General features: G+C 37.7%; 1 protein-coding gene across 3 annotated transcripts; it reads right to left on the reverse strand.

The window, feature by feature from the left end:
• Nucleotides 1–1756: 1756 nt before the first annotated feature.
• On the reverse strand, nt 1757–110693 carry LOC149784949 (uncharacterized). 3 transcript variants are annotated; one of them, XM_089978599.1, is made up of 12 exons: nt 110537–110693; nt 86044–86200; nt 79430–79642; nt 57192–68966; nt 47161–47448; nt 41158–41289; nt 34144–34248; nt 28285–28443; nt 23366–23534; nt 19280–19390; nt 8846–9552; nt 1757–2467 (listed from the first exon to the last, which is right to left on the reverse strand). In XM_089978599.1, the coding sequence occupies exons 2-12, from the start codon at nt 86179–86181 to the stop codon at nt 2309–2311; spliced, it is 13956 nt and encodes a 4651-aa protein (XP_089834725.1). In that variant the 5' UTR covers nt 86182–86200; nt 110537–110693; the 3' UTR covers nt 1757–2308. The 3 variants fall into 3 exon arrangements, with proteins under 3 accessions (XP_089834725.1, XP_089834724.1, XP_089834726.1); XM_089978598.1 differs by lacking the exon at nt 110537–110693 and adding an exon at nt 90649–90770; XM_089978600.1 differs by lacking the exons at nt 28285–28443; nt 110537–110693 and adding an exon at nt 90649–90770.
• Nucleotides 110694–144179: the final 33486 nt, after the last annotated feature.

A 144179-nucleotide genomic window follows, 5' to 3' on the forward strand; every position in this document is an offset into this window, starting at 1 on the left:
AACATTTAAGAAAAGCATTTGACTGACCATACAATTATAACCAAGTGTTCTGTGTAACTTGGTGTCTCACCTACATCTGAATGTTTGTTAATACAATCCCTGGATATGTTTTCCATAAAATGCATGAAATCTTAACATTGTTGGCCATAATGCTTAAACAAGCAATCCAAGAACCCCTCTCGTATCAGTGTATAAACTTTAGACACATAATAATATCCTAAATTTGCTGGTGGATATATCAACTAGTGTTGACGATGGGATTATCGAAAACTGTTAACATAACATTATTTACAACAATGAAACATTCTTTTAACTTGAGCAGGAGAGACAGACAAAACATCAGCTATCAAACTTAAAACACAAAAATCAGTAATATAATATTATATCAATGTTACAGTTAAATTCACAAGAAATCTAAAAGATGCGTGACTAACACAAAACTTCAACACTGTTCATGATGATGAAGCAAGCTTTCTGCTGAAGGCCTAAGCGAGTGAACAAGCAAGACAGGAACTCCTTGCATATCAGGTGAGACAAGAAAGGAAACTTGCACATCAGGTGAGACAAGCAAGACAGGAACTCCTAGCACATCAGGTGAGACAAGACAAAACTCCTAGCACATCCGGTGAGACAAGCAAGACAGGAACTAGCATATCAGGTGAGACGAACAAGACAGGAACTCCTAGAATACCAGGTGAGGCAAACAAGACAGAACTTGCAGCACGTCAGTTTATAAACTTTATACTAAAGAAACATTATCCTAAAGTACCAGTCAAATGCAACCATTGATGCAATAGATATGACTTAAACACTTTAATGCAAAATTGTAACATTGTTCACCATGATGCATATGCTGGTGAGACAAGCAAGAAAGGAACTCCTCAAATATCATGGTGAAACAAGCGAGAAAGGAACTCCTTGAATATCATGGTGAGACAAGCAAGAAAGGAACTCATCAAATACCATGGTGAGACAAGCAAGAAAGGAACTAATCGAATATCATGGTGAGACAAGCAAGAAAGGAACTCATCAAATACCATGGTGAGACAAGCAAGAAAGAAACTCATCAAATACCATGGTGAGACAAGCAAGAAAGGAACTAATCAAATATCATGGTGAGACAAGCAAGAAAGGAACTCATCAAATACCATGGTGAGACAAGCAAGAAAGAAACTCATCAAATACCATGGTGAGACAAGCAAGAAAGGAACTAATCAAATATCATGGTCAGACAAGCAAGAAAGGAAATTCATCAAATACCATGGTGAGACAAGCAAGAAAGGAACTAATCAAATATCATGGTCAGACAAGCAAGAAAGGAACTCATCAAATACCATGGTGAGACAAGCAAGAAAGGAACTAATTGAATATCATGGTGAGACAAGCAAGAAAGGAACTGATCAAATATCATGGCGAGACAAGCAAGAAAGGAACTTATCGAATACCATGGTGAGACAAGCAAAAAAGGAACTCATTGAATATCATGGTGGGACAAGCAAAAATGTAACTCGTGGAATATCACAGCGTACACTTTAGACCTATTGGGATCTTACTGAAGAGTCTGACCTTATGATGTAGACCTATTGGGATCTTATTGAAGAGTCTGACCTTACAATGTAGAAGATACGTCACTGTGAAATACTTAAATGTAGCTGATGACGACAATATGCTGTTGACAACAACAATGCTGTCACCAGAAAAGTGACTACTATATCTCACTATACTTACGCAGGTAAAACAACAAAAAACACCTATATTCTTTTTTCTTTCCTTTTATGCAATTTGTTTACAAGAATGTTCATGATTACACATAAGAATCTCTGGTAAAGTGCCTGAATGCAGAACTGAATCATAAAATGTTTTGTACAAAAACTGAAGCAATGTACAAAAACTGAAACACAAAGCATACTAAACATATAAACATATCTATTTCTGAAACTGCTACTGACCTGAAATACTTCTGTATTTGCAAGAAAACCTGTTTGCAAAAAGAGAGAGAGAGAGAGAATGAGTAGAGAGAGAGAGCAAGAAAGAGAGAGAGAGAGAGCAAAAAGTTATAACGAAATAGAGACAAAGACAGACATACAACACCAAATTTGGCAACTAAATAGGTAACAGCTAAGAAAACAGCTCATAGTATCTTAGAAAAAAATGGTAATTTACACTGCATGCACATCCCTAAGGTTGCAAATTTCTATATTTGAACCAATTACACTATTTAGGACCAAGTATGTTGATGACCACTAACATAGTGATTAGTTTATACAACAAAAACGATGCTGATCTTAGACAACAGTAGAACTACAAATCAGTTTCTTTCTGTTCGGGTTCGACGTTGAATTCTCAGCTTGGGTGATCTTTTAAAGTTGAGACAACGCTGAGGAAGCTGGTCACTTTTCTTCATGTCAGATGATGTGCTTTTCTTGGGACTGTTAGTTATAGTGCTGAGTGGCTGAGATGGTGGGGGCTAAAAGAGTGAGAGAGAAAAAAACATTAAAATTAGCATAGAAATACTGATAATTCATTTATTTTAATAGGAAACACTTTTTGTGGCTTTACCACTGACAGAAAAATTACATTTGTGTTGGAACTTAGTTTTGTGGATTTGGGAAGAGGGATTATTGTTTCTACATAGGGATTATTGATTGTTAGGTCTTTAAATTTCATGATTCAAGCAACCATAAATTCATAAAGATTGGTACCATATCACAGTGCATTTTCATGGGTGGTGGTGGGTAGGTTAAAACTAACTTTAATTATGTAATACTGGCCTGTTATTATTATATTGCTTTATGTTTTCCTGGTACTAGTCCCCACTCCAAAGAGATTACTTCTTCTTTCATTTAGTAACAATAACATGTTCCTAGTCTGAAACTGAATCGCAATATCATCCTTCTTTGATCTTGAACTGAGACTGAAGGACATCAGTCGTCAGTGGGGAGGGAATAGGGAATTATTCAATAATAGCAAGTTAGTATTAAATATTTAAAATTAGTTTTACCCCAGGCAAAACTACATCTGAAAAGCAGCAATGCATTATGTTATTGTTGCATTGCTTACTTTGCCTGCCTGGTGGGAGGCTGATGTATGATGACCTGTCAAGTGAAAGTGCCATTATTCTAAGCAGGATGTTCGAATGCCTGACAATGTGCTGGGTAGATACACCTGTTCTACTGCTTGACAATGTGCTGGGTAGATACACCTGTTCTACTGCTTGACAACATGCTGGGTAGATACACCTGTTCTACTGCTTGACAACATGCTGGGTAGATACACCTGTTCTACTGCCTGACAACGTGCTGGGTAGATACACCTGTTCTACTGCCTGACAACGTGCTGGGTAGATACACCTGTTCTACTGCCTGACAATGTGTTGAGTAGATACATCTGAATCCAAAGCACAAATAATCTCATTCTGGTGCACCAATGATTGAGGATAAAATATTGAGAAAAGAGAGTGTGAAAACCAGAAGTTGGCTTTCATGACATTATCTGACGAAGAATGATTAAAAACAGATCCAAGATGCAGCAATGGCCCCGACCTCATTTGCTTTGATTTTCAGGGAAGGGAGATCTTGTCTGCAAGCTCTTTTAATAGTCCAAACAATCCTGGAAGAAAATGACAGTTACAACCCTTTCTTTTTTTCTTCTGATTTAGAAAGACAGAAATCTTACAGCTCTAATTGGGAAAAGGAATTTTAAACTTGATCATCCCCAGCATAGATATAACTTAGACTACGGATTTCAACAGGAGATAATGAAGTTGATTCTTGGTTAGGAACTCTATTTGCCACAGACAAAATAATGAAATGTAAACAACTAATTTTCACTGACAAAACATGAATTTCATTCCTTCTCACTTTTACCAGTGAAAGGATGAAGACTGTTTAAAGAGTAAGGTTCTTGACGGAAGCTTCATTTAAATATTCATAAGGAGGGTTGAATAGACCAGGGGGTGAAGTGTTGAAGAGGGGACATCACTGATCGTAGAACCAATCCCTCTCAGAGATCCCTTTCTCCTGTTTGAAATAAGTGGTTCACAGCTCCAGACACCTTTCACAATGAAGCTGGCAACTTCCCTATATCAGAGTGTGCCATAGGGTCTTCTTCTTCCTGGCCCTACAGGTCCAGCAACATTTTGCCAAGTCCCAAAACTCTTTGGGCCACAAAAAAGACAAATGGGGCAACCATCCATGCATACACATGCTGTGGATGCAAGATTGATACTGTCCTACACTGTCAACATGTGCCAAAACCATGACACCTCATTGAAAAAGACAACAATGAACCAGAACAAAAAATAGTTAGGAATACTTACCCAGACACTAGTTAAGTGCTCAAACTTAATGCTAATCCACTGTCCCATGACAGTGATTTTTCCAGTAAATTACAAAAACCCAGCTGTCACTAATCTGTTGGGGCAGTAAAAATTATCACCAGTCACTATTATAACAGTTAAGAAGTGATCATGAGTTGGCATTCCTTTAATGATCTGTTTGTGGTGTTAACTGAGCACTTCCTGCACTTGACGAGGTACAATAAATGCTTGTGGTGCAAAGGACAGGTGTTACTACTCATCAAGTAAATTAGCATCATTATTGTCAAAAGCCTTCATGCATGAGGAACTAGCACACAAGCACTGAATTCATTAATGATGATAACAGTAGGTCTTGGGCTAGTCCTGAAAAATTGGAAAAGAACCTTTTCACCAACCCTTCAATTAATCCAGAATTATGCCAAACAATGTGTTTTAATATTTATATCATTGTTGATAAATATTCAATGCATTGTGCAGTGGCAATTATAAACATGTGGAAGTATTTGCTAGGTGCATGGCCACCACTGCAATGGCTGAAATTATATGATCGTTAGATGATCACAAGAGATATTGATCACAATATGATAAAGAGAAGAGACTTAGAAAGCACCAGAAATGCTGGGAACATGAATACAAATGGCTGAAGTGTGACTAAGGAGAAGCTATGATGTTGTGCACTGAGTATCTGGAGAATTATGAAAATACATGGAGTACTTCATTTCTTAGTCTTGTTGGTGAGATAGTTACTGTTTTGAGTTGATGTTAATGAATAATAAATCTTGAATTAGTAACTGAACTGGCATCATTTTCATTTATCTGAATCAGTGAAATAAAATCATAATTTTCGAGCCCTGCCTGCCATTAACTTATAGAGGGATGAAACACAATCAACTGGTAGAAAATAAAAGCTACAAAACTAAAAAGGATACAAAGGACTGTAGAAATGTCAAGAATGACTTAAATGAAGCTGTGCCGAGTGCTCAACATACATGTATAAAAGCCTCAAGTCCATGGAAAAGAAGCATGATATTGCGATTTTTAGAGATAGAATATGGTATCAGACTGGGATCATGTTTTTTCTTCTGGACCTTCAGCTACTGAATGGAGGAGGGAATAATGTCCTTGGCCTGGTGACTAACACCAGGAGGAGGGAGTAATGTCCTTGGCCTGGGACTAGCACCAAGAGGAGGGAATAATGTCCTTGGCCTGTGGACTAGCACCAGGAGGAGGGAATAATGTCCTTGGCCTAGGGACTAGCACCAAGAGGAGGGAATAATATCCTTGGCCTGGGCACTAGCACCAAGAGGAGGGAATAATGTCCTTGGCCTGGGCACTAGCACCAGGAGGAGGAAATAATGTCCTTGGCCTGGGCACTAGCACCAGGAGGAGGGAATAATGTCTTTGGCCTGGGCACTAGCACCAAGAGGAGGGAATAATGTCCTTGGCCTGGGGACTAGCACCTGGAGGATGGAATAATGTCCTTGGCCTGGGCACTAGCACCAGGAGGAGAAAATAATGTCCTTGGCCTGGGCACTAGCACCAGGAGGAGGGAATAATGTCCTTGGCCTGGGCACTAGCACCACGAGGAGGAAATAATGTCCTTGGCCTGGGCACTAGCACCAGGAGGAGGGAATAATGTCCTTGGCCTGGGCACTAGCACCAGGAGGAGGAAATAATGTCCTTGGCCTGGGCACTAGCACCAACAGAAGGGAATAATATCCTTGGCCTGGGCACTAGCACCAGGAGGAGGGAATAATGTCTTTGGCCTGGACACTAGCACCAAGAGGAGGGAATAATGTCCTTGGCCTGGGGACTAGCACCTGGAGGATGGAATAATGTCCTTGGCCTGGGCACTAGCACCAGGAGGAGGAAATAATGTCCTTGGCCTGGGCACTAGCACCAGGAGGAGGGAATAATGTCCTTGGCCTGGGCACTAGGACCAGGAGGAGGGAATAATGTCCTTGGCCTGGGCACTAGCACCAGGAAAAGATATTGCAATGCAATAACAGCAGGTAATGCATTACTACTATTAAAATGGTGAATTCACAGTATATACATACACAAATCCATTATTTTTAGCATTCCCAGATAACTCAGGGAACAACTTATAACATGGGAGGTGGGGGGTGCACATGTGGATCTGACTGGTTTTCATTATTAAAAAGATTGCCACCAAAATTGGTTCCGATTTGCATTAATTAATAAACATTAATAACTGTGATATATCACTATCTCACTGAAAATGGCAGTTAGTGCCGAGAAAATCTGAATCAATATCATGAACTTTGCAACTCCTTAGTAAGGTGTTATACATTTTGTTAAACAAAAATAAAATTCTCAGTACACTGTAAATGATAATATCATGTATGACATCAATCAAATAAAACGTTAGTACTGACTACTTGTGAGAAGACTAAAAAATATATACAAATTTTAAAACAAAGCTTGTCAAATAAATTTTGAGTTTCAGTTTTCTTTTAATTCATTCTCCGAGTGATCATAAAAAATGTGATGTGCCCCCTTTATTTCAAACGTGAAATGTGTCAATCGACCATTGTATTGAAGCCTGCCAGTATCTCTGTGAGACCATAATTGTCACCTACTATTCAATATCTGACTTACAGAAGTGTTGTTACACTGTTACAAGTAAATGTAGCCTGCTTTGTACTATTATGCTTATGTCATTTGTATAAAATCAAGTCATGGAGGAAGAACATTATAGAACTTAAAAGGCATAAGAGTTAGCAGTCATGGCAGTGTCAAGTAAACTCATTTCAACAGACCATTTTGAACAGCGTTAAAAATATTATGTAAGTAACATATTTACAGTATCTAACATTAACCAGTGGTTGATCCAATTTACAACTCATAGGCATGATCAAAAATAGCAAGGGAACCCAAAGAAAGATGTGCTCAGTGCATTAAAAACTTAGTTTCATAGACATGGATTTTAAATGTTGCTTTTTTCTCAAAAATGATGCCAATATTTTTCTTTTATTTAAAATAATAAATGAATATTGTTTTGCTCTGAATCAATAATAAAAGAATACATCTTGGTGGAAAGATTTTAATTTTTTTCTTCTTCAGAGACTGGTTATTCTAAATAAAAAAGTAGTTTATTTGAAAACACTATTTATTGATAATTACTCCCAATATCATTATAAAATGGATAATTACTCCCAATATCATTATAAAATGGATAATTACTCCCAATATCATTATAGAATTGATAATTACTCCCAATATCATTATAAAATTGATAATTACTCCCAATATCATTATAAAATTGTTAATTACTCCCAATGTCATTATAAAATTGGTAATTACTCCCAATATCATCACAAAATGGATAATTACTCCCAATATCATAAAATTGGTGATTACTCCCAAATTCATTATAAAATTGATAATTACTCCCAATATCATTATAAAATTGTTAATTACTCCCAATATCATTATAAAGTGGATTACTCCCAATATCATTATAAAATGGATACTTACTCCCAATATCATTATAAAATTGGTAATTATTCCCAATATCATTATAAAATTGATAATCACTCCCAAAATTATTATAAAATTGGTAATTACTCCCAACATCATTATAAAATTGGTAATTATTCCCAATCATTATAAAATTGGTAATTACTCCCAATATCATTATAAAATTGGTGATTACTCCCAATATCATTATAAAATTGATAATTACTCTCAATATCATTATAAAATGGTTAATTACTCCCAATATCATTATAAAATTGTTAATTACTCCCAATATCATTATAAAATTGGTGATTACTCCCAATATCATGATAAAATTAATAATTACTCCTAATATCATTATAAAATTGGAAATTATTCCACATATCATTATAAAATTAGTAATTACTCCCAACATTATTATAAAATTGGTAATTATTCCCAATCATTATAAAATTGATAATTACTCCCAGTATCATATAAAATTGGTAATTACTCCTAATATCATTACAAAATTGGCAATTACTACAAATATTATTATTAAAAAGGTAATTACTCACAATATCATTATAAAATGAGTATTAGACCATTTAACCTGACCCCCACATTTCTTTATCTGGACTAGAGTACCAGAAAAGTGCTGAAACAAAGAATTATATTTTCCAGATCTGGCTCCTATTCAATCTTAGTCAACCATTATAACCTTGTATTTTTTTCTTTTTAAACAATCGTAAGACTCTCTTTCTCTAAAATTTGATTTATTGCACAATAAACAATTTTTAAAAAAATGTTATTTACATCACTGAAACTACCTTAAAAATACACTTTCATATATTTGGGATTGCAGCAAGCAGGATAAACACTTAATTATTTTTTATACATAAGTGAATCACCATCTGAAAATTGTATTGCCAACATGTAAAAATGATGGACCCGTGACCCATTACTATAGATGGAAAATATCCATCACTTTGTATATCTCAAATTTGTATTCCACTATTCATAGCATATTTGAATCGAACTACTTCCAGACACATATAGCTTTACCTTGATCAAAGCCTGCCTAGATATAAGAAGAAGATCATCCTTGGAGGGAGACCTGGTTCTTAAACGTCTGCTGGTAGACTGGTTACTGGATTCCATGCTCCCCACAAATGTTTCATTATCCTTTGTGCTATCAACATGAACTTTATAGCCTTGAGTTCCTGAACTGCTGCTGGATGTTTTCACAAATGTAGAACTTGCTGTAGCTTTCACATTTCTGGACTGCACATTACTGGTTAAGAATGGGTTGATTGATTTGGATGTAGACGGGAGTATATTGCTTTCTGAACTGTTAGATGAAGTTTCAAGACCACCACTAAAACATGAAATACTTCCTGAATTTAAATACTGTGCTCCGTCTCTAACAGAATCTGAAACCTTTGAAAGGGTAGTACCATAACTAGAGGCAGACTTGTCACATTTGACAAGCGTGTAAATCTCTGAAGGTGGGACTGCACTGATATTACTGTCTGGACTTTTTGAGACAGAGTATAGTTTAGGGATTTCTGGACTTGTTACATTGGTGGAATGAGTTTTATTTAGTAGATGGTAGCATGTGTTGGATATGGGTGACTTTGACTTATCTCCTGTGGCACCAGTGGAAGACAATTCATCCACATTATCTTGTTCATTTGACCTCCTGGTTCTGGAGAGCGAAAGAGGACTGTGTTGTGGTGTTTTGGATTTGGCCATCGACACCTGACTGATGCCTGGAAATATACAGCAACAAATTGAAGCTTATTTCAATGCAAACCGTCTTCATGGCTATATGAGACTAGAACTTTATCCAATGCCTTGCTTTACTTTGAACTTAAACCACAGCATTATTTTCAATTCTAGACCTAATCATAGAGGTACATGCACATTTTCAAGGGCTAACACTGATGTACAGTGGTCCTTCTCTTATACGACCACCCCTTCTGCATTGGGAAAGTGGCCATGTAAGATGGGTGGCCTTTCCAAAAGGAGAATATATTTTGTGACAAATATATATATATATATATATATATATATATATATATATATACACACACACACACACATAGTAAGAAAGCTGCAAATTACTTCAAAGCATTTAATATCTTCATTTAAAAGTAGTACTAATTATTAAAAGGTTCTTCTTGTCTTAAGAATGGATTTCTTTCAAGTTAACATTAATAGCTCTTATTCTTCTGCGTGTAATGCGAGTAGGGTATTGTTGACATGCACATGACAATACCATTCAAAAATGTATTTAAATCTTCATATATATACATTGTTTGGCATTTAAAATAAATCTCTTTCCATTTACTCCATTTTATCACTGCTGCAGAATATTTTCCGTATCTGTTATGAAGTTGTATATTTAAGTCTAGCCAACATAACATTTATCAGCAAAAACTCTTTAAACTGTCCCCAACGTTCTCAAGTTGAATACCTTATATTTTCGTTCTAAAGTATTAATTCTCCATTTATGAGATGACATGCTTAAGTTTGGTAACAATTTACTCTTATGTTACTAATTGTTCAGTATTGCAACTTAATTATGCAGATGAAACTTTTGCTGAATCGACGAAATGCCTTGTTTATAAAGGAATTGATACATATACTGTCATGTGATCTTTCTGTCTTTGTCTGGTACCCTACTTTTGTTCAAGGTTAATTCTCTGTGTGTTAATCCACAAAATCTATATTTAGCCTATGCTGACCATGTTATGATCTTGACAATTATGTCTGGTCATAATCATCAAAGAAAGAAAACTCAACCGTTGTGTGAAGCCCAAAACTCTATCACAACATTGTTGAACCCATTTTTGGTAAATGATGGCATTAATGAATATTAACCTTAATGGTGGATCTACTTTAGCCAACACTTCATTCACTAATGAAAACCTGACAATGGGAAACAAGAGATCAGAAAGATAATCGGATTACTTACAATACCAAATGAATTAAATATTGTTTGTGGACACATATTAAAATTAAAACATGGCTGCTTGTGAGGGGTAAATTTTACACTGTTTGCACTAATATGTTGGCTGCTAGTTGCATTAGCCTTTCTTGAGGGGTAGTTTCAAACATAAACTCATGGGTGCCAAGGGATTCTGGCTGTAGTGACAGAGAACTACAAATCTCACTATTTTTGACACGATCATTAATAATGTGTTGGAATGGAGTATTGAGATTGAGTATTTGAGGATATTAAAGGAGTCTTACTGTTGAAAATATTCATTTTACCAGCTTTTCCCATACATTGTTCATAAAGCTCAATTTGTGACAGTAAACCACCATTAAAGTCCTAAAATACCAGGCCATCATCCCAAGCTAAGATCCCAAAAAGAAATTTAAAAAATATATCTGGGACAGCAGGATCTTTCTGATTGAATTTGTATGAAAATGTCTTTTCCTATTATTGTGTTACTATTTCATTCCTAGTGCTCTTCACCCTGTGTCAATACACTTTTAATCTTAAAGGAATAGCAATAACATGATTTTCAAGATGGCAACCATGGCGGCCTTACTGCATGTCAGAGTGGCATTTCTTGATATGAAAGGTTGATTCTTCCAGAGACCAGAGTCCATTAAGAACTAGTTCCTCTGGCTTCAGGTGAGCATCTCATCCTGAATTTGATGCATCTGTGTGAAAGGAGTGGGGTCCTGCGGGTATGAATCGGGACTCTGATGAGTAGCTGATCCTGATCTAGCCATATAAAATGCAAAGATTTAATCTAAAGGGGACATCTCTCCCCTTGTCACCTGCAGCTAACCAGTAATAGTTCATTCAGTTCAAAAATGTGAATGACATCTTTGTCTATATCCGAATTTTAACATCTAAGTCTTGAAATGTACATATATTTATCTAATTCAAACAGCATTTTGTTTTACTTTAAACTAATTAAAAATTGTAATTAGTGTATATTTGTAATATAATTTGTCTAATGAGTAGACTACGTTTGTTTACATGTGGAATGCAATCACTTTATAACATCATGAACCATGAATTTAACTCTGTGTGTGTGATTTAAATTTTTAAGGCAGCTTTAACAGTTTTAGTCATATCGCTATATCTGCAGTGAGACAGTTTATAGTGACGTCTAGCACTGGGGCATCATGCTGTAGACATGTAACATCATGTCCCAACCAGTCATATTATCCTGAAACCAGGCTGACCAGTCCTAACACTAACCTCCTAATGATCAGCACCAAGTGAGGCAGGTGCTAGTGCCATTTTTATAAATCTTTGGTATGACTCAGACAGGGTTTGAACCCACAACCTCTTGCATCCATGGCAGATACTCTAACCGCCGAGGCTACCAGAGTGATTGAATATAACTGCTTAGGTGGCGCTATACAGTTTCGCATTTTGCATAGGGTTAAGATTTTAAAGAAAAAGAATTTCCCCGGCTTTCCTCACTGGTTATACTGGCTATTTAAAAAAGACCTTGTATATCTTAGGTATAATTAAAAGAACCTTTAATTCCCTTTATTTTGATGTATGATTGATGGGTGTACTATGGGTTATAGAGTATTCAGCTTGGCCTTACTTCAAATGTGAACCTTTCAAAAAAGTGCTAGCTCTGCTTGGTCATTTTCACTTCCTGAACTTCAGAGGTAAATTGTAAAAAAAAAAGAGCCGATAACTTTTTTTTTACATTTTACATATTTGGTAATAATAATAATAATAATGACCTTATTTAAAGAGGGTAACACAATTAGCTAAAAACTAATCTACCTTGAGGCCCTCATACAAAGGAATTTATTTATTTAAGCTGCATCTCTGAAGCCACTGGATATATTGGGTTTGGAAGAAGGAAATAGAGTGGGCATTTCTAATCTCAGCTGGAATACTATTCCAGAGCAGAGTTCCAGAGTATTGGAAACTTTTTTTAAATAACTCCTTATTTGGTTTGGGAATTTTATACTGTTTGGTAGACATGGATCGCAGGTGGGGAGTATTACCAGGTAGCCTATACTGGAATAGTGATTGTAAATATTCAGGAGCACTATTCTGAGATATCCTGTACATTAATTTGGCTTTTCTCAAACAGATTCGGTCTTTAATAGGTAATATTTTTAACCTACCAGCTAAACTTTCCTTGCTTTCTTTCTGGATTGATATTAGCCCAAATGCTCTTTTTTGAAGATGTGCCATCTTTGCTATGTTTTTATCATTTGAATTACCCCATACTGTACTACAGTAGTCCAAATAGGGTTGTATGTAACTGTTATAAAATAGTTTCCTGTGCCTTTCAGGGAGAAAATGTCTTATCCTACTGAGAAGCCATAAACTTGAATTGACTTTTTTACTGGTATGTTTGATATGTTCAGTCCATGATAGGTTATTATCTACCAGAACACCAAGTAGCCTATCATGACAGACTATTTGCAGATTTGTATCCTTCCATGTCAGACATAGTTCATCACTATCAAGATTTGTCCTTCTTTGCCGTGTTGAGATAAGTAATATTTTAGTTTTACCAGTATTTACCACCATGCCATTACATGTGCACCAGTTTTCCAGTTTGTTTAGTGCATTCTGTAAAGAAATTTCGAGTTCATGCTTTGTGTTTTGGATGTCTGACAATGTTGTGTCAGCTGCATAGAGATCTGTAGATGATATTGAGTCTCTTAGTAAAAGTGGTAGGTCATTAATAAATAAAATGAACAGTAGTGGACCTAGAATTGAGCCTTGTGGTACTCCATATCTAATTGTTTCAGGTTCAGACAGAACATTATTTATGTAAACATGTTGTGTTCTCTCATTTAAGTATGAAGTAAACCATCTAATTGTTCTTTCATCACACTGGTAGATTTTCAGTTTCTTCAAAAGGATTTCATGATCCACCATGTCAAAAGCTTTCCTGAAATCTACAAATACAGTTCCTATTATTCTACCTTGGTCAAGTGCTTGAAGCCATTTATCAGTTAGGGAGATCAAGGCAGTCTCACAGGAATGGTTCTGTCTAAAGCCTGATTGATTAGGGTGTAACAGCAAGTGTTTGGTTAAATATGACATGAATGAGTCATGGACATGTTTTTCAATCAATTTTGACAAGTTTGGTAGTATTGAAATTGGTCGGTAGTTATCAGCATCATCCTTAGAACCAGATTTGTGAATAGGAGTTACTTTTGCAGTTTTCCATATTTTGGGGACAGATGAGGTTGCAATACTTAAATTAATTATGAATGTTATGCTATCTACAATAGCAAAGGCAGAAGATTTAATGAGCTGTGGACCAGGCTGATCAAGTCCTGTAGCTTTCTTGGTATCAAGTTCACTGAGACATTTTTTAACAAAGTTTTTTGACACTGGTGGGATAGAGAAACATACCTCCTGGTAATTCATTCATTGCACTTTCAGAAGCTGGTATTGTCTAGTCTGGCAAAATTCATTTTCCCCATTTTATAGCTGCTATGTATAGTGTACTTTAGACTAATTCAGGCTGATTTTTTAAAACAAGGGAGCAGTCATTTTAGTTAGCAGTGTGCTTAAAGCATGTAAAATTTCCAAAAGTACAATATCCAAAGAAATATCATCCACATTACATTACTGCAGCATATAGGTATGCCAACATTCTCTCCATTGTGCATGTTTTAAATGCAAACTACTTCACCTTACATACGTCACTCTCTCTAAAGTACATATTAACTGGTGAGCGCCCCCTTAGTCAAAAGTGAATTTTCATAACTCTAGGGCCAACATGGCTGATTATATGTTGATACTAATGGTGCTGAAATATATGTGCCCAAAACAAATTAGGTCACTTTAGCTACATTTTGAGAGATTCACTTGGAAATATACTTAGCAACAGTCTTGGATATCATTTGTGATGCTGAGCTGAATGAACTGTAATGGCACTCTCATGGTCTTAGCATGCATCTGATATCTACATTCCAAGCAAAATCTGTAACCCAGAATACAAATTCAAAAATATTGAAAAATTATTTATATTCAGCAATCACTTCAACTGGTCTACAGGTGTAACTATCACTGAATGATCACGAACTGGAATTCTACAATGATCATGGTCAGCTGCTCAGAGTGCTGTATTACATTACTCTCATATTCTTCTTTTAAAGTTTGTAAAGAGGTGTTGATATGTTGTTTTTTCTGATTTGGCATATTTAAAGTTTGAAAAGATCCATTTGCTCTAACATTTTCCATCATATAACATCCACAACTCACACCATAAAGTGCTTCAATTAATATCTGACACCATTTTCTTTAAAAGTAAAGACTGGTTCACCAACTAGCTAGCTTTTCAATAAAATGAACTTGTTAGGCAAAGTTCATATTTGAAGAAGCTCATCTGTTGTCTTGGAAATAGGTCATAATACAGTTGCTATCGATAGCAAATATTCAGGGGGGCCCCCAAGTGGCCTAGTGGTCTAAAGCGCTCTCCATTACGGATCACTGCCAATTCACCTATGTCTGTGTAGGTTATTGTCTCGGATTCGGCCAATGTGGGTATGTGAGAAAGCTTGCCAGTAGCTTCTCAAGGGTTGGTGGTTCTTTCCGGGGATTTCCCGGGTTCTTTCTCCACCATTAATACTGGCCACCATGGATAGCCTACCGTGTGCTGAAAAATGGCGTTAAACCCTACAACAACAACAAAAAAGCAAATATTCAATCTACTCTTATGCTATTCTTACGCAGCAGTCATCTCTTTAGAATATTCTCCAATTCATATGAGTGGAATTAAAGAGATGATAATAAAACTGACAAAACAGTTTTTTTATTGCTTTATATTGATCTTTTAATGTACCCAAAAAGCATAATCCAAACACAGTCTAGTGTAAAACATAATTTGGTATAAAAAACCCATATAATGATTATACCAAAAGTATAATGGTTGGCATGTATGGAGAATGGACCTAATATATAAGAGGTGGAAAAAACTGGTCAAAGCGAAGAGGGGATGGACCATCCCTTGTGTTGTCTGGCTACCTCTTGGCCATTTTAAAATGAATGCAGGAATAACAGAATATCTGAAAGAGTATGGGCCCCAGAAAGTCTCTTCTTACTGAGAATTCTATTGTCTTCAGTTCTCAAAGGCTTTGGATGCAAATCTGGGGGAAATAGGTGCTAAACCTAGCATAATACCTATTTCAGAGATCCAGACTTCCTTCTCATTCTACACTTGCCCCAAAGATGGAATGAAGACGGGAAACCCTTGGGTTGTCAGCCAACAGATCAAAGTCACTGTATCACAACTGCTTGTCATACAAGAGGGCTAAGAGAATGAGTTTTGACAGTGAGGGTATTTCTTTAGCCCAGAATGTGGTAGACTGAGTGTGATCTCTATGATGGTCCAAAACTTCTAAGCAAAGAGAAGGCACCTGGTTGTGTGCGTGTGTGTGTGTGAGTGATTCAGATTTTTAACATAGCTTTAACAATTTTTTAGTCATATCGCTATGATGTCTGCAGTTTGACAGTTTATAGTGATGTCTAGCACTAGGGCATCATGCCGCAGACATGAAGCCTGATGCCCCACCCAGTCACATTATACTGACAACAGACCAACCAGTCCTAACACTAACCTCTTAATGCTGAGCACCAAGCGAGGCAGGTGTCAGTGCCATTTTTGTGTCTTTGGTATGACTCTGCAGGGGTTAGAACCCACGACCTTCCACATATGAGGCGGACTCTCTAACCATTAGGCCACCGGAGCAGTTTCATCAAAGGTGGAAGAACGGGCGTCAAATTGGGTTTGACTGATTGATTGGTTGTTTTTTGTTTCAAGTTTGCCAGTATGGACTGTGACAACCATGACACAATTTCTTATGTAGTTGATGCACCTTTGTAATACTAGAAAAACAGTTTGCATTTCGAGTCATATATATCAAGGGAAGATTCTTCCCCAGGCCACAAGTCGCAGAGAATCACCTCCTCTGGTTCCTGGTAAGCACCTCCACCTGAATTTAAGTACTCAATGTATAGGAAGGAGTGATGGGGTATCACTAGTCAGAATGCAGTTCTGCTTTCTCCATGAACTCGGATGATGATGAAATTTGATCCAAGGTTCCCTGTGTAGACTTGAGTTTACTAAATGGAAAGGCCACAAAATTCCTGGGGAAACTAAGTCTGTTGCTGTGCTCAGAGTCTCTAAGATTGATAGGTATAGATAAACAAACAATGAAGTGTTCTTAGACAGAATTGCTACAAAAGATAAAATCAGTGTGAGCCTCTTAGAGGAGGGCATGAAATGTCCCTTTATAGGTGAGGAAATTCATCCCATTGTAAGCAATTCTGAGAAGGTAGATCTAACTTCCCTGGATCCCAGACAAGTCAGTATCTACTGAAAGAATGACAGGTTCTTCAGACAGCTACCTCTGGGGATGATATGGATCATCCAGTCATCAAAATACTGGATGATGGTGACTGCTAAAGACCCCAAGTTGAAATTAAGAACCCTAAATGGAAAAGATGGGGATGCAATGGTGGGCATCTTGGAGATATACAGAGACCATTTAGTTGTTCAAGATAATGTCATTTTTCATGAATTGCCAGTCCAGTGGGACGCTGGCTCAAACACTGGTACAAAGAAAGAATATCTTCACTCTTATGGCAGGAAAAATAAGTTGATATGAGCTTGGGCTACATTCTGTGTTGCTAAATACTGGCTCCAAAGAAACTATGCCTTTAATCTGATGCACCCAAGACCAAAAGATAGAAGAGGGAAGTAGTGAGTGCCAACCAAAGAATGACTAATATCTTTCAGTGATAAATGAGATAGGTGCATGTGGTATAATTAGCTTGAACCTCATGGCCTCCAATCTTCATCAATGAATGGTTACTCTCAGTAAGGACCTGATAAGCCCTTTGGATTGTGAGGACAGCCCACTTGCAAATAATGGATGATGATGTATCACACTGGATTGATACCAGGAATTTCATGGCAGACTGGGGCAAAAAATAAGTATGCAGTCCATCTGGCCAATTTTTGGTATACAGAAATAATTTAATTATAAATTGTACATTTCATAATAATAAAAAACAAACAGTAGAAATCAAGTGAGAAAAAATGAATGTGAACTGTTTTTGATCACCACTTGTGAATATGGATGAGATGAAAAGATCAATAACTCGCATACTGCCTGTGTCTGACAGATGCTAATAGTTCCTCATAAAAACTCTTCTGTATCCATTCCCAACATCAACATATGGAGGTATTTGGATGCCAGGAAGCTACCAGATGATACAAATCCAACACAGTCAAGGAAAAAATGAACTACTCTAAAAGGAGTACAACACTACCAAACAAAGGTGATGTTATAGAAATAGTTGGTTTAAAGAGTTAGCTTGGATCATAGAAATGAGATGCATACTTACATCTTGTAAATGTTGTTAACTGTTCAGCTGCATTTGTTACTGTTGATGCATTTGATCCAGTTCCTGTTCCAGCAATCCATTGTTGAAACTCAGCTTTATGCAGACATTTTTTCATCGGCAGCTGTATGGCCGATGGCATAGCCTCATCTTTGGAGGCTGAGTCTACTTCTGATATTGTCTTTGATGACAAGTCAATGAAGATCCCGATTCTTATTCAGACCATTTATCAACACAAATTATGAATTGTTATAGTGAATTTAATAAAATGTACTAAATTTGACATATAAATATCTTTGTCTTTTTCTTTATTTACTATGTTTCATTAAATAATTAACCTTACTAATGGTTGATCTACCTGCAATTACCATTGTCATTACCTACATTTTGCCTTCTTGAATGATGATATGTACAATCAGTTAGTTATGGACAGGGCCAGTAGATTTTTCAGGTTACTGGTCCTGTGAGCTTTCAGGATTAATTAGCAAGTTTCACACACTGATCAGAATAGCATCTAAGTTTTGAACAGTTCTTTGTGGATTTAATTGCTGCCAACTTTGTATCCTCAACTCATCGGAGAGTTTGTTAAGCTCTAAGGTGTCTTATAATGTTCATCGAGTGGATCTGACATGCAATAAAAGGACATATATTTTTCTCATGAACTTGTGGTTGCTGCTGCCATTTAGTGTGACAGCAATGCCATCAAACATGTTATGCCAGCTAGCAAAACAACAATCCATCAATTCAATTATCTCTGTTATTTGCAATGTGCCAGCCTCCCTTAACCACAGCTTACTTCACTGCATCAAGTAAGCTTTGTCAACTAGGACAATCTCTTCCTATGCATACTTAGATTAAAACCGTTTTAAATCACTACTTGTGTAATATGAAAATAGGTTACTGCTTTGTTGTAATTCTCTTTTGACATTATCTAAGTTAAAACTTAGCACAAGATTGGGTAACTCCAGTTGAGGTTACAAGAAAATAGGTTCTACTTATTTGATACATGTTGTGTTCAAACATGATTACAGTCTTTGCATGCAATTTATTTTTCCTAGCACAAGTATTGATCAACTCAGAAATGTGCTAGATCTAAAGCATCAATAATTTGCTTCTGTCTAACCCACCTTCAGCTGAGTTACTTCTAGATCTTTTTGGATCATCTTCCGATACAGATTCTGCACTTCGTCTTTTGGGAGCATTCACAATACTGGCTTTCTGTTCCATGTAAAGATTATCTAGAATAAATAAAGAAAATATTAACAAGTCATGTAAGCTTAATTTGCAGAAAATTACCCATAGTGACTTGCACCAAAATGGATAACTGGAACAAACGATACTAACAATGATGTAACTGTTCAAAATAATTGAATTCTCATGATGTCAGTATCTATACTTATTAAATTTACTTAAGTGAAGAATATTTTCTGAAAACAGTAAGGGTATAACTATGAAAGGACATAAATCTGGAAAACAAATTGTCAAAATCTGCTGATTTTATATCATGAGACAATGTCAAGGTAAACCTTCACAGCAACTTTGGTTGACATCAAACAAAACATGTGATTTTAGATTGTTGACAAGCACTTGGGATGTCTATTTTGATGCCGCTCGAAGGTTGTGTTTGTGTGTGCATGTGTATGTGTGCATGTATGTATGTCTGTATGCATATCTGTATATATGCATGCATGTATGATTGTATGCATGTATGTATATGTGTATGTATTTATGTATGTATGTAAGTATGCATGCATGTATGTGTATGTATGTACATGTGTGTGTATGTATGCATGCATGCATGTATGTGTATGTATGCATGCATGCATGCATGTATGTGTGTGTGTGTGTGTGTGTGTGTGTATATATATATATATGTATGTATGTATTTTCTAAATATAAATTTCCAGGTCTTTTCCAGGATGAAATTTATTATTTCAAGGTTAAAATATGACCATTAATGTATGGAATTAAAGAACATTTTGGATTATCAAACATGCATTTTCCAAATCTGAAGATGTTTCTCTTTCAAGACTCCAAAACATAAATGTCAGAAAAGATGATCATGTACAAAACCACAAAATGAGTCATACGAAACAAATCTGACAATATTCCCATCAATTGGCATTGAAAGCCATTTCAATGTACAGAATACAAATTCTAACTTTACTTTGCTGACCTGCGTTATGTTGCTACATGGAAACAACATAATGAGCATAAATTATTTCGTTTCCTTTCAAACCTTTAATTCTAAAGAATTCTACAGCAATATATGTGCATGTCATACAAAGTAAACATTTACTATCACAGTATGAGAAAAACCCAATAAATGCAAAGTATTAGAATCTAATCTTGTAATGAAAAAGATTAACCCTGAATTTATGTGTGCCAATAAAATCTCAAACAAGATTTTTCAACCAACCTAAACTCCTTAAGACAATCTGGTTAAAAATTCCACCATTTAAAGACATTTACAAAAGGTTTGATTTAAATTTTGACAAAAGACCTTCAAAATTATATACTGTAGCATAAACAAGGACTGAATTTTCTGTAAAATCAACTTGTCTTCTTGTAGTTCAATAAATCAGTCCCCAAACCTGTATTGATACATGGGCTCTTATTGTTTCTTAATATATAATAGATGGGACGACAATTTCCAATTTCTCCTGCATTCTATTTAAGATCTGAAACCAATGCTTCAAATTATATGCCACTGTGTAAGAGTTTCACACCAAAGTTCAGCTCAAAGATTCAAAATTTTTATAATCCGGGTTTCCTCCAAATATTACAACCTCATTTTTCACATTTGGACATTTAGGATGGAGTGTGGGTTCAGAGCAATTACATATCAAACATTTGGAATCTGCCACCACCATAAGATTGCTTACCAGTGGGCCTAGCAAGTTTAAACTATGTTATATCGACTTAATACCTGCATGAAATTGATAGGAAAATTATTTATTTTCTCAAAAATGGCAAATATTATAATTGTTATGTCTTTAATCTGCTGACAGACTAGACGAAACTCGGTATAGATGATACTTGACCCGGCACTCACCATTTGCGTTAACAGTCACATGACATCACAAATATCAAACAGCGACATCGGAATTCCAATAGTCACGTGATATCCTTTTTATAATGTTTTTAAATGTTGTTGTACAAAATTTCAATTATATTAAATGAAAGCATGATACCTTTTGTAAAAACCAGAAAGAACATACAATTCTCAACATATTTATTTCGAGAACAACTACAAGAAACTTTGCTCGTCTGTTTCATCAAGCAGAGTAGTCTGGTTCACATGCTCACTGCGTGAGAAAGCACATGTCAATGTGGTAGTCACATGATACAACAAAACTCCGGAAGTTGGTCTCAAAATATAGAATTTTGTGCTCTTTCATTTTTGTATTTTTATTACACCCAGTATACGACTTTCATTTAATATTTTTTTCTACAATATTTGAAAATGATGGTTGAGATTCGGTGTGCTTGTGTGACTAGCAATCGAAATTGCTAGTACCAGCTCAAATTTCATCAACAGTTTTATCATCTTTCAGTAGATTAACATAACGATCTTAATACTCGCAATTTCTGAGAAAATAAAATAATTTTCATATCGATTTCATGCAGGTATAACTCGATTTAACAATGTTTAAGTTTGCTAGCCCATCCGCTAAGAGGCTATATTTTAATGCCACCATGTTGGCCTCTTGTGATGCTAGACTGGTTTTCATACCTTGCATTAAAAAAAAAAGATATGGATATTGAGCTGTCTGTGAAACAAAATGTCTACTAGACGAATCGAATCCACTGAGCATTTGGGTTGTCTCAACAAATATATTTATGGCAAGCACCCAAATAATCCATACTGCAACCTCCTAATATTCTGGTTAGAACTCAAAAAATTTAACTCACAATCAGTTCAGTTACGACTCAGTTACATGGTTGTGGAGGAAAATTCCCGGGTTTTTCCTCACTTTCATCAATATTTGCAAAATTCAAGGACTTTTCACGGTCGGGTAAAAAAATGATCATTTCTCCCGACTTTTTTCCCAATAGCGTGGGATGCATGTGTGTGTGTGTGTGCGTGTGTGTATGTATGTATGTATGTATGCATGTATGTATTAGCATTCAATGGAATATCAGTACAATACTGGCTATATAGTGCCAATTAAAAGTAAAGTTCTAAAATGCAAAAATGAAGAAGTGCACATAAAAATATTTAAGATAAACCCTTCTAGATAAATGTAAACATGAAGAGAAAAGATGAAAGGTTAAATATCTGCAACTTGTATGTAAAATACAAAATAAGGTAAAAAATATAATATCCTTAAAATATAGGTTTAAAATTATAAATCATATTCCTGAATATGAATCCATGATTTTCTCACATGGTACAAAACCATACGGTTCTTTAATGTAGTTGACATAAAAAACTTCCCTCATACAGGGTGGAAGTCAATACACTCAAAAGGAATGCAGTCTACTGTCAGGGTATGCAGTCTGGTTGATGTTTGCCCATAGGTGGTATGCATAAGTCAGGTCTGTGTAATATACACACATGGCACAATATCAACTCATCTATGTGATTTATTCTATACAAGAGATGCCACTATCCAGCGGTGGGTTTGATGCTATGAAACTTGTCAGGAGTTATCATTCCATATACAGGTAAAACCAGTTATAACACGGTGCTCAGGGTACAAAGAATAACATCACGATATAAGTGGGATCGCGTTAACAAATTTTTCGACAAACTTCCCCACAGAAAAGTGCACTGAAATAATTGGCTTTTCTAAGAGCTTGTATTTAGGATGTTAAAAAGAGAGTTAAAAAGAGTTAAAATGAGAGATCACCTTAAATTAAAAAATGGGAGCCCTGCTGCCATCGCATTATAAGCAGAATCGTGTCATAATGGGTTTTACCTGAATTAAGAGATGTACACAGAAGAAGAAAAAAACCAACATCTAATGGAGTGTTGACAACATTAAACCAATACACTTTGCCTTATGTCAGGCATATAAAATGTGAGAGTCTGGATGAGGAAACAGGTTTTTGTCTTAACATTATTTATTCTTATGACTACAAGGCAGAGAGTATGACTGATTACTCAAGACACTGTCAAAATATATCAAAGCTTAAAGTTTATCATGCAGCAGCATAACAATGCCCAACCAGATAAAAAGAGAAACTGTAAAAGAAAACTGACATACAATAGATTTTGACCCGAGTTTTCAGATCTCCATTCTCTTCCTTTATCTTCTGACTGTCTTTCTGCAGGTTCAGACACTTGTCCATATAACCAGACAACTCCTTCTCTGCCCTCTCCAACTCCATTTTTGTCTCATTCAAATTCTTCTGAAGCTGCTCAACTTGTGCATTCTGAAAAAAAATCACAACTTCTGTCTCATCCACAATGATCAAAACTCCCATGTAACCCACATGGTCATGACATTTGACCCATAAATCATAAGGAATCTGCAATGTCCAATGACTGATTAAAATAAAATCTGGATGAAAAATCACATGAAAATTAAATTGCTGGCCAATAAGATTTTTAAACTGTGATCAATGGCAATGGTACAAGGCAAGGCAAATGGATGGACAAAAATACACTAACAGCATAACTGCCAACCCCCAAAGTATAAAAATATGGACTGCTTATGACAACAAAAAATGATTTTCAGTAACAAATACTGATTTTCAAAACTTTAATGCATATGTAACTATTTACAACATTTACAACCATCAGTAAAGTAGGTCAGTAACCTATTTAATTCAAAGATGCGTGCATTGCACTATATGAATGGGCACCCTCTTCCATTCGGGTGCCCATTCAGAAGATGCAAGAATGCAACACACACTCAGACATGAGTTGTTTACAGAAGCCATTTCTACACCTTGTTTTTTTCATTCATTATTGAGTCCAATGTACCATTTTTCCCGTATGATCTGAATTCTGTGTGATTTGTTTTCCTGACTGTTTTCCTTCTAACACACAATGTCGAATCAAGTAAAGGAAAAAACTAGCAACTACAAATTTGCCTTTCCTGTAGATTTAACAAGTGATGTAATTTCTATGTTCGTGTATGCAAAAGGGATATAACTGTAAACTCTCAACATTAAAGTAACTTATGCAATTATCTGACAGTTACTGAATAGGATGAACGTCATTCTGTTGTCAAAGTAAAAGAGACTCACCCATAGTGTACAATATATGGTGCCGTGTTACCATGGAAAGTCCGTTAAGCAATAAAGGCGTAGAGGATGCCACTCTGGTCACCATCAGGTTAGAAATTATAAATCAATGAATGAATTGACTAAGTTCTGTGCATTTTTTAAAAATCACATTAAAGATTTATTTATAAACGTCGCAAGTTGAGGCTGAGTTGTTGATGATAAAGCAGTAAGCTGTTATTTATTAGCATTTTCATGCTGTTTTATGTTATTCGTACCTCCACGCCCAATAGCAATATCACAATTACACAATTTGCAAAACACGTTTTTCTCCTTTACTGAATGGTTTCACAAATCTACACAGGACAGCACATTTATCCTTCCAGTTCCATTTTCATTTCTTTCTTGGAGAAAATTCTGAATGTTCTGCTTTCCTTATTGATATGACCAGAAGCTGAACCAATCATATTTTGAACTGTATATCCCTATATACATGCAATACATTTACTCTCAGAAAGGAACTGGGTGTCCGTCATAAACAGAAAATTGCAAGGAAATTTTTTTAATTTAATTTTTGTTAATTAAAAAGTGAATGTTTTGCAACAAAAAAACATGTACAACTTTATTCAATTTCAAATACGGAACAAATACAGAAAAAACGGGACACTTGGCACCTAGGTAACAGGCAGAACGATGCAAGTGTTTCGGAACATTGACCTTACTGGCTTGTGCATGATGATATCTTTTTTCTTGTTTAATGGAAAGAATTATTAACATAAACATTGTTTTTGGAACTATTATTTTCCCAAAGTATTTTTTGCCCAGTTAGGGTCCAACGCATTAATGCCAGCATACATGTCATGCATGCTAGCAAGTCGAAATCTTACTAATGACCTGAAAAACTGAAGGAAGACATTCAGATCCGCTCTCCAAACTGTTTTTGCCAAATTACTCCTATTAAATGGGTTTAAAAAATTGCCCTGTGTTATCTAACATGTGGAAAAACAGTTTGTTGAAAATACACCACGAAATTTGGTCTCTTCCACAAAAGGAATACATGGATCATCAAGACAGAACTGTGGGTCATTATGAATACAATGTAATCAAGCAGAAGCGCATACACATGAATACAACGTAACCAGGCAGAAGTGCATACACATGAATACAGTGCAACCAGGCAGAAGTGCATACACATGAATACAATGTAATCAGACTGAAGTGCATACACATGAATACAATGTAATCAAAAGTGCATACACATGAATACAATGTAATCAGACCAAAATGCATACACATGAATACAATGTAATCAAAAGTGCATACACATGAATACAATGTAATCAGGCCAAAATGCATACACATGAATACAATGTAATCAAGTAGAAGTGCATACACATGAATACAATGTAATCAGGCAGAAGTGCATACACATGAATACAATGTAATCAAGCAGAAGTGCATACACATGAATACAATGTAATCAGGCATAAGTGCATACACATGAATACAATGTTGTTGTTGTTGTTGTGGGTTTTAACGCCAGTTTTCAGCACACGATAGGCTATACATGGTTGCCAGTATTAATGGTGGAGGAAGAACCCGGGAAAACCCCGGAAAGAACCACCGACCCACGAGAAGCTACTGGCAAGCTTTCTCACATACCCACGTTGGCTGAATTTGAGACTCGAACCGACGCTGATAGAGGTGAGATGGCAGTGATCCGTAACGGAGAGAGCTTTAGACCACTCGGCCACTCAGGGCCCCTGAATACAATATAACCAGGCAGAAGTGATACACATGAATACAATGTAATCAGGCAGAAGTGCATACACATGAATGCAATGTAATCAAAAGTGCATACACATGAATACAATGTAATCAGGCAGAAGTGCATACACATGAATACAATGTAATCAGGCAGAAGTGCATACACATGAATACAATGTAATCAGACAGAAGTGCATACACATGAATACAATGTAATCAAGCAAAAGTGCATACACATGAATACAATATAACCAGGCAGAAGTGCATACACATGAATACAATGTAATCGGGCAGAAGTGCATACACATGCATGCAATGTAATCAGGCCAAAATGCATACACATGAATACAATGTAATCGGGCAGAAGTGCATACACATGAATGCAATGTCATCAGGCAGAAGGGCATACACATGAATACAATGTAATCAGGCAGAAATGCATACTATTAATTGTTAATTTCTAAAATTTCAACCTGTTCTCTTCTTCGCATTTCTTAACTTTGTTTATGCTTACATGTACTATAGTATGAATACATTCTGATTTATAGAATGGGCAGTTAGTTCATAAAGGTATTTCACTATGCTATTAATTTTAATGTTGAATAGGGTGACTGACAATATGGCACACTTACGAACCTAGGTCTTAGATTAAGTAGCAGAAAGAAATTAAACCAATAATGTAAGTAAAATCAACATGCTATTTATTTCTCTAAGTTACAAAGTGAAAACTGAAGAGACACTTGAAGTGTTGTAAACTAAATCCAAATACTCCTAAATGACTTATCCCAAGTCCAAAAATACAGAATGTTCCAAATGAGTTTAAACAGTCCTGATGTACCACAATGATGAAATTCAGAATGACTGAGTGAGTTACAGTAATTCCAAAACAGCATTAATTGAAAGTCAATGAGCACTTAGTAATTCCAATGAATAATTTAAATAATACCTCTCAAGTCACAAAATAATTGTAAAGGATTCACACACTCATTTTAAAAAAGGAATTAATTATTTATCAAATCCCTATTTATTATTTATACATATTTTCACTTCACCTATAACATAATACAATGTGAAATGGAAAAACCTAATCTAACTGTAAACAAGACTGGCACTGAACACTTGTTACTTAAGTCTGTTTCTAGAAGGTTCTGAACTAAAAAGATGTCACCATGTCATTTACAACCTACAATCATGGATAAAGGTTATTCATGTGAACATCCTGCTTAAAACAAATGACCTTTACCTACAATCATAGACAAAAATTCATACGAGATATGGGTCATTAACCGACTTTTGTGATAACAGTGTAGTGCTCATCAAGATGCATCCCCTCACCAAATTTCGTTATTCCGGGTATAACAGTATATTGGTTGGTTGTTATGGGTTTAATGCCATATTTCAGCATGATTGGCTATATATGACAGATAGTATATCTGGTGGAGAAAGAACAGGAAAACTCAGTCTTTGTTGTAGGACTGTAGCACAAAAAGATATGCAATTAATCAGATGATTTTTGCATGAACAGTGCCTGAGAAATAAACCAAACACACAAAGCTTAACACAAGTCAGTAAAGTGTGAAATATGGGTCACAGTGACCTGCTTGTGTAAGTGTGTAGTACTCCTCAAAAGGCATCCACAAGTGAGTCCCTGTATAAACAGTATGTATACAGGGTGCAAAAAACTTGAGCTTACCACATAATCTAAACCAAGAATTTACAAATGAACATCTACATAGTTCCACTAACCCTTCCTCAGGGTGTACATGCTATAAAACCCACTCCAAATGTCACATAGGACCTAGAAAGAAAGAAATAGTTGAGACACAATGAGGCTGTGCACATGTATAACATTTTTTTTATGTTTGGATGCCAATGCTAATTCAGTATAATGTACATCTTCTAATTCATAAAAACTGTATTTAAATTAAAAAGTATATCTGTCATGTCTGCATTTCCTAAGTATTTTAAGAAAATTGAATTTCTTTCTTTTTTTACATCAGAAACACAGGTATGCAACTTTTAAGACATTGTCAGGTTAATTCTTATAAACAGTATACCCCAATGCCTTATATATATGACCCACTGATTGAACATGCTCACTGTGAACTCCTATCCATCCCTCTTCTACTGCAATATGCTCCCTAACCCATCTTAAACAATTCATACAAGACAGATTCTTGTATGTTACCATATTTTCTGTGCCAGATGTTACACTTAGTGATGATGATGAGGACGATGCATTTGGCTTCATCTGTGACATCTGTGCCTTCAACTTTGCCACTGTGCTCTTTTCAACGGACAACTGACTCTGCAGTCTGGCACAACGACTTTCCCACTTCTTCAGTAGCTGGATGAGAAAACCAGGAAAAATGGTTCATTCCATGTTAGACAAAAGTTAAAATTTTGTGCCCAAAAAATAAGGAAAGAAACGTAACAAAACATAACTCATCTCAAAATAGTGCAAGTAGTTGTTGTTGTAGGGTTTAATGCCATTTTTCAGCACAAGATAGGCTATACATGGCAGCAGGCTATACATGGCGGCCAGTATTAATGGTGGAGGAAGAATCCGGAAAAGCCCGACAAGAACCACTGACCCACGAGAAGCTACTGGCAAGCTTTTTCACATAACCTCATTAGCTGAATCCGAGACTCGAACCCATGCAGACAGAGGTGAGATGGCAGTGATCCGTAACGGAGAGCACTTTAGACCACTCAGTCACTCGGGGCCCCTTAACAGTGCAAGTAAAATGATCACATCTGATGATGAGCATAATATGTATGCAGTTTGGTGCCTGCTATTATTATATTGATATTTCTTTGATAGCACCAGTCCCCAATCCATACTGAAAATTCCCTCCTCCAGTTAGTAATTGGAGCCTAGAACAAAACAACACTGTCTCAGACAGATGCCACTAACACTTCTATTCTTTTGGAACATCATTCTTCCTCCACTTGGACCAAAACACTAGGACATAAAAGCAGGGAGGGCAGGAATCTGGTAAAACTAGCTTTACCATCCAAAACTACACTTTAATACCAGTAAATACATTACCTGCTATTATTACATTGCTGAATGCAACAGTCTGGTGTGAGAGGGATAATCCCCATAACAGCTGTCAAAATAAAACAAACAACTTACCACCTCTTTCTGGAATGATGCTACTGCACATTAGAAAACGACGAAACTTGTTCAGCTGACAAACTCGAGCCTCATGCATAAATGCCCTAGCCCTAGTGAGGTCAAACAAGAGGACAGTGGAATGAGGATGCCTTAATGCATAAATGCCCTAGCTCTTTTGAGGTTAAACAAGAGGACAGTGGAATGAGGATGCCATAATGCATAAATGCCCTAGCCCTAGTGAGGTTAAACAAGAGGACAGTGGAATGAGGATGCCATAATGCATAAAAGCCCTAGTCTTAGTGAGGTTAAACAAGAAGACAGTTGAATGAAGATGCCATAATGCATAAATGCCCTAGCCCTTTTGAGGTTAAACAAGAGGACAGTGGAATGAGGATGCCATAATGCATAAATGCCCTAGCCCTAGTGAGGTTAAACAAGAGGACAGTGGAATGAGGATGCCATAATGCATAAAAGCCCTAGCCCTAGTGAGGTTAAACAAGAAGACAGTTGAATGAAGATGCCATAATGCATAAATGCCCTAGCCCTTTTGAGGTTAAACAAGAGGACAGTGGAATGAGGATGCCATAATGCATAAAAGCCCTAACCCTAGTGAGGTTAAACAAGAGGACAGTGGAATGAGGATGCCATAATGCATAAATGCCCTAGCCCTAGTGAGGTTAAACAAGAGGACAATGGAATGAGGATGCCATAATGTGACTTTAATATAATCAAAAGAGGAAAGATTAAGAGAATCCAAAGATGAAGTAACAACCAGAACCTCACAGGATTTGATTCTCATGAACTAAAAATCTCTCTCCATGAGAAATTCATAGGTGTTTTTGATAATCCAGCTCTATATGGTGGCTGCTGAGACATCAGAAGAACCTTTTGAGAAAGAGAAAACTATTTTTCTACCCATTTCATTTCTCTTTTTAATTTCACCAAAAAGACATGTAAGGCTCTGATCAGACTAAGAAATCTATCTTGAACATTCCTAGCACAAATACAAGTGAAAAGTGGGATCTGAATTGGCTCAGGAGTTACTGAAGGTAGCCAATTCTTGTCAAAATAAAAAAAACAAAAACAGGTTGGCACAGAGGAGACAATGAATCCCAGTTGCCATTTAAATGAAAGCAACCCCTAGGGGTTCAATATCACTTGTTCTCCAAGCTATGTTAATGAAAGAAGGAAAGTGGTCATAAATATAAGATTCTTGATGGACTCGGGGGTTCATAAGGTCTAGAATACAATCAAAGTACACAATGCATGAAGGGTTCCAACGTAGCATTAGTAAGTGAGAGACTTGTCTCTGGAGCTCCTAATATCTGATAAGCTTTGAGAGGTTAGGGTCAATGGTGGAAACTGAAAACAAAGAGAAGAAAATCCACAACTATGGGTCCAAATGCAGTGTACCCAATCAATGTGCAGTCAAATGTACCAGTTACCAAAGTATCTAAACTTTGTGTTGTAAACACTGCCTCCTAGTCTACAACCCTGCTTGATTACTGACCTCGGTTCATAAATAGTTTGATATGAATCAGGTGTGAAGGTGGAGCATTTGTAGATTGTTTTGGTGGATGGATCCCCTATGCTGTGATAGCAGATGCCTGCTCATCACCAACTTCCTGAGGTGTATCCACCACCATGTTGATATTACTGAATCATGACAGCTGATGCCACAGTGTGGCTATCAGGATGAGCAAAACAGTTGATCCCACTTCAGACTATCCACCACCTATGCACTCTGGTTTGGCACTGAGGAGACCTAAACACATAATTTATTTTAAGCTTTGATGCAAAGTCACATACAGACCTTGCACACAGTAAAACTACTCTCTGGAACATCTTGGTGTCTGAGTTACACTACATCCAACGAGTTGTCAGTGCTGACCATAACACAAATGTGTCTTACGAGATTGATGTATCCCTGTAGTGCTAGGGAAAATAGTGTGCATTTTTAGGTTGTTATATGCAAGGAAAAATCCTGCATGGATCACAAGCCTCGATTGACTAACCCATCTGCCCCAGCCTGAACCTGAGGCATTGAAATCAAGGAAAGAACATGGTTCTGAGGAGTGTATCATAACTCTGGCCAAAAAAGTGTTGATCAGCTTAGGTGGTGACAAAATTGACTATGCAGAATCTGAGCTAAAGTACGTCCCTTCTTCTTTGCCATGTAAGCATGGCGACTTTCTTCTAACAATAAATAGGACAAACATCCATGCACACCCACACAATGTATATTAAGCAGACGAGTTGTGTCTCAGTGATATTTTATTAACCTCATTTACCTGTACCTAGAAGCATTAATTATTAAACTCTGAAAGGAAATAGAAGAAATAGCCAAAATACAATGGAACAAAAAAACACTTAACCGGACACTGGTTATAAATAGAGGGATAAAAGTCAAGAATCATCATGAATCTTGTCATAACTCTGTGTGTGTGTGTGTGTATGATCTATCTGATCATTTTCAAAACACAAAAAGGGGAACCTAAGCATGCAAAATCTGAATTGTAGGTTACAGAGATCTTCATGTATTTTTAAGAGTGTGATACTAACAGACATGCACATAATCATCTAATTATTTAGTTTCTAGCATAAATGAGCCTGAGAAATAAGTGAAGCACAACAAAACCAGTCAGTGAAGTGTAAATATGTGTTAAAGTACCCCTATCTTCTTGAAGAGTGTACTATTCCTCAAGATAATCTGCTCACCAGTTTCATCAATCAATGTATAAAAGAAACATATTTTCCAGCCTACAAGTCGATACTTTCGTCTTATACGCTGAATCGATTTATACATGGATTATGTCAATGAAATTGCTTTAAATACAGGTAATAACATGATTATGAGATGAACTCAGCTAAATCAAAAACATGTCAGAAAGATGTACCAAATTCTTGTTCTGTTACCGAGTCAACAAATTGTTATAAATATGACCACTTTTATATAATTTTTATCATTAATTTCTATCATAACTGCCATAAAATGTAACATGTCATGCTGAAACCATGATTTTAAACTCCAAAACCCCCTGACAGTTGTTTCAAAATACACAATTTATTAATCTTCAAAAAATATATTTAAAAAAATAAATAATAACACCACTTCAATATATGCCGTAACAAGTATAAAGGATAAACAGTCCTGCAAAGAGAACATTTAAACTATCTTAGATAGCTAATTGTCATAGCAGCAAATGAAAAGGCAAACAGGTCAGCTACAAACAACCACCATTTCTATTATTATTAAAAAATTGACAATAGCTAAGTTGATTTGTTAAGCCTTCTGAAGACTGCTGTAGTTGGAGCCCATGGTGCAAATTTGCATCAGTAAAGTTCACAAAGTGGAACAACCCAATTCATTTTAATTTGTGGGTAAATCAAAGAGATGCAAGATGCATGATGAAGAACAAAAATTATTATATATCACTGCCTTGATTGAGGATGTTTAAGCAATCTGTATAAAAAATTATTGGCATGTTTCTGAACAGAGCCAATATTTCTTTGAAATTAAGGTTTTCTCCATCTATAAAATGCAAATCATGCCTATGTTAGTTGTCAGAACAGTGTTTGAGTCTGATTCATTTCTGACAGTGATTAAGCTATCAGAAAAGCAAAGTCCATCAAATACAAATTTCAGAACTCCTGGGGGATGAAATTTTACTTTGTAAAACACAGCAGCAAGCTGGAGCATTTAATTCTTTGCAAACAACATATTGATATGTGATTTTGGAGTTCACTATGTCCATCAAACCAGGAAAGCCATTTATAAGGCTGTATGCAACATAGTCAACATGTACGGCTGTATGTAACATATTCAACATGCTGAATTGAACATTCAGATTAGTTCTCTTTGTTATTATTTGTTACCTTAATCTTGTTGAAATAACTATTAACTGACCCATGCTTAACAGGATGATTGTAACCATAAAATAGATCCATTGAAAGACAATAATAAGCACACACTTCTGTCTGCACTGGTGATTTGTGTCGATAAAGTGTTAAACACCTGTACTGGACAGATTTGTTTATATTTCTGCTGTATTACCAGTAAAGCCCCCATTAAACTTGAAACCTTTGACCTTCCCCCCTCTTCCAAAAATATGGTCAGTTCCGAATGCAGCATTTCAGTCAGGTTTGAGAAAAATGGGACCAACTGGCCCTCTTCATTTGAGAAAGTTGGCCAATGGTATATCATAATGGGTAAACCTCATAAAAAAGACAGATCATTAAAATGATCTATTTTACCTGTTATTTGCATGAAAAACCAAATAAATTACCTTGTTTACTGAAAGATTCTCCTCTTTGATCACTAATGCCTCTAACCATGCACTAACAGCATGGAAACATTAAATACTTCCATCGTCTGCCCCTCCATTATTATTGTAATCAGTCCTTGCAATGTAATAGCTTTCAGGCAATTTCTTGAGGGTACATGGATGTTGTTTTGGCAACTGAAGCATTATTCCAATCAGCTAACTGGTTTCTTGTCCTGAAATTGTTCAATGGAGGGGATGGGACTAACCCAGTTAGCTGTCCTCCCAGGTACATGAAATATCTGATACCTTTTAGACCATCTAAGCAGGTGAGTGGCGACCAGCTCCTCCATTAGAGGTAATGGAGCAGGTCCAAATTTTGTCAATTCTGGCCCTCCAGTACTAATACTAATTGGAGGTGTGAATAATTAGCTTGGACTGGGGAGTAGGGGTCATGGAAAAGGAAAGTAATACACTAGTAGCAGGTGTTGTATTACTACAATAGAAGCCTAATTTCCTCCTATGAATTCTGACCCTCTAATGATTCCTACATCACACCAACACATCTCATGGATTCTATATCTCACTGCTCTAAAATGATGATTAAAGAAACTATAAGATCACATTATTAGGAAGCAAAACATATGAAGAACAATGCCTATACCTCATTATGTTCCTGTGTCAGTCCCTCAACTCCAGCTTGTCTCTGCTTCTCTTCTAACTTCTCTTTCGTATCATTCAGTTGACACTGAGTTTCGTACATGGATGCCTGGTTAGAAAATTGATACAGATGAACCTGCCTGTGTGTAACATTATTTTAATGAACCTGAAATTTTTTTTGTTTCAGCAAGGCAATCAAATGAATTCTTTCAATTTGCATATATGGATATTTTTTTACCACAGGTAGATTCGATTACTAATATGTCATTCACTAATTACTGAACACATAAATAAACCATGCTTTGGTCAAAGAAATATAATACTGATATTTTCATGTGATAAATTAATATACATTACATATCCTTATTTGCAGATTACTGTCAAATTTTTCTTCTTGTGATCTCAATAGTTTCTGTGTGTTGCAAATACTGGTCTTTTTTACAAAAGAGAATTGTTTCAGTGAGAAGCTGACAACTCATCAGCTTTCACATGAATCACAGTTGTAATAAAGTTGTTAGCTCATTCTTACATTTACATGAATCACAGTTGTAATGAAGTTGTTACCTCATTGTTACACTTATATTTTCTTTCTGCAGTTTAAACCATTTGCACAAGATTACATACATCATTTTTAGAGCTTGTAAGGGTATTGGATGATGGAAAAACAGTCAAAAATTAATAAAGTAAAACATTTACATGTATACCAAGTGTTTTTAAGTTAGGCAGCTGGATGATGGAAAAAGAGTAGAGAATTTATAAAGACATTTATATGTATGCCAAGTGCTTTCAAGTTAGGCAGATAAGTACTTATCCACATAATTTTCAGTACCATGTAAAACTGTCATACCATATGATTATGACATAATGACCATGACAACTTTTTCCTTCTTTTCTCTTCACCGAGTCCAAAACTTGCTTGAATAAAACTCAGAATTCAATCATACACTAAAAAGGTATCTACTCATAACAACCTCAACCTCTCATGGGTGCTTTTAAGTAGGAAACAACTCCACCATCCTGCCAATCACATAACAGTTTCTACTTCCCCAAAGGCTGTTTCTGGTTATCTTGGAAGAGCAACGAAAACCAAGTCAAAACAAGTGACTGAAGCCAATAGCATTCACAGTACAGTGTTCCCCTATTATTAGTACACAATGCAGTCAGTCAGTCCATAAAAGCTGACCAACATATAGCAAGAACAATCAAAAACGGGATCAATCTATGTGTTTGTTTGGGTGGTATAATGTATTTTAGATGAAAATTAAGATATATGCAAAAACTTCATGCTGTATTCTTTTTATTCACGTCACACATGTGACAGAACTGACCATATGAGTAACATTAAATTAATGATTTAAAACCTCCATGTAGAGTTCTGGAAAGAATCCAGAACATAATGTGGACCCAGTCTGCTGTCCAAATACATGGTACATGTGCCCTAGTCATCTTTTCAGGACCAGCCACGCATGGGACATCAGTGCCAGGTGGGAGGATGGAATCTGGCAATACTGACAGGAAAGTATTAAATGATTAAAATAATTTTACCCTCCCCCACTACATTTTAATAACCAAACCAATGGCTGGGTCTTTTTAAAGCACGTTGGATAGAGCTGCAAGGGACTTATAATTTTTTGAAGAGACAATATTGTATCCTCCTGGGATCTAAGAGTGCTTTTCTGCACCAAAGAGCTAATCTACAGCTGGTCCCCTAAGAATCCAGAGAAAGATCAGATTCTCCTGGGATAGGAGCTACCTTCTTTTTCTGAGTCCTTATGACTCAGAAAAGGATCCTGTGTGTTCCTGAGATGACGAGAAAGAAGGGCCTTTCCTCCTCCCCATACAGGTTTACTTTCAGAAAGGTCACATTACTCATCTGACCCATAGCAACAGATCGGACAACCTTTGTACATTCAAAGCTAGTGCAAGAAAGTCGGGTAGGGTGTGTATCCCCCCAAGAGACCTTCTTATGCCCACATCCATACATGCCACATGCGCACAGGGACTTGTATCACTGCTTGCAATTTATCTGTCATAAATGTACTATATAATAATATTACTACATGATACTTGTACATACACGCCAACCCCTGGTGAGGAAAAAGTGTAATCCAAGTGGACAAAAATAGTAATCCGAGCAGAAAAAGAGTAATCCACATATAACATGATAAAAATTCAATGAGCATATGTACAAAATGATTTATTTATCCCTTTGGACTTTTAACATCAATTACAGCTTCAAGTTTTTGTATATAACAATTTGAGCTTTAAAAAGCAACAGACTCTCATATTGCATTTCAAAACACTTTGTACCAGTTGAGACTATAAATGTTTTGCAAACCAGGTGAGCAACAATTCCTGGGTTATTACAGAGACTGGATCTGAGTTCAGTTTTACTTTTGTTAACAATGCTGAACAATCTCTCACAGTCAGCATTAGAATGGTAAAGAACCAATATTCCTTTCATAACCTGACAAAGAAGAGAAAATTTATATCTTCCAGTTATGGGTTTTTTATTTTTTAGCTGGCAATTAAGATAAAATCAACTCTGTCCCCATGAAGTACATTGTCAGGTAGAGTGCCAACTTAACACTTCAGTTCTCCTTCTAATTTATCAGCAGCCTTTCCGGCAGCATGGTGCATCATATGACAGAGACAACCTGATATGAACAATAATGGACATTTTTCAAAATATAGAATACAACTCCTTTATGAATTCCAGTGATCACTGATGCAGCATCAGCTGAAACTCCAAACAGTTCTGCCAACTTATATTTATTCAAAGCATTAAGAAGCAAATAAAAAATTGTCAAAGTCTCTTACACAGACTGGGTACAACTTTTTGTCGTCATAATCAGTACTCCTGTCTGTTGCAGTACTAAACGGCCCAATTTTCATGACTTCTGCAATTTTAAGTGAAGTATATTCTGCTAAACACCTAACAATATTAGATGATTTTGTTCTTGCACATGCATATTTCTCAACTTTGGAACCAACTTTGGAACTGTGTCCACAATTTAGTTCTGCTGTAAAAAAAGAAGTTACCTTAGTACTGGAGTTAGTAAAACGAAGTAATTCAAGGTTTCTTTGTTTTACCACCATGACCAATATTAAATCCTTTCCACACAGTCTGCAAAGGGCGTGAAGCTGCCATAGAATGGAACACTGTAATACGTTGTTCATGTATTTATCTCTGAATTGATTTTTCATCTTTTCTAATCCTTGTGTGAAATTATTTGAAAAACATTTTTGCTCTGACACACGCATCAACTAGAATAAATCCGACTTGACTTTTAGCGCCAAATACCTAGACTGGTTCCGTACCAGATATCAATTTGAACAAAGAATCTGCAAGCAAAGATTACAAGTTAGAAAATCAGTCTGTTCTCTCCTACCTAACTAAGCTATACAACTGCTATAAATAGAAACCTAGGTCAAAAGTTTGAAAGTAGAACCAGCCTTTTTCTTGGAAATATGGCAACTGCTATAAATAGAACATAATACTTTTAGGAAAGTGCATGTAAGACAACAGACTAGCGTACTCTTATCTCATAGTTACATAAAAGCCGTCTTTTCTAGAATATGGTCTGTGGGATTAATGGGATGTTAATAAGAATAAGAAAACAAATTATTGATTCTTTTTGGAGGAGGATATACCGAAAACACGTAATCCGAATACATTCACGCGTAAGGCATAATTTAGTGAAAAATAACATAATGATTATGCCAAAAGCATAATGGTTGGCATGTATGCATATATTGCTGCAAAAAGACATTTCTGTCAGTAAGGTATTGATGATAATGAGCAGTGTGAGACAGCAAACCAGTATTATAATAATGCAGATTAAGGAAGGGTGTGCTGTGACTGAAACTCACTATGGATGATAATGACTGGTATGAGACCAACTGAACGTACTCTGAATATCATGTGGTGTGTGACCCTCTAAAGTTGAAAACTCATCAAGTAATATTTACTATCTATAAAATAAAAAATAAAAAACAGGTAAAATTTTCCAGATATAAAGGGATAGATGATTATGTACTGTACCTTAGAAATCAAGAAACATCCAAAGTTAATGACCTAAGGATATAAATTGGAATTATGGCCTACCCTATTGCCAAAGGGAATGTGAAACAGAAAGGACAATTCCAACAGAACGTAAGAAAATAAATGCCTCAAAACTCTAAGAGAGCATATACTATGAATAAAATAGAATGGATTCAGGGTATAAACTCCAACAATATAGGACCCTAAATTAAAATGCAATAACACTTTTTAATGTGAGAAAAGATGAATTTTCTGTTAGAGTGTAACTGAACAAGATGTTTTCCATAACAAATGGATGTCATCACCACATGGGTCTATGACATGGGTGACAGACTGGGTCAGTCCTCTCTAGTTCTCGGCTTCTAAAACTTTGAAACTAATGAGAGGATCTAATTTTCTTACATGGATAAGGGTAATTTCCATCCTGGAACTCATATGCATTCAAGTCTTGGACAAGGCCATTGTGGGTATGTGAGAAAGCTACCAGTAGCTTCCTGTGGGTTGGTAGTTCTTACCGGGGTGTTCCTGGAGCTCTTCCTCCACCAATTATACTGGCTGCCATGCATAGCATATCTTGTGCTGAGAAATGGCATTAAGCCATAAACAACAACAACCAGCATCCCAGAAAGATGAGCAATACAGTAGCAATAAGGATTGTATTACTGACAAGGATTTTAAGTAATAAAGGCCACACATGGTGAACTCATATGAAAACTGAAATATAACCACCATCAGACTCCTTCACAACAGGCCAGTCATGTGACTATATCAGTGCAAAGACAAAACCAGCATTAATAGTCACACACCAGCACTAGGCACAAGCCAGGTAAAAAAGATAATAACCAGATAAGTTGGCATTTATCCTTATTACATAAACAAGAAGTAGGAAGAAAAGGTATCGATAGCTGCCACCCTCCAGGCTCGCAATTAGTGAAAATAGGGATAAAAATTAGTGAATTTCGACATGAATTTCTTACCGGGGTGTTCCTGGAGCTCTTCCTCCACCAATTATACTGGCTGCCATGCATAGCATATCTTGTGCTGAGAAATGGCATTAAACCATAAACAACAACAACCAGCATCCCAGAAAGATGAGCAATACAGTAGCAATAAGGATTGTATTACTGACAAGGATTTTAAGTAATAAAGGCCATACATGGTAAACTCGTAGTGAAAACTGAAATATAACCACCATCAGACTCCTTCACAACAGGCCAGTCATGTGACTATATCAGTGCAAAGACAAAACCAGCATTAATAGTCACACACCAGCACTAGGCACAAGCCAGGTAAAAAAGATAATAACCAGATAAGTTGGCATTTATCCTTATTACATAAACAAGAAGTAGGAAGAAAAGGTATCGATAGCTGCCACCCTCCAGGTTCGCAATTAGTGAAAATAGGGATAAAAATTAGTGAATTTCGACATGAATTTGTGAAGCAATCTTTGAGTCCAAGAATGTTCATCGGAACAAATGTTTAGTATGGTCTCCAGCTGATAAAGGTAGATTGTGTTCAACAAGAAAACTCACAAACAATACTTTAGCAGTGGTAGCTTGCAGGTCTTCTGTCGAGAGCTGAAATCTGCTGCGAGTTCTTAATTTTCCCAACCTCTATGTGCTTTTTGCTACCAATGCGCTCTCATATCTTCTCTGCCACCATGCCCAATGCTAAAATTTGTGGCACATTGTGTGCAAAAAGCTTGATGTATATCATGTGTTTGATGGCTGCATGCACAGACAATTTTTGGTATATTCCAAACTAAACTTCACTTTTTGTACAATGCATTTGCAAGATGCAGTGCCAAATGGTAATTCAAATCAGTGTTTGTGATGCATGCATGGAACAAAATTCCAGTTAGGCCACAGATTCTCTCAAAAGCATTTGTAAAACTACTCTTATAGATATAGATTAAAATACGCTAAAATGCTTGCTACCAGGCTGACTGTACCAATCAGCTATAGTCCACTAATATCGCTAAAAGAAGTACCGGACTGTTTCGGCAACTGCTGATATCATGACTAGCGCTTAACGGGAAATCAGTTATTTTATTTGCGTGAATCTGAATCACTGAAAGAGTTGTGAAATTCACGCCAAAATCACGAGGGTTGGCAGCTATGGGTGTCATTCGAGTAACAGGGAATGGAATTAGGTGACAGAGAGTTAGTTTAACAAATAGTCTTTAGTCTTTTAAGGACAGAAGGAAGCATAAGTATACTGGCACTGGTGCACAGTGTATCAGCTGGTTCAAAAGCAATGGAGGCTGAAACAATAGCATACTAGGTACATGACAGTAAATGGCCCCGTGGAGAACAGTTTGTTTTCTTTATCAAAGATCTCTCAATAAATGCCTCATGTCTAACTAGATAGTTTACTGTTCTTGAGGGTCTTATGGTAGTTTATTGGACTTGAGATACAGAGTTTGTCATTTACCATTCATTTTAAATTTTTGCATGTATATCTCATTAGTGATGTGGGATGATAGCTGGGAGGGACAATATGGTCCCTCTCAGGTTTAGGAACTGATATCACTGTTGTTTCTCTCGCAATGATGGCAGTTAGTCAACAGTTTCCCAAATTTTATCAAACATCTTTAGTAGTGTAGTGAGACCTACCTGTATCAGGTAAGTATTCAAAAGTTGATAGTGCATATCATTTGATCCTTCTTAAATCTCAAGGGTTCCATCAAGAGTGTTGTAGTTCTCTGAGACTGAAAGGTTTATTGTAATCTTGAGTGAAATTTAAAGCAATCTTTTATTTCAACTTTTTGACAAGGAAGTTTGAAGAATTCTCTAGTAATTTCTTTTTCTCCAAGAATGTTTTGGCAAATGTATTTGAGATTTCTATTAAATTCATGACCAATTCATCAGATTTCTTGCATTTATATCAATGATGTCACATGTTAAATGTGGCTATGCTCCCTCCAGTAATAGGTAGGCAGCAAGCAGGTGGGCATGTAATTGTGGATCATACCTGAAGACTTTTAATCTGTCCCTGTAGTTCAGCTTCTCTGGAATCCATGATTTTGCCATGTTCATTCTTTAGCTGTTCCAGATCCCTGCTGTGACCTGCCTGGGCCTCCTCCAGTTCCATCCTATGCTGATCCTGGGGGAAAAAAAGACTACACTTGTTAATGGGTAATAATGTTACAGATCCCCAATTCAACATTTCTGTGACAATCTTAGCTAAGGTAAAACATGCACTCAACTGTTCAAGTGCTTTTGCAAAACATTTGCACTATAAGCCAAGAGTTAAGGTGAATTCTGCCTTTAATTGCTTAATTTTCCAAAACAGGAGTTTCACCATTTTCTCTCTGAGGGTCCTACATCTGACATTAACCAGTACTTCCTGGTACTGCTATGTTAGCCATTAATTGTAATTTACATGGCCCAAATGTCATCTGTGATAGCAAGAGAGAGAAATCAGGGGCTTTATTCTCAAAACATTCAGTCCATGAAACTAAAGTTTGAAACCCCAAATATGGATATGGTACATTGTGTGAACGGTCATTAATTTTTTTTAGAATGCATGCAGAGGATTAAAAATTCAGAAAATATTGAAACTTTTGTTATTCCAACTTTACTGTAAAGTTTTTCTGGTAACTGTTTTGAAATGGTTACACAGGGGGCTGCAATGGCAGCTCCAACTTTGACTCCATCTTTCAAACCATTTGTACACAGTGACACATGGTTATAATGAGGCTCTGATTTCACTGAAGTTACTCTGAAAATGAAGAGAATCTGCTGAGGACTTTTCAATTTGTAAATTGATGGTAATCTGATTTCATTGAAGTTACTCTGAAAATGAAGAGAATCTGCTGAGGACTTCTCAATTTGTAAATTGATAGTAATCTAATTTCATTGAAGTTACTCTGAAAATGAAGAGAATCTGCTGAGGACTTTTCAATTTGTAAATTGATGGTAATCTAATCTGCAGTATTTCCAACACTTATTTTGCTGTTTGTAAGTGATGACAAATTTCTATGCCAAATAGTGGAATGAAGTTTGGTTTCCGTGTATACAAATTTTGTTATTTGGGTCTAAATACTAAATCACATGTGGGTTAGAGAGATTAAAAGACAGTCCAGTAGCATAATGAAGAATGAATTTCATTCATCTGAGATAAAGTGATGGTTCCTGTTACCTCAGCATAGACTTTATGAAATTCTCAATGCACCTAGGCTGGGTCTAAGTACCTGACTGTATCGGATACAGCAACTGCATGTTAAGATTTGAAAGCGTGTTAAATGCTTTTGACCCATGTCCCTGAGGTTTCTAACATGTGTCGTCAGTTTATGGTCAAAACTAAGTCCTGAAAAAATGGTTTTCTCTGGAATATAATACAACTTTGGGATAGAGCTCTGAATCGTCAAGAATATGATGTAAGTGGTATAGGTTTCAAAATCTGAACCCATTTTCTTTTCTGCCAACTTTTTGAACTCTCTTTACGCTTATCTGTAGCTGATGTTTAGTCTGCATATGTTTTTGGTCTATAGCAGATCACGAAGCTGTCAACATGTAATGAGAAGTCAGTTCCTGGATTAAGGTATTTCACTATCCACAAGGATACAAATTACAGAATTTTATTTCCCTTGCCATGATATAGAGGCAAGGGCCATAGCTCTAATACATGAGCATATGGTCTATTTATAATACAGTATGACCCCGCTATAGGCTGCTCTGTTATAACACAAATTTGAATATATCACGATTGTGGAAAGGCTCCCAAAATTTCATACACATGTATTTTTCTCATATAGCCCAAAAATGTTTTCTTTCTTAAAAATATAAAAACATGTAAAAAATTTATTATTATTTTGGAGGAAGAGATCGCGTATGAATTGGAATATACGACAATCATGGCATGGCTCCTTAAATTTCACATATATGTATATTCTTGTACATCAAAAAAGAAGTTCTTAAAAGTATGAAAAATAACATGTAAACAGTTTATTAGGGTATCATGCTGGGTTTTGCCAATGTTGCAAATTGCAATTTCGTTTTCCTTATTGGTGACAAAATATACCATCTGGTGATATTTTTTGTGACATTGTTGGCTGTTTTATATACAATCTTGGGTCTGGAGTGGATAAATTCAGAGGCACCATGAAAAGAAGTTGCAAACTTGTTATAGAATGCACTGGAATCTATTGTTACATAAACAAATTCTTTGTTCATTCTGCCAAACCATCTCAGTGGTGCATTGTTATATTATAATCCATGTTGATATCAAGCCAGAGTAGTGAGTGCTGTATGCAGCTACAACTGACCAATTTTTGGAGGCAGGAACAGTAACTGCTACAATCAACATAACTGGTAATTGGTGTTTTTTTTAAAATTGCACCCAGTAAAAACAGTTTTGCTGAAACTTCAAAGAAAACTGATTACCTTTGAAGCACTAATCGTTGTGCATAAATACTAAGCTAATGAAAAAAAAAAAATCAGTATCAGTCTTTTACAATTATTTGATAATGCTGCCGCACTAAGAAAGAAGCGTTTGGTCCTCCAAAGCTGTCTTTGAGTAGCGACTTCAATAACATGCACCCTTTATCAACGAAAGCAGACTAGTCTTCAATACAAAGAACCTGTAAGTCAACACCGAACTTAAATAAAACCAATGAAATCTGAAGGATTATTGCAGTTCCAAAAGTGGCTAGAACATGTTTTTTGTGTCGTTAAAGTTTCCTTTTCTGCAGGAATAAAGTTTATGCTTATGATCGCTACCAATGGTGGCATAAAATGCAAACTAAATTTCTAATCTTTTGAAACCACAGATACCTGCTGTCAAGTTAACTGAACAGGGTTCCTGCCACAAATTTAGAAAATGATTTAAGACCTTTTCCAGACCTAAAAATACAAATTTTCAGACCTAATAATGGGACAAGTTTATTGACCTGCATAACTGACATTGTGCATTAGTTTTAAGTTTGGAAGGCCCTATCCAGGCTTTGAAGTCATCAGCTTCTTCCCACAAGGGTTACAAACACAATGTCCAGGCATTCAGGTCCACACAGGCACACAAAAAGATTGGTACAAGAATGACAAATCAAATAAAATCCAATAAAATTAAAATGAATACTCACAAGCACAACATAAAACTTAATGAAATAATCCATGAAACAGGGTTAATACAGATAGGAGAGTTGAAATTCAATGACTTTTCAATGACCAGTATTCAGTGACTACTCACGGTACCAAGCGTGCTGCTTCAGTTACTAATTTAAATACAAGAAACATATACAAAACCAATACAGAAACAAATAAATGTAATATGAAAGGGAAATGATATTTAAAAGAAAGGTCATTGTAACCCAGATGTTAACCATTGCCCTTTAGCTTCTATACTTTCTTCTCCAGCTGCAACTTCAGTGCTTTCACTTCAGAGACGCTGCCAGGATTTTATCTAATGGGGTGGGGTGGGTGGGTACTCAATTGTTACAAAAATAAGGAAGGGGTAGAACAAAAAGGAGGGAGAGGAGGAAATGGCCATAGTTCACTATATACCTAACAATACAATATCCATCCATTTTTCTTCCAGCTACACACTGTTAAGAGTCCTAATAGTTGTATATGCATTGATCTGCTGATTTTTTAGAGCTGACTGTCACCAGCGTATGAATATTCTTCTATGCTGAGATACCCCTGCTGATGGGGCATATACATAGCTAGCTTACCCAACTGGAACAAGTTTGGAAACCGTTCCTTATGTTTATTATGTACATGTTTTCACTGCTCATGCGTAATGTCATTGCGATACTTTAGCTCCAAAATAAGATTTTTCACTAACATAAGCTCTGCTTATGTTTCACTTTTTTAAGTAACTTGTTCTGATAGTGGTATTTTGATCACATAAATGTATTTACTTCATTACTGTATGTTTAGATTATTTATTAAATTGACCTGAACCCGTATAAGGCTATATATAGCTATGCTCAAGGTACTTAGAATGATGTATTTTTGAGGAGAACTGCATGTTACCCTCATTATTACATATTTATATTTTGGTTTTCTTTTTCCACTAATAAACCTTAAGATATTATGCCAAAAGCAATTAAAAATTGAAATCACAATTTTCCAGACTTTAGGAATTTGCAAAACATGTTAAAAATATAAACACTTTTTAAGGTACAATAAATTAAATAAATATGTGATTATCTGGTTTTTCTTCAAGTGAGTTCAGAAGACGGTAAAAACTTATATCCCTATGTTATTCCTATCAAGGATAATTTGAAGGTAAATCATCCCTGATTTTACTATTGAATTCACCTTGCAGTGATTTATTCCGATTTTTTTAAAATAACCCATGTGATCAAAGAATATAAGTCCATGTTACTATTTATTGTTTAAATTGCACTCTTCTTCTACCTGTAAACTGAGTAGTAAATAAAATATCCAGGCAATACATTAAAACACTCCTCATGAATAAGACTGAGTTAATCCATGCTTATAAGTCCAAAGATTTCTGCTAACAATCGCCAAATAGTTTACACCTCTTATCCTAGTGATCAGACCTATTAAAATTACATATCTAGTGTTTGAAAACTTATGAATTTGTTGTATGGTGTGCCGATTTTGGTCAAAAAGTTGACATACATTTGCAGTATAATAAATTTTTGAGCTTTTAAAATGATGTCAGTTCCAGTTCTAATTACATGCGTGACCCACTCAGTTCACTGATTCAGCTAAAATTCTCACTTTTAACACTTTTCTAGCTCCAAGAATTGATGTAATTCATAGTATGAAAATAAACTGCCATCACTATCATCATCCAACAGGCCTATTTGTCGAACTGAAGTATCTATATGAACCGCACTATGATTCAGCCTTTAGGACTGTCTATGTAGTCCATATTTTAAATATGCATTTGTAAAACTTCATAAATGCATGGTTCGAATTATGACAGAATGTCTTGTCCAGGACCCAATGTGACAATTAAACTTATTGAAGGGAAAGAGTGTTAATGACATCATGTGAAAGGAAACAACAAATATGTAAGACTTTTTCCAGAGTTTTTAATCCATTTAAAATTTTTCCAGACCTTTTCAAGGCTTGGAAAAGCAATCTTCAAATTTAACACTTTCTCCAGAATTCCACACCTGCATGGGAACCCTGACTGAAGATGGGACAGCTCACAAAGATGTTTGTTAAACTTCTTAATTTGTTCACATGATTTCATTTCCCGATGAAAAGCCTCATCCTCTGGGTATCCTTGGCAAGATGATAGCTGTCTCCAGCTGACCAAAAATCTAGGCCAATTTATGTACATGTACATAAACAACTATAGCCATGTGCTACAGGCAACAATATCATAGTGAAATGCTTAGTGTCAATTGGTAACAAGTTTTCAATATACAAGTGTATTTCAAACTAGTTTATCTTCATTTAATCAAAAGCAAATTTTTTTTTAGCCTGCTTTTATTGCTACTCTTTCAAGTAATTTTGTTCTGGTCCATGCATCATTTTTTTCAGCTGACTTGGATGGTTATAACATGGTTCAGTCTATAACATGGTTGGGTTCTATGGATCCCAACCACCATATTATAGCAGGGTCAAATTGTACTTATGCAAAGTGTTATTAAAATGTCTCCTGTGGCTCAAAAATTTTACTTGGACAAGGACAGAGGTTACAGAATTACATTTCCCCATGCTGTGACATTGACCTTGAAGCTAAGTTCATGGCTATAAGGCACAACTCACTGTCTAGTCATATATACCTAGTCAAAGTGTTATAAAAAATCTCTCCAACCATAAAGTTAGGATTGGACAATGAAATATTAATGGATGGATAGACAAACATGGTCATGACAAAATTAACTTGAATCAAAATGGGTATGAAATATTTTTAAAAGGAGGGATTATTATAGAAAAACATCAAACAGTACATACTGCATCTGTGAGAACAGTTCATCTCCACTACGTAGGGGAATAACACTTTCTTTCTTTACAAGTTGACAAGAGTTTGTAGCTGTACATATACCTGAAGTTTTTCCATGAATGCTTTCATACTCATGATTTTAGACTGCAGATTAAGAATCTTAGTTTCTGCCTCCTTTTCGTCCTTCTTACAGGCAAAGTGGCTGCTGGATTGTTTTTCTAACTCCTCTTCTAAGTAGTCCCTGTTTTCTCTCACTACTACCAAGTCATGCTCCAGACCAGACAGGGCAAGCTCAGATTTCTGCAGGTCCATACGCATATTTTCCAGGGCAGAATTAAGTTTCTGAATTTCAGTCTCTAAATCCTTCTTTTCCTTGCTGGCAACTGTCAGCTGGTTTTTAAAAAAAAGGAAAATAATACATATTGTCAGAAGTCATAGCAAAATAGTTAACATATGCATTTTGTGTATGCTTTCAGACTTTTTTCTGCCCTATAACATGCTGAATCACTCTAACATACATGCCAACCCCTGACGAAGAAAAAGTGTAATCCAAGTGGACAAAAAGAGGAATCCAAGCAGAAAAAGAGGAATCCACAAATAACATGCTAAAAATTCAATAAACAATTATTTATTTGCCCCTCTCGTCTTTTAACATCATTTACTGCTTAAAGTTTTCATATGTAGCACTTTTAGCTTTCGAAAGCAACAGATTTTCATGTTGCATTTTAAAACACTTTGTACCAGCTGAGACCATGAATGTTTTGCACACCAGTAGAGCACAAAGTACTGGGTTACTGAACCTGGATCTGAATTCACTTTTATTTTTGTTAACAATACTGAACAATCTCTCAGTCAGCATTATAACAGTAAAGAACCAATATTCCTTTCATAACCTGACAAACAAGAGGAAATTTATATCTTCCAGTGATTGTGTCTTTTAGCTGGGAAATAAGGTGCAACTGCACATCAAATCTATCTGCATTAAGTATACTGTCAGGTAGAATCCCAACTTTACACTGCTGGAATTCTCCTTCCAGATGAGCCAAGGTAGGCAAAGATGGTAATAGAAAGGGATATCTCTTGACAAAGATATATACTCGTAATTGCGCTAGTGCAATTTCCTTTACTGGAATTGCAGTAGGAAAGTTAATACTAAATTCAGGATTAGTTGAACTTACCGAGATCATCGTTATCTTTGGCGGAGTTGTGTTAGTCATGATCTGCTGGAGTAATTCTGTCATTATTAACACTTGTATCTTTAATACCAATACCTTCATGATATATTTTAGTTATCATGGAAAACTCGAAATCAGATATAATTCCATCACTGAGACACGCTGATAACAACGAAGACAATTTCGAGTATGCTACCGTCGTTGTGTGTAATTTTATTATGCAATCGGATAATTTTTCGTTCGTGCAGGTACATATCTTTTTTGTGATGATATTGAGCAAACCTGCAATCGTTGTTGCTGCTGAAGTACAAATAGTTACAGCTACTGGTGCTATCATTGTCACTGCTGATAATATAACACCTGTTCCAGCAACAACAGCGGATACTGAATAAACAATCACATCCACGATAACTAATCGTCATCGATATTTCTTTACTTTTATTGTATACTGTTCGACTCGATCTTTTAATGCTGCCTGCCATTCACGTGCTTGATTGTATCTGTATTGTGCACCATCCATATATTTTTATGCAGTAACCAACTGAGGTGTTTCAGCTACAAATCCCAAACACCACCAGTAAGATGTTGCGGTTACCTTATCAGCTACTTCCAGAATAAACATTTCTTCGGTTCCGCTATTTAATATAACAGATACAACCCTGGAAAACCTATCCATTGAATGACGCCATGGATATGTTGTAAATATTTCAAATTTTGCAGCACTAAACACAGACAGTCTGTACACGCCAGTGACTGTTGCGGTATATTTGATAGTTTTATTTTGCTGCAACCATGTTGCAAATCCCGATGATACCGTGTATACGATGTTGGTAATATGCCCAGGAGTTATTCTGGCTGGAATTTTAATCAAATTGGTTTTATCAACGATCTCAGGAATCCTCGCTACGATGTCTTGCTGTGTTCGTTTGATCGTGTCTAGGTTAGTTTTGATATCAGAAAGTTTTATGTCAATGGCGTGCAGAGTGCCGAAGAATTCCTCTGCGGTTTTTTGATGGTTTCTGCAAAATCTTGCAAAAGCGCTTACATGAACGTCATACTTGGCCCGCAACGTGGATACTTTACCATCTACGGTGTCGATGTATTTTTTTGTTGCTGCGTCTTCGTCTGATGTTGGATCTCTTAAAACTACTATTTTATTCCCGTTCATGCTGAGTTCACCCGTCATTGTGTCACCAGTGTTTCTTACACGATTAGCAATGCTTCTTGCAATTTCATCTCTGATGGTTGTAAACAATATACTTGAATCCCTGATTTTGCCGCTGTCAGTAAATATAGGAATATTATCCGTAACTGCACCGAGTACTCGTCGAACTATATCATTCCATCTAATGTTGCTCGTTTTTAGTTTACCATATCGATCCTGAAAAATAACAACCTCATCTGGGTCAACTCCAGCAAGATTCATGATATCAGCAAGTTCATATTTAGTCGCGTACTTTGACAGATCAACGTCGCCGGGTTTTTTCTTAACGTGTGAAGATCTTCTTCCGCAAATATCAAAAATTATATTTTAAGATCTGTTTAAAATGCCTTGCGTTTAACGAATCGGTTGCTTGTATAATCATGCACGACTTTATGTGGCGGTTTGGATGATTTTGATATATTGTTAAGTACATTAATTGCCTCACGGCCACATATTGGCGGATCTGTCATTGTTTGTGTGGGTAGCGTTGAATACCAAACTTACTTGATAAATTCTACAGGTGGAGCTAACCCATATGAATCAAAATAAACGATTCCACGTGGATCAACCGCGTATGATACCCAAGGAGTACCGGGTCCTGAATTCGAGTCAAGATTAATAATACCCGTTTCGAGTTTGTTTGGTCGGTCCGGCAATTGATCTCGCATAAAAACACCTCTAAAGGCTTTTTATTTTTAATTTTTTAGCAACTTTTATCAAATCAAAATTTGATGCTGGAACATCTAACGTGGAACCCTCAGACCTCTTCCCCAACGAGATCCCGGTAAATCTTAGGCCGCGTCCCTTTTTTCTGTATCCCTTTCCTGTTGCTTTTTTTTAGAGTCATTCCAGCAGCTGTTCTAACAGCACCTAATGCGGCTGCTTTTGCTACGGCTGGAGCAGCAGCAGCTATTAACGCTGGAATAGCCGCAAGAAGTGGAAATATACCACCGGTTTTAACCATGTCCTTGATGGCGCTTGGAGAAAGATGGAATTGAACTCCGGTTTTTGATTCTAGGGCTTTATTGAAATGTTTAATCTGATTATTTGTCAACAAAAAATTGTTTGGACCACCACCAATCTGATCTCGTTTTAGTGATATTTTAGTTCTGCATTTGTTGGTGGTTTTTGATTGAAGTTTTTTTTACCTGACCAGGAGTCAGAGTAACATTAACATTACCACCTTCAAGTAACATGGCTTTATCGCTGAGTATGACCGTGATTGCTCTATAATTAACACCACCTGTATTTAATGTTGCTTTAAGATGTATATCAACGACAGATTGTTTTGATAGATCAAGATGCTCCAATGAAAAATAATAAATCGGATACAAAGTTGTGAAATCATATTGTGATATTTGCAACCCAGTATCAACATTTTGATCACATCCCATAAATGACATCAAACAATGATATGCACGTCCTATATGGTTCTGTTCATAATTTAGTTGTATATCTTCAGTTGGTTCTTGTTGTCCGTTTATCCGTAAAGAAATATTTGTGACACCTAGTTTATCAAATATCATATGAGAGTGAACTTGTGAGCGTAAACGATCATAGTTCTGAAACGCAATAAAAATATGCCGTGGTGCAGAAACACCTTGTTGTGATGCTATATGCCACGTAAACTGACCGTTAACATCAGTTTGTATACTATCCGTGCATGTTGTTAACCATGACAACAAGCATTTACCACCAGTGTCCATGAAAGAAATCAACTTTTGTTCTTATTCGATCGTTGGAGTCATTACCGGCATCCACAGTGAAAGTTTCGATAATACTACTTTACCAGCATCACCAAGAGGTCTCCACAGAGCATTGTTATCATCACCCTTTCTTACAAGAACAACCGTGTGTCTAGTTCCAAAAATAACCTTTCTAACATTTCTACAAAATCCAAAAATATGCGATTGTGGAATTGTACATGAAAATCTTCTATTACCTCCTAGCAATATTTTTCTATGCGCTGCAAATCCCAAGTTGAAATTATCATTAGAACCATGAACCACTGGCCACACAGCAGCATCAGCGGTATTGGTATCGTTTCTTGGTCATCTTATATTATACGGATTATCGTCGGGGTAATCAGAATTATCTTTCACAAACATCATTGTAGGACCTGCTGATCTTGTATAATCATCAGAATATCTTGCTAATCCTATTGTTGTAGCAACATCGACATCATTCTGAATTGATTCAATATTTTTTCCATCGATCATATACGTGGCGCTATTAAATAATGCCATAATCCCGTTGTTGACAAAACCAATTCTTACTGCATCTGCGTAATCAGCATTATCCGTTTTAACAATTGTACCTTCTACCTCAAGAAACGCCTCAACAGGTAAAAAGTATCTACTTGTGTCATGAACTTGTAGTTCAATTCTTCCTCCACGTTGATCTGGTGTTCGTGCTTCGTAAGAATAAAACTGATAATCATGCACAGATTCATCTTTAACCCTTTACCTCATAGAGCATAGTGACAAAGTGCAGCTCGCTATACATAGAACACAGGTTACCTAGTCGACCGCATACGCATAGCTAGCCTGTGAACTATTAAGCAATGTAGTGTATGTTACGTTTAACAGCAATTTTAACCATTTTACATTTTTGGTACACATCTATTACATGTGGAACAATTTAAGAGTAAAGTCCGATTGTTATAGCTGTGTAATTATTTATCACGGAAGAATATGTTATGTGCTTTAAAATCTGGAGAGAATTCGTTCACCGTCATGTCAGTGAGGCCGTGTGACCAACCGTAGAGCTGCCATTTCTCATACTCGAAATTTACAAGTTTTTCATCTGTGTCTACATCACTAAGTCATCTAAATTTGATAATTTATAAAAACTAATTGCAGCCTATATCAATATCAGAGCCTTTACCTAGGTTATTGAATCTTTCATAGTTGTGATTCTAATCATGAAAACTTCGTAAGTACTGAATGAAATCCGCGACCGCCATTTTGGAGAGTGGAGATTATGACCCAGTTACTTTAAATAGCAGATATCGACCAATACATAAACAGTGACCACGTGATCTGACGTAATTGTCATTCACAGAAATGAATGTAGTATCTAATAAGGGGTTTTCCCCGAAGGTGGCGCTACGAAAACCGGCTTAAAATGGCTGATGTTTACAGCAGATGTCAAAAGGCGCTTCTATGGGACTTTTGTAGAAGCGTCAAAAGTCGCTTCGATGCGACTTTTGTAGAGGTGTCCGAAGACGGTTGTATGAGGTAATGGGTTAAGCACAGGTGCTTCCATGTCAAATGCTGTGTCTGATATACGCTTGAACATTTATTATAATTATTTTCGACTAACATGAAGATTACCGGGTTTGGAAACTCCACTTCCTGATATCATGCTTGAAATATTACTTCCTGATTCACCGAGTCCTTGATCTGCTAACACCGCTAGTTTTTGATTTGCAGCCTGATTTATTATTTTACTGACATCTGCGGGCATAATTTCAGTACTTGGTAATTTTACTGGTTGTGATCTTCGTCGCAATAATCGTGCTAGTCTTTCTTTGATTGCCGAGAAAGCCCTACCAGCAACATTAACAACTGCACCTGGAGCTTTTTCACGAACAACATCAATAGCCTTCATCGATAATTGATTTGCAACAGGCGCTACTTTTGGGGCTATCCTTGTGAACAATCCCTGAATAACATCACCAAGTCCATCTCCGTAAATTGCTCTATAGGTTGGTAATTGCGAGTTTACCACTCTGACCGATACGGATTTACGATGATTATTGTGTACTATCATCTTATTTTATTTGTTATTTATCTAACAACTAGTCATCAACAAGTTCATCGATAAGCTCTCGGTAAACGCTGATATCCATGATACCACCTTGAAATAATCGTCGACAAATATCAGCTGCTTCATTAATTATTTCTGGTGAATTATTTCCAGCTCGTTTTCCTCCTATGAGAACTTCTAACCGTGACACATCATTAATGATATTATCAGGACAAACAAAATTGTTTTCTCCCGATGTAGTCAGAAAACCACTTCCTACAATGCTTGGAGGATCTCTTTCTTTACCCAGTGAACGTAATTTCTCCCGTTGTTTAGTTTCTATATCTTTGAATATTTCTTCTTCTTGTTTCCATTTTTCTTCTGCTTTTCGCTTCATTTCTTTCGCCATCTGCTTCCTTTTCTCTCCAGATGGTTTTTGCGGTGAAGAAGATTGCTGTTGTTCTATTTGTTGCAGAGGTGGAGAAGTTGATACTGGGAGAATTCTTCTTGTTTTTGTTGTCTTATTCTCTCTCTATGAAGTATTTCTACTTCTTCACGAAGAGTGTTGTATTTCGGACCATCATTTCTAGATTGTTTTTTGTTTGCATATATGCGATACATCCATTTAATAAGATTTTTGTTATTTGTTTTTTCAAAAGGGGGGTTTAAAATACCAGATTTGTCAGATATATAATCTAATATTTTTTCGGGTAATTTTTCTCTTTCAGTATTTCTAATTTCTTCAACAACCCCTTCTTTGAAATTTGTAATTAATTTTATATTTTCTTTTACTGGTCAGGGTTCAGGTGTATGTTCTTTTTCTACGCCTGTGACTTCAGTACGAAGTTTTCCAATACTTTCAAGTATTTCCTCACCAACAGGTGGAGGTTGAGCCGCAGCTATATCAATTGGAAGATCGCGTAAAATCTTCTTTGTCTGTTTAGTTCTTCTTGCTATTTTTTCGGTTTGTGCCGCAGTTTGTTCTAATACCGGAAAAATACCCCTTTTCCTCTTCTCATCTTCCTCCGCAATATCTCCCCATATAGTTTTTTCAACAGCCGCTGAAACTTTCTTAGTAGCTGCAGTGATAGGTTTAAACAGTTTTTTAGTATCTTCTTCATACTCAACTTGTGCTTCTTGTTGCGCTTGTAGATTTTTTCTGAATGAGTCTCTGACAGGAAGAAATTTTTTAATTGCTTCTAATCGTTCTCATGCTATTCTTGCAGTATGAGATTCCGGATGTACCATTATTTTGATATAACAATTTTTTAATTAATATAGCAGCAGAGAGGGCGCCTACCAATGTTGGTCGTCTGGTGGAAAAAACAAAAAATAAATAAACATGTAGAGTACTTTATTTTTCAGCTACCTTTTCGAACTAAGGTTTTATTGATGGGGTTGGTTTCAACAAAAATAAAATCATCTCAAGGAAACGTTTATTTGTAAAAATCTGGACCTTTCTACGGATTAGATTTCCATGACGGTTTTATTTTTTTTGTCGGAATTCTTGGGTCGGTTCACCCTCTCTGCTGCTTGGAGGCTTACCAAACGGATAAACCTATGCTTCCATTCCTTGCCACAGACCTGGGAGTTTTAGTGAAAGACCTCATGTCACGTTATGTGAAACCTGAAATCCTGTCCAAGGCAAATTCTGTGACCGCATTAGTGAGCATCAGGTTTGATAAGAAAGAGAATTTCCTTGATGCAGGAAAAGTTAATGTTGGCTTTTCAGCTTCACAAACATTGTTAAAGGCAGGAGCTTCAGACAGGGATAGATTTGCTTTCATAACAGAGTGCAGAGACTTTATGATTGCAATGTAAAGAAGCTGTTTGAGAAATCACCTCTGAAATATCCCTTGGTGAAAAACATGTCCTGGGCTGATCCTAGACTTATGCAATCAGAATCAGATAAGGAAAAGGGAGAAACAAACCTCCGTAGGGTCCTAAGAATTATGTGTGAGGCAGGAAGAGAAGTAGAGACCCGATGTGATTTAATATTGACTCAGTACGGAAAATTAGTGGATAAAGTTATGCAATCGGACAATCATCCCTTGAAATGCTTCAATAGAACAGATGACAGCCTTGATGAAGTGTTTTATTCTGTCCTTTCTAAAAGAAAGGAATATGTTGAACTTTGGAATGTTCTCCAGAAAATGTTGTTGTCACATGGGCAGGCAACAGTGGAGAGAGGATTTTCTGTCAACAAACAGATATCTGTTGAGAACCTCAGCAGAGAAAGCCTCATAGCTCAAAGGCTAATGATTGACACAATGAGAAAAGCAGGTGGACCTTTGGAAATCGTCATTAGCAATGAAATGATGACATATGCCTCCTATGCAAGACATAAGTACCATGCCTATCTGGATAAGAAGAAAGCAGAGAAGGATGAGAAGAAAAACCAAAAAGGAAAGAAACGGGAGTTAGCCTTGAATGAAGTGGAAGAACTTAAAGCCAAAAAGCTGCGTCTTGCAGCTGACATTGCCAGCCTACATGCTTCCTCTGTACAGAAAGCAGAAGAGGTAGAGTTAAAAGGACTCATTGTGCTTGTCACAGAGTCAAATGCTCTTAGGAGAAGAGCAGAGGAAAAGATGGCAGTGGTGACATCTCTTTCCAAAATGATTGAAGAGAAAAAAAAGCAAATATAATAATGCATTTAAAGAGAACAATTTATTTTGTATTAAATCTGACATGTATGTTACATATTTCTGAAAAAATAACAAATGTTAACCTATCTTCCAGATCATTATAATGCTATTTTAGGAGATTAATTATAGTTTGACTTTAATCAGTAAACAGTATTGTAGTATTTGGCATTCGTTGTTTTCTCATATAACCTGTATACACAATGTTAGCAAAAATGGGTCTTGGAAATCTCTGTTTGTGGTCTTTGAAAGTTTGGGAAAAGTCTTTGAATTTATCATTCATAGTTCAGTATGAAACCTGCTTCTAAAACACTATTCAAAGAAATTCCACAAATTATATTGTTTTACAATTATTCACACTGACTGATATATTACCCTGTTATTTACCCTTCCTAAACGTGCGCACAACAAACCCCTATGGAGCCTCTCGATATTGTTCCTTTAAGACTATCGTACATGTATTTCTACTCTCGATCAAAATGTTTGTCGTATATACCTTCAGTATCGTAATTCTTTTATTTTTTTACATAGATTCTTTTCACATATTTACACTGAAATAAGCTAGCGTGCATTTGTACGATACCATAGAGTTCAATGATTACTGATTAGCTGAGGGTTAAATATTTGACTGGAGATTACTAATATGGCGGTTCTTTTGGAAAATACACGCACCACCGTGGGTCAAATATCACATATGGCTGCATTTTCTGGTGGCAGGACATCTGTCAAATACACGTCAATACGTTAAAACATGTTTTTCATTCATTATCCTACCACTTAAGTTAGAAATAAAATATTTGTTTCTCTTCACGACAGTACAAATCTTATGAGCCATGTGGCATCATTAGGCATGTGATCTCATCTTCGGCGATCGACAGAAACAATAAATTACAAAAAATCAAGGGAAAAAAGCGTTAAAAATTTCAGACTTGGACCTTGACCCGCTGATAAGCTGACCCCCATTCTTCCAGGCTTTATTTTTTTCCTAAATTTTTGGGTTTATACGCGAGTATATACGGTAGTTAGGTAGAAGCCGTCTTTTCTAAAAAAAATAGTAGGATTAACGGGATGTTAATAAAAATGAGAAAACAAACAATTGATTTGTTTTGGAAGATGGATATACAGAAAAAGCGTAATCCATACACGTTTACGCGTAAGGCATAATTTAGTGAAAAAAGCGTAATGATTACGACAAAAGCGTAATGGTTGGCATGTATGCTCTAACCCTCCAATATTAACTGGATGGAATAATTAGTCGCTAAAATGGAAAGCAATGCAATTGTAGCAGGTAATGTTTTACTGCTATTAAAACTGAGACTTAAATAATGGCACACACTGAAAAAGACAGAAATTTCTTCGTACCTGTTGTTGTAGTGTTGACTTTGATTTCTCCAGTACAGCTTTCTGGTCCTCCATTTGTAGAAACTGCTCCAATAGGTCTTTCTTCTCACGCTCCTGTGTGGTCACCCTCTGACTAAGGTGGATTGATTCCAGTTTTACCTCAGCCAGTTCACTCTCAGCTGCCCTCGCACGACTCTCAAATTCTGCATGTCCTGATGTTCCTTGAATCTTCTTTTCTAAGCCTTTTATTTTAGTCTCCAGCAGTTTATTCTCCTCCTGTAAAGAGCACTCTCGTCGATGAGCATCTTCACACTTTTTCTCTGTTTCAAGAAGTTTTGCATTCAAGGCATATAGTTTCGCGTTTAAAGACTCTTGCTCATTCAGCCACTTCATCTGTTGCTGAGAAAGGGATTCACTTTTCTCTTGCTCTTTTGTAGCAAGTGTTTCTAAAATTTTGATCCTGATATTTAAACTCTGTGTTTCTGATAATAAATCTGCTTTGCTTGACTCAAGACTGTTGTTCTCCATTTCAAGGGATTCCATGAACTCCTTAAAATTTTCAATAGTTGATTCCAGATTCTTGACTTTCTCCTGGAGAATTTTTCTCTCATCTTTTAAGCTAGATATAAAATTATCCTGTTCTTTTCTCTGGTTCTGTAATTCACACTTCTCTATTTGAATCACACTTACTAAATCTTCAGCTTCAGAACTTTTCTCTGACAAGGTTTTGTTTTCATTGGCCAATGTTGCAATATTCTGTTTCATTTCTTCTGATTTATTTTTTTCGTCAGCAAGTTCCCTTTTAACTTCCATCAGTTTTTCTTCAATCTCCATCTTGTTCATGCATGTAGACTCTGTCATATCTTGTAAATCCTCCTTCTCAGCATTCAGGTTTTCAATCTCAGTCTGTAGCTTGTCTAACTCCTGTTTAAGGTTTTGCACCTGATCATCTGCTTTCTTTCTTTCCTTTTCAGATTCTTTCAGATCATGGCTCAACAGGATCAACTTTCCTCTCAACTCTTCTGATTCTGTCTTGGATTCATGAACCTCATTCTTCAACTTATCCCATATTTCAGTAAATTCATTAAGTTTCTGGGACAGCCTGTCTCTCTCAGTTGTTAGTTCTTTAATGGTATTCTGTGCTTCCATCACATCCGCAGTAAGCATTTCAGACTTGGATCCTTGCTGCGCATAGTCTTCCCTGAGATTCTGTACTTCTGTTTTCACCTGCTCATATCTCATCTTCCACTCAGCAAGACTTTCCTCGCTGTTCCTCAACTTGTGTTCCTGATCTGAAAGCTGACTTGTGAGGTTCTGGATCAAGACTGCCTTATCATGGAGCTGCATCAACCTGTCCTGGCTCTCCTTTGACAGACCATCATATTCATTGTTCAGCTGCTCCACCTTTGACATAAGTGTCACCAACTCCCTGTTCTTCTGCACAAGTTCCTCTTCATATTCAATCAACTGTGCCTTGCTTTCATCCAAGTTCTTACTCAGTGTCAGGGTTTCAGCTTCTTTCTCTGTCAGCATTTTCTCTAAGTTTAATTTCTCTGCTATAAGTCTCTCAGTTTCAACTTGTAGATGTGAATCAGTGCCTTTCAATTCTCTGATTTCTTCAACAAGCAATACTTTCTCAGACTCCAATGACTCTATAGTTTTCTGCAATTCATGACAACTCAATCGAATTGTCTTAAATTCCACTTCCATCTCTTCTCTCTCCTTTTCCAGGATCCTTATTTCTTGACCTCTATTCAGTAAGGAATGTTCAATGTTGAAGATCTTGTTTTGAAGGTCTCTATTTTCTTTTCTCATATTTTCCATGGGCTCTGTTAACTCACCCTTATCGTCTTTCATCTCAGTGCTAATTCTTTCATTGTCAACTTTAACTTTCTGAAGCTCAGCCTTAAGTTCTTCTTTATCTGAGATCAGATCATATATTTGTTTTTGCAGTGTCTTGTATTCAGTGTCAGACTGCTGCAACTGGTCCTTCAGGGACTGATTAATGGCCCCTGCTTCTTCTAGGTCTCGTTTAATCTCACCTAACTTGTTCTCAAAATCTGCTCTTTCAGCCTGAAGAACTGAGAATTCTGCATTTACTTTATCAATGGTCTCTTTCAGTTCTGATTTCTGATCTTCCAAGGCAATCAACTTCTCTGCTAGCTCACATTTCTCAGTGCGAGTCTTTGTGAGCTCACACTCCGCTTCTTCAAGCCTGCTCTCTACATCCTGTTTGCCAGACTTAAAGGCATACAACTCAACTTTTAAAGAGTCTATATTTTTTCCTTGTTTACAACAATCTTCCTCTGCTCCTGCTAGCTTATCAGCCAGTTCATCTCTTTCTTTTCTGATTGTCTCAATATCACATATGTATTGTTCCAACTCTTTTTCCATTTTACAAATCTTGCCTGTAACTGCCTCCTTTTCTTCCAATGCTTTGTTTCTTTCATTGCTTACAACAACTATAGTTTCCTGAAGTGATTTATTGTCTTCATGATGCAAGTCAGTCCTTTCTTCTGCCTGATTCCTCAGTTCCTCCTGAGCTTTCTTTAAAACCACTAATTCTTCGTTACTTTTTTCCACTTGATTCTCAAGGTATTTAATTCTTGTCTGGGCATTATCATATTTTCCCATCAAATCTGTCAACTCTTCATTTATGTTAGCTATCTCAGCATCTTTTTCTGTTAGTAACCTTTGGGTTTCTTCAAAATTCTTGTCCAACTTTATCTTCAGCTCTTTTTCATTCAGTTTTGCAATACTGATCACATCCATGAGCTTTGTACACTCATCTTCTTTCATTGTCAATGAATTACTCAAATCCTCTTTCATTTTATTACTATCAGCAATATACAAGTTTTTTTCTTCAAGCTCTGCATTCAGTGTCTTGACAGTTCCTTCAAATAAAGTCAATTCAGATTCAAGATGATACAGCCTCTCCTTTGCAGCTTTGTGGTCACGGTCAACTTTCTCAAGATTTTTCTCCAACATTGCCTTGGATTCTTTCAGCATTTCTGCTTCATTATTTATTTCTGTAAGCTTAAACTGCAAACTTCTTATTTCATCTTTTGAGGCCAACAGTTCTGGTGAGGAAGACATCACTGTCTGCCTATACTGTTTCAATTCCTTCTCAAGACTCATTATCTCCTGATGTAGGGAGTCTTTCTCTGCTACCATTTGTTCCACGTCCTCACTCTGCTGCATCCATTCAGCTTTCTTTGCCGAAAGTTTGCTACATACATCATCATTTTCTTTCTTTGCTGTGTCCAATTCTAACTGTAATTCTGATACTTTGTTTGTCAAATATTCATTCTGAGCATCAGCTTTTTGCAAGCTCTCTCCAAAGGAAATCTTTTCTAATTCAACATTTGTTTTCAAGTAAGCAATTTCAACACGAATATCCTCAAGTTCTTTTGTCTTTTTTTCCAACAAGTCTTTTGCTTCTTGAAGTTCAGCATCAATAGTTTCTATTTTAGATTTCAGTTTGTAGTTTTCAGTCTCTTTTTCTCTAATATCAGTCCTTATTTCACTCAATTCTTTCTGCAATGCAGCCTTTTCCATCAGCAAGGAGCCAACATTGTCATTCAGAGTGCTGAACTGATTTTGCTTGGTCTCAAAATTATCTTTCAAATGTTCTAGCTCTGCTGTGAGATCTGCAAGAGCTCTCTCTTTACTTCCCAATATACTTTTCAATTCACTTATCTCATTATTAAGCTCAGCCTTAATTTGATGGACTTCCAAATTCTTTTGACTGCAACTGTTTTTCAGATCTTCCATTTCTTGCTGAATGTTTCCCACTTTATTCTCTAGTTTATTCCCAGAGTTTTCAGCATCCATCAGTTTGAACCTTAATTCTTCAATTTCTTTCTCAAGTTCAAGTTTACTCATCTTCAAGAGCTGATTTTTTTGTAAAGAGTTTTCTAACTGTTCTTTCAATCCAGCAACAGCAGACTGAGCTTCTTCAACTTTTGCATGATTAAATTTCATAGCGGAATGTGCAGTTTCCAATTCAAATTTAGTCTCATTCAGTTTTTGTTCCAACATTATGATCTGTGCTTTCTTGTCCTCCAACTCTGCTTTAACTTGGTAAAATTTATCCATCAGCTCTTCCTGATTCTTCTCTCCCAGAAGTAGTTGCTGTTCAAGACATGTTTTCTCATTTATCAACCTGTCAACATCAGCAGCTTTTTCAGTCAGTTGGCCTACAGTCATTGACAATTCAATGTCTCTTTCAGTTTGTTCTGAGATCAACTTGCTGTTTTCAGTTTTCAGCTTCTCCAATTTCTTTTCCAAGTCAGATTTATCGTTCTGCAACACTCTGATATCCTCTTGAAACTTAATCTGTGTGTCTTCCAATTCTGCTTGAATTTCAATCAAGGTACTATCTTTTTCTTTCCAATCTTGCCTTGAGACGTCTAGTTGATTCTGCATCTTCTCAATCTTTTCACTTGCATCCTTCAACTCCAAATAAAGTCTGGATACTGCTTCATCTTTTTCTTCTATGGCATTTTGCAGTTCACAGACCAGTTGTCTAGTATGAATATTTTCTGTCTCCATGTCATTCATTTTCTTTCTGAGACTCTCTTCTTGAAGGGCCATTTCTTCTATGTCCTTCTCCAAAACCTCAATATGTTTCTCGAGGAATATCCTTTTGTGTTTTAATTCTTCCAAATCTGCTTGCTTCTCAAGTAGTTTACTTTCTCCCTCACTCAGTTTATGACCTAGCATGGATTCATTTTCCTTGATTAATTCATATTCCTTCTCCTTTTTCTGGAACTGCTCTTCAAGGTTCTTCAAGTTGTTTTGAAGATTCCAAATATCCTGTTCCATGCTCAAGTTATTTTCTTTTGACTGAGTCTGAATATTACTCAATTCATTTTCCAGTTTACATTTATGTTTTGTAACGTCTTCCAATTTATCCAATGTCCCCTGAAGTTTCTCTTCTTTGTGTTTCAACTCCTCAAACAAATGCCATATTTCTCTTTCTTTTCCTTCCTTCATGTTCTTTAGCTCCTCTACTTCTTGAGCTTGTCTTGCATATATCTCAGCTGCTTCAGCTTGTGAATGACTTGTTTTGTCTTTCAGAATATTGAGTTCAGCCTGGAGTCGATTGTTGCTTTTTTCCAGTTCTTGTCTTTTCTGACTGCCCTCTTCTAGCTGAGTTTGCAGCTCCTCAACATCATGCTCTACCCTCTTCAGTTGAGATTGGAGTTCAGATTTTTGTAGAACCAAGGCTTCAACTTCATCTGACTTTATCTTACTGGCATCTAACAGGTGTTCATACTGAGTGTTCAAAACCTTTAAATCTTCCAATGCTGTCTCTAACTTGAATTCTGCCTCACTCAGTGTTTGCTTCTTATCTGCAGCCTCCATTTTCATTAAGCTTATTTGTTTTCCTAAAACATCAAGTTTTTCCAAAAGCTCCCGATTATCTACTTCTTTCCTTTCAAACTTCTTTGAGAACTCCACATTCTCTGTTGACAGTTGTTCTGAAGCAGAAATACTGTCTTTCAGTTTCAAACATTTTTCCTCCAATTTGTCCATAAGATCTTCCTTAAGGCGGGTCAAGTTATCCAGTTCTGATGAAAGATTATTACATTTGTCTTGCAAAACTTCTATTTCATTCTTGTGCTTTATAATCTGCTCCTCCAGCTCCAACTTTCTGGCAGAGGAGTCTCTTTTGAATTGCCTGAAGGAAGAGTCGATTGCACTTAATTCACCTCTCAAAGTCTCTAATAAAATATTCTTCTCCCCCACTTCATCTGTAGTACGAGTTATTTCATTAGTCAACTGCTGAATGACTTCATCCTTTCCATCAACTATGTTTCTCAATTCCTCTACTTTTTGAGTCAAAATGGCTTCTGTCTGCATCTCCTCCACAGATCTGATATTTACATCATCTTTGTATTTCTGGAATTCAGCCTGAAGCTGACTGTAATCATTAAGTAGTTTCTCTTGATGGACTCTGGATTCCTCAGAACAAAAGTTTAGATCTTCTATATTTCTCTCAAGCATTTTTACCTGGCAATCAAGTTCCATCTTCTCAGCATTTACTTTGTCCAACATTTCACTCAAACATTTACACTTATTTTCTGCCTCTTCAAGCTGCTTGTTCAAGTCTGAAATGTCTGCAGATGTTGTTTCCAGCTTGAATAATGCTTCGTCCAGGCTGTGTTCTAAATCTGTCTTCTCAGTTTTCAGTGACACAAGAACATCATTTGAATAATCCAATTTCTTCAGCAGTTCTTGTTTTTCTTGATCTTTATGATTCAGGCACTTCTCCAATTCCTCCTTTTCTGAGATAAGTTTCTCACAGGACCCTTTACTCTCCTTCAGATTCAGGCATTCACTGTTATATTTGTCTTGTGTATCTTCAAGCATATTCTTCAAACACTCCATTTCTTTAAGCAAACAGTTTATTTGGTCTTGCAGGGATTTGTTCTCTTTTTCTTGCTGCGTTATTTCCATTCCCAGATTGAGCTTTGCAGCCTCTGAGTCACTTTGAACTTGATTCAGGGTCATTTCAGTCTCTTCCAAGTTTGATCTGGTCTTATTGAGCACTAACTGAATTTTCTCCATAGCATCTTTTGTATGTGTCATTTCATTATTCAACTGTTTAATGACTTCATTCTTTCCATCAATTGTGTTTTTGAGTTCCTCCACTTCTAGTGTCAAAATGGCTTTTGTCTGGGTCTCTTCTACAGATCTGACATTTACATCATCTTTGTATTTCTGGAACTCTGCCTGAAGGCCACTGTAATCATGCTGTTGTTTGTCCTGATGGACTTTAGATTCCTCCAGACTGAAGGTCAGATCTTCCACATCTCTTTCCAGCTTTCTTATTTGGCAATCTAGTTCTGTCTTTTCAGCATTAACCTTGTCCAACATTTCACTCAAACATTTATACTTATTTTCTGCCTCTTCAAGCTGCTTGTTCAAGTCTGAAATGTCTGCAGATGTTGTTTCCAGCTTGAATAATGCTTGGTCCAGGCGTTGTTCTAACTCTGTCTTCTCAGTTTTCAGTGACACAAGATCATCATTTGAATGATCCAATTTCTTCAGCAGGTCTTGTTTTTCTTGATCTTTATGATTCAGGCACTTCTCCAATTCCTCCTTTTCTGAGATAAGTTTCTCACAGGACCCTTTACTTTCCTTCAGATTCAGGCATTCACTGTTATATTTGTCTTGTGTATCTTCAAGCATTTTCTTCAAACACTCCATTTCTCTAAGTAAACAGTTTATTTGGTCTTGTAGGGATTTGTTCTCTTTCTCCTGCTGATATATTTCTGTTTCCAAATTGAGCTTTGTAGCCTCTGAGTCACTTTGAACTTGATTCAAGTTCATTTCACTCTCTTTTAATTTTGATCTAGTCTCATCAAGTAATAACTGAGTTTTCTCTATAGTATCTTTTGAATGCATAATTTCACTATTTAACTGTCTAATGACTTCATCCTTTCCATCAAGTGTGTTATTTAGTTCCTCTACTTTCTGAGTCAAAATGGCTTTTGTCTGTGACTCCTCCACAGATCTGACATTTGTATCATCTTTGTATTTCTGGAACTCTGCCTGAAGGTCACTGATATCATGCTGCAGTTTGTCCTGATGAACTTTGGATTCCTCCAGACTGAAGGTCAGATCTTCCACATTTCTTTCCGACTTTGATATTTGGTAATCTAGTTCTGTCTTTACAGCATTAACTTTGTCCAACATTTCACTCAAACATTTACACTTATTTTCTGCCTCTTCAAGCTGCTTCCTCAAGTCTGTCAAGTCTGTGGATGATGTTTCCAGCCTGAACAATGCTTGACTTAAATTTTGCTCTAATTCTGCCTTCTCAGTTTTCATAGAGACAAGTGCATTATCTGAATCATCCAATTTCTCCAGCAGGTCTTGCTTTTCTTGATCTGTATGGTTGAGACACTTCTCCAAATTCTCCTTTTCTGAAGCAAGTTTCTCAAGGGACTCTCCTCCCTCTTTCAGCTTCTGACATACATGGTTATAACTATCTTGTGTTTCTTTAAGCTGTTTTTGCAAACATTCCATATCTCTCAGCAAACAGTTCATTTTGTTTTGTAGGGACTTGTTCTCATTTTCCTGCCAAGATATTTTGGCTTCCAAATTGAGCTGTGTAGCCTCTGAATCACTTTGAATTTGCCTCAAGGTTATTTCACTCTCTTCCAACTTTGACCTTGTCTCATCAAGTAATGACTGAGTTTTCTCTAAAACATCTTTTGTATGTGTCATTTCATTATTCAATTGTCCAAAGATTTCATCCTTTCCATCAATTACGTTTTTCAGTTCCTGCACTTCTTGAGTTAAAAATACTTTAGTTTGACTGTCCTCCATAGATTTGACATTTACATCATCTTTGTATTTCTGGAACTCTGCCTGAAGGTCACTGATATCATGCTGTTGTTTGTCCTGATGGACTTTGGATTCCTCCAGACTGAAGGTCAGATCTTCCACATTTCTTTCCAGCTTTCTTATTTGGCACTCATGTTCCATCTTTTCAGCCTTGACTTTATCCAACATTTCATTCAGAACTTTGCACTTGTTTTCTGCCTCTTCGAGCTGCTCACTCAATTCAGTCAAGTCTGTGGATGCTGTTTCCAACTTGAATATTTCTTGGTTTAGTCTTTGCTCTAATTCAGCCTTCTCAATTTTCAGAGAAAGAAGATCATTATTTAAATGGTCCAGTTTCTTCAGCAGATCTTGTTTTTCTTCATCTTTATGACTTAGATACTTCTCCAATTCCTCCTTTTCTGAGACAAGTTTCTCACTGGACTCTTTACTCTCCTTCAGCTTTAGACACACACTGTTATATTTGTCTTGTGTATCTTCAAGCTGTTTCTTCAAACAATCAATATCTCTCAGTAAACCATCTATTTTATCTTGTAGGAACTTGTTCTCCTTTACCTGCTGAGATATTTCTGTTTCAAGGTTACATTTGGTCACTTCTGAGTTATTCTGAAGCAGTGTTATAGCCATTTCTACATCCTCCAATTTGGCTTTTGTTGTATCAAGCAACAACTGGGTTTTTTCATGCTTTTCCAAAATATGAGAAATTTCTTCCTTTAACTGTGAAATTTCTCTCTCTTTACCCTCAGCAATGTTCTTTAGTTCATCCAGCTCTAAAGATAACTCTGCCTTACTTTTTGATTCTTCCACTGCTTTTGCATGTACATCATCTTTGAAAGTTTGATATTCTTTTTGAATCTGAATGATTCTAATCTGCTCGTTTTCAAGAAGATTATGAGCTTCTGCTAGCTTAAATTTAACCTCTTCCATCTCACTTTCCAAATTCTTCAATTGGCAGTTCAGATCAGATTGTTCTGTTTTCAGAGTTTCTACCATCTCTTTCAATGCTTTAATCTCTTCTTGTGACTTGGCTAACTGATTACTTAAATCTCTGTTACCATCTGTAGCAATCTCAAGCCTAACCTCATTCTCTCTCGAAGTCTGCTCCATATCTGCTTTCTCTGCCTTCAAAGAAATTAGTTCTTCATTCAACTGATCATTCTTTCTCAACAGCTCCTGTCTTTCATGTTCAATACATGCCAGTCTCTGTTCCAAATTTTCCTTTTCAAAAACCATTTTCTCACAAATTTCGATACTTTCCTTAAGTTTCAAGCTCTCAGACTCCAACTGTTTCTCAATTTCATTTTTCTGGGAATTTAATCTATCCAAATCACCCATCACATCAGAGTTCCTTTGCTTAAGTTTGTCAATCTCTACTTTGTATTGAGCTCTCTCAAGCTCAAACTGCTGAGCTGCAATGTCTGAATCATTTTGCAGTTGACTGAAGTTGCATAATATGTTTTCTAACTCAGCAGTTGCTTTTCTCAACTGTTCATGGGTTGTATCTAGATTGTTCTTTACATGTGACAACTCTTCCTTCAGCTGTTCAATTGTATGTTGTTGTCCATCTATTACATTCTTTGATTCTTCCACTTCTGCCTTCAGTCCAGTGATTGTCTCAGAGTCCTCTTTAGATTTGGAATAAGCTTCCTCCTTAAAACTCTGTAATGCTGATTGCAGCTTATGAAGACTTTCCTGCCGTTTTTCATCTACCTCCTTGGCCTCTTTTATTTTAAAATTAAGTTCATCAATCTCATCCTTGGATCGTTTACAGGTCAGTTCTAGAGTGTTCTTTTCACTCTGCAATTCATCAAGTCTGCCCTTGGTATTATCCGTATACTGTCTTAGTGAAACCATCGCCTGCTGAAGTGTACCGAATTCCTCTTCAGATCTCTTCAAATCAAGTTTTATGTTACAGACTAGTTGGTCAGACTTGTCTTTATCAACTCTAAGTGATTCCAGGTCTTCTCTGTTTTTAATAGAAAGCTGATGTAGCATCTCATTTTCTTTTCCTAAGTTTTTCAAAGTATTTTCCAAATGAAATTTTTCTCTCAGTAAATTATTTAACTCTTCTTTTGTGTCTTTCAACTCAGCATTGGTATTTGCTAAATTTCTTTCAAACTCTTCTTTCTGCGTGTGGACACTTTTCAAATCAATTGTCAAGGTCTCCAAAGAATCCTTTAGGGTATTTTTTTCCATATTCAACTGCTCGATCTGGTCTTCTAAACTGGCTTTCATACTGTCATAATCAACCTGCAATTTCATAAAGTTCTCTTCTTTCTCTGTGTAGTTAATCTGTAAAGACTCTAACATTTTCTGAGTATTAGCCAGTCCATCTCGACTGTAACACAGCTCAAGCTGGACCATGTCATATTCTTTATCTTTCCCTTCAAACATGCTTCTAACCTGTTGTAGCTCCTGTTTCTGGTTTTCATTTTCCAACTTCAGATTATGAATCTCCATTTTCAACTCATTTATATTTGAAAATAATTTCTGTTTCTCATTTTCAAGCTTAAGAATTGTATCCTCAGCAACCCTTTTGCCTTCTCGGAAAGAATTTAAGTCATCTGTTAGTTCTTTCAGCACCGCTTCTTTTCTTCCGATTTCACCCTCAAGCTCTTTCTTCTGATTTGAGATAGCATCTAAATTAGCACATATTGAGATCATTCTAAACTCAGCATCTTGATTCTCATTTTCTATCTTTAGTATCTTTTGTTCCGATTCCTTCTTCACTGATTCCAAACTCTCTCTTAATTGCTCTAATATCAAGTCCTTTTCTCTGATTTCAGATTTCAACGATTCTGTCAGTCTTTGTGCATTTGTTAGACTGTCTCTTAAAAATGTCGTGTCCTTCTGTAGTTGCCTTGTTTCATCTTCCTTACCTGCCATAACACCTTTCATCTCCCTTATTTCTTGTTCAAGTTTTGCCCTTGAGTTTGCTTCTTGTGCAGATTTTGTCCCAAATGTATCTTTCAAATTGTGCATTTCTGTCTGCATTGCTTTAATAGTACTATTTAATTTATCTTCCTTTGTCCTGAAATCCAACATTAAATTGTTCAATTCTTTATCTTTCTTTTCAAATGCATGTTTCAGACTTTCTACATCTTCCATACTTTTTCTCTCCAGAACCTTTACCCTCTCTTGTTCAGCTTTCAATGATGTGTTCAAATTCCTGAATTCCACGTCTTTTGCGGATTGAAAATCTTTCAGCTGCATTTTAAGATCCATGACTACACTCTGTGCTTCAACATTCGCTTTCTCTAGGTCCGATATTTTTTGCTTCAGTAAGTTACACTCAGATCTTAAGGCAGAACATTCCTCCTTTTGGTGGTTGCTAAGTTGCTGGAGTTTGGAATGATCCACTGAAAGCTTTTCATACTTCTCATTGCTACCTCCATGGTCTTTCTCAAACCTCTCAACTTGATGTTGCAGCTGTGTTACCTGCAAAAGAAAATCAAATTATCTGCATTAAAAACTTTCAGACAGCATTGCTATTTCCACCTGACACTGTATAGCGTTGCCTGTTTTGATACAACATATGCTTATTGTTTTTCATCCATAGCATTACAATTTACTGAACAATTAACACACAAGTTTTTATTTCTCCACCCAATGAAGTGAGACATTTAAGCCCCACCATGCTTCCTTCATGTGGAAGCACCATAGTAAAGTGGAGAGGGGAGGTGGGTAGAGAGTAACTATCATCTCAATACAATGGTTCTATAGGTACATTGTGTGATTCCACTGTGGATGATTCAGAGACAGAGTGTTTGTCAGTTGAACAAAGGATGAAGACAACCAATGGAGTGATCAATGAGAGTGATTCACAAATGGATACCAAATGAGAATGGTCTTTCAACTGCTGCTAAGTTTAGCCAACAAAGGGCTCTAGCAAGTCTGATATTGATCCCATGGCTTAGACAGCACTGCCGTTGACATAAAGGCACAATTCATAGCCAGTCTATTGCTCATAATCAAAGCAATCCAAGATTTTTAAAAGCTAAGCTCACAGATGATGTTTTAATTTATGGACTATGTATTAACATGGCCTTTATACAAATTAAGTTACAATTCACTGTTGAAATGAAAATCCTCACAAGATTCACCCTTTATTTGTATAAGCATTAATCTGTACACTGTTTCTAAGGCTTATCTGTTCCTATTCGATTATGAATATAGTTTTGTGGTGAAAACCCCTAGCTGCTTAGACAGCTTCATCAAGTTCATAAACTGTTCTTCATGACTGTTTTGTAGAACTTTCTACAGCCCATCGGTTCATGGATATCTCTGATCCAAAATGCATGTGATCTGACGACTCAGTTTATCAGGAAAGAGTTAACATTGTAAAATTGAAAATGCTGATTTCTGATATACAATGTTTTTTTATATCCCACATCCCATTGTTTGCAAATATTACATAACACACCTCCTATCTTGTTGTGTTATAACCATGTTTTATAATAGTCAAGAACTTTGCATGAAATTTGTGATGGTTCATCTCACCCAGAATTTAACATAATTTAGAATTTAGCGAGAAACCTACAGGACACATGCATAGTGAGGTATTCTGTTCAAATGGAAACTTTGTTTTTTAAATTAGTGTCAGATTCTTATTTTTTCAGTTTATCTTAACAGTGACATAAAATTTCATACTGTGCAGAGTGCATTTTTATAAGTGCATCTTTGGTATATATGCAACTTGGAACTAATCTGCAAAATTTCTCACGCATCACTGCTTTCCAAGTTTCCATATTTATGTGATTCATGCACTCACATGGCCTGGCAGCATCTACAACAGACTGGAGGATAGCCTTACAACTTGCTGGCCGATACAAATGGGTCATATACATAAATACCATCACTCTGGGGTAGTCCGTGTTCTATTAAGAACTCGGCCTCTGGATTTATAAAATTCGTGTCCACTACTTAGTTCTGCTGTAAAAAACGAAGTTACCTTAGTAATGGAGTTAGTAAAATGAGCTAATTCAAGGTTTCTTTGTTTTACCACCATGACCAATATTAAAATCCTTCCCACACAGCCTGCAAGTAGGGTGAAGCTGCCCTAGAATGGAACACTGTATTGTGTAATTCATGTATTCATCTCTGAATCGATTTTTCGTAGGGTGAAGCTGCCCTAGAATGGAACACTGTATTGTGTAATTCATGTATTCATCTCTGAATCAATTTTTCATCTTTTCCTAATCCATCTGTGAAATTATTTGAAAAACATTTTTGCTCTAACACACACTTTGACTAGAATAAATCTGACTTGACTTTTAGCGCCAAATACCTAGACTGGTTCTGTACCAGATATGAATTAGAACAAAGGATCAGCAAGTAAAGATTAAAAGTTAGAAAACCAATCTGTTCTCTCCTAACTAAGCCATACAGCTGCTATAAATAGAAACCGAGGTCAAAAGTTTAAAAGTATAAGCCAGCATGTTTCTTGGAAGTAGGGCAGCTGCTATAAACAGAACATAAGACTGTTAGGAAAGGTCATGCAAGTCTATGGACTAGCATACTCTCATGTCGTAGTTACATAGAAACCATCTTTTCTAGAATACAATCTGTTAATAAAAATAAGAAATTATTTTATACTGAAAATGCAAAATCCAAATACATTTATGCACAAGGCGTAATTTAGTGGAAAAAAAGTATAATGGTTGGCATGTATGATTTCATAACGTTAAGCATGATGAGAATATTTAAATGGTTTAGGAAATAAAAAGGTAAAATCTGAGCCAAAACATCAACAAATTCTTGACACTGCAGGAGAAAAGTCACTGCTATGTCTGGCTTTCCCAACAACATGGGCTTATCAACAAAGATAATGTCAATTCATTCTGTAGACACAAAATGTCAGGCACATTTGACACCATGATAGTCAACACCAATGATGAAATCACTGCGGTCAAAACCCAATATTAAAAAGGATGAAATAGTTAAGCCAACTTCGAAAAGATAACCATCAAATCGAGGAATTAATTTTTTTTAGTTGTTGTTTATATGACGGGGTTATTTCATAATATGACTGTCAGTGACATAATCAGACTTTTTAGGTGTTGGTGTTATTGGTTGTACCAGTGAAGCGACTTCAGGCCATCCTAACACTGTTCTGATTGAGCTGTTGTATATATCCATGGCGTAGTCTGTGGTGTTTATTTCGATCGCGGACGACAGCGTTGGCTCATGAACAGTTATTTCTATTTTGAATTCCTTTGTTGTAATATTTTTTATTCAACGTTGTAATTCCTCATTGATTTCTTCGATTTGATAAGACCCGGTTGGTAACCCAATGACATTCCAGTCGGGGGTACCATCGGGTTTATTTTTGTATGCAAACACAAACGAATTATTTGCTGGTAATCCATCAAATGACGCTGATCTGATATTGGGCCAACTGTGATATACTCGTAATTGTGCTAACGCAATCTCGCTTACTGGAATTGCAGTTGGAAAATTAATATTGAATTGTGGCTTAGTTGAGGTTACTGTTAACAAAGATGTTCACACCGGGCTTGTATTTGTGACTATCTGCTGAAGTAATTCCATTGACATTATTTATCTGCTGTCATTTCAAATCGAAGCACTTTACACTCTGAGTATAGTCGTTGTATATCTTTGCCATTTGCGCGAATTCGGAATCTGATATTGTTGTATCGTCAAGACTAGATGATATCAGCGCCGACAATTTCGAGTAGGTGCTTGTGGCCGCGCTGTTTAACTTTTCATAGTCGTGCAATTTTGTTAGCGCACACGAGGATATTTTTTTTGCAATAATATTAGCAACTCCTGCAATTGTCGCTGATGTTGAAACTGTAATTGTGACCGCGATTGCAGTTGTCACTGGTGTCAGCGCTGATAATAATACACCCGTGGATGCAACTACCGCGGACACCGAATACACTATTGCGTCTAACACAGTTACACGCCGTTTGTATTTTTTTTTACCTTTGCTGTGTATTTGTTGATGGTATTTTTTAAACTCTGACTGCCATTCGCGTACCTGATTATATCTGTATTGTTGCACTGTTGACTTCGTCGTTGATGCCATTTTATTATTTTACGCAGTAACTAATTGAGGCGTTTCAGCTACAAATTCCAAACACCACCAGTAAGATGTTGCAGTTAATTTCTTGTCAGCGGATTCCAGTATAAATGTTTCTTCGGTTCCGCTATTTAATATGATAGTCACAACCCCGGAATACTTGTCGGTGGAATGTCTCCAGGGATATGTTGTGAAGATTTCAAATTTAGCGGCACTGAACACAGACAGTCTATACACTCCAGTGGCTGTTGCTGTATATTTGATAGTATTATTTTGTCGAGACCATGTTGCAAATCCAGATGATACCGTGTATGTTATGTTGGTGATATGCCCGGGAGTAACTCCAGTGGGGACTTTAATCAAACTGGTTTTGTTAATGATCTCAGGAATCCCCGCTACGATGTTTTGCTGTGTTTGTTTGATCGTGTCAGTGTTGGTCTTGATATCAACGAGTTTTATGTCAACGATGAGCAGAGTGCCAAAGAATTTATCTAAGACATCATCGGTTTTTTGAAAGTTTCTGCGCAATCTTGTAAACACGCCCACGTGAACACCATACTCGGCCCGCAACGTGGTTAATTTACTGTCAACGGCGCTAGCGCTTGTGTCAACATATTGTTTATTTGCGGCATCTTCCGACAATGTTGGATCCGCTAACATAGTTATTTTGTTCCCCTTGAGATTGAGTTCATCTGTCATTGTATCACCGGTCTTCGATACACGTCCCCCTGCAGCTTTCTGCGTATCATCTCGCAACGCCAAGATTGATATCAGCGAATCTCTGATTTTTCCGCTGTCAGTGAACACAGGAATGTTACCCGGAGTAGCTCCAATAACCCTACGAATTATTTCATGCCATTTGATATTGCTAGTTTTTAGTTTTCCGTGTCGGTCCTGAAAAATAACAGCCTCATCTGGGTCTATCCCGGTTAGACTTAAAAAGATTATCGATTTCATCTTTGGTTGCATATTTTGATAAATCCATGTCGGCGCGTTTTTTTGTCTTTGTTTCGTTGAGAGATCTTCCGCAAATATCAACCATTATTTGATAGGAAACTGTTTAAATCGACCCATGGTATACTCATGCACGACTTTGTGAGGTGGTTTGGTTGATGCTGATATCGCATCAAGAACATTCAATACCTCACGGCCACATATCGGAGGATCAGTTAGTGTTTCTGTTGGCAGTGTTGAGTACCAAACTTTTGACCCTGACTTTGTTGCGGGGAGGTCTTTTGTATATCGGAGAAATTCAACTGGCGGTGCTAACCCATACGAATCAAAATAGATAATTCCACGTGGATCGATCGCGTAAGCAACCCAGTGAGTTCCTGGACCATCACTGTTATTGAGATTAATAATTCCCATTTCTGGATTATTTGGTTGTCGTGGTAATTGATCTCGCATAAAGAAGCCTCTGAAATTTTTTATATTTAATTGTTTAACAGCATCAAGCAAATCAAAATTTGACATCGGTGTGAAAATGCTAGCATTGAAAACACTTTGTGTTTTTAAAACCATTTTGGGTACCATGATGGTGGAGTTCCTGGAAGTCTCAGCCCGCGTCCCTTTTTTTTGTATCCTTTCCCTGTGACTTTCTTTAGTGCCATTCCAGCAGCGGTTCCAACAGCTCCTAACGCGGCAGCTTTGGCAACAGCTGGGGCAGAAGCGGCTACCAACGCTGGTATTGCTGCGAGAAGTGGAAATATACCACCAGTTTTAACCATATCTTTGACCACGGCTGGAGAGAAATCAGGTTGAGTTCCAGTTTTCGCCTGCTTTGCTTTATTGAAATGTTTTAGTTGGGTTTTAGTCAGCGATAACTTGTTTGGACCACCATTAGCGATTTGATCATTTTTTAGCGTTATCGTTGTCCCACATATGCTCGTGTTTTTCGATTGTAATTTCTTAGCCTGACCAGAAGTCAGAGTGCCATTAACATAACTGTGTGACATTTCTTATAACTTTGCGATTGATCTAATTGTTACACATTGCTTTTAGCAATGCTACATATCTTCCACTGGTGCGTCAATGACTCTCATTCGACCACTAATACCTTCAAGCAACATTGCTTTATCGGACAGGATGACCGCGATTGCTCTGTAATCCCCGTGAACACATGCCGCACCAACAGGATCAGGAACTGGTAACTCGCCGACACGAGCTCGGAAGTGAATATCAACAACAGACTGCTTGGACAAGTCAAGATGCTCCAGCGAAAAGTAATAAATTGGATACAAGCTTGTAAAGTCAAGCTGTGATATTTGTGTGCCAGTATCTATATTCAGGTTACGCGCCAGAAATGTCAACCAGCGATGATATGCGCACGCCACATGGTTATCTCTGTAACTCAGTGATATACCTTCAGATGGTTCTTGCTGGCCATTTATTCTCAGCGAAACCTCAGTAACATTAAGTTTGTCAAATATCATATGTGACTTTAGTTGATTATTTGTCCGGGAAACATCCTGCAGCGCAATAAAGATATGTCGCGGCGCAGAAACCCCCTGTTGTCATGCTATATGCCAAGTAAACACATCCCTGACTCGACTTGAGATGGTGTCTGTGGTTACTGTAAGCCATGACATCAATGATTTAGCACCTTGATTCATAAAAGAAAGCAGTCGCGGCTCTTCTGTGACCGATGGAGTTAGCACTGGCATCCACAGTGAAAGTTTTGCTAGTGTTACCATACCACCATCAGCAGCACCAGCTCCTTGCCAAATCACATCACTGTCGTGGCCTTTTCTGTGAAGCATAACTCTGTGCTTAGCTCCAAAAATGACCTTTCGGTAATCTCTACAAAATCCAAAGATGTGACTGAGTGGAATCGAGCATGAGAAATTTCTGGTATCTCCTGACAGCGTTGCTTGGCGTGTTGCAAATCCCAAATTGTAATTCGCACTAATACCCTTTATAACGTCAAAAGCAGCACCTGATCTAGCTTCGTATTCAGGACCAGCAATCTGTGGGTCAGATGCAGTATTTTGTGGTGTTCATAACTTAATATACTGAACATGATCAGCGTTATCAGTGACATCCTTGGCAAACATCACTGATGGCCCAGATGACCTTGTAAAGTCGTCAGAATATCTCGCCAGACCAATTATTGCTGTGGCAACATCGAGGTCGTTTTGAATTATTTCGGTATTTTTCCCATCAATCATATACGCAGCGCTATCAAACAATGCCATGATTCCATTGTTGACAAAACCAACTCGGTCATTGGCGCCATAGTTAGTACCATCTGCCTTTGTAAGTGTACCTTCTACTTCAATAAACGCCTCAGCTGGCAAGAAATATCTGCTTGTGTCATGAACTTGAAGTTCAATACGCCCCTTTTGATTTGGATCTCGTGCATCGTAGGAATAAAATTGATAATCACGCACCGATTTGTCTCGCTCGACCGGCTCATCTATATTGAATGCTGGATCGGATATCAGTTTGAACATTTTATACTATTGCATGTGATTTCAAATGGACGATCCCGCTATTAAATTTGCTGTAATATTTCGCTGCATGTCGGATTCCATAGCCGCTAGTTTTTGATTTGTGGCTTGGTTTATTATTTTACTAACATCCGCGGGCATGGTTTCGGTGGTTGGTAATTTCACCAGTTTGCGTCTCATTAGTCGCGCTATTCTCTCTTTGATTGCCAAGAATGCTTTGCCAGCAGCGCCAACAACTGTACCAGGAGCTTTTCACCAACAATATTAATGGCTTTCATAGATAGCTGTTTTGCAAGAGGACCCAACTTTGGTGCCAATCCTGCAAATAATCGCTGAGTTGTATCACCAAGTCCGTCTCCGCAAGTTGCTCTATAGATTGGTAATCATGAGTTTACTGCACGGATCTGCGTGGTTGTGTGTCTGTTATATATGACCATGTGATATTTACTGTCATATATCTAATCGCTATCAACAAGCACATCGACGAGTTCTTGATACATATGAGCATCAATGATGCCACTTTGAAATAATCTCCGGCAAATATCAGAGGCCTCATTGGTTATTTCCGGCGAGTTGTTTCTGGCACGTCTTCCTCCAATGAGAACTTCTAGCCGAGACACATCATTGAAAATATTATCAGGGCAAGGAATTCCATAACCACTGCCAGTGTGTGGTAGCTGATATTTTTTACTCATCTCTTCAATTACTTGGTTAATATCTTCATCCAGTTCAGAACTAGCTTTTAATAATCCTGAAACATCAGATGTTGGCGACGGAGATGGATCAGGCACATCTGCATGTGGCACAGTTATCCACTGTGATGGTTTCTTGTGTCTTCCCCGTCGCTTTTTCTCTGTCTGTTGCAATGGCGCAGGAAGTGAAAGGTCTATTTCAGGCTGTCACACAGGGGAAGGTTGACGTTGTTTTGCTTGTTGTTTTTGTGCTTGTACTAATTTTTTTCTTGTAGTTTTTGCTCTCGTATTATTATTTGCTGTTCTCGTTTTTCCACCAGTTGCTGCTGACGCGTTATTTTTTGCTGTTCTCGTTTTTCCACCAGTTGCTGTTTTTGCTGTTCTTGTTGTTCTTTATTGTAGTCGCTTATTCCATTAGCAAAAAATGGATAACCAACATCTGTTCTGTCTATGGTGTAGTTGTTTATAGCTATTTTATACAACCAATCACCCCAGGTATCTTTTTTTTTGCACTTTTAACATACTCGGGTTTTAAATATTGATCTCGTCGCAGAAAATTTTCGGCAGCAAACATACCAAAATCATAACTACTATAGGCATCTGTCAAGGAAAATTCCTCAATGCGCTTTATACCCTCAGGAGTAAATCTCGATTTGAGATCAATTATTTTTCGTCTAGCAGGTTGCAGTGTGGATTCTTCTCGCAATACTTGAATAAGACTTTTTCCTTCTTCTGGCCCTCCAATAGCAGTTAAAACTTTTTCAGTGACTGCAGTAACAGGCTTAAATAATTCCTTTGCTTCAGTTGCATACTCAACCTGTGCTTGTTGTTGTAATTGCACATCCTTTTTAAACTTTTCCTTCACCGGTATATATTTTTTAAGTGCTTCTGCTCGCTCCCTAGACAACCTGGCTGTGTAAGATTCTGAGTGTACCATTATTTGGTATAAGTAATTTTTAATTTATATCCTTGAGTCGGGTTAGATACAATTTTTAACTAGATAGCAGCAGAGAGACAGCGACGACAGGCAAACCCTGCCAGGATATTTTCCAGACACACAGAGCAGCAGAGAGGGCTGAACAACACCGAGTGTTTTCGCAAGACAGACCCTTGTATTAGCAGAAATAGTTATATAGGTAGATATTTTCATGAGATAACACTTCAAGTCAGCAGAGAAAGCCTATTTTATCATGTTTTCTGACTGGAGGGTTTATTTTGTGAAAAGAATCACTCTATCTAAAATGTTCTTGATAGAAGGCTCTGTTAAGCGAAATAGTTTGTGGGATTCGCCCTCTCTGCTGCTTAAATGCTTGTATGGTTTTATGTTTTATGTAAACTATTCATTAATATGGATTATAACTATGGGTAAATTTTAATTCACTGAGAATTACAGAGAATAAAGCAAGCCATTTTTCATAAAAAATTTTGCGCAAAAGAATTGATTTAAATAAGAATGAAATCTAATTTTTCTGCATCATTTCATTATCCTACCTTGTGCGCTATAATTTTCTATGTATACTATCTGATCTCACATATCAATTTACGGCAGAAAGTAGAAATGGCAGCAACCAGCTACTAAACTGGCATTACATGACAATTTGTGAAACCACATTTCACTTCTCTCTTGATAACTTGTGCACAAAGGTTGTATAAAAAAAGACCGCATTATAAGATGGACAGTGAGATAACCCAGGGGGGTAGGGTAACAGGGCTGTTTAATGGCTGAATATTTGTTTTATATTTGCAGTGGGAATAATTTCCAATCAAGATCTTTTTTTCAATCAAGTTGTTCACCTTTTTGTATAAATTACCTATATTTTCAAGATACAAAAGCTCTGAAAGATTGTTAACATTACTCCATCTGGTTTCCACAACCATTGTATGTACAATACATTTGTGTATCACATCAGAGCTTTTTGTTGTTGTTGATTCATAACAGAACAAGAATCCCTTGTTTAATAAAAAAAAAAACTAAACTAGGGACATGTATTCCTTGAAACAACCATCAACATCCAAACTCTGTTGTTTTCATTGTTCTTTTAGTAGGATACTGATGCTGTGATTTCATTGCACATAAAGGTGAAACTTTTCATCCAGTGGAACTCTGAGTGCCAATTCTGAAATTTTCAAGTTCAGTGTCATCTCTGGGACTAGCTTCTCCACTAAGCATATCTGTGAAACAAAGCTTTTACTCATATTGATTGATTGCACATCTGTGAATGAGTAAGCAAATTAAAGGTAGTTTAGTTATATTACTTACATAATAATATTTATAAGTGTTCAATTAACTGAAATGAGTTGATCTGAAACACAACCATGACAGCTAGCTCTTACTCAGATAAAATGTGCAGACCTTTAATCTTTCCTTTAACTTCACCCCCTTCCTATGATAAAAAAGACAAAATTAACATGATGATACAAAAGAGGCCTGTTTTTATGTGAGTGTAACAATACAACAAATACTTTAGTAAGTCAGAGATCAAAACATGGCCAGGCTCTGACAGAAATGCCAATATTAATGGAAGCATTATTAAGTTCTGTTTATGATGAATGTCAGGAGGAATAATTACTTCTCAATTCTATCTTTTCTGTTTATTATGAATGTCAGGAGGAATAATTACTTCTCAATTCTATCTTTTCTGTTTATGATGAATGTCAGGAGGAATAATTACTTCTCAATTCTATCTTTTCTGTATGTATCACATGAAATACTACCTTGTTAGTTTCAGCCTCCAATGACTTCTTAGTGTATGCCATCTGGCCATTCAAAGCATTGATATGATTTTCTTTGGCATGCAGATCTGCAGCAAGTTTCTGACACTTCTGATCCAGATCATTACAAGTCTCTGCAAGACTCTGATTCTCTCGCTTCAGGGTGGACACTTGGGCTCGCTCATCATCAAATTTCTTTTTTTCCTTTTGCAAGACCTGCAATAACATGGAACTAATGTCAATAACAGAAATCTGCATTATGGCTTTATGTACATATGCTTTGTGTGTGTGTGTTTGGGATTTTTAATGTAGCTTTAACAATTTTTCAGTCGCAGACATATAGCATGATGTTCCAACCAGTCACATTATCCTGGCACCAGGCCAACCAGTCCAAACATTAACCTCTTAATAACGAGCACCAAGCGAGGCAGATGTTAGTACCATTTTTGTAAGTCTTTGGTATGACTTGATTGGGGATCGAACCCATGACCTCCCGCATCCGAGGCGGATGCTCTAACTCCATATGCTTTACAGCAGTGGTTTCCAACCTTTTGGTAAGTTTTGCCACCCTAAAAAAAATTCCTGGCTACCCTCCAGAATGTCCTCACGACACTGATTTGGGTCACCACCTGGTGGCTGGAAATTGCTGCTTTACACGTAATTATATTTTTTTAAATTAATAGCAGCTAATATTTTATGGCAAATCAATATCACTGATGGAAAGCCTTTCATGACATGATGCTTTCTGCCCAATTTGATCAAATCTGGTTAAGCAGTTTTTAAGGAGTTACTTTAAGGATTTTCCAAGTTTGGTAATAGTGGCCATATTGGACAGTAGATCCTCATCCTTGTACAAACTTCAGGCAAAAAAGGTGACTATTATACAGTTAAATTCTGTTGGGCAGTTTTTGAAAAGTTGACAATACAAGTGTTTCGATTTTTTTTAAAATAAAATTTTTCTACTAATGGCAGACAAGTAAGATGGTGGTTCAACATCATATGAATGGCGTTCATACCAGTATACTATCCATGAAATTTTTGGTGTACAGTAATCCTGTTTAGCAATTTATGAAAAAAAACTTTTGCATGATGGTGGGGCTAATGTTAATTATGTGATATATACCTGCTACTATTGCACTGTTTTCCTTTTCCAGCACTCCAGACCCCAGTACTAGTTCAAACATGTAAAATATTCCTCTCAAAAGCAGCCACTTTTTATTTCAAATGTATCCAGAACCAATAATTTCATATCGTGATGTAAGGTAAGTAATCAAATTATCTCTATCGTTGATACATGTCTCCCAATTTCAAGTTTCCATTACTGAAAGAAGTGTTGACTAAATTACATGTAACACTAAGATTATTATATTACTGTCTATAAAAGCCAACGTTTACATGAAATGGGACCAACAATGTTACGATATTGTTTTGGGCCTCATATAAGTGTCAAGTTTTCTATGATGATTACAACTGGACATAATTGTCAAGATCATAACAGGGTCAGCATAGGCTAAAAATAAATTTTGTGCATTAACACCAGAGAAATTGAACAAAACAGGGTACCAGACAATGACTGAAAAATCATGTGACAACACATTTATCACTTCCTTAATGAAGAAGCCATTTCGTCCACTCTACAGAAGTTTTGTCTGCATAATTAAATCGCATACAGTTAGCAACATCCAAATAAATCATTACCAAACATTAACCTGTCGTCACGTAAATGGAGACGTATTATTTTAGAAGAAAGTCAGTTATTCTACTCAACAATGGGTGGGACAGGGAGGGGGTACTTGCCAAACAATTTTATGTTGAAAAGACTCAAATAAACAACATCATAACCGATAAGGACAGTCAGCAGCAGTGGGAAAATGGAGCAAATGGAATGAGAATTATGTATGTACAGTAGTCCCCCTCTTATAAGGCCACCCCTAATGCATCAGGGAAGTGGCCTTATAATGAGGGTGGCCTTTCTAGAGGGGGATGACAAATGTGAATAGTAAATACATATGAAGAAAGTCACAAGTACATTTAAAACTAAAACATTTAATATTTTCATTTAAAAAAATCAGATGCATCTTGTGAAATAAATGTAAAACAAACTGTGTCATCATTTTCAAAAGAATGCTATGAATAACCATTGATATAGTTTTAAAACTGTCTTTATAATTATGTTACAGATCACATCATCTGTTACTTTGTTGGTAATAGTCTAAAAAACAAACCAGTCTCATCACAATTATAAATATCCTTGCTGTCATATCCCCATCATATATCGTTTAGTCTTTTGTTCCAATCTTCAACAACTTAATTATTAACATCAGCTGATTCTCCACTAAGGACAGAACACTTAATATTGTGTCTCACTTGAAATCTGTGCAACCATCCATTACTTGAGGTAAATTGTTGCTTTTTCTTGTCATTCAAGTCAGGATACAAACGTCTCCTGGCTCAAAATCTTCCTTTCTCCATCCATTTCACCTTCCCACTTCTGCAGAATTGTTTCACGATATTGTTTATCTCAGTCTTCCTGACATTAGTTTTCTGCAAGGATCCTCGACACCCCTCCCACCTACCCCCACCATCAGTTGAATTATTTTCACTTTCTTTTCTAAACTGAGAATTTTTCTTTTCCTCGATGACATGTTGATCTTTTTGCAGTAAGTTATTCATGTTGCCAACTACAATAGTGATAAAACAATTTTGTATGCATCTAAACAAATTGCCGTGTGTTTTTAAAGGAAGTGATCTTGTCACGTGATTCATTAGTTGCAGTCTGGTACCCTATTGTTTTTATACATTTCTTTACACTAAGTGAAAGAAGCCAAAAAGGCTTCAATATGTACCATTAACATCACGCAGATTTGACCTCGCGGCCGTTAGGATTCACAATTTTGACAATTATTGTCAGTAGCAATAGCCACTAATTATCAAAGTGAACAAGCTCAACATCTTACTAAGGGAAGCCATAAAGGCTATCAAACCATTTTCCTGCCGACTTGGGTATTGTACATCGATACTGCCACTTCTCAGTTGTTACTACTGTTCAATAATTGTAATCTTAACAATTATCAGAGTGACTAAACCGGACATCTTATGATAACACAGCAGTAAGGCTAATTGGATTACATGTACTTACCCTTTTGTATGGATTAAAATTTGAGTCCTCGGTTTTTATGGAATAAATTTGGCATCTTGTGAGGCGTAAATAATATAATATTAACCTTAGTGGTACATGTACTTTACTCAACACTTCTCTCAGTAACGAAAACCTGACATCGGGAAACAGAAATCAGATTACTTAACACACGTTATGAATAAAATACTGGTTCTGCATACATATTCAGATAACATGTGGCCGCTTGTGAGGGGTAAATTTTATATTATTGCACTAATATGCTGGCCGCTGGTCACGTTAGCCGGAAGGCCTTTTGCGAGGGGTACTTTTGAATACAAACTCGTCGGTGCCAACGGATTCTGGCCGTAAGGAGCGGGTGGCCGCTGGTCAGGGGGGCCATTCAAGAGGGGGACTACTGTACCAAGATTTAAATGACATTTTTAAATGGTTTTACAATGTGCATGACAATACTCGCTTGCATATCACGCTTACGCCAAGAATAAAAATGATTAATGTATATTCAGTTGAAATAAGTCTACTAATTTTAATAATTAATGTTACTTTTAAATGAAGATATTGAATGCTTTGAAGTAGGTATCTTTCTTACTATGTACATTACATAAACTTCTCACAAAAAATTTAGACCCCCTCTGGAAATGCCACCCGTCTTATCAGGCCACTTTCCCGGTGTAGAAGGGATGGCCGTATAAGAGGGGGACCACTGTATCTGGAAATTGATCATTTTCTATCAAGTGGTCTTTAAGTCGTTTCAAGTTGTTTTTCTACAATGAAACCCACCAAGACCTCTAAACAGGATCAGGAGTTTTATCCCTAAGTTTTCCTGTGTATAAACTCCATAAATCAAGATCTCTCCACTTGGAAAAGTGAAATAAATTTCATCCTACATGTCTAATTTATAATAAAATATAACTACAGTGCGACCCCGCCATAAGACCAATTCGGATATAACACGGTCATGGCATGGCTCCCGAAATTTCATATATTCATTCGCACATGAAAAAATATTTTTTGTGAAAATCAAGTGAAATAGTGTCAAAAATGTTTATTATCACTATGGAGAAGAGATAGTGTATGAATTCAAATATAATACGATCGTGGCATGGTTCCTGAAATTTTAAATACACGTATGTGTATTATTCTTCTACAGGGAAAAAATATATTTTTTTAAAGTACAAGAAATAGTGTATAAAACATTTATCATTTTGGGGAAGAGTTCACGTATGAATTTGAATATAATACGATCGTGACGTAGTTTCTGAAATTCTGTTCTTGAAGTGTTATGCCTATATAAACATTATAGGAAATGTTTCTTACTATTGATCCATGAGTAAAGCTTGTAACTCGTCTTTGTGATTGTCTGCAATTAATTCTGCATACAATCATTGCTCAAACGATAGCCAAGATGTGTTTCTTCTTTAATTGCATACACAACCAAGCAGCAGACAATGTGGTGGTTGATAAAAGATTCTCACAATTTAATAAACATCAAAAAACAAAAGCTGCCAACATGTTTTCTGGGCTTGGCAGTGTTATTAGATGAAATCAGTTAACCAGTAAATAATGTCCACTTTATTAGCTGGAAATTGAAAGGGTATGAAATTGTATGTGCATTCAGCTTAAGAAAATTTATAAAAGTGACTCATGACCATTGCAGGCCTACTACTGCACTTAGTTCTTGGGTTTTACATGTGTATGGTGTTTGCTTATGAACTCAATATTAATTTCCAATTTTTTTTATAAAAATATTATACCATTATGAAAACGCAAGTTCACAAACGCAAATCGTTCTCTGCACTTTGTGTAATGATTAGTATAGTAGTTTTCACACGTTTCTTTCGATATTCACAAAATCTGAAGTAAAAGTTATATGCATCTGAAAGCATGTGTTTATTTTTAATTATTCTTGCTGTAGGTGTTCTAACGAATAGGCATACAAGCATTAATTATTGGAAATTTACAATGGATAAATGTACACCGAAACGCAAATGTGAAAATTTTAGCAATATGAAATTTGTACAGGTACTGTTCATAGACCCTGGAACGTAATGAACTGTACACGTGCTTCATCTCTCTTTAGCCTAATTTTGCTGTTAATTTTTCCCACTGAATTCAGACAGATAATATTACGTGACAAAATTACTGAATAGTTTAAATATGTATGCAATTTTTGCAATGGAATTACATGTACATGTATTATGAATTAACTGTAAGACTCGACAGTACAATATCAGACGGCAAGTAAATGGTTTTAATACTCTGTTCATGCTGTATATTAGAAGTTGAATTCAGACAATGATCTGGGACTAAATTATTGAATATTGTAAATCTGCGTGCAATGTTTCAATGGAATTACATGCATTATGGATGAGCTGCATGCCACAATGGCATGATAGTAAATGGTGTTGATACCCTATTCATCAAATACATTAGACATGAATACACATATATGTGCCAATGAGTTGTTCTCTGAAAAATGTAAAACACTGTTAAACCCTGCATTAACGTGTTCCAATTTTTGGGACCCCAATTATCATGTTACAGCGGTGTTCCACTGTGCCTTAAATGAACCCCATAAAAATGAAATTACATCATTTCATGCAACTTTTCAAACATGAACCTGACAGTGAATTCTCCAAAACATATATATGATCATCAATATCCATGCATTTCAATAAGAAATAAAGTACAAATAGCAGGTGATAAAGTAGCAGGGCATGTATGTGTGTGTTGTAAGAGCAAAAGCTCCCTCAGCTCTCTTGGGGGCAATGTACCTGGTTGCGTATGGGGCCAGAAATAGTGTTGGTGCATGAACTACAGTAGAAAAGAAAGAAGAACAAATTACCAAGAGTATTTACCCCAACAATGACTTTGTAAGAAATATAGTCACTATGTTAAAATTCTTGAAATAACAAGGGAGATATTAGCCAATTTCAGGTTACTCTGACAAACTGATGTGGGTATACAGGGAATATAGTTTACTGGTAGCTATGAATTCACATAACTTGTCTTTAACTAAACGATGCCTTCCTTGGGAAAGATAATGCTTCATTTGCTGTCAATCCTCTTGAGAAAACACTGTTTGGTTAAGAAAAACCCAGCTATTGATGGTGGAACGTTATCCATCACATAAAAAAAATAAATCACAACCCCACCCCCATGGTCAATGAAACTAGTAGGAACACTGTGTAATCTCTTACATTAGCACACCCAAAACTGAAACCTCAGTTTCCTTAACAATGACACTTCCAAACTTAAAACGGGCAGAATTCAAATAATTATGGGGGTACTTTGATATCCTTCACTGATATACTGCAAACTGCTATTGTCTTACTATCATTATTGTTTGTAATTTCCAAGCCTAATAATGCATTCATAAATTAATAAATATTGTGCAGTGTTCCATATCAGACTCAAGAAGGCACAAAGATAAACAAAATGTATAGATGACTAATAATGAAGCTTGTATCATTCACCATACCTGCTCTAGGCTGTCCAATTTAAACTGCTTCTGATCAAGTTCTTTTTTCTGCTTTTCTGACTGGGCCACTAACTGTTCAACCTTCTGTCTTGCACGATGAGACAGATCATCCTTCCACTCGTCTGCAGCCCAACTCATCTTGAATGTAGCAGCACGTCTGGAAAATAGGACAACACATCACTGTAATACAATGTAGGACGGTAATGAGGGTTCTCCAGGGGTATTTGAAGGGCATGCTGGGCATCATCAGATCAAATCATGTGGTCTATGACTGCTATCAATTAAAATGCAGGTTTATTAATCCGCTGCCAATTGACAAAAAAGTATCAACTGTAATTGTTTAATCAGTTAATTATCACCATGGCTGCACCACTGTATTCATAACAGTAACTACATGAATAGCATAAAACCAAAAAGATATCTAATGTCCAGAAGGTAGTTTACAACAGTTCTGTAAAATCTACAAGATTGTCACTTAAAATCTGTCAAGGGATTGAAGTAGTCATCCTATTTTTTCAGGAGACAGACCACTTGTCTAAAATCAGAGAAGGAATTTACATTTTAACATACTCTAATGACAAATTAGCATTGACTAGAACCTCATGGGCTTTAACCATCAAAAGTCCTTTTCTGTACAGGACTCATAAAATCTCTTGATTATCTGGACATCCACCTAGAAATAGCAGATTCTGAAATATCAGCATAGCCCTTGGCATCACAGACCTTGAATGTGCAGTGTCTCCTGGCCTGAAGGATGATCTTGATCTAAAATGTGACCTGGCAGATAGACTACTTGAGATAAGTGAAGTGTAACAGTGGAAAATCTAAAGCTACTGTTCAAAACAAAAGGCCCCTCCTCTGAGGCAATGTTTGGGGCTTTAGGACAAATCCACGCTTAAAAGGTCTATTACATAATCAGAGGATGTGCATAAGACCTTCCGCTTATCCATCCCATGTACACAGTTTTTTTGTTCTTGGTTTATTGGTTAATGATAAGCCAGATGTCACACATGCCTGTTTGGTTTTCTTCCGACAGTGTTTACACTGTTTACTTGTACCTTCATTAAATTAATCCATCAGTAGAACATTAAAAAAATGAGTAAACTTGGAGGTCATAACATTCCATCTTATTTAATAATATTTTTTTAGATTAAAACACTCCTTTTTTGTATCATTACATCTGCTTCTAAGATTTTAAAGAGGCTTTAAAAATAATTAAAGTATTTTCATACAAATTTCAAGGAAAAATAGCCCTATATCCAAAAGACTTCTCAAAGACCATGCCCATATTTTCATTTTCAAGGACTGGGTGAAGCTCGTCTGGACCTCCACTCAAAGAGAAGGAGCATGTACACCTCACTACTGCCTGAGGTGTACTACTAATGATGTGTGGTCTGAGGAAACCATAACGCATTAACTACCTTATAGCTGACACACCCTTTAAGGCTAGAAACATGGGTCACATTTCAAACTTGTTTAAATGAAGGTTTGTATCTTCCTGGGACCAAAATCGCAGAACTACACCCTCTGGCTGCAAGTGAGCACCCAATCCCAAATCTGATACATCAGCGGAATGAAAGTAGCTGGGTTCTGGGGGTGTGAATTGAGATCCCAGTCCAATTTAGGTAGGCGGTGGTGCAAGGTAGAGCCCAGGAAGATACAAGCTGATAGAGGGTCTTGTATGGCTTCCAGTTTGCTAGAAGCAGGAACTGGATAGGGCAAGTCAAGTTCCCTAGTGTGACCAATTCAACAACCAAGTTCAGAACCTCCAGGATAGAAACATAATTGCAAAGTGATGAGGTCTTTGCAACAGGAGTTATGATATGGGACAAAATTTTCTAAATCCTGCCTGAAAGAACACAAACTCTCCACAGACTTAGACCTGCCAATGGGTAAACGGGTACTCGCCCATTAAAATAACTCTGGTAATAAGCTGAGCACCTGGATGTTTACTTGCTTGTAGGTTGACATTTTTTTACTAGAAATTTTATTTATGCAGAGTATTGTTTGTCTTAAAAGCATGACATACAATTTTTAAAAAAATATAAATCTGGGAGTAAGGTAGGAAACTCTGCAGAACACAACAATACTGTCAAATAAAAAATTGCATATTATCATACCTCTATTCCTATTTAGAAGTGTATATGGCATACACATTGATTATCCATTTCATGACAGTATTCATTACATAACACTTGCACCTAAAACTGAATTATAATAATTTGAAATATTTCAGGTAAATTTAATACTACCCACCACAATGGGAAGTGTTGGTCAATATTGTTTACTGTGGATATTACCAGCAAGTATATTGCTTCCATTCTCATACAAGTCATAACAACCTGTATTTGTATTACTAACTGTATTTTGCTGTACAACTACTCTGATGCAATAAAAGTTTTCATTTCAGTTGTATTTTCTTTTAAGTTAGGTTTAGTTTTACATTTTTCAAGTTTTCTACCATGCACATGGCCCCATAAGCCCTTGGCATGTAAAGGAATCATTCACTTTGTTTTCAAGTTGACAATCCATTTGATTGTGCTGTGAATTTAATACAAGTAGTTGTTTAGTGTAGAGTACTGTCTCTTATCTGGATACACAGGCATTTGAATCAAATTTTCATTTTTAGTATAGGCAAATATAAGGTAAAAATTAAACCATTTTGCTGAATTTGGAAGAAAAGAAAACCAGTTCATGTCATTTGTTGTGAATATGAATAAAAATAAGATCATAATAAAGAACAGACGATCAATATACTTATAGCATTTCTCTATTTACAAAACATAATCATAAATATTTCTTGAAAACCAACTTGGTGCCAGTTCTCCAATTCCACATTTGAACACTTGCCTTTACCTCATGAATTGTGTAATTAGTGTGTAATAATTGCTCAAAATAATGGTAAGATTTATTTCGTTTGGTCATTGTTTTCGTTTAATGATATGAAAATTGTCCAAAAATATCTTATCATAATGAAAATTTTAAAATGGCAGTTTACTAAGCTGTGATTTCAGAACAATGTCAGGGGTTACACTACCAGAAATGGGTAATTAAGTTGCCTAAAAAATGTAAACTTTGCCTTCTGTCCAGGAAAGGGAAAATGGACAATGTTATATTATGGAATTGGAGAGGCCCTGTAAGGTCAGAGTTATTGCCTGACATCCTTCATTTTTGTGAAAATACAAAAAGACCCAACAAAAAAAACTGAAGCAAATACTCTGTAACTAATGCAACTACAAAACACATAGAAAAACACTAAATTTGCAATCTTATCAATACATCGTTATAACAAAGCTAGAAAGTGATTGGTTATATTAAGAAAATCTCCTTTTCTCAAAATAGATGCACACATGTCATGCATGATGCCAAATTTGTTTTTGGCTGTGTTGTTTGTTTACAAAATAGTTCCTAATACATTATACTCATTTTAGACACGTGTCATGAAGTATGAAAAAATTATTGACAAACTCTGCATGATTCTGACAATGTAAAGTTAAAAGAGAAAAACTTCAACATATAATAAATGAAATCTCAGCATCAAATGACATGAAGACCAATAGTAAAACTGGAAGCTGGTGTTTAAATGCTTCCTGTTAATTCTTCTCAAGGTAAATAATACATTTCAGCTGGCTGGAAAGCGATGAAATCTGGGAATGCTGAAATCAGGGTAAGTTGAAATATTATTCTTTAATGAAACAAATAAAAATATATTATGCCTATTGGAACTGTAAGCAACGGCTCGTTTTGTTCAAGAAACTTATTCCCAACATGTACCTACTTGAACTTACTTTGGCATACCTCGACTACTGTCGCATTGCAACAAATTCAAATGTATGTCAACGGAACATGAAAATGCATATATTTGATAGCACATTTGCATTCCGAAAGGATAAAGACAGCACAGAAAGTATATTAATTACACATAAATTAGTGGAAGAGTGTCGATATAGGCTGCCAAGTGTGTTTGATGTTCCTGAAACTTAAGATTACTCATTCCAATGACAATGACATAGGAACATGCTATACAAGGCCGTTATTTGGATAGTAAGACATAGAACCCAAACAAAATCAACATGTGCTTGGTCTTACATGTAGGACAAGGAAATATACCCAAACAATATCAGCTTCAAATAACATCAGGTCAAGAATATGCAAAAAGTGACCAAAGACCAATATTAAAGATGGTGGAAAGTGTTGGTTTGAATGCTTCCGGTGAATTTATTTTAAAACATATCATAAAGATGGTTTCATTTTGAAATTTTGCACACTGAAATGATGCAGTAAATATTCCATTTTCACATAAAACATTAGTTACTCCTATTCTGAAAAAAATCACCCCTGTTGCAAGCATTACCAATAGCCCTTAAACAACATATTCATTCCCTGGTGTAAGGAAATAAGTATACTTTGGTGCCAAGTCGATTAAATATTGCTTTAAAATCCTTTAGCCGGTTAGTTCTGGACAGCATCACTGAGTAGCATCAGCGAGCATTTCACTGGGCTGTAACGGCTTTATATGGGTTACTTTTCTAAGAGCTACGGCGACTTCTACGTTATTATTCTTGAAGTATTACAGGTTTCTCCGTACAAACTAGCGTAATTAACCTTTTGTCCAAGTCAGAGATCAGTTGTAAGTGACTAAATCTGGAAATGAACCATGTTTTCTTGATAACTTTCGCGATGTAGATATATATTCGCCGTCGACTTCTTTGAATCTTCCTCGGTTTTCATACGCATGCGTAGGGTGACTAATGTTTCAAAATGCAAATTCATTCGGAATATCATCGGTCTTTTTGCTGAAGTTTGGAACGAAAACTTGGATGTTACGTTACACCAAGAGACTGGTTTCCAGGGTTAATAATACATCAGGTGGGAAACCAGTCTACTTCGACAGTGCGAACTATATTCTGAACCACTTTCGTTCGTTTTGGACACTATGTTAGGGGGCGCTCACCAGATAATATGTACTTATGAGGGAGTGACGTATGTAAGGTGAAGTAGTTCACATTTAAAACATGCACAATGGAGAGAATGTTGGCATACCTCTATGCTACATTAATGTAATGTGGATGATATTTCTTTTGGATATTGTACTTTTGGAAATTTTACATGATTTAAGCACACTGCTAACTGAAATGACTGCTCCCTTGTGTTAAAAAATCAGCCTGAATTAGTCTAAAGTACACTATACAAAGCAGCTATTAAAATAGGGAAAATGAATTTTGCCAGACTAGACAATACCAGCTTCTAAAAGTGCAATGAATGAATTACCAAATATATAAAATGTAAAAAAAAGTTATCGGCTCTTTTTTATACAATTTACCTTTGAAGTTCAGGAAGTGAAAATGACCAAGTAGAGCTAGCACCTTTTTGAAAGATGCACATCTGAAGTAAGGCCAAGCTGTATACTCTATAACCCATAGTACACCCATCAATCATACACCAAAATAAAGGGAATTAAAGGTTCTTTGCATTATACCTAAGATATACAAGGTCATTTTTAAATAGCCAGTATAACCAGTGAGGAAAGCCGGGGAAATTCTTTTTCTTTAAAATCCTAACCCTTATGCAAAATACGAAACTGTAGAGCGCCACCTTAATGGAAGAAGACAAATGTACATTCGTAGTATCATCGGCCTTTGCTGTTGTAAAATATGTGGTACACGCCATCTTAGGCGAATCACCATGCACATCAAATTTACGTGTATTCTTACAACCGCTTACGATGTTATTTTACAATCTGACGGAAATTACCGAGCGATATTTCGATCGGTTCAACTCGGCACCATCGCCGCAAAAAAAGACAAACGCCAGAACTTGTGAAGTATTTCAAGTTTTCTTTATTATGCGTCATTGTTCCAAAATATCCAATAATATCCGACACATATTCTATTTTCATAGTGCGTGACTCACACACCATACTGCTATTTACAGAACCAAATTTAGCAGGCATGAAATACATGATAATTCTTCATATTGCTGAAGTACAATCATTGTAACTGATGGACGACCATTGCATAAGCTCATATTTTACAATGTACAGTAATTAGAACTGTAATTAGCATCACCAGCATCACACAAAATGAACCACACCAGCTACTGCCCTACTGGTTTTAGTTAACACAAGATTTTGTTTACATTTAAAAAATTGCGGAACAACTAGTATTGCAAAACCTGTATACGACGTATTTTAAAGTATTTTCCAGTTTCAAATGCACAAATCTCATTTCAAGAACGTGACGAGTTACGTACAGCTTTAAACCAAATATTCTTTGTAAGTTTGTTGGTCAGTGTTAGGCTATGCATCCATGTAAAGAATGTCCTAAATACAGTCACGAGCGAGGTTTACAGCTGTCAAGTCGTTATCACGAATTGACATGGACGTTGTTGTTCGGGTTCAGTCGTTTTTTTTCCGTAAGTTTGAGGGTCTATCATAGTTCTTCTAATAATCTGATCGCGAATTGTTGTCCTCTTTAGATGGAAGACGTACACGCACTTCTAACCAATTATTCCTTTAAGCTGGTACAACTATCATACATAGAAAATATTTTCTTGGGGAATGTTTCACTTTCCGGTTTTCTCGAGGCCTAGCATTATGTTAAGCAGCAGAGAGACTGAGCCCACCAACTATTCGTTCCAACAGAACCCTCTATCGAAAACACTCTTGATAGAAGGTCTTTATTTCACAAAATAAACCCTCTATTCAGAAAACTATGATAAATAAGTCTTCTCTGCTGACCAAAGAAGTTATTTCAATGAAAAATAACTAACTATAAAAATACTTCTTGACCCAGGGAGACGTCGACGAAACACTTTCGGGCTCAGTCTCTCTGCTGCTAGCGATGTAAATATTTTTAATCCTAAAGGATTTCTAGTTAAAAATTGTATCTAACCCAACTCGATACCGTGTCCGAGGATCATGTAAATTTATCGTTACAAATCCGTGTGGTTTTGCCTGAGCACGACTAAAGAAATTTCTGAATTTATTTATGTCCATGTCACCGCTGCACCAAGTTCGATGAATATTTTGTAACGTGTGTGCGTCAACGCCGTTAAATACCGCAAGAACGTTACAGTTATCTCTGATCACTTTCGGGATTTGTGTATAACGTTGAGTTACATAAATCACATCGGTGTTTTTGTGCCTGCCGCGGGAAAATATCCTGGCAGGGTTTGATTGTTTGTCCAACATGATATCATCGTACACGACTAAATTATTAATACTCCCATCAATATCATCGATACTCGGTGCTTCATTGATATCGGTTATAAAATCAATAACATCTTCGTGAAAATCACTTTGATTTTCCATTATCGATTTTGCACTTTCGTTAAAATCTTTTAATACCTGATAACATCGCTGATCGTCCACTGATGGTGCTATCAAATATAATTTATCCCTCTTCATCCACTTCATTATTAAATTAAGTAACAACTGTGTCTTACCCGACCCAGATGGACCTATAATAATCATTCGAATAGAATTTGGTAGCACTGAGTTATGTTTGATTGGCTCTCGTCGCTTTGACGCAGAAAAGTCAGTGATCTCCATTAGATATATCATAAAATAAATATGAATTTATATTGTGTGAAATGTCGAGCACATACCCCAACTGGGGATACAACAACAATTACAACAAAAAAATAATCGACAAGCGCTTACAGGCAAGTGTGAACGATGTGGCACAAAAAATTTAGATTTATTAAAAAAAAAGCGAGGCGGTGATATCGCAGCCAAGTTAACAAAATTACCAGGGGGTCCGTGGGCTAAATACCCAGGAGAAAAACATCTTCCAGGATATAATTACTGCGGTCCAGGAACCCGATTTGATATCAGACTTGATGAACAAGATCAACCAAAACCAGGTGAGTATCCGATAAACGCTATTGATAAGGCGTGTCATGCTCATGATGTAGCTTACCGAAGCAAGGATTTGCAACAGCGCCATCTCGCGGATGTGAAATTAATTCATGCGTTGGATGCCATCCCTGATAAATCTTTCAAGGAGAGGTTAGCATCCTGGTTAATAAAAACTGCAATGAAATCTAAGCTTGTATTAGGCGCTGGTAATTAATTATAATGGAGTCGATTTATTATTCCCCAAGCGGATACTGGAGAGGTAACGCAGCAATTAGTAAACTTGCCAGTGCAGCAAAAGTTACAGCAGTTACTGCCAAAAATTGGTTATCCCGACAGGCAATATGGCAAATTTATCTACCGCGCCCTAAACAAATTCACTTTGCGCATTTCGATGTTAGTGTACCAAATGAGGTTCATCAAGCTGATATATTATTTCTGCCACATGATACTATCCGAAGACGTACATACAAGTACGCGTTAACCATAGTTGATGTTGCCAGTAGATACAAAGATGCGGAACCGTTAACAACTAAAACAGCATCTGAGGTTGCTTCTGCGTTTGAAAGAATTTATCGGCGAGGACCTCTACGATGGCCAAATCTATTACAAGTTGATCCTGGCAAAGAATTTCAAGGTGCAGTATCATCGTTGATGAAACAACATAACGTCACCATCAGACGAGGACACACTGAAATTCACCGTGATTAGGCAATTGTTGAGCGATTCAATAGAACACTTGCTGAGCAGTTATTATGATATCAATACGCGAAGGAATTCATTCAAGATACGAGATCACGCGAATGGGTTGCAAGATTACCAAGTGTGATAACTGCGCTAAATAATGAAATAACTCGAACAACCAACATGAAACCTGCCATCGCGATCACGAAAAAAAATATACCACTACAACGAAAGAAAGAAAAACAGCAAATACTGGGTAATATTACTGTAAGATATTTATATGAACCAGGTGAACTTGAAGGTGGTAAACGAAGAGCGACTGATCCCATTTGGAGTGTTACCACACATAAGATATCCACCGTGACAAGATCCACTGGCAGACCAGCAATCTATAGATTAGATTCAACTGCTCCTCAACGTGGATTCACCCGTGAGCAACTTCAGGTAATTCCCGAGGACACACAATTGCCGCCAAAATCACTGAAGTGATTTCGATCACTTAACTAGCGCTGGCACCCCGACGTCGATTACACTCAAAACAGGTCAACATGATATTATCACGTGTATGACCACGACTGTTATCTTTTCTGTCTACGGTATATTGTCTTTAATTTTTATTCGAATACTGCCATAGCATTATACAATTACAGCTCGCACAGTGATTATTCTGTTGTTGTTTCAACGCGTTAATAAATTCAACATCAAGATCAAAATCGCGATTATTTTTTTTGTCACTCTGTTTGTAACCGGCGAGTTTTTTTCTTATTATGTTGCTGTTGTTTTCATTATTAATTTTATCAGCGTTTGATTCATTCAAGACAATCCTTCGCAGTTGAGATATTCTTCTGACTCTGGACACAGCCAAGTAGACTAAGTTTGACCATTCGATTCGATCATCAGTGATCCAGACAGTTGTATCAGAGATAGTCAGTCCTTGAGAACAATGAATGGTCATAGCGTATCCTAGCGTCCATGGGAATTTATTCATTTTTAGTGCATCTTTGACAGCATCGATGTCAACTAACACAACATCATTCAATACTAAATTCTGTTTCTCTGTCTTTCCTGGAATATCAACATCTATATTTTGTAACCGCGTATCAGCTGGCCTATAACATAACGGTGTTGGCAGCATTGGAAACTTTTCTTGTTGCAACCGAAATAGCTGTTGTTGAAGTGTGTCTCTGACTATCTTTCTACTCGCCACTATCAAATCGTCTGGTTTCCATACGCGTAGAAAGTCGCTCATCGAAGTTTCAGGAATCATCTCGCGCATGATTTCACATTGAATTTTATTCGGTTGTAATCTGATTAATGTTTTAAATTATTTCAACGTTGAATCAAGTGCTCGGTAATCATCAGACACTTCTTCGTAATAATCAACAAAATTCCTCAGCCAATCATGCGGAGATGCGCCGACAAACGGAGGTGGTTGACCGTGATCGCCGCACATAATCACTGCAGTATTTTTCGTTAGCAGCCAATCAAGAAATGTTTTTAACGTTTCCAGCGGCACCGTACATATCTCATCCCAAATTATTATATCATTGATATATTTTGTTCCCATTCGATCTGACGTCCACACACCGCCGCTATATTTGAAAAAGCTGTGATAAGTACAAGAATTGACTCCTCGCTGTTTCATCTCCCTGGCAAGCCTGTGTGTAAGTGTTAGCACAATCATATCTGATTTTCCAAATAATTCAATCGCTCGAGTTGTTTTACCAGACCTGCCCGGCCCGTTCAAATAAACAGTTTTGTGTCTGGTGATTGGATCATATACTGACGGTGCGGAAGATATTTCTGGCATCTCGGATTTATAATAATCATCCTTAATTGCAACATCAGCGGATTCACAATACTCGTGTAACGTCTCGGCTTTTATTCTCCACGAACCGCATTCATCTCCGCCGCAGAATTTCATTATATCGGTCAGTGATTCTGAATATTTTTTATCGATATAAAATGAATCCGTGGCAACTCTAACTGCGGTGTCAGGAAATCGATTTATCATCGATAACAAATTTATGGAAACATAACCCAGCATTGAAGATCTTAAATGTGTGCACTGAGGCGATTCTCCGTCGATATAACTTACAATTGTGCCCAACTTTTTTTCGTCGGACAAGAAACATCCTCCCGATTACAAAATATGTCTCTGGCAACCGCGTCGGCGATTATAAAATCCAATTCATCTTCATCGATAATCAACCGCGAGTGATGCATTGCATGATCAAATGCTGCACCCTGAGTAAATTTACCGATTATTCTTCGTCCGAGATCTTTCGCTGTTTTTTCACTGTTACCGAGTTTGATCTTGAGAATTTTAGGAGCCTCACTGACGATGACATACATCGGGGTATTTGGACACTCTCGTGCATGCTCGCCGATAACTTCTTCGAGGGTAATACGCTCCGGTGTTGGCAACCAAACTGAGGTCTGCGGTCGATATGATATGATTGCTTCACTGACAGTCAACGATACCAGTATTCGGCTGTCAAGCATATATCGCGATAACACTATTGGTACCCAGCGCTTTTCACTGAAGTGTCTGCCGAACCAAACATAACAAATCTGATGAAGCCCTTTAGCAAATTCAAACGAAGTCACACGAGCAAATCCTGTGAAATCAAAGTCGGGTAAACTGCCGTTTACGGCGACTCGTGTCATCGAGTTCGTGGGGTGTCCAAATCGCTTAAAGTATTCGCGGCACTCTCCGTTCCCGAGAAAGCTTCCTGGGTAGCAAGCAATCATATCTACGGAAATCATATCCCGGTAGTCATATCGGGTATTCCACAAACAGCCATGACCATACTCGACACAACTTAATTGTATATCTGAAAGAAACTGACTTCGGGTTGGTCTCCACGAATTTCTTTCTCTGGCGGCGTGAGCGTCAACACTTGGAACTGTAAAACAATTAACCAATAACTGCTCAATGTTGTCTTCGGTTTTCGCATATTTCTCTGCGAGTTTTTTCATTTGTTGTCGCAACGATTCTGTCCGGTATAATTCCCCGTTGGGTTTTACAAATTGATCATACTCGGAATCTTCGGAACTCCTAAATAACCACACTGACACAGGGTCGGTTTTACTCAACGTGTAAATAGCATCAAATATATTCCCGCGATAAAATTTGACAACACGGTGTCGTGGAAATATTGTAACCGCATCAGTCCAGGCATGAGAGTTATGATCAATAATTTCAATCGGTGTTCCTGACTTTTTATAATTCTTGGAATTATATAATATTTCCCCGGTTAGTGTTTTTTCTGTTATTGAACATTTTAATTTACTTGATAGCGCAGCAACATCATTTATTGTTGCCCCAGTATCTTTGACTTGCTCAGCCCATGCTGCAATTTTTTCACGTCGCAGATCGGTTAAACCGTTTCCTCGTTTTGCGTTTTTAAAATGTTCCATTACTCGCTCAGCTACACAATTCAGCGTTGAAAATCGCATCGTGGTAAGTTTATCAAGTTTTGGTTTTTTTACCGGATATATTCCATAAATGACTGCGGTTACAGGATACGCTCGAGCGTAATATGGTTTATCAATCACGGTCAGCATTCCTGGTTTGGAGTCGCTACTTAACAGAATGGTCTTTCCGTTAGCAAGAACAGGGTCGAGTTTGTCACGGATAATCCATTCATCGGAATCTGTTTGCACAATAAATTTTATTCTGAAAAATATTTCTGTTTACGTCCATCTCTTTCATATCCATCAGCGAGGTAATCAATAATTGTTTTTGCTCGGGCATCAGTCATTGTAGCATCGATGATGGCCTCATCACCGAAGAAGAGTTCGTCAATGATATTGACTGAGTCAGTGTCGCGGATAATTTTAAATGAGACCATACATGAGAAGCGCCGTCGTCGCGGAATTCTTTTTTACCCTCGTTGATAATATTAAACAGATCAGCTAGATACCGCCGTCGTGGATCCCTTTTTAGCCTGTCAAGATCGAATCTCCCAGCGCCAAATAAACCCTTCATATTATATTTAAGACAAATATTTAAATAAGAAATATATATATATATATATATATATATATATATATATATATATATATATATATATATATATATACAAATGAATAACTGCAAGTGGTTAAAAGTTGGATCCGTAACAGTCTGTGGTAAGCCCTGCAGGAAGGAATTCTGCGGTGAACACATACAGAGCATCAAACGAGGAAGCACAGGACCTATTCGTTGCCTGCGATGTGGCATTGGTGTCAGGGGTAAAACACAGTTATGTGCGGGATGCGGGGGCAAACGATACCGGGAACTCAAGCGATATTACAATAAAAAAAAAAAAACGGAGACGCGCTAAAATCCGAGAGTGATTATATAACTAAGGTTTCAGACAAATTATAAATTAGACAAATATAGTATTATATAAATGAATCAAGAATTTGTCTCACATCCAACCATTAAAAATTATGAAGCATCTCGCGAGGGAATAGTTAGAAATAGCAGGTTGAAAAAACCAATTGGTGTTGTTGAAAATTCTGGTTATCTCCGATTTAAGGTTTCTGGGGGTAAAACCTATTATAATCATAGGTTCTTGTTTGAGTGTTTCCGCGGAGAGATCAAAGACGGTCTTGTAATTGATCACATTGATGGAGATAAACTTAATAATAATTTATCTAATTTAAGAGCTGTGACGCAGAGCGAAAATTGCAAAGCTGGTAATACTGGCTGTAACAATAAAAGAGCCAAGAAGGTTGTTTCCATAAATTTAAATACAAATGAAGAAATAATATTTCAATCGACATATGCAGCTGGCAAGCATTTTGGCATTTGTAGGGCTTCAGTACGAAGAGTCGCAGAAAATGTATATAAATCCGCGTTGTCAAAAAATATAATAATCAGAAAATTATATTTCGTTATTATTAGGTAATTTACTGTAATCGAGGATTTTCCAAACGGAGATAACTCTGCAGCGACTGCGTGAAAATCCTTCGGATTTTTTAAGTCAATGATACAATTATTTCCCCGTTGTCACCTTGACAGGTACGAGCAGACGATTTTCTGCACAAGGAAGTAAATATTTTCCCCTTATTTTCCCCTTGATAAAATCAAGGTGACAGCGTCAAGAATGATTTTATCCTTGACAGCGTCAGATGGTCGTCTATTTATCTTTTTTCTCACAGATAATATCACTATTTTATTACACTTGTTCGGGTTTATGGCTCATCTATATTTTCCACACGATTATATTTAAGAAAATAGGTTTAAACAAATCACGTTGAGCTATTTCTGAACTTTCAAGTATCAGTCAGTTTATATACAATATCGTCCTAATACTAGGTTGGGGTTTCGAAACCCAACGAAGTTGCACAGCTTTCTCCGTTATCGCCCCGTTCCGGGGTAATCTTTTACCCCAAAACGGGGTTGATTTCCGGGTGGGGGTACAACTTTGTTGGACGCAGAATGTAACCCCGCATCGATGTTTGTACCGTCCTAGGATAAGTTAGAATTAAGTTATATGTTTGTACCGTCCTAGGATAAGTTAGAATTAAGTACTAGGATAAGTTACATTTTATGTGTTGTCCCCATATGAACCTTGCTAGGATATCAAATGGTAAGCTAGAAGGTTCACAAATGGGGAATGTCTCGTCGTTCGCAAACCGCTCCTGAGTTTGGTAGCCTATCACATGATAAGCTAGAAACTCAAAGGAGATGTGATGTTTTTTTTATTTTAAATATATAAAAATATATATAAATATGAATCAAGAAAATATAAATAATGTGATTGATGCTATTAAAAAATTAGAAAAACAAGGATTTAATATATTACTAAATGTTGAAACTATTCTGTCTGATTTTGAATCATTATATGAAGCTAAATGTGCAGGGCGTTATATTCTTCCTGCTCAATATCGATTCATAAAGATGATCCAAAATAATTTGTATAAATCGCTAGCCAGCGTAGCGGAGACACAAATAAATGAATTTGTTCCACTGTCTCGTGCAATCGAAAAGATCAGGCTGGCACTGGCAGCTGAGTATGAAACAAAGAAGATAATAAATAATCGGGTCAGGAAATTAAAGCATTGTATGTCCGCTGATAAAATCAAGGACGCTGTCAGCGATGAAATCAAGGATGACTTTGTCACGGATGACGAAGTCAGTCACGAAAATCCTTTAGGATTTTCAGAAGTAAATACCTCACCTTGATTGCATTTTACTTGGAAGTGAAATCCTTGACAGCGTCAAGGAAGTAAAAAAAAATATTACTTTTTTTTTACTGTCCAAATTGTGCAACTGTCCGATTTCGTTGGTTTTCATAGCAAAATACCCCTATGAAATCGAGGAAAATGGACAATTTCGTTGGTTTTCATAGCAAATACCCCTATGAATCAGCGAAATTGTCAGTGGTAAAAAAAATATATATAAAGTAAAATATTTTCAAAGAATTTTCACTGCAGTATCTTGTCAAGATGATCCCGTGAAATGCACGAGTGAACATAATTGAAGATTTGGTCTGCGTCACAAGTAATCATCGTGATATTGTTTTCGCGGAGTTGCTTCAGCTGAAATTCTGTCAGTAAAAAATCATCATTGCCGTACTTATCGATGATTATTTTAACATGGCCCGGTAAATAGTTTCCGGTAAATAATTTTCGGATGAATTCTTCAAGCGCGCGCTTGTCATGTATGAAACATTTCACGTGCTGATACATTTGCTATGTTATTCGCGTTCATTTAATATAATTTATTGTGACAGTGCTGTCGCTGATGATGATGTTACCAACAGTGCTATCATCGTCGGAAACACTTTGTGTTTCACTGTCACTGTCAATAAAATCACTGTCAGAGAGATCCTCATCACTAACAATAAAATCACTGTCAGAGACATCCTCATCATCATCGTACTTCCGGAAATTCGAAGATTTTTGGGACATTATTATGATATGATATTATTAATTGAAAGTCTTAGGATTTCACCAGCAAATTAATACTAATAGTTTCATTTCTTTAAAATTCATCCTTGCAGCATTGGATTCAAACACTGCAGAAATACAGGATTGATTGGCTCTTGTACAATCAAAAACCCAGGTGGTTCTCTAGGAGTAAATGAATACAGTATAAGCCCTTGCTGGGTTTAATTTGATACTGTCGTGTCTATGTTGTAACTGCCATCGATTGCGTCACACACAAGATTGACCGCGACGACATCAGTGATATTTACGATTCCCGGAGAAATATGCCGGCCATCACCCGCTGTGGAATTATCGTGTCTGAGGATAGCGGGTTCTGGTAGTATTCGCTTGTGCTGTTTAAGTATGTCATCGAAGTATTCATCGACGATATCAGTGACGTGTTTTCGTAAGATGACCGGGGAAACGTATCCTGGAAATTTATAATTCGGTAGATCAGCTTCCTTCAGCGAGAACCTTTTCGAAAGTAGTTCTTTAATGACGGGGTTACTGTCAATTACTTCCTGAATCATTCGCTGGTTATAATATTCCATATCCGCGGCAATCTGATTTAATATCTCAATTTGTTTAATGATTTCGCTGCGTGAACTTATATCAAAAAGATGTTCTTGGAAGCGTTGCCGTAGATGCGCTAGTTGTGCTCTATGCGACACATTAACAATTTTAAAATATTCAGTAATTTCTCCTAGACTAACACGAAGTGTATTATGCGACCTATCTGGATTTTGCCTATAAGCAAAATTACAATCAATATCGCGGCCATCTTTGGGGGGGGGGAAATCCAGCCAAACAACGTTGCACCTTTTATATCATCCAGATGTTGTTTGTATGACGGTGTAATTCCGTGATATGACTGCGCGTCAGTGATATAATCAGACTTTTTAGGTTCTGGTGGTATCGGTGGTGGTGGTGGTGGCTTTTCAGGCCATCCTAATACTGTTCTGATTGAACTGTTATAAATGTCTACGTGGTAACCCGGTGAAGCGACTTCGATGATCGTTGACAACGTTGGCTCGTGTGCGATTATTGATATTTTTGCTTCTTTGGTGGTGATACGCTTCATTTGACGCTGTATTTCTTTGTTGATTTCTTCTATCTGATAAGACCCTGTTGGTAAATGAATGACGTTCCAATCTGGTGTGTCGTTAGTGCCATCGGCACCAGGTTTATTCTGATACGAAAATACAAATGAATTATTCGGCGATTGTCCATGAAATGATGTCGACCTGATGTTGGGCCAACTGTGATATACTCGTAATTGTGCCAACGCGATTTCTTTTACTGGAATTGCAGTTGGAAAATTAATATTAAACTCTGGTTGCGTCGAAGATATTGTTATCATTGATGTTTTTACCGGAGTTGTGTTCGCGGCTATCTCTTGAAGTATCTCCGTCATTATTTATCTTCATCGTTTTCAAATTAAAATTCTTTGTGCGCTCGTAATCGTTGTATGCGCTGGACATCAATGTGAATTCGGAATCGGATATAACTGTATCGTCAAGGCTGGATGATATCAAGGAGGACAATTTCGAGTAGGTGCTTGTGGCCGCGTTGTTTAACTTTTCATATTCGTGTAATTTGGTTAGCGCGCACGAGGATATTTTTTTTGCAATTATATTAGCAACTCCTGCAATCGTCGTTGATGCTGAAATTGTGATTGTAATCGCGATTGCAGTTGTCACTGGTGTCAGCGCTGATAATAACACACCCGTGGATGCAACTACCGCGGATACCGAATACACTATTGTGTCTAATAGTTACACGCCGTTTGTATTTTTTTATCTTTGTTGCGCATTTGTCAATAGTGTTTTTTTAACTCTGACTGCCATTCGCGTACCTGATCATATCTATATTGCTGAGCATCTAATGTTGTCGTTGATGCTGATTTCATTTTATTATTTTACGCGGTAACCAATTGAGGTGTTTCAGCTACAAATTCCAAACACCACCAGTAGGATGTTGCGGTTAATTTCTTGTCTGCGGCTTCAAGTATAAATATTTCTTCGGTTTCCTTGTTTAGTATGATAGTCACAACCCCGGAATACTTATCGGTGGAATGTCTCCAGGGATATGTTGTGAAGATTTCAAATTTAGCGGCACTGAATACAGACAGTCTATACACGCCAGAGGCTGTTGCTGTATATTTGATAGTATTATTTTGTCGGGACCATGTTGCGAATCCCGATGATACCGTGTATACGATGTTGGTGATATGCCCGGGGGTAACTCCAGTGGGGACTTTAATCAGACTGGTTTTGTTAACGATCTCAGGAATCCCCGCTACGATGTTTTGCTGTGTTTGTTTGATCGTGTTAATGTTATTTTCTATTATCTGGATTTGATCTGAAAAACTTTTTTCTGTTCTGACTACACCTAATCGGGTATTAATCTTGCTGATATCGTTGGCGTTATTAGTAAGATTTGGTATGATTTCAGAAAGTTTCATGTCGATGACTGGAGGAACCCCAAAGAACTTATCCACGGCCTCATCAGCTTTTGCGAAGTTTCTTCGAAGTCTTGTAAACGCGCCTACGTGAACATCATACTCTGCCCGCAACGTGGTTAGTTTACCGTCAACGGTGTTGTTGCCGAGATTGAGTTCACCTGTCATTGTATCACCGGTCTTCGCTACACGTTCCCCTGCAGCTTTTCGTGCATCATCTCGAAGCGCCGCGATTGATATCAGTGACTCTCTGATTCTGCCGCTGTCAGTGAATACAACGATGTTGTCCGTGGTAGCTCCAATAACCCTGCGAATTATGTCATTCCACCTAATGTTACTGGTTTTTAGTTTGCCGTGCCTGTCCTGAAAAATAACAACCTCATCTGGGTCTATCCCGGTTAACGTTAAAAGATTATCAATTTCATCTTTGGTCGCATACTTTGATAAATCGATATCTTTTTTTTCTTCCTTGGTTCTGCTTGATCTTCCGTAAATATCAACCATTATTAGTTATGGGGTTGTTTAAATTTGGAAATCACATCTGTGGTGTATTCATGCACGACTTTGTGAGGAGGAATTTTTGGGTGTTTTGTTATCGCATCAAGAACGTTTAATACTTCACGGCCACATATCGGAGGATCGGTCAGTGTTTGTGTTGGTAACGTTGAATACCAAACTTTCGCCGTTGACGAAGTCAGCGGTGATACATATCGAAGAAACTCAATTGGCGGAGCTAGCCCGTACGAATCAAAATAGACAATTCCACGTGGATCGATCGCGTAAGCAACCCAGTGAGTTCCAGGACCGTTTTTGTTGTCGAGATTAATAATTCCGGTTTCTGGATTATTCGGTCGTGCTGGTAATTGATCTCGCATAAAGACACCTCTGAAATTCTTTATACGTAATTGCTTAACAGCATCAAGTAAATCAAAATTGCTTGCTGGAAGCGTTTTTAAAACCGTTTTGGATACCATGATGCCGAGTTCCTGGGAGTCTTAGACCGCGCCCTGTTTTTTTTCTATATCCGGATCCGGATTTAGGTAGTTGTTGCATCAAAGAAGCAACCATTCCGAGTGGACCTCCTACTTTGTGTCGACTTATTGCATCAGCAGCAGCACTGAGTATTGGGGTAAGTGCTTTTTGACCTCCTCTAGCAGCAAGCAATGTTCCTATTAGGAATGGTGCTATTTGTGATATATTTCCTCCTCGTTTTGTATATCCTTTTCCGACAGCTTTCTTAAGGGCCATTCCTGCTGCGGTTCCAACTGCTCCTAACGCTGCTGCCTTTGCTGCTGCTGCTGCTGCTGGTGTTAGTGTTGCGGCAAGTATTGGAATGAGTGGAAATATTCCACCGGACTTAACCATGTCACGGACAGCTGCGTCAGTAAAATCAAGTCTGATTCCCTTTCCTGCTGTTCTGGCTTTGTTGATTTGATTAAGCTGTGTTTGAGTAACCGATAACTTATTTTGACCACCACTAAGTTGTCCGTGTTTAAGTGTTATTGACGTTCCTGACGCTGATGCTTGCTTTGATTTTAGTTTGTTGATCTGACCAGGGGTCAAAGCGACGTTAGCGTGATGATATGACATTTTATTTATCAGAGATTGATCTAATTGTTACATATTTTCGGAAAACCTACAGGTTTTCTACTGGGGCATCAACGAGTATCATTCGGCCACCAGCACCTTCAAGTAACATTGCTTTATCGGAAAGTATAACCGCGACGGCTCTGTAATTAGCTATAACTGCTGCGTTTCTATTCACGGCAGCCCGAAAGTGAATATCAACGACAGACTGTCTGGTTAGATCAAGGTGTTCCAGCGAGAAGTAATAGATTGGATAATGAGATATAAAATCCAATTGTGATATTTGCAAACCAGTATCGATATTTAGATCGCGCGCTAGATATTTCATCAATCGTTGATATGCACGTGCAACATGATTATTACCAAAATTTAGCATTATGTTCTCGGATGGTTCCTGATGTCCGTTTATTTTCAGAGAAACGTCAGTGATACCAAGTTGATCAAATATCATATGCGAATGTGTTTGATCACCCACTCGTGCAGTATTTTGAATAGCAATGAAAATATGTTGCGGCGCTGAAACTCCCTGCTGTGATGCTATATGCCATGTGAATAAACCATTGATGGCACTTTGAATACTATCTGTGGTTGTTGTAAGCCACGATAGCAGCGTTTTACGACCTTGATCCATAAAAGAAAGCAGTCGCTGTTCTTCGGCAATTCCAGGAGGCATCCACAGTGATAGTTTTGTTATTAATACTTTACCAGCATCACCAGCACCACCACCAGCTTCTCGCCATAGCGCATCATTGTCGTCGCCTTTTCTAACAAGCACGACTGTATGTTTTGCTCCGAAAATTACCTTTCTGACATCTCGGCAAAATCCAAAGATATGAGACAGCGGAATCGCACAAGAAAATGTTTTACTATCTCCCCTCAACATTAATTTACGCGTGGCGAAACCCAAATTGTAATCTGGATTAGAGCCATGAACCACCGGCCACACATCAGCGTCAGCGTTATTGGCATTATTTCTTGGTCGTCTAATATTGTACTGATCACTGTTAGGATGATTAGAAGTGTCCTTGGCAAACATCATTGATGGACCGGCTGATCTTGTATAATCATCAGGATATCTTGCCAGACCAATTATTGTTGTAGCAACATCGACATCCTTCTGAATTGATTCAATATTTTTTCCATCAATCATGTAGGTAGCACTATCAAACAAGGCCATAATTCAGTTATTGACAAAACCGACTTTAAATGCAGCATCGTAGTCTGTGTTATCTGTTTTTTTAATTTCACCTTCTATTTCAATAAATGCTTCAGCAGGCAGGAAATATCTACTTGTATCCTGAACCTGAAGTTCAATTCGTCCTCGTCTGCTTGGTTCTCGTGCGTCGTAAGAATAATACTGATAATCACGCACTGATTCATTTTTAGAGACTGGCTCGTCTATGTCGAATGCTGGGTCGGATTCCCGTTTAAACATTTTATTATAGAAGTTATCGTCTAAAACGAAGACCACTTCCCGCGACCAAACTTGTGTTTATTTGTTCAGGATTTATCAGCGCTGCCAGTTTTTGATTTGCGGCTTCGTTTATTACTTTACTAACATTTGTAGGCATGTCTGCGGTGGCTGGTAATTTTACCGGTGGAGGTTTTCTGCGTATTAATCGTGCTAGTCTGTCCTTGATTGCCAGGAATGCTTTACCGGCAGCGCTACCAACAGCGATAGTAGCTTTATCTTTAATAACATCAATGGCTTTCATCGATAATTGTTTTACGATTGGTATTGCTTTAGGTGCCATCCTCGCAAATAAACCCTGAACAACATCGCCGAATCCGTTTCCATAAGTCATCCTGTATACTGGTAGTCGTGAATTTACAACTCTAACCATGACTGGTCTACGATGAGAATTGTGTACGATCATTTTATTTAATTGTTATTTCTATAATCGTCGATGAATTCATCAATAAGTTCTCGATAGATGTGAGTAGTTAAGTGGGGTACATTAGCGACAATGGGAATTAGCATTACAGAGACCCCTGGGTCAGATTAGCGACAATGGAAATTTAACATGGCGAAAAATCGTGGGTCAGATTAGCGACAAGGGAAATTAACATGGAACTATAGTGTGGGTCTGTCTAGCGACAAGGGGAAATTAACATGGGGAATAGAGTTTGGGCTTGTCTAGGGACAAGGGGAATGGAACAGGGGACTATAGTGTGGGTCTGTCTAGGGACAATGGGAATTTAACATGGGGAATAGATCGTGGGACTGTCTAGGGACAATGGGAAATTTAACATTACGGAAACCCCTGGGGGATATAGCCTCAAGGGAATTTAACATATGGGAATTGAACATGGTGGATCTGTATAGCGTCAAGGGGAATTGAACATGGTGGGACTATCTAGGGACAATGATGGTAGAGGGTCAAACACAACAGAGACAGAAACATACATACACTAGTACAAGCGTGGGATTTATATATAAAGCATTACCAAGACCTGAAATCTTGCTGGGGTGTTCAAAAATTTGCATAATTGTAATGATGCTATAAATAGCTATAATCAAGGAAATGCTCAACGACAAAATGGATGTGACTAAAAGTAATGCTAAAATGACGAAATTGTCCCAGAATTTAAAGGAAAATAAACATATCCCTGAAAATTAAGTTACAATGGTTTAGACTAAAATGGATAAAATTAGTAACTACTTACAATATCAACTTCTGTGACGATCGTGGATAAATACCTATGTATCGATAATCAGCTGAAATTCCTATGAAATCCCACTATCTATTTATAGCTCCAACTTGTGGGTTTTTCCTTTGGAAAATCCCACTATCCTTTTATAGCCTCAGCCTGAGTGACATTCCTGTTTATGAATTCTAGTATATATGTATAGCTACAAAATGTGGAAATCCCCAAGTCGATATTTATAGTCTCAAAACTTCCAGCGTCAGTGACGTCACTGTACTGAACACTAGGGGATAAATGGCAACAGTGTTGCAAGTGGCTGACCTGAATACGCGCTACTGTAGGTAGGTAGGTAGAGTGTATCTGATAGGGATAAAGTGAGTTTTATAGGGACAAACAGAGACCAATACACACACACACACACACAACATACGCGCGCAGACTCACACACACACACTCACACACACACACACACACACACACACACACACAGAGGGAAGAGGAAAAAACAAACCCCAAAATATACTATCCACACTCGGGAGGAAGAAAAAAAAAACAACCAAATATACGATCTACACAACGTACGCGAACACACACACACACACACAACATACGCGCGCAGACTCACACACACACACACACACACACACACACACAGAGGGAAGAGGAAAAAACAAACCCCAAATATACTATCCACACTCGGGGAGGAACAAAAAAAAACAACCAAATATACGATCTACACAACGTACGCGAACAAACACACACACACACACACACACACACACACACACACACAACATACGCGCGCAGACTCACACACACACACACACACACACACACACACACACAGAGGGAAGAGGAAAAAACAAACCCCAAATATACTATCCACACTCGGGAGGAAGAAAAAAAACAACCAAATATACGATCTACACAACGTACGCGAACACACACATACACACACACACACACACACACACAGATGGAAGAGGAAAAAACAAACCCCAAATATACTATCAACACAGAAGGGAGATAATACAAACCCCAAATAAACTATCCACACAAACGTACGCGAACGCATACAAACCCCAAATATACTATCAACACGGAAGGAGATAATACAAACCCCAAATAAACTATCCACACAAACGTACGCGAACGCATACAAACCCCAAATATACTATCAACACGGAAGGAGATAATACAAACCCCAAATAAACTATCCACACAAACGTACGCGAACGCATACAAACCCCAAATATACTATCCACACAACGTCGCTAACGCATACAAACTCCAAATATGCTATCCACACTCGGGAGGAAGAAGAAAAAACAACCAAATATACGATCTACACAACGTACGCGAACACACACACACACACACACACACACACACACACACACAGAGGGAAGAGGAAAAACAAACCCCAAATATACTATCAACACAGAAGGGAGATAATAGAAACCCCAAATAAACTATCCACACAAACGTACGCGAACGCATACAAACCCCAAATACACTATCAACACAGAAGGGAGATAATACAAACCTCAAATAAACTATCCACACAAACGTACGCGAACGCATACAAACCCCAAATACACTATCAACACAGAAGGGAGATAATACAAACCCCAAATAAACTATCCACACAAACGTACGCGAACGCATACAAACCCCAAATATACTATCCACACAACGTCGCTAACGCATACAAACTCCAAATATGCTATCCACACTCGGGAGGAAGAAGAAAAAACAACCAAATATGCGATCTACACAACGTACGCGAACACACACACACACACACACACACACACACACACACACACACACGCACACCACAGAGGGAAGAAGAAGAAAACCATTATACACTATCCACACGCAGTGAAGAAATAACCCTTTATATATACTATCAACAGAGAGTGAAGAAAATAACCCATTATATTCCATCAACACAGAGTGAAGAAGAAAAAGTTTTTTGAAAGCACCTAAACCCTCACCTGCAATGACCAACTCTGCCAAACACCTACACCCCACCCACCCCCACTCCCAACACTACAAAACCCATTTAACCCGTTATTTTATGGCATCAGTGTGTGATTTAGGAAACATCAAGACACAAAATGATGGACGAATAGACTGACTATTGTTTACGGACTTGCATGCCTAAAGAGCGTGCGTGAAGGAAAACATCCTTCCATTTCAATTCTAACTAAAACATGATCCAGAGGGATAGAGAGAGGTGAAAGAGCACAATTTCATAAAGTGTGAGTAAAAACAAAACACGCCATCCTTATTATACAATGTCAAGACCAAGAGACACTTACGTTTTCTTTCTGGTCTATTCTCTTTTAGAAGGTAGTATGAAATTTCACATCAGGGCCAACGCATCGGCTCACATTGTCAATTTTTCCATTTTCATGTTTTTACTGGCACAAGTTCTTCATCATCTTCAATTTCTTCTTCTTCTGAATCCCTCTTCTCTGTTTCGTCTTGTTTTTGTTTCTTCTCTTTTCTCGTAGGGCACTCTGAATTCCAATGTCCTTTCTCCTGACAACGATATTAGGTATCTTGACTTTTGTCTCTCTTTCTTAGACGAAGCAGGTATTCTGGAGACAAATACCCATTTACCTTTGCAGATATAGCAAACTTCATTAGCACTTACACACTTTCGTATGACTCTCATCAAATCAACGACCAAAAGAGTAAGTTTTGTTGCCACTTTCGCATGTGAATTATGCTTTCGTATGACTTTTAGCAAATATTTGACCAGCAGGTCGATCTGTGCTGACTCTTCCATCTTCTTGATCGTTTGAGAGCGGAATGAATACTCTGACGCTAAGATACTCTCCTTATATACATGGACCCGCTGCGTATGAAACCTAGTCAAATGTGATTTTGCAATAAGATGAAACGATTTCATTGAGGAAGTAAAAAGCAATGATGTACCGTATCGCCTCACACAAAACCTGAAGTTTTAGTTCAAATCGGTGTCAGCGATTTCGAAGACGACATAACTGAGCTTTAATCAATGCTCTCCAATTATGACACAAAACCACGAGTCCTGATTCACGCCAAAAGAAATTTCGTTCGGTCCATAAAAAATAGTATCACATCTGAGAAACGCAAAAACGAACTTCCAGAAAACTGAGAACGACGGCTTACACCTACAACGTAAATGTGTGAGTTCAAGTAGTGCGTAAAACTTAGTCAAATTAGATTTTTATAGTCAAGACGAAACGATCGCTTTTCGAACAAGAAAGCAGACACCAAGCGACAATGGCGATCCGTGTCACACAACACTTTTCCAAATGTATATTATCAGAGGTTTGTTCTAGCAATCTGCACGGTTAAATTAAATGTTGATGTATTTTGCAATAAGACGGACACAATTTCCATGGGATCGCCCATGGTACGATTGTTCGTGCATTAGTTTAATTTTTAAAAATATTTTTTTATATAAATCGCCTATAGGATAGACCCAGTAAAGCGTGGTCATACTTAAGTCAATTCGAAGCGAACGCGGTAAGAAAATAAGTATAGCCAATGAAATGGCTTACAACGGGTGATGCATTGTTTTATTCTAGGGCTGTGTGGCATAATAATCCCTATGTTCTTGCGTTGTTACCATTACAGTGCAGACAGACTGAAATGTGAACTTACAAGCCCTCTTTGTGTGTGTTGTACCATTTCCTCTTACCACATCAAAATACTGAGCGTCACAGTATTGGTTCGCGTTTTCAAGCTGACCATTTTTTTATATCTCACTTAAACATTTCGACATAAACACTCACATCGGTAGAGTCAGAACAGACGTGTTACAGTATTGAGGGGCATGTTATCTTTTCTTTTTCAAACTAATAAATTTGGGGTTTGTATAAGTAAAGAACCGAAAGTACAGTGAAACTCAAGGATGATGACCCAATCTGTCTGTCTATTGATGCGTGTATTTACTTAAGAAGAAATATGACCTCTAAAACACAAAGAGATACGGCAAGCATGATTAGATTAAACACAACGATGTTTTCCTTCACGCCCGTGTAATTTAGAGTTTCAATCGTCTTTGAAGACAAACTTGGTTTCCTTTTGTAGGGCTTGAAATAATAAAAAAACTGAAAAATCTTAAGCACTTTGCTATAGATAATTTCATCAACAGACCAAACAACATAAATACCGTTACAACAATAGAAAGCCTTAAATCTTCTATCAAAAAGAAATGCATGAAAAAAATTAAAGATTAACGATAACTAACCAATGAAACCGAATTTAACAAAGGCAATAACATGTGAAGAAATGCCTCTCACTTTGGAAAGGTAGGCGAATGTACTCTGTCATGCACCGTCAACTTGAAAAAAATTATAAACAGAGAGAAACCTGAATTCAAAATTCAGTTGTTTCTTTTTCTTCAAAATTATTTCGTTTCTTTTTTCTTTTTTTTTTTTTTTTTTTGGAACAAATCTAAGCACTAATATAGAGTGGAAAAGGGAAAATGCACATACAAGCTTTGATATTTCTGAAAAAAGGAGGGGATATTCTTAACGTTCATAACCACCTATATATGCTTGGACTTGTCTGTGACTTATCCACAAAACAAGATATACATATTTCTGGTCAAGCTGCAAGTGTGTGCGTGTTTTTGAAAATGGTAAAAATTGGATATACAATTTTCTCATGACACTTATAAAGTGAAGAGTCTGTGCAAGTGTCAAAAGCCAAAGTCATATAAGTTTTGTATTTTGTACGGCTTGTAAAGATTTCTACTTTAGAAAATGTGAAGTATCACAAGTTATTATCACAAACAGAAGTGGAACATAGGGGCTTGCAAGAAAGAAAATAACCCAGACAGTTGGTGTCATCAAGAGTGCTAGAGACGGTACCCGAACTTGCTTGCCTGCTTACTTGAATTAAAGTGATTTTCGCTCTAATGGAGCATGTATCACTGGTTTAATAACGCACCGCGTGATTTTTAATTACTCCTGGGGAAGGAAAGAGAGCCTCATCCCCCAGGCTTTTATGTACTCACAGACTATTTTTAAATTTAGCCACTCAGGTGTAGGACTAACTAGTCCTTAACAACCTGACTGAAAGACTTTAAACATGAGTGGGAATTGTCTCACCACACACTCATTTTTCTGTCCGAGCGTGGTAAAGGAGGAAAAAGGTGCTCAGCAAGACAGCCATGGATGTTAAGTACTCACCAAAACGCTAGCCCGTACTTATTTCAAATCAAGTCCCGTTTTTGCTAATGGACAATAAAAGGTACCAATAATGTGTTAACCACCTGTGCAATTAGTTCAAATCTAACGAGTCTGTTAAATTTCCTACTTCCTAACATATCTGTCTAATATTAGTACTTAGTGTACATAAAAATAGCCATACTGATCTTATTTTAAATTATTATGTCTAAGCGACATATACCAGTTTGGTCACTGTTAGGTTTAAAAAATTAAGTTTGTTGTGGTGTTCCAATGGGTCAAGTTTGTTTCGAGAATAGTTTAGTCAAGGAGGGATACCAAGCCAAATATGGCTCCCTATTTAATAAAAGCAATCTTTTGGAGCCCTAAAAAAAAGTCTGTTTTTTCTGTTAGAAGGTAACACGTCTCTCTTTTGCTTTCACGTTCTTTCCCGCACTCCTAGTCTCATGATTCTTGATATCAGGAAATGCGTAGCCATGATGGGCGGTAATGTAAGCAGCGGTTTCTACCAGTTGACTGAGGGGGTATCCAGTGTAGGCTTGTCTGTAGAATTGGGGAAGAACTCTGACCCCTAATCCCCATTGAGAAGGTCTTGGTTTAAAGGTGTCTAGAGATTTGTAGGCAACGTATTGTATGGCTGTAATAAACTGCCCTGCTATGTTGACGTCATACAATGCTTGATCTAGCCCCATTTCGGTGTACTTCTCAACGAGGGTCAGCGTCCCCCTCCTCCTCAACCGCCTCAATTTCCTCTTCTGGTTCTGATACTAATTCTTCAGTTGAGGTAGATAGTTTCAAATCCGCCGCTATGGTGTCTGTCGCTGTTATTGTTGTTGTGGTTGTTCTTTCAGCTGAGATTGCCTGTAGTATCGGAGTGAGAAAAGAACGTAGTGCCTCCGATAATTACATTTGAGTTTGCCATACCGTTTGTGTAACATAATTGGACCTTTGTTTTGCCACCACTCTTTCCGGGACGGGTTGTTTGTTAGGTATAGTCGGCTGTTGACTAGCTGTTATTTGTGTTTTCGAGGTGGGTGGAGTGCTAACTGGCTAGGTCTGCATTTCTTGCTCCCGCTGCTGTTGCGTATATTTTTTCCCTCCACACCGAGTTCTGGACCTAATTCTTTAAATTTCGTTGTACCCGAACTTACATTATCCGTATTATCACCAACAAAAGAAAACAAAACGCACAGACCTAAAAGAAACACTCATTCACTTTTTACAGAACATTACTATTTTTAAAATTTTGATAAGCGACGGAAACGAACAACTTAGAGTCACACTTTCTAACCAAGATAAAGAAATCATGTGCTGATAGACTCACTTCTGTATTTTTTCTTCTAACTGACTAACGTATCATAGGCAATGGAATGTGATTTCTTTTCGAGAGTATGGGGTAGCCCTGAAATTTTTTTTGGGAAGTTGAAGCTATGGCGATCGCTTAGGTTATAAGATGACGGCCTCCTGTGACGACAGGCTTTCTCACAGGATAAGGTCTGCTTCTTCGGAAAGAGAAGAAGAACTCTTTGGTGTCGATAAAACTGTTAACAAAGCCTCTGCCAGGTTCATGCTGCTGCTGTTGTTGCTGCTCTCTCTGCTGTTTATGAAGTCTGTACTTCTCCGTCCATTCTTCTTTCTCCTTCTTGAATTCCTCCTTGAAGAGCTCTTCTTTCAGGTCTTCAGTGACTTTCAGGTCTTCAGTGACTTGAATTCAAAAATGTTGTGTTGTGTTGTGTCTCCAGTCTGTCCATCCACTGTCGGCTCATCTTCCTACGAAGATGTGCTCAAGATAAGCCAAGTTGAACGAAGCCTATGTGAATTTGCATAGGGTCATGACAAGTCTGATACCGAGACCTGAAGAGATAGACAATATCATAATGTTGAAAGTCACTGAAGACCTGAAAGAAGAGCTCTTCAAGGAGGAATTCAAGAAGGAGAAAGAAGAATGGACGGAGAAGTACAGACTTCATAAACAGCAGAGAGAGCAGCAACAACAGCAGCAGCATGAACCTGGCAGAGGCTTTGTTAACAGTTTTATCGACACCAAAGAGTTCTTCTTCTCTTTCCGAAGAAGCAGACCTTATCCTGTGAGAAAGCCTGTCGTCACAGGAGGCCGTCATCTTATAACCTAAGCGATCGCCATAGCTTCAACTTCCCAAAAAAAATTTCAGGGCTACCCCATACTCTCGAAAAGAAATCACATTCCATTGCCTATGATACGTTAGTCAGTTAGAAGAAAAAATACAGAAGTGAGTCTATCAGCACATGATTTCTTTATCTTGGTTAGAAAGTGTGACTCTAAGTTGTTCGTTTCCGTCGCTTATCAAAATTTTAAAAATAGTAATGTTCTGTAAAAAGTGAATGAGTGTTTCTTTTAGGTCTGTGCGTTTTGTTTTCTTTTGTTGGTGATAATATGGATAATGTAAGTTCGGGTACAACGAAATTTAAAGAATTAGGTCCAGAACTCGGTGTGGAGGGAAGAAATATACGCAACAGCAGCGGGAGCAAGAAATGCAGACCTAGCCAGTTAGCACTCCACCCACCTCGAAAACACAAATAACAGCTAGTCAACAGCCGACTATACCTAACAAACAACCCGTCCCGGAAAGAGTGGTGGCAAAACAAAGGTCCAATTATGTTACACAAACGGTATGGCAAACTCAAATGTAATTATCGGAGGCACTACGTTCTTTTCTCACTCCGATACTACAGGCAATCTCAGCTGAAAGAACAACCACAACAACAATAACAGCGACAGACACCATAGCGGCGGATTTGAAACTATCTACCTCAACTGAAGAATTAGTATCAGAACCAGAAGAGGAAATTGAGGCGGTTGAGGAGGAGGGGGACGCTGACCCTCGTTGAGAAGTACACCGAAATGGGGCTAGATCAAGCATTGTATGACGTCAACATAGCAGGGCAGTTTATTACAGCCATACAATACGTTGCCTACAAATCTCTAGACACCTTTAAACCAAGACCTTCTCAATGGGGATTAGGGGTCAGAGTTCTTCCCCAATTCTACAGACAAGCCTACACTGGATACCCCCTCAGTCAACTGGTAGAAACCGCTGCTTACATTACCGCCCATCATGGCTACGCATTTCCTGATATCAAGAATCATGAGACTAGGAGTGCGGGAAAGAACGTGAAAGCAAAAGAGAGACGTGTTACCTTCTAACAGAAAAAACAGACTTTTTTTTAGGGCTCCAAAAGATTGCTTTTATTAAATAGGGAGCCATATTTGGCTTGGTATCCCTCCTTGACTAAACTATTCTCGAAACAAACTTGACCCATTGGAACACCACAACAAACTTAATTTTTTAAACCTAACAGTGACCAAACTGGTATATGTCGCTTAGACATAATAATTTAAAATAAGATCAGTATGGCTATTTTTATGTACACTAAGTACTAATATTAGACAGATATGTTAGGAAGTAGGAAATTTAACAGACTCGTTAGATTTGAACTAATTGCACAGGTGGTTAACACATTATTGGTACCTTTTATTGTCCATTAGCAAAAACGGGACTTGATTTGAAATAAGTACGGGCTAGCGTTTTGGTGAGTACTTAACATCCATGGCTGTCTTGCTGAGCACCTTTTTCCTCCTTTACCACGCTCGGACAGAAAAATGAGTGTGTGGTGAGACAATTCCCACTCATGTTTAAAGTCTTTCAGTCAGGTTGTTAAGGACTAGTTAGTCCTACACCTGAGTGGCTAAATTTAAAAATAGTCTGTGAGTACATAAAAGCCTGGGGGATGAGGCTCTCTTTCCTTCCCCAGGAGTAATTAAAAATCACGCGGTGCGTTATTAAACCAGTGATACATGCTCCATTAGAGCGAAAATCACTTTAATTCAAGTAAGCAGGCAAGCAAGTTCGGGTACCGTCTCTAGCACTCTTGATGACACCAACTGTCTGGGTTATTTTCTTTCTTGCAAGCCCCTATGTTCCACTTCTGTTTGTGATAATAACTTGTGATACTTCACATTTTCTAAAGTAGAAATCTTTACAAGCCGTACAAAATACAAAACTTATATGACTTTGGCTTTTGACACTTGCACAGACTCTTCACTTTATAAGTGTCATGAGAAAATTGTATATCCAATTTTTACCATTTTCAAAAACACGCACACACTTGCAGCTTGACCAGAAATATGTATATCTTGTTTTGTGGATAAGTCACAGACAAGTCCAAGCATATATAGGTGGTTATGAACGTTAAGAATATCCCCTCCTTTTTTCAGAAATATCAAAGCTTGTATGTGCATTTTCCCTTTTCCACTCTATATTAGTGCTTAGATTTGTTCCAAAAAAAAAAAAAAAAAAGAAAAAAGAAACGAAATAATTTTGAAGAAAAAGAAACAACTGAATTTTGAATTCAGGTTTCTCTCTGTTTATAATTTTTTTCAAGTTGACGGTGCATGACAGAGTACATTCGCCTACCTTTCCAAAGTGAGAGGCATTTCTTCACATGTTATTGCCTTTGTTAAATTCGGTTTCATTGGTTAGTTATCGTTAATCTTTAATTTTTTTCATGCATTTCTTTTTGATAGAAGATTTAAGGCTTTCTATTGTTGTAACGGTATTTATGTTGTTTGGTCTGTTGATGAAATTATCTATAGCAAAGTGCTTAAGATTTTTCAGTTTTTTTATTATTTCAAGCCCTACAAAAGGAAACCAAGTTTGTCTTCAAATACGATTGAAACTCTAAATTACACGGGCGTGAAGGAAAACATCGTTGTGTTTAATCTAATCATGCTTGCCGTATCTCTTTGTGTTTTAGAGGTCATATTTCTTCTTAAGTAAATACACGCATCAATAGACAGACAGATTGGGTCATCATCCTTGAGTTTCACTGTACTTTCGGTTCTTTACTTATACAAACCCCAAATTTATTAGTTTGAAAAAGAAAAGATAACATGCCCCTCAATACTGTAACACGTCTGTTCTGACTCTACCGATGTGAGTGTTTATGTCGAAATGTTTAAGTGAGATATAAAAAAATGGTCAGCTTGAAAACGCGAACCAATACTGTGACGCTCAGTATTTTGATGTGGTAAGAGGAAATGGTACAACACACACAAAGAGGGCTTGTAAGTTCACATTTCAGTCTGTCTGCACTGTAATGGTAACAACGCAAGAACATAGGGATTATTATGCCACACAGCCCTAGAACAAAACAATGCATCACCCGTTGTAAGCCATTTCATTGGCTATACTTATTTTCTTACCGCGTTCGCTTCGAATTGACTTAAGTATGACCACGCTTTACTGGGTCTATCCTATAGGCGATTTATATAAAAAAATATTTTTAAAAATTAAACTAATGCACGAACAATCGTACCATGGGCGATCCCATGGAAATTGTGTCCGTCTTATTGCAAAATACATCAACATTTAATTTAACCGTGCAGATCGCTAGAACAAACCTCTGATAATATACATTTGGAAAAGTGTTGTGTGACACGGATCGCCATTGTCGCTTGGTGTCTGCTTTCTTGTTCGAAAAGCGATCGTTTCGTCTTGACTATAAAAATCTAATTTGACTAAGTTTTACGCACTACTTGAACTCACACATTTACGTTGTAGGTGTAAGCCGTCGTTCTCAGTTTTCTGGAAGTTCGTTTTTGCGTTTCTCAGATGTGATACTATTTTTTATGGACCGAACGAAATTTCTTTTGGCGTGAATCAGGACTCGTGGTTTTGTGTCATAATTGGAGAGCATTGATTAAAGCTCAGTTATGTCGTCTTCGAAATCGCTGACACCGATTTGAACTAAAACTTCAGGTTTTGTGTGAGGCGATACGGTACATCATTGCTTTTTACTTCCTCAATGAAATCGTTTCATCTTATTGCAAAATTACATTTGACTAGGTTTCATACGCAGCGGGTCCATGTATATAAGGAGAGTATCTTAGCGTCAGAGTATTCATTCCGCTCTCAAACGATCAAGAAGATGGAAGAGTCAGCACAGATCGACCTGCTGGTCAAATATTTGCTAAAAGTCATACGAAAGCATAATTCACATGCGAAAGTGGCAACAAAACTTACTCTTTTGGTCGTTGATTTGATGAGAGTCATACGAAAGTGTGTAAGTGCTAATGAAGTTTGCTATATCTGCAAAGGTAAATGGGTATTTGTCTCCAGAATACCTGCTTCGTCTAAGAAAGAGAGACAAAAGTCAAGATACCTAATATCGTTGTCAGGAGAAAGGACATTGGAATTCAGAGTGCCCTACGAGAAAAGAGAAGAAACAAAAACAAGACGAAACAGAGAAGAGGGATTCAGAAGAAGAAGAAATTGAAGATGATGAAGAACTTGTGCCAGTAAAAACATGAAAATGGAAAAATTGACAATGTGAGCCGATGCGTTGGCCCTGATGTGAAATTTCATACTACCTTCTAAAAGAGAATAGACCAGAAAGAAAACGTAAGTGTCTCTTGGTCTTGACATTGTATAATAAGGATGGCGTGTTTTGTTTTTACTCACACTTTATGAAATTGTGCTCTTTCACCTCTCTCTATCCCTCTGGATCATGTTTTAGTTAGAATTGAAATGGAAGGATGTTTTCCTTCACGCACGCTCTTTAGGCATGCAAGTCCGTAAACAATAGTCAGTCTATTCGTCCATCATTTTGTGTCTTGATGTTTCCTAAATCACACACTGATGCCATAAAATAACGGGTTAAATGGGTTTTGTAGTGTTGGGAGTGGGGGTGGGTGGGGTGTAGGTGTTTGGCAGAGTTGGTCATTGCAGGTGAGGGTTTAGGTGCTTTCAAAAAACTTTTTCTTCTTCACTCTGTGTTGATGGAATATAATGGGTTATTTTCTTCACTCTCTGTTGATAGTATATATAAAGGGTTATTTCTTCACTGCGTGTGGATAGTGTATAATGATTTTCTTCTTCTTCCCTCTGTGGTGTGCGTGTGTGTGTGTGTGTGTGTTCGCGTACGTTGTGTAGATCGCATATTTGGTTGTTTTTTCTTCTTCCTCCCGAGTGTGGATAGCATATTTGGAGTTTGTATGCGTTAGCGACGTTGTGTGGATAGTATATTTGGGGTTTGTATGCGTTCGCGTACGTTTGTGTGGATAGTTTATTTGGGGTTTGTATTATCTCCCTTCTGTGTTGATAGTGTATTTGGGGTTTGTATGCGTTCGCGTACGTTTGTGTGGATAGTTTATTTGAGGTTTGTATTATCTCCCTTCTGTGTTGATAGTGTATTTGGGGTTTGTATGCGTTCGCGTACGTTTGTGTGGATAGTTTATTTTGGGGTTTCTATTATCTCCCTTCTGTGTTGATAGTATATTTGGGGTTTGTTTTTTCCTCTTCCCTCTGTGTGTGTGTGTGTGTGTGTGTGTGTGTGTGTGTTCGCGTACGTTGTGTAGATCGTATATTTGGTTGTTTTTTCTTCTTCCTCCCGAGTGTGGATAGCATATTTGGAGTTTGTATGCGTTAGCGACGTTGTGTGGATAGTATATTTGGGGTTTGTATGCGTTCGCGTACGTTTGTGTGGATAGTTTATTTGGGGTTTGTATTATCTCCTTCCGTGTTGATAGTATATTTGGGGTTTGTATGCGTTCGCGTACGTTTGTGTGGATAGTTTATTTGGGGTTTGTATTATCTCCTTCCGTGTTGATAGTATATTTGGGGTTTGTATGCGTTCGCGTACGTTTGTGTGGATAGTTTATTTGGGGTTTGTATTATCTCCCTTCTGTGTTGATAGTATATTTGGGGTTTGTTTTTTCCTCTTCCATCTGTGTGTGTGTGTGTGTGTGTGTGTGTGTGTGTGTTTGTTCGCGTACGTTGTGTAGATCGTATATTTGGTTGTTTCTTTTCTTCCTCCCCGAGTGTGGATAGTATATTTGGGGTTTGTTTTTTCCTCTTCCCTCTGTGTGTGTGTGTGTGTGTGTGTGTGAGTCTGCGCGCGTATGTTGTGTGTGTGTGTGTGTGTGTGTTCGCGTACGTTGTGTAGATCGTATATTTGGTTGTTTTCTTTTCTTCCTCCCGAGTGTGGATAGTATATTTTGGGGTTTGTTTTTTCCTCTTCCCTCTCTGTGTGTGTGTGTGTGTGTGTGTGTATGTTCGCGTACGTTGTGTAGATCGTATATTTGGTTGTTTTTTCTTCTTCCTCCCGAGTGTGGATAGCATATTTGGAGTTTGTATGCGTTAGCGACGTTGTGTGGATAGTATATTTGGGGTTTGTATGCGTTCGCGTACGTTTGTGTGGATAGTTTATTTGGGGTTTGTATTATCTCCCTTCTGTGTTGATAGTGTATTTGGGGTTTGTATGCGTTCGCGTACGTTTGTGTGGATAGTTTATTTGAGGTTTGTATTATCTCCCTTCTGTGTTGATAGTGTATTTGGGGTTTGTATGCGTTCGCGTACGTTTGTGTGGATAGTTTATTTGGGGTTTCTATTATCTCCCTTCTGTGTTGATAATATATTTGGGGTTTGTTTTTTCCTCTTCCCTCTGTGTGTGTGTGTGTGTGTGTGTGTGTGTGTGTGTTCGCGTACGTTGTGTAGATCGTATATTTGGTTGTTTTTTCTTCTTCCTCCCGAGTGTGGATAGCATATTTGGAGTTTGTATGCGTTAGCGACGTTGTGTGGATAGTATATTTGGGGTTTGTATGCGTTCGCGTACGTTTGTGTGGATAGTTTATTTGGGGTTTGTATTATCTCCTTCCGTGTTGATAGTATATTTGGGGTTTGTATGCGTTCGCGTACGTTTGTGTGGATAGTTTATTTGGGGTTTGTATTATCTCCTTCCGTGTTGATAGTATATTTGGGGTTTGTATGCGTTCGCGTACGTTTGTGTGGATAGTTTATTTGGGGTTTGTATTATCTCCCTTCTGTGTTGATAGTATATTTGGGGTTTGTTTTTTCCTCTTCCATCTGTGTGTGTGTGTGTATGTGTGTGTGTTCGCGTACGTTGTGTAGATCGTATATTTGGTTGTTTTTTTTCTTCCTCCCGAGTGTGGATAGTATATTTGGGGTTTGTTTTTTCCTCTTCCCTCTGTGTGTGTGTGTGTGTGTGTGAGTCTGCGCGCGTATGTTTTGTGTGTGTGTGTGTGTGTGTTTGTTCGCGTACGTTGTGTAGATCGTATATTTGGTTGTTTCTTTTCTTCCTCCCCGAGTGTGGATAGTATATTTGGGGTTTGTTTTTTCCTCTTCCCTCTGTGTGTGTGTGTGTGTGTGTGTGTGTGAGTCTGCGCGCGTATGTTGTGTGTGTGTGTGTGTGTGTGTGTGTGTGTGTTCGCGTACGTTGTGTAGATCGTATATTTGGTTGTTTTTTTTTCTTCCTCCCGAGTGTGGATAGTATATTTTGGGGTTTGTTTTTTCCTCTTCCCTCTGTGTGTGTGTGTGTGTGTGTGTGTGAGTGTGTGTGTGTGAGTCTGCGCGCGTATGTTTTGTGTGTGTGTGTGTATTGGTCTCTGTTTGTCCCTATAAAACTCACTTTATCCCTATCAGATACACTCTACCTACCTACCTACAGTAGCGCGTATTCAGGTCAGCCACTTGCAACACTGTTGCCATTTATCCCCTAGTGTTCAGTACAGTGACGTCACTGACGCTGGAAGTTTTGAGACTATAAATATCGACTTGGGGATTTCCACATTTTGTAGCTATACATATATACTAGAATTCATAAACAGGAATGTCACTCAGGCTGAGGCTATAAAAGGATAGTGGGATTTTCCAAAGGAAAAACCCACAAGTTGGAGCTATAAATAGATAGTGGGATTTCATAGGAATTTCAGCTGATTATCGATACATAGGTATTTATCCACGATCGTCACAGAAGTTGATATTGTAAGTAGTTACTAATTTTATCCCTTTTTGTCTAAACCATTGTAACTTAATTTTCAGGGATATGTTTATTTTCCTTTAAATTCTGGGACAATTTCGTCATTTTAGCATTACTTTTAGTCACATCCATTTTGTCGTTGAGCATTTCCTTGATTATAGCTATTTATAGCATCATTACAATTATGCAAATTTTTGAACACCCCAGCAAGATTTCAGGTCTTGGTAATGCTTTATATATAAATCCCACGCTTGTACTAGTGTATGTATGTTTCTGTCTCTGTTGTGTTTGACCCTCTACCATCATTGTCCCTAGATAGTCCCACCATGTTCAATTCCCCTTGACGCTATACAGATCCACCATGTTCAATTCCCATATGTTAAATTCCCTTGAGGCTATATCCCCCAGGGGTTTCCGTAATGTTAAATTTCCCATTGTCCCTAGATAGTCCCACGATCTATTCCCCATGTTAAATTCCCATTGTCCCTAGACAGACCCACACTATAGTCCCCTGTTCCATTCCCCTTGTCCCTAGACAAGCCCAAATTCTATTCCCCATGTTAATTTCCCCTTGTCGCTAGACAGACCCACACTATAGTTCCATGTTAATTTCCCTTGTCGCTAATCTGACCCACGATTTTTCGCCATGTTAAATTTCCATTGTCGCTAATCTGACCCAGGGGTCTCTGTAATGCTAATTCCCATTGTCGCTAATGTACCCCACTTAACTACTGATGTGAGTATCCATGATGCCGCCGCGAAATAGTCGCTGACAGATGTCAGCCGCTTCATTAATTATTTCTGGTGAGTTATTTCCGGCACGTTTTCCTCCTAAGAGAACTTCTAGCCGTGATACATCATTGATGATATTATCAGGACAAGTAATGTGACCACCAAGACCACTACCTGTAGCTTCATAGGGTAAGCCAAGATCTTTGAGAATATCAACATTTTTTTCATCTGGACGATCCTCCAATGGCGGTGAATAGGGGGGAGGTGGAGGTCCTTGTCGTCTACTTTTGTCAAGTTTCTTTATTGCATTTACAAGTTTTGGGTATGTTGGATCGTTAGATTTGACCTTTTTCTTGTCGTAGTATACACGATACGCCCATTTAATAAAATTGTCATCAGTCGTGTACTTATATTTCTCGTTTAAAACTTTTTCTTTGCTATATAAACCCTCTAACATCAATTCAGGCAATTTTTCTTCTGGTGTGTTTTTAAGGAGTTTAATAAAACCCGGATCAAATTTTGCAATTAGTTCAACAATTTCCTTTGCTGCTTTGGGCGCAGCAGCTTTGGCGACTTTAGTGCCTTCTTCAGCGGTGGGTGGAGGTTGAGCTGCAGCTATATCAGTTGGAAGCTCTCGTAAAATCTTTTTTGTTTGTTTGGTTCTTTTTGCAATCTTTTCAGTTTGCTCAGCGGTTTGTTTTAACACTGGAAGAATACCCTTTTCATCTCCCAATAAAGCTTCTTTGGTGACCGCCGCAGCCTTCTCAGTAGCTGTTGTAACAGGTTTAAATAATTCTTCTGCACCTGTTGCAAATTCAACTTGTGCTTGCTGCCGTGCTTGTAATTTTTCTCTGACACTATCACGAACAGGAAGAAATTTTTTTATTGCTTCTAGTCGCTCTCGAGCTAGTCTAGCGGAATGTGCTTCTCCAATGTTAGCCATTATTGTTAACTTAAATTTTTAATTCACAGCAGAAATCCTAGAATATTTACATCGCTAGCAGCAGAGAGACTGAGCCCGAAAGTGTTTCGTCGACGTCTCCCTGGGTCAAGAAGTATTTTTATAGTTAGTTATTTTTCATTGAAATAACTTCTTTGGTCAGCAGAGAAGACTTATTTATTATAGTTTTCTGAATAGAGGGTTTATTTTGTGAAATAAAGACCTTCTATCAAGAGTGTTTTCGATAGAGGGTTCTGTTGGAACGAATAGTTGGTGGGCTCAGTCTCTCTGCTGCTCGTTAATATAAAATCATTTTGATTAAGCCATTGAAGAGTTTCTAAAATGATCGTTCTCGTCTTCGCCCCCAAACGGTTGCACAGACAAGTGCGTCCTTGTTCAATAATAGTCGAGATTTTTCTCTTCTAGGCTAAGTTAATTTTGGTGTAACAATACCAAAGGAAAGTTCAGCTGGAGTGAATTTGTCGGTGAACTCCACTTCATCGTTAAAGAAACAGTTCTGATTGTTTTTATGCGTGACTTTGCATTCTGTCACGGAGCGTTTTCGCGTGTTAATGCAACGATTTCGAGGTGGCTTTCAGTTGGTATTCTTACATCTGGGTGGTCCCAATTGCCGATTTCTATTTGACCCTTAACAAAATTATATTTCAGTGTATACGAAGGTTGATTAAGGCCACTGTGACGCAGATATTCGTCAACAAGCAACACAAGATCACAATCGATGTTGGCATCACTAATCAGTCGGTCTAACACCCCGTAGGCAAATTCCGTAGCCCCACCACCGCGGTCAGAATCCATCACTTATGTGTAATGTTAAATCTAATCTGAAACACGAACTCCAAAGAAGGTCAAGTCCCCGACCGGATAAACGGTGTATTAAATATACAAAGCAACATACATAAATACATACAGAGATACATAGATGCATACAGACAGACATACACACACGCACACATACACACATATATATATATACATACATAACTTTGTAGTGTTATTATATTTGACAATGTTTTAACTGTTCATCATATCCACAATCAGTATACAGAAAGCAGCAGGGGGGGGCGAATCCGACATTTTGTCCAATCGTTATTTGGCTTAATTAGTACTTTCTGCACTCAGCGGATCCGGTGTCGTCAGCGCCTGGTAAAAAAAAAACGACGTCGTCGTCGAGGGGATCGTCCGGACGTCATTTGGTTTAATTAACACCTTCTGCGCGTCGATCCCAGCGTCGTCAGCGTCCGGTAAGCACATCGACGACCGCGTCGATGTCATCGCCCCCCCTGCTGCTATGATCTTACAAACAGAGTGATCACTAACTCCTCCTCTTGTAGGTCAATTAGGTTATTTGACTGATCGGTAAGTCTGAAATTAATTCTCGTTAAAAACCGATTATGGCATCGCATATAGACCGGATTAATCGGGCTCTCAATGATTAAGAATCCGGGAGGGGCTGTTGGTGAAAATGAATAAAGGATATATCCCTGTTGAGCTTGATTTGATTGCTTGGTATCCACCTGGTAACTCCCTTCGATAACATCACACACTAGATTGATCGCTATCACTGATGCGATATTTACGTTGTACGGGGCAATATGCCTACCACCATCTCCGTTATCGTGTTTGAGGATATAAGTTGATGGACCGAGAAAATCATTAAGAGACTTTCTTAGATCTGGCGCGTTGTATCCTGGAAACTTGAAATCGGGTAAATCGGCTTCTGTGATATTATACTCGGTTAGGAATTTTTGTTTACTACCATCGCTGTTATCGGATATCATTTTAACGACTCGTTCATTGATATATTCCATGTCTGATATAAGTTGATTTAACACCTCAACGTGTTTTCGTTCTTTTGTTTCCCGTAGCTGTTCTAGTTGTAATTGGTAATAATAATCAATCTCGGCAAACATATCAGTGATATCACTTAAAATAAATGTTAATATGGCGACCGATTCAGTAGTTTCCTTATGCTGAAAATACCACTGCATGATATTCCTGTCTTGAAATAAAAACCAACTGGGTGATAACGTGCTTTTTATAGTAGATAATTTATCTAGATACCGGGGGGTAATTTCATGATACGATTTCGCATTCGTGTGCAAGTCCTCGGGTGGATTCTTAGGCCATCCTAGTATGGTTCTTATTGAACTGTTATAAATATCAACCATATACCCCGGTGTGCTTATTTCAATCGTCGACGATAACGTCGGTTCATGAACCGTAATAGCGATTTTTGATTCTTTTCCTGTGATCGATTTTATCCTGCGCTGAAATTCTCCATTGATTTGTTCCATTTGGTATGACCCAGTTGGTATTGTAACCTCATTCCAGTCTGGGGTCCCATCGGGCTTATTTGTCCACGCAAAAACCAGCGAGTTATTAGGTTGTTGTCCGTTAAATGCGTCCGCTCGAATATTAGGCCAACTGTGATATACTCGCAATTTTGCCAGCGCTATTTCCTTCACTGGAACCGGCGACGGGAAGTTCACACTGAATTCTGGCTTCGTTGACGTTATCGATATCATACTTGTTTGTACCGGAGTGGTGTTCTCCGCGATCCGCTGAAGTAATTGAAACCCTTCGGGGTTCAGCGACATTATTATTATTCGTTGTTTTTAGTGTCTAATTTCAACAACCAGGTGGTTCCGACTTCCGGTTTAAAATCCTCGATTTTTGACATCGCGGAGCTATACAAATGGACCATCGTGGAGAATTCAACATCGGATATGAACAAATTATCAATCGATAACGAGATCAACCCGGATAATTTCGAGTACGCGTCGGATACTATTTGATGTTTTACTGTATACTCGTCGAGTTTTTTCTGAAAACACGATGATATCTTTTTAGTGATTGCGTTGGCGACTCCAGCAATTGTTGTCATCGCGGAGATAGCGATTGGAACAGCGATCGGGGCTATCGTGGTTACCGTGGATAAAATAACACCGGTACCGGCTACTATACCCGACACCGAGTACACGACCGCGTCGATGGTGGTTATTTTTCTGCGGTATTTTTTTATTTTTACGCGGTATTGTTCGGAAAGCGTTTTCAAATTCGCGGAGAATTCTTTTGCGGTATCGAATCGATATTGATGTGACGTCGGTGATACCTCTGATTCAATTACCCTGGTGGTCATTTTTATTTTAAAAGAGCTAGTGTTTTTAATTACTTAGATCCGCTACAAATTCCACATACCATGTGATGTTTGTCCTAAATAGACTGCTATCAACGGCCTTAATTACAAACCGTTCAATTGTATCCTTGTCAATGATTGTTGACACAGTATTGTTAAACCCGGATGAACTCGACGATGATTTACTAAACTGCATCGCCGAAATCAATGTCAATCGATAAATGCCCTTAACAGTTGCGGTGATATTTACTGTATTCTGTGTAGGAGTCCAATCGAATGATCCATGCCGAATTGTGCATACTATGTTGATGATGTTCTCATGAGGGATTTTTATTTTTTCGAATTGCTCTGCTACTCTCGGTAGTCCGTCTTTAATCGCTTCAACATCAGTTCTGATTGTTCCTATTTCCTGTGTATGCCCGTCTATACTTTTTTTGTTCACTGCAACATTAGTTTTGATCGTTTCTATTTCCTGTGTATGCTCGTCGATATTTTTTTTGTTCACTTCAGTATTAACAGCGAGTGTATTTATTTTCTTTACCCACCTGTCTATATTCCCTCTGTTCGCTTCAACCTCGGTTCTGAGCGTTATTATTTCCCTTGCATGCACGTTTATACTCCCTGTGCTCATTTCAACATCAGTTTTGATTGTTTTTATTTCCTGTCCATACGCAGTGATATCATTTATAGTTGTTGTAATCTCATCCAGCTTGACATTTTTTTTACCAAAGAATTTATCAAAGTTGTTATCGATCCTGTTAAAATTTTTTCGTAACGTGTAAAATTGACCCGACAGCGTTGTAAAACCGTCTCGGATTAATGTTATCGTCGATATATGTTCACCCGGTTTGAGTCGTCCGTCGCTGGTATACAACGCGATAGTGTCTTCGGCGGCGTCACGCTGTCGTGTTAAAACATCATCCAGCGACACATTACTGGATTTCAATTTACCCTGGCGGTCTTGAAATACAACTATTTCTTCCGGGTCAACACTGGTTAAATTCAACGTATCAGCGATTTCATCCTCGATTAGTTTTTTTATGTCGGCGGCGGCCGTTTCCGTGGGTTTTTTCGGCGCCGAAACCGGTCGTCCCCAAATATCAATCATCGTTATTGTAAAAAAAAACGGCGTTTCTAATTAACCCGCCGGGCCTCTACGACCCCACTCGTGTATTCGTTTACAACTACATGAGGTGGTTTTCGCGATGATGAAATCGCCGCGAGTACGTTCAATGCCTCACGGCCACATATCGGTGGGTCACTTAATCGCTGTGTTGGCAACGTGGAATAAAACGCCCGGGCTGAACACGCCCGGATATACCGCATGAACTCGTTCGGCGGGGCTAACCCGTATGAATCAAAATAGACGATTGCACGCGGATCAATCGCGTACGCAACCCAATGAGTTCCCGCTCCGGAGGACCCATCGAGGTTAATTATGCCGGTTTCAATATTCCTTGGTGCCGCCGGTAATTGATCCCTCATAAAAACACCTCTGAAGTTTTTTATCGCTAACGCGTTTGCGGCGTCTATTAAATCAAAATTAGACATGGGAGTCATTGACTCCTGAGTCAATAAACGGTTCCCGGTAGTCTTAGACCCTTTCCCGAGTACCATGAATACGGGGTTCCCGGTAGTCTTAGACCCTTTCCGGCTACGGGTGGTTTTTTTTTATAGCCTTTCCCGGTTGCCTTTTTCAGTGCCATTCCCGCCGCGGTACCAACGGCTCCTAACGCCGCCGCCTTAGCCACTGCTGGTGCGGCCGCGGCAATCAACGCCGGAATCGCAGCTAACAGCGGAAATATCCCACCGGTCTTTTCCATGTTTTTAATTGCTGCGGCTGAGAAATCTATTTGAACACCCTTTTTATTCTTCATCGCATTATTGAAATGTTTTATTTGACGCGCCGTCAACGATATCTTATGATTACCACCTGCCATCTGTGACGGCTTCAGCGTTATTGTGGTCCCGCATTGTTTAGCCGACTTTGATCGTAATTTCTTGACTTGACCATCAGTCAACTCTACACTGACGACACTATACGACATTTTATTGTAAACGTGTTTGTGCTTTCAATTACATGTTTTCTACTGGCGCATCAACGATTCTCATTCGTCCACCAACACCTTCCAACAGCATTGATTTATCGCTGAGAATGACAGCAACCGCTCTGTAATTAACACCACCCGGGGCTATACGAGCTCGGAAGTGTATATCAACGACGGATTGTCTCGTTAAATCAAGATGTTCCAACGAAAAATAATAAATCGGATACAGTTTTTTAAAATCAAGTTGTGATATTTGCAAACCAGTGTCGACGTTTTGATCACGACCCATGTATGACAGCAATCGATGGTACACACGTGCGACATGGTTGTCGCCGTAATTAAGCTGTATATCCTCGGATGGTTCCTGTTGTCCGTTTATTCTCAGCGAAACATCCCTGACTCCTAATTGATCAAATATCATATGGCTGCGTTCTTGACCGCCCAATCGTTCCCTATTCTGTAGCGCTATGAATATATGACGCGGGGCTGAAACACCCTGTTTTGATGCCAGGTGCCATGTAAACGTATCAGCGACGTTATCCTCTTTAGCATCAGTTGTTACCGCTAGCCAACTCAACAACGATTTTCCTCCCTGTTCCATAAATGATAACAATCGTGCTTCCGTGGTAACTGATGGAGTCAGCACCGGCATCCACAATGCCATTTTAGTTAAAACAACCTTACCGGCAGCGACGCCAGCAGCACGCCATATTGCATTGTTATCATCGCCCCTTCGCGTCAGCGCGATTGTATGCTTGGCCCCATAGATAACTTTTCTGACATTTCTGCAGAATCCAAATATGTGATGGAGTGGAATCGCGCATGAAAACTTTCGGCGTGGTCCTTGCAACATTCCTACTCGTGCTGCGAATCCCATATTGTAATTACCGTTAAGACTTTTTATAATATTGAAATCAGCGTCCGGTTTTGCTCTGCGGTCTGGATTGGCTGCTTCAGCCTGATCACCTGCGGTCTCTTTTTTCGCCAGCACGTTAACGTACTGAATATGGTCAGCGTTATCGGTGGTGTCCTTTGCAAACATCATAGATGGGCCCGCCGATCTTGTATAATCATCCGAGTATCTCGCTAACCCAATTATCGTTGTTGCAACATCAACCTCGCGTTCTATTGATTCAATTTCTCGCCCGTCAATAAGATATCTGGCGCTCTCAAATAACGCCATGATACCGTTGTTAACGAAGCCAACTCGAACACGATCGTCATCTGCGTATGGTGCATTATCGGCGGCATTTGTCACGAGTTCTCCCTCAATTTCGATAAACGCTTCACATGGCAGAAAGTATCTACTGGTATCTTGGACTTGAAGTTCAATTCGCGATCGTAGGTGGGGTTGCGCTGCATAATAAGAATAATATTGATAATCGCGGACAGAATCATCCCTGCGCACTGGGGCATCCATATCAAACGCGGGATCAGCGGTTCGCGCAAACATTTTATTATTTATCATGTTGATGTTTTCAATTGCGATTTTCTTTGAATTCTGTTTAAGACCACTCCCCCGCTATTGCGTTCATGGGCGCGTTGGTGGACGACTGAGCCGCCAACGACTCTAGTTTTTCTTCCACGGCGTTATTTATTACTTTACTGACATTTGCAGGCATCACTGTCGTTGATGGCATCTGTTTTTTTCTTGAAAATCTCTTGGATTTGACCAACGACATTAGTTTGTCCTTTGCAGCAGAAAGCGCCTTTCCGGCAACATCTCCAATAGCACTAATACCCCTATCACGAATAACATCAATAGCCTTCATTCCTAATTGTTTGGCTAACGGCGCTACTTTTGGAGCCATTCTTGTAAATAACCCCGCAATGGTGCTACCGAGACCATCTCCATAGTACGCGCGGTAAACAGGCAATCGCGAGTTTACCACGTAGACGAGTACTGGTTTATCGTGGTTGTAGTGTATGATCATCTTTATTATAAAAACACCGGTTTTTCAATTAGTGATTGTGATCATCACCCTCCCCACCGCCGTGTGGAAAACCGGAATAAATTTTATCAAAATTTCCTGGGGTTTTTGCCCTCGATAAAAATCCGGTTTTTTTCCGGTTTTTTCCTGATTTCTAGTCATTTTTGGTCGTTTTTTGTTGCCTATAGTCGTTTTTTTTCGATTTTTCAGCAAAAACATCGATTTTCTCTAAATGATTTCCTGGGGTTTTTGCCCTCAAAAAACGGTCAAAAAATGGCAAAAAACGACCAAAAACGGTCAAAAAACGACCAAAAACGACCAAAAACGGCCAGAATTAACAAAAACGATAATTTTTTTAATCATCCACGAGTTCGTCTATGAGCGTTCGATACGCACTAACGTCCATGATACCGCCCGTAAATAACCGCTTGCAAATATCAGCGGCCTCATTGATTATTTCCGGAGAGTTATTTCCGGCTCGTTTTCCTCCGATTAGTACCTCTAGCCGTGATATATCACTGAGAACACTGTTAGGACAGGTAACGCCGTAGGATTCTTTACCAACAGAGTATCCTTTTCCTTTTTTTGGTATTCTACTTTTTACTTTATTGTGGAATGTGTCGTAATCGGGGCCATCACCACGTAGTAATGCATTCTTGTATTTACTCGCTAAATACACCATTCTTGTCCAATCCCTTAACGACTTTATATTTTTCTCGTAGCCGCTATTGATATGCCTATCTCGTAAATTCTTAGCAAAATTGTTGGCGGCAAAATCAATTAATTCTTCATCGCTGAAGGGCCTGATTTGATCTATTGTGCCCTTCTTGAGTATATTACTGGGTATATTCCTCTCTCTCTCTTTTTCTTCCGATGTTTCTTCCGATGTTTCTTCCGATGTTTCTTCTTCTGGTTCTCTTGCGGTAGTACCTAGTTCTTCTTCGTCGGCCATTGTAACATAGGGTTCTTGTGGTTCGGTTATAGCGAGTGGTGGTGGCCTCCGTGTTGTAGCAGCCGCTAGTGTTTCTAAAGACCTTTTTGTTTGTTCGGTCTGAGCCGCTATCTTTTCAAGCGCATCGAGGACGGGTACAGTTGCCGCCGTAACATCTTTGGTCGCTTTAGTTACCGGGGCAAAGAGTTGTTCGCTTCCAACAGTAAAATCGGTTTGTAGTTGCTGCCGCGTTTGAAGTTGCTCTCGGACCCTGTCTCGTAACGGTATGAACCTTCTAAGCGCCGCTAGCCGCTCTCTGGCTAGCCGAGTAGTGAGTGATTCACCTACCATTATTGCAATTGCGAAGCAATTTCTAATTTCTCGCCGGAGTTTTCGTCTATAATCCTTCTAATGTTTTTGATCTTGCTAGAAATCTCCCGGCGTCGTTCATAAACACGTCCGAGTTTTTTTCGTATTATTTCAACGGTAGTAAATAGTCCAATGAATGCATTTGCGTCATTGTGGTACAAGTTTTCATTAATCGTATGTTGTAATCGTTTTATAAAAAAGTACTCGCGGGCCAGGGTAAAACGCCCCCGTTTCGATTGTTCGTTAATAATTTCATAATCGGATAATATTTTTTCACTGTCGAGACCATCAGATAATTCAATTCCTTGATTTTTTAATTTTGAAATCTCGGCTAATATATTATTGATGTCTTCGATATTCATTATTCCTATAAAACATCTTGTTTTTAAATAAAAAAAAAAATGAAACCCCGCGTATCAATTCCGAAGGTGTTTAATAATACTGAATACTTTGTTTTCTTCCGGAATGGACAATTTATTGTCAGCGCCATGGGCGCCGGTGACTTCGTCACTCGCTGATATTTACATATGAAAATCGAATTTTGCGTCCGGTCTTTTTTGAGATTGCTGTTTGATATACTCGTTCTGCAACAAATCGCACTGCGGGCATACAAATATCAAAATATTTTCCTGCCGCATTCATGGAGTGAAATGTTTTTTCCTCGTGCGTTGTTGTATCAAACGATTTGACACTCTTTGCTTTTTTTGGGTGCTTCCCTGTTTTATCTTTTTTTGTGTTTTCAGTCTGAGAGATGGCTTGCAGGTTTGTAAGAGAATTATCAGTCTTATTACTATTAATATGATCAATCACAAGTCCATTCTCGATTAATCCGTGAAAACATTCATAGATGATTCTGTGACAGAGATATTTCTTCTTTCCGGCACCAAACATTAAATACCCGTGATTATTTACGGTACCAACCGGCTTCTTCAGTTTGCGGTTTCTAACAATGCCGTCGCGAGACGCCTCGTAATTGACGAGCAGGGGATGCGACTGAAATTCTTGGTCCATTTATATAATAATACTATTTGTCTAATTTATTATTTGGTTTAATTATGAATCTTTCAACGTAGTCCTGGGGGGTTTTGATGACGAAGTCGGCGGTAGGGTCAATGACGGCGTTTTTAATTCGCTTGTCATAATAGCGTTTTAGTTCCCTGTATCGCTTTCCGCCACAATTGATACACAACTGCGATTTTCCTCTTACACCGACGTGGCAAACCAGGCACGGGAGGGGGCCAAGAGAACCATTACGAACGCTTTGTAAATGATACCCGCAGAATTCACCTCTACATGATTTATTGCACGGGGTTGTCGACCCAATCATCAACCATTTGCAGTGATTCATTATACTATATTCTTTCATTTAAATACTTGTTTTAATTATATGGATGAGTTCGAGAGATTAGCAGCAATTAAGCCCTGGAAAAATATTAAGTTCAATCTCGATAGAGTCCTCAAGGACGCACCAAAAGCGTTAATAAACGATAGAACCCTGTTGAGTAAAATACGCGATTGTATCAATGAATTCAAGCGTGATGGCGCATCTCATAGTTGGTCAACATTTCGAATTGATGGCGTTGTTGATGCTACCATGAACGACAACCGCGCAGCAACGATAATATCACAACTTGACGGTAAAAGGTATTTCTTCAGAGTAAAATTTATTGTCCGGGTGGAATCAGGTGATTGGATCATACGTGATAAATTTGAACCAGTTCTCAGCGACAAGAAAACAGTCATTGTTAGCCGCGACTCCAAGCCGGGGCTGTTAACCGGAATTGACAGACCATACTATGAACGAGCGTATCCTGAAACAGCAGTTGTTTATGGAATATACCCGTTAAATAAGAAACCTGATATCGGAAAACTGAAACCAATGAAACAGTCAACGGGGATAAATTGTGTAGCAGAACGAGTAATAGAGCATTTTACAAATGCGTGTCGAGGAAACAAATTGACTGATTTACGACGTAGCAAAATCAACCAGTGGGAACTAACCGTAAAAGAGCGTGGAGCAACCATCAGCGACATAGCGAGATTAGAAACGTCGTTGAGATTTCCAATAACCGTTACAACGATAACCGGTGAAGTATTATACGAATCAAAGTACAAATCAAATGGGGCCCCAATCAAAATTATTGATCATAACGAACACGCATGGACGCCCGCGATCACAGTGTTTCCACGGGATAGAACGGTAAAGTATATACCCGAAGAATTTATACAGGATAGTTTTCTCGCGGAGAGGAAACTATTTGATGCTATTGCCTACTTGTGTAAAAACGACCCTGTATCAGTGTGGTTACTTCGCAGCGCTGATACCTTTGATCAGTTTGTAAGATCAAACGGTGAATTATACCGCACTGAAGCGTTTCACAACAAGATGAAAAAAACCGCCATGGAATTTGAAGAGCATGATGAACAACTGCTAACAAATTGTTTTACGATTCCATCGGTTGCGGCTCATGTTGCAGCGAGGAAAAATGCGTGGAGCCCAACGCGCAAGGAATTTCTACCGGATGTACAATCCAGTTGTTTGGAATACTATCACGGTGGACTATGGAACACTGAATACAGCCGCGACGCTATGATTTCCGTTGATATGGTTGCCTGTTATCCAGCGAGTTTTCTCGGGTATGGATCCGCCGCTGAGTATTTCAAACGATTTGGACATCCCAGACATGAAATGACTCGTGTTGCTATTAATGGACCACTGCCTGATTTTGATTTAACCGGATTCGCTCGCATAGTATCATTTGAATTCGCGGCAGGACTTCATCGCTGTTGTTATATTTGGATCGGTAGGCACATGGCTGAAAAGAAGTGGCTGCCAATAGCGCTGCTACGGTATATGATTGATTGTAAAATGCTAATTTCGTTGATTGTCAGTGACGCGATTATATCATATCGGGCGCAGACTGAAGTCTGGTTACCAGAACCGGAGCGTCTGGATAGCATAATTGACGAGTCCAAAAAACACATTGATGCCGACGAGGAATATATCGTCGAATGGTCCAGGAGGATATTCAACCAACGAAACCACGAGGCAAAAGATCTCGGTAGAAGAATAATCGGTAAGTTCACACAAGGTGGAAAAAACTGCGATTACAAACGATATTGCTCACGGCTGATTATAGATGACGCAGAATATGATTTCGTAATCAAGGACGCAGTGGCGAAAAATAGATACGTGAACTGCGAAACAGCTTTCTTGTCCAATGGAACAAGGTTGGGTACAGTTGTTACCTACAGCGACGGAGACAGCCCGGCATACCCGCATTTGAGGGCGTCTATGCTGGGTTACGCCGCTATCAATTTATTCTCGATGATAAATAGATTCCCCGACACCGCGGTTAGAGTAGCCGTTGATTCGTTTTATGTTGACGTAGCCTATAAGGAAAACGTAGCCGGGTTTACTAGTCCGGACGAGAGTTGGGGTACATGGAGAATTAAAAATGAAATACGACGCGATTATTCCCCGTCAGCAGATGTCACCGTTGAAAACAATTACCTACGCGGCGATAAATTGTCAGAATGGTCTAATGCACCACCGTGTTCTGATCCAATTTGTAGACACAAGACGGTTTATTTAAGCGGCTGTGGCGGGTCAGGAAAGACGACTCGGGCAATTGAATTATTTCGAACGCGGGCAAGTATAATCGTGCTTACACCGACCCATAGACTAGCGCGAGAGATAAAACAACGAAATGTTGACGCCGTTACTTATCACAGCTTTTTTCGATACAGCGGCGGTGAGTGGACTCCTGATCGAATGGGTGAAAAATTTATTCCTGGGGTTATCATTTGGGATGAGATATGTACTGTTTCGTTAGATACTTTACGAATGTTTCTTGAGTGGTTACTGCGCGCGAATACAGCGGTGATCATGTGTGGCGACCATGGCCAACCACCACCATTTGTCGGCGAGGGTCCACATGATTGGTTGAGCGGGTTCGTGGACTATTATGAAGAAACCGATACTGATTACCGGGCACTTGATGAACAACTGCGCGGGGTTAAAAAATTAATCAGATTACAGCCGGATAGAATTCAGTGTGAAATAATCCGCGAGGTGATTCCGGAAACGCCGTTAAATGAATTCTGGGAAACATGGAGACCAAACGATTTGATTGTAGCGAGTAGAAAGATAGTCAGAGACACACTTCAGCGGAAGTTGTTTACGTTGCATAAGGAAAAGTTTCCAACGCGCCCAGTGCCGTTATGTTATAGACCCGCGGATACACGGCTGCAGAACATTGAAGTTGAGATTCCAGGCCGGACAGAAAAACAAATTCTCGTGCTGAATGATATCGTGCTCGTTGATATCAGCGTCGTCGAGGACGCGCTACGTGCTAATAAATCCCCGTGGACGCTAGGATACGCAACAACAATACATTCCTCGCAGGGACTAACCATCACGGACACAATTGTTTGGATGGTTGATAATCGCATCGAATGGTCAAATCTAGTCTATCTTGCGGTGTCCCGAGTACGGAGGATAAATCAGCTTCGAAGAATTGTTATTGACGGAGTCAGTGACGGAGTCACTGACGAAGTCATCGATGCAAGCGTCATTGATAGAAAACTCTCGGGTTACCGCCAACAGGATAAAAAAAACAGCGGCGTTTTGATATTGATGCCGAATTAATAATTGCGTTACGACAACAACAGAATAATCACTGCGCGAGTTGTAATTGTATAATGAGTTGGCGCTATTCGGATAAAGACGCTCGCCAATTTACCGTGGACAGGATCGATAACAGTCTCGGTCATGTCAAAACCAATGTGAGATTGACCTGTCTTGAGTGCAATAGACGCAACGGCGCTAGTTAAGACCACGCGGGGGTAATTCAGTATCGTCAGGTATCACTTGAAGTTGCTCGCGTGTAAACCCCCGCTGTGGGGCAGTTGAATCCAGTCTATAGATCGGTGGTCTATCAGTTGATCGTGTTATCGTTGATATGTTATGTGTGGTAACACTCCAAATAGGATCAGTAGCTCTTTTTTTACCGCCTTCAAGCTCTCCTGGTTCATACAGATATCTAACAGTGACATCGCCGAGAATCGGCTTGGAAACGCTATCTATTTTTGATCCTCTGGGTATATACTCGTATTTAATCGCGTCGCTGGGCTTCATGTTGATTGCTCGGGTAATCTCGTTATTTAACGCTGCAATTACACCTGGCAACCTTTTGACCCATTCACGAGATCGTTTTTCTTGGATGAATTCCTTCGCGTATTGATATCCAAATAACCGTTCAGCAAGAGTCCGATTGAATCGTTCAACAATTGCCTGATCACGATGTAGCGCAGTATGACCTCGTCGTACCGCGACGCTATGATGTTTCAGCGTTGATAAAACAGCGCCGCGAAATTCACTACCAGGATCAACTTGTAATAGATTTGGCCAGCGCAGAGGGCCTCTTTGATAAATTCTTTCAAACGCATCGGCTACTTCAGTTGCTGACTTTGTTTTTAACGGCTCCGCTTGTTTGTATCGACTCGCAACATCAACTACGGTTAGCGCGTATTTGTAACCGTTGTCATGCGGCAGAAATAGTATATCAGCCTGATGAACTTCATTAGGTACGCTGACATCAAAGCGCGAGAAGTTGATTTGTTTAGGCGGTGGTAGATAGATTTGCCATATAGCCTGTTTGGATAACCAATTAGCCGCAGTGGCCTTTGTTACCTTTGCAGCGCTTGCAAGCTTACCAATTGCGGCCTTCCCCTTCCAGTATCCTCTCGGAGAATAATAGATGGATTCCATGTTGTTATTATAAACGCTAGCGTTTTCAATTACCAGCGCGAGAAGCTCCGCTTCCAATCATTAATTTACCTTTCATAGCCGATTTTACCAACCATGAGGCCAATTTTTCTTTGACGGATTTATCAGGAATAGCATTTAACGCGTGAATTAATTTTACGTCCGCGATATGACGCTGTTGCAGATCGCTACTTTTGTAAGCAACATCATGAGTATGACACGCCTTATCGATAGCGTTTATTGGATACTCACCGGGTTTGGGCTGATTTTGATCATCGAGTCTGATATCTAATCGTGTTCCGGGGCCACAGTAGTTATATCCTGGGAGGTGTTTTTCTCCTGGATACTTTGCCCACGGGGTTCCGGGGAGTTTTGATAACTTGGCTGCAATATCACCTCCTCGCTTTTTTTTAAAACATCCCCGGGTTTAATAGAAATAAATTTAAATTTCTTTATACCGCATTGTACACACTTGCCAGTAAGCGCCGATCTGTTATTTTTTGTTGTAGCGGTTGTCATATCATTTGTGCCAGTACGTACTCTACACTTTACACAATATAGATCCATAATTTATGTATAGAGACATGAATATAATTGACTTTTCAGCGACTAAAACAAGAGAACCAGTTAAGCATGTTGCAGCGTTACCAAACTCGATCCGGATGATTATCATCGGACCATCTGGATCCGGCAAGACGCAATTATTACTCAATTTAATAATGAGATGGATGAAGTGGGATAAGTTGTATTTGGTTGCTCCTAGCGTAGATGATCAACGATGCTACGAGGTGTTGAAAGATTTCAACGAGAATGCATCAGCGATCGCTAAAAAAAATGTCATCGAGTTTATTACGGATATCAATGATGCACCAGGTATTGATGATATTGATGGCGACGTTAACAATCTAGTCGTGTATGATGATGTTATGTTAGACAATCAAAAAAACCCAGCTAGGATATTTTCCAGAGGCAGGCATAAAAACACCGACGTGATATATGTCACTCAACGATACACTCAGATTCCAAAAGTAATCAGAGATAACTGTAATATTCTTGCTGTATTCAACGGCGTTGATACACACACGCTACGAAATATTTGGCAGACATGGTGCGGCGGTGACATGGACTTTAATGGTTTTCGAAACTTTTTTAGTCATGCTCAGTCGACCCCACATGGATTTGTAACGATAAATTTACATGATCCTCGGACACGATATCGTATCGGACTTGACCAAATATTCGGTTAAATCATAGCAGCAGGGGGGGCGATGACATCGACGCGGTCGTCGATGTGCTTACCGGACGCTGACGACGCTGGGATCGACGCGCAGAAGGTGTTAATTAAACCAAATGACGTCCGGACGATCCCCTCGACGACGACGTCGTTTTTTTTTTACCAGGCGCTGACGACACCGGATCCGCTGAGTGCAGAAAGTACTAATTAAGCCAAATAACGATTGGACAAAATGTCGGATTCGCCCCCCCTGCTGCTCAGAAAGCTCACATGAAGCTTTCGTTCTCACATTAAGGACTTCATCAGCAAACTGATTTACTCTCTACTGACTGTTAACATCGCCCGAGAGCTTCAGGTGAGCTTTCTTTATACTGTTTGTGTATGTGATTGAACAGTTAAAACATTGTCAAATATGAATACATACATACATACACACACACATACATACATACATACATACATACATACATAACTTTAAAATAAGTAACAGATAAGAGAGAAAAGCATCAAGCTTTGTAAATATTCAACAGCTAATTTAGTTTCCTAGAATAAAAGTGAAAATGAAAAAAAAAATGTTTTTGCGAATTAAATACCCAACGAATCTTAGAATTACAGACACAAGTCCTACTAATTTAAGATTCTGAATAAACTTTAGTGGAAATCCAAATTAAGTCCAGCGCTGAAGTTATTGATATGTTGGGGCGGTCGGTATTGTGTTGTTGTACAAACAGTCTTTCGTTGAACACACAGTAATATCATTCCAGGTTTGAATTTACTAAAATCCCAATGAATGTCTCTGTCCAAGAATATTAATTTTAGAATATTATTTGTTATTAGCACTCTGTATTTTCCGAGAAAATGTTCACTGAATTAAACAATTTGAAGAAAAAAATCCAACCCAAATGAACTTCTGGACACAACAATAATGCAAATTGATTCTGATAGATCTTAAGCACAAATGAATAATCTTTCCAGTAACAAGATTATATAGTCTTCCACTTGACACAAGGTCACAATTAACATTTTCACCAAAAACAAAATCTCCATTACTTAATGGAAAATAACCTTCTAGAAAGTATTTAATGTTTACAAATAAAATGTTAGCTATAATTAGCAGTCTGTTAGTCTGTAAAAATCAGTAATTCATGTCAGGTAGAAATGAACTTAATTTTGGACAAGGCCAAGTCCAACATTCAATGTTAAATTACAATAAAATATAATGAAATTTAAAATAAATATGAAAACATAACAAACAAACAATGGAAATGGAAATATCTCTAAATAGAAATGGAAATATCTCTAAATAGAAATGGAAATATCTCTAAATGGAAATGGAAATATCTCTAAATGGAAATGGAACTATCTCTAGGTCTGATACGCGGCATTGCAAGAAAATAGCCTTGAGTATTAATGCGAGCGTAATGCAAAACAACGCCCCTTCCAGAGAGTCGGGAACAGAAAGGATTACAAATGAATGAATGAATGAACGGATGAATGATTGATTGATTGAATGAATGAATGAATGAATTAATTAATAATAATAATGACAAACAACCATTGTCCCCCATCTCTAAATCAGCATTTTAATTGACTCATTTACGAGAAAAGACTGGAGAGTGAGGATTTAGGGCAATTTTCCTCTTAATCTAAAATGTCTAATTTGTCTCTGGGAAAAATAAACAATTGCAATTCAATATAAATACAATACGAACATTTTGAAACGAACATGTTTACTAGTTGACAACGTTGGTGAGTCAGACATGGGTTCCACTTGTCCATGACAATTTACAGAGTTGACAACGTTGGTGAGTCAGACATGGGTTCCACTTGTCCATGACAATTTACAGAGTTGACAACGTTGGTGAGTCAGACATGGGTTCCACTTGTCCATGACAGTTTACAGAGTTGACAACGTTGGCGAGACAGACATGGGTTCCACTTGTCCATGACAGTTTACAGAGTTGACAACATTGGTGGGCCTGGCCTGGTTCCAACATCTAATCGTCGATGAAAGTTTCATCTTGTCATCGGTTTAAGCTACACGTTGGAGCTAAAGAAAATAGAGTCATACTGACCACGAAACCACCATTCTATTTCTTTTATGCCACTTCTTCCTTCCCTTTTTGCTTTGCATGTGTGTGTATCTATGTATGTGTGTGTGTTGTTACACATATCTGATTTAATTCATATTTATTTTAATTTAATTGTTTGTCAGTTTTAATTTTTTTATATATTCTATTATATGCTATTATAATGTAAATTTATTCACTGGAGATGATATTTTTCCAGAAAATCAGTTGACCTGAATCATTCTTTCGTAAACACCAGGTGTTGATCTAAATCCCAACTTTGTTTCAGAATTTGTAGCAACCTTCGTAAACAAGTTCTATTTTATTTTGAAATGATTGGTTTTCTTCAGGTCATTTTTGGTGTACGTGACATAAACACGATCACGTGACCACCCTTCGATTTCGCAATTCCGGTTTTTCCATTACTGTGCATTTGTTAGTTTTAATAGAGATGCGAAGAAATAGATTTCTCAGTTTTGGGCTTTTTACACTGATATCAGGCTATTTTGTTGTAGCCAGACTGTGAGTTAAAATTTTCTACAGATCAGTTGGATTTAAAAATGATTAATTCTTTTTTCTCTGGAAATATTTTGAGGAGTGCTCACACAGAAAGTTTGGAAAGACCTTGCTTACAAATTTAATTTGGATTTCCAACACCGGAGTGTCATTATTTGTATTTCTACAAGGAACTGTAGATAAACACAGTACTGACTACAACATACGTCATCGTCATCCATCTTGGATTTTCCATCAGGATTCTAACTGGAAATTATTAGAATATTTATTACTAGGACTTTTGCAATTTAATTCGTGGATTATCCTTGGATTAGTTTTGTGTTTGATTTTATAAAACCGTAAATTTATATTATTTTTTATGTTTACAGAATTTTTCCAGGGAAATAATATATTTGTTAAATTTTAAAAAGCTTGTTGTTTTCACTCTTTCTTTGTTACTGTTTATTCGAGCCTAAACACGTAACAGTGTGTGTGTGTGTGTGTGTGAGAGAGAGAGAGAGAGAGAGAGAGAGAAAGAGAGAGACTGGGCACCATATATTTTGCCCAGAGTTTAATTTCTTATGGAATCGATGTATGTGAAAGTCGTTGCAACACTTTCAGGTTACAATTATTTAAGCAGACGATGTCTTGAAATCTCTAAATCTGCTACTATCTCGTTCTCGTTCTTGACATTGCCAGTGTTTGAAGTCGTCTTTATAGCCGTTGTTTTTCTTCGGCCTTCTTTAAATTCTTGAGGACACTGAGAGTTGGATTCGTGGTTCATCTAGAACATTTAAAGACGATGCAATATTTGTCCTTACTGCGGCGATTTTATTTTCCTTTCTTACATGTCTGACTGATACATCAACAATTGTAACTCTTGTTCTAAGCGATCGTTCTCAGTGCCATTATGATGAGGTTGTAGGTGGGTATGTCCACTGTTCGAATCAACGGTGGAATTTCATCCACAGTTTGTTATGGGAGCACTCACCAGTCATTATGTACTGTTGAAAGAGTGACGTATGTAAAGTGAAGTTGTTTGCATCTGAAACACGCACAGCGGAGAGAATGTTGGCATACCTTTATGCTACTTTGATGTATTTGGATATTGTACTTTTGAAAATTGTACTTAATCTAAGCACACTTTGAACTAAAATGACTGCTCCCTTGTGTTAAAAAAGTCAGCCTGAATTAGTGCACTATCCTTAGCGGCTATTGAATAGGGAAAATGAATTTTACCAGACTAGACAATACCAGCTTCAAAAGACTTATTGGCTCTATTT

The sequence above is a fragment of the Sinohyriopsis cumingii genome, chromosome 13 (assembly GCF_028554795.1).
Source record: "Sinohyriopsis cumingii isolate HCF-2022 chromosome 13, ASM2855479v2, whole genome shotgun sequence".
Classification (NCBI taxonomy): Eukaryota; Metazoa; Mollusca; class Bivalvia; order Unionida; family Unionidae; genus Sinohyriopsis; species Sinohyriopsis cumingii.

Bases quoted from the DNA above. Each gene is read 5' to 3' on its own strand.
- LOC149784949 (XM_089978599.1), bottom strand. From the start codon at position 86,181: ATGAGTTGGGCTGCAGACGAGTGGAAGGATGATCTGTCTCATCGTGCA. The intron at 68,967-79,429 runs GTAGTATTTCAT...TTTCTTTTGCAG, and splicing joins TGGAGGCTGAAACTAACAAG to GTAACACAGCTGCAACATCA. The intron at 9,553-19,279 runs GTGGGTTAGACA...GTATATTTCCAG, and splicing joins TAGAAGTAACTCAGCTGAAG to GCATCAGTCAGGTGTCGATG.